General features: G+C 50.1%; 2 protein-coding genes, 1 long non-coding RNA gene and 1 other non-coding gene across 7 annotated transcripts; 2 read left to right on the forward strand and 2 right to left on the reverse strand.

Annotated features, from left to right (window-relative positions):
- Positions 1-15,640: 15,640 nt before the first annotated feature.
- On the forward strand, positions 15,641-16,804 carry TPBGL (trophoblast glycoprotein like). The gene has a single exon (XM_037521797.1). It carries the CDS (start codon positions 15,641-15,643, stop codon positions 16,802-16,804), a length of 1,164 nt encoding a protein of 387 aa, XP_037377694.1.
- A 15,693-nt stretch (positions 16,805-32,497) lies between these two features.
- On the reverse strand, positions 32,498-102,070 carry ARRB1 (arrestin beta 1). 4 transcript variants are annotated; one of them, XM_037522973.1, is made up of 16 exons: positions 101,979-102,070; positions 52,546-52,576; positions 50,815-50,875; positions 47,500-47,544; positions 46,563-46,759; positions 45,223-45,282; positions 44,353-44,420; positions 42,119-42,254; positions 41,244-41,328; positions 40,761-40,833; positions 39,751-39,888; positions 38,703-38,786; positions 37,477-37,500; positions 35,325-35,395; positions 34,493-34,547; positions 32,498-33,200 (listed from the first exon to the last, which is right to left on the reverse strand). In XM_037522973.1, exons 1-16 carry the CDS (start codon positions 101,996-101,998, stop codon positions 33,089-33,091), a joined length of 1,260 nt encoding a protein of 419 aa, XP_037378870.1. In that variant the 5' UTR covers positions 101,999-102,070; the 3' UTR covers positions 32,498-33,088. The 4 variants fall into 4 exon arrangements, with proteins under 4 accessions (XP_037378870.1, XP_037378871.1, XP_037378872.1 ...); XM_037522974.2 differs by lacking the exon at positions 101,979-102,070 and adding an exon at positions 65,659-65,852; XM_037522975.2 differs by lacking the exon at positions 101,979-102,070 and adding an exon at positions 57,840-57,909.
- On the forward strand, positions 70,940-82,347 carry LOC119255632 (uncharacterized). The gene is made up of 4 exons (XR_005127510.1): positions 70,940-71,089; positions 71,190-71,303; positions 76,789-76,875; positions 82,225-82,347. It is a non-coding gene; the product is annotated as an uncharacterized LOC119255632 (long non-coding RNA).
- Positions 102,071-134,660: 32,590 nt separating the features above from the next.
- Positions 134,661-134,762, reverse strand: LOC119256399 (U6 spliceosomal RNA). Its single transcript, XR_005127739.1, has one exon. It is a non-coding gene; the product is annotated as a U6 spliceosomal RNA (small nuclear RNA).
- Between the last annotated feature and the right edge of the window lie 7,741 nt (positions 134,763-142,503).

Genomic DNA, 142,503 nt, shown 5'->3' on the forward strand with positions numbered 1-142,503 from the left:
AGGCCTAGAGACTAACCTTTCCCTCTGGCTGCTCAATTACGTGAGTTTGGGCCCCTCCAAAGTGTCTTCTGCATCTATTTATCTGAGTTGCCAACCTCAGTGCCCTCCCCAGGATGGAGATGTGGTCTGTCCTGTCTTTTCTCCAGTCCTCCAGCCTCAGGGAAGCTCCGACTACTTCCTGATTTAGGGAATGCCAATCAGAGAGCAGAGGCAGACTCTACTTTCCAGGGGTTTCCAGGGGGACAAGACAGGAGAGAGTGGGGGCTGATTCATACATAAAGAAATCCAATTCAGCCAACTTCGACTCCTGAGGCTCCAGGACACCCATACCTCCCCACACCCCTCCCAGGGGAACAGTCACTGTTGTGGCCTCCCTAGCTTCCAGGGCCCTCTGTTCCCTCCCCTCCTCCAGCCCTCCAAACACAAGGGGGTTTCTTGGGCCCTGTGCATCCTCTACTAAGTCAACCCCCTCTCTGGCCCTCAGGTTTTCTCTCCCTCAGGAAAGCAAACCAGCCAGAAGTTCCTACAGTCCAGTGGGGATATTCTGTATCTCTCTAGTACTTTCTCAGGCCCCACCCCTTCCTTCTGCCCTCCCAGTGCCTTCCCAAATTACCAATCTGCTCCTACTCCTTCCAGGCATACCCTTTTCCTGTCAACCCCCAGACTCTGCAGGCCCATTTGGCTCCTGCAGTGGCCAAGCTGCTGCAGTAAGAGATGCAGTGGGGTGGAGTAGCAACTGCCAGTGCGGGAGGAGGGCCCAGGCCAAGGCTGAGGTCCACGCTGCTGGGCAGGGCAGGTAGCCAGCCCAAGCAGCCCAGGCCAAAGCTACCTCAGCAGCTTTGCTAACTCTAGCAAGACTTCTACGCTTGGGTGGCAGCTCCAGAGCTGAGAGGCATGGGGGAGGGGGAGGGGGGACACTTCTGAGGTCAAGACAGACTCTAGAAATCTCTTCCAGAGGAGTAGGAGGAGGCCTCAGAGTCCCAGCCCAAACCCTGGACTCAGGGATAGACACTTCTTTCACCATAGGGGAGAGGACTCAGGTCCTGGAAAGCTAGACTCCAGGGCTGAGAGGGTCCCCAGAGAACTTCTTCTGAATCGAGGAATTTCCTCACTCCCATGAGGCTGCAGAGGCCCTGCTGAGGTGCATTCTGTACCAGGAAGCCCATTCCCCTCTGCAGCAGTCCCCTCCCGGGAGAGTGGTTCATGCAGCAGTTAAGAAACAGCCATCAGAGCCTCCTCCGATGCTGAGGCCTAGACATGCAGAGAAACAAGGTCTGCCCTCAAGAAATTCACCATCTCAGGGGGGGAGGGGTGGCAGGCACAGACAAGATGCTGTGATAGGGGAGCTGTGGGACCCCCGAAACACCTAAAGCCAACAACTCCAGGCTCCGCACCCCCGGCCCTGACATGCCTCCTCAACGCCAAGCTTAAATACCCAGCTGCCCATTCACAGTCTCTGCAGCTCTAACTCATCCCAACCCAGGTCAGGTTTACCCCTTCTACACAGCCACACCTAATCTCCCCTCTCTCAGTGAAAGGTGTAATCATCTGGAAGGCCAGACACCCCAGAGGCACCCCACCCCCTCACCCCATGTCCAGTCTGCGGCCAGATCCCAAGTGACAAACCCACACCTTCCTCCCATGAGCACACACCACTCAGCCCAAGTGCTTCACCTGCACCCTCCAGCTGTCTCCTCCTTTGTCTTCGTGAACTCTGCCCCCTTCAATCGCCAGTGACAGTGATTGTGGGAAAATACAAATACAATTGTCACCCCTCTGCTTAAAGGCCTTCAGCAGCTTCTCCTGCCTTTGGGATAAAGATCAAAATCTTGAACAAGGCCCCCCAGGCCCGGCGTGGGCTGGCCCCTGTGCACCGCCATGACTGTATCTCAGCAACTCCCCTCCCCCATCTCTTGACCACTCACTTCCTACCAACCAGGCCTTGTGCCCCCACACTAGAGGCCTCTGTCCATGTTCCTAACAATGTCTCCCTGCTGGGCTCCCGGACGAGGGCTGCCCTGCTAGAGAGGAGTCGCAGCACATCTGCTCTGCACATTCACTGCCCCTCATCACCCATGGCTCACCCCTTCCCTCTGAAGGAACAGGAGTGGGACGCGGCCCACAGCTAGAAAGTAACCATATATTTGGAGTCCAAGGTCCCTGACACTCCCGGGATTGTCAGAGGCCCAGCACTGATTCCCTCCAGAACTCCCACTCCCTCCTGCTCCTTTCTTCCAGGACTGGGCTGAGGCCTGGGAGTGGAAGGTGGCAGATTTCCCTATCTGCTCAGCCCTGACCCTTCCTTGCAATGGAGCCTGAAGTGGAGGAGCAGAAATCAGAGGCCAGCTGGTGCCCTCCTCCCGGACCTGCAGCCCACGCGCTCCTGGGCTCCTGCCCCAGCCGTCCTCGCACGTCAGGCCGGGTTCTGTCTCCTCTGGGTGGTATGTTAGGACATCCCAAAACAGGAGTGCCCAGTTTTCTCTGGACTCTGGTGGCACCCAGTACTCCTGGCACTGTCAGATCACCTGTCACCCTGGGGGTTTCGCTTCCCCTGACCAGGAGCTCAGCATGCTCAGGGGCTGCATGCTTTTATCTGTGAACTCCAGTGTTTTGGTCTCTGCACCCCAAGCCTGGCTCAAGGGTCATACCAAAAGAGAGACTTAGAAAAGGTGCAGTGTGACAATCTGGGAACAGCATCATATAAATGTGTGGGTTTGTTTTCTCATCCCATAAACTGTCATTCATTTTTGTCTCCTTCATCCTGAACATTTTTGAAGATGTGGAGCTGTCAGTCTAACCAGCCTCACCTTTGATCTCTTACTTGCTATGTGACCTGGAGCAAATACTTGGCTTCTCAGGGTCCAAGTCTCTTCCCCTATAAAATGAGAACATCATCCTCATAGGGTTTTCATAATGCAGTGAGCTATTTTTTTAAAAAGATTTATTTATTTATTTATACAAGAGCTGGGGTACAGGCCAGAGGCACGGGAGGGTGAGAGAATTCATCAGAGACAGTGGGAAGACAGTGGGGAGACAGGCAGACAAACTGAAAACACTGCTGAGGGGAGCAGCGGGCGAGACAGGAGAGGTCTGCCACGCCATATGGGTTTCTCCCTGGCCGGGAATCAAACCCACGCTGTAGAGGCTGCCGACAGCTCCACAGCGCAGCGCTCAACCCGCTGTGCCACCGGGAAGGTCCTGCAATGAGCTTTCTCACGCAAAGTGTATGGCACATGTGAGCACCACATGTGCTCAGTAACCCCTTCCCTCTCCTCCACCCCAACCTTGGAGCCCTGAGAAGCATTCAGCATTTACTTCCATAAACTTGAACTGTGGTGTTCAGCTATTGATCAAGTCAATTTAGATCATTTGCAACCCCAGTCCTGCTACCTGACACAGTCAATCTCCTGCCCCCAGATTTAATAAGTATGTTTTATTTGGCTTCATCCAGGCCAGGACCTTCAGAAATACATCAAATGGCACAAGACAGGGAGGATGGAGCCCCAAGCAGGCGCTAGTCTGCCTCCAGGTTGCCATTGATCCAGGAATCAATTCTCCACCCGCTGCACGGGCAGGCAGGGATTCCCCTAGAGTGTCACCGTTTGATTCTGCCCCTCATTTTGCCATAAAAATACATTGGGAGATGTCCCAAATGCCTTTATGAAACCAAAGTTCTCAGAACCCTGACAGACCCCTGATTTACTACTCATATTGTCCCACAGGAGGACAGGAGAGAGATTAGCCTATGTTCCTTTAAATAAAGCTGTGCTAGGTCCTTGTGACCATGACATTATCTTCTTCTTCTTCTAATATATAAATCATTCTTTTTCTGCTATCTTTGCTAGTGCTGTTCAAGTTGAAGAGTTTTCAGTCTTCAGTGAAAAGTCTTAGAAACGGTCACATTAGCCAGACTCCTTGCCTGCAACCGTGGGCTGATGGCTGAAAACAGTTCAAAACACTCAATGAGAACCTCCCTCAACCACAGGAGATTCACTCTCTGAATGGATGTAGGTTTTCTCCAGGAAGGTAAATTTCCGTCTCATTCCTCTGACTCAGTATGAGCGTGGAATGGTGACATTCAAATAATTACTTGCAATATTGAGTTAAACATTCACTTGTTAAAAATATAACAACACAGTGTCTTAATAAAAGCTTAGCTGTGTATTTTAAGACCTAGAGAACATGCTTGCCAACTATGATTTTCAAAGTTTTGTAAGATCATGGAGAACACAAAAAGCTAGTACAGGAGGGAACATAATGAAATCCAGCAGGAATAATTTGTAATTAGGACCCCCCACGCAATTCTTCAGCCAAGGATAATGGTGAGCCATCTTAAAAACACAAGTGTCCCATGCTGGGCACCGATGAGGCTAATCAGACACACTCCACTGACACTTTTCACAATACTGAGGGGCCCTAATTGCTGGTGGGTGCAGACAGGCAAGTTTCTTACTGTTCCTCTTAGGAGATCGTGATGATTAAGAGCAGGGCTGGAGCCAACAGCCAGGGGCACAAACGTCTTACTCTGTGACTTTAGGCAAGTTACTTACAGATTTTGTGCCTCCGTTTCCTCATCTTTAAAGTCAGGACTGAGAATCTACCTTCAGGGTGGTGACTGAGTGGGCTGAATGAGCTGTTAGGTGAAACCTCACCCAAAGCTTGTCTCTCCTACTTTCCAGTTGCTACTGGGGTGCCCAGCGGCAGGGGTGCTCGCCATCCTGTTGCTCCTCTCCCTGCTTAGGGACACGTGACCAGCCTATGTGGAGGGGCACTGTGCGCATAGCAGCCCTCCCCAGGCCCAGTGTGCCCTCTCCCCCTCAGCGTCCCCCACCCCACTCCAGACCACAGCCTGGCCCTGGCCCAGCTGGCCTGCTGGTGATCTCCCAGCCAAGCAGGGTGGCTTGGCTCCAGCAAGCTCTCAAGGTTCTTCATTTTGTTTTCTGCTTCAGCTTAACCATCTGGGGTAGGTGGGGGTGGGGGCTGGGAGTGGCAAAAAGGGGAGAAGAAATGCACATCCCCACGCTTCTTCCTCTGCCGCCTACCCCACAACTGGGCACAGTCTGTTCTGGTCAGCTTCATCTCCAGCCCCAGGAAAGCTTCCCCCAGGTGTCCCCTGCTTCATGCCCCAAGGGATGGGACTGTCCCTCCATCCGTCCCTCTCTTTTTATGAATTTCCCTGGCTCAGCCCGTCCTACTCAGCACTTGCCAAGTGCCTGCCCCTCCTCTGGTGGGGCCCAGGGGCACCAAGATGGTGCAGGGCAGGACTCTGTCCTTCGAGCACAGGCTGCAGGGTACCCTGCCTGAGCTGGATGCTCATTCAGCCCCTTGGAAGCAATGTGATCTCGGGTCATCTACTTAACCTGAACCTCTGCTTTTTTATTTAAAAATGGGGGCCAAAGACCCGTATGTCAGGGTGACTGTTAGAATTAAATACAGCCATGTGTGTAAAGTTCCCACCTCAGCACACTGCACGCGGTGGGCGCTCAGTCAAGTCTGCCTTCCTGCTTTATCTCCACCTCTTCCTCCCTCCTTCTGCACAGCCAGCTGTCCCTTCCAGAGGAGAGGCTATGACTGGACAGGGTTGTGAAGCCCTGCCCCAGCTGGGGGATCTAAAAGCCAGGTTCAGATGGCCAATGTGCGGGTGCCAATCAGCCATGCTCTCTGCCTGCCAGGTGCTTTCTTTCTGAAGAAGACTCGGTCTTCTGACCTCCTTTTCCTCTCTCCAGGTGGCTAATTAGGGCCAATTGTGGGCTCCTTTTTAGCCTTTCCATTTCTGAACTTCCAACTGGCTTCATTTTTCCCTGCCCAGAGCAGGGACAGGGGACACACTGGTAGGGCCCCCACCACAGCCAGGCCCTGAACTAAGGAGGTTTTGGAAGCTTTTTATGCTGTGTGTGCCATGAGGACTGCTAGGGCAAAGAGTTTAGGGTTGCCCCAAGGGGAAGCTGCTTCTTGATTGCTTAGGCTACTATCCATCCATCTACCCTGAGGTTCTTGTCCTAAGTCTAGGAATGTATGGGGCAGACAATAATCAATGTTCTGGCCAGATTCTAAGATCTTCTTGCCCACCCACAGCCTTCCAGGGAGTGATGAGCTCAGAGGGCTTCCCGCGATATTAAGCCCTTACTAGGCTGGAGTGAGGCTCTCCTACCCCCATCTAAGTCTGCAAGCTTCCTCTACCATTTTGGTACAAGGGGAAGTCCCGGGACTAGAACCAGATCTACTGGGAGAAATGAGTAGAAATATCTGGGAAAAGACCAACATGAGGCTGGAAAGAAAGAGAAGATTCTGGGTAGCAGGAATCCTTCAGTTCTTGAGACCAAGACTGGTGGCAACAAGCAGTCGTCTGCATAGCATGGGCTGTCCAGGGGCTCCCTCATGAGCTGGGAGTGCCAGCACTCCAACTGTGGGAATAAGTCAGTCACGAGTCCAAGGGCCAAGGATTAGCATCCAGGGGGCTGAGACACAATGTAGGACCCAAACATCTTCAAATCACTAAGGGCTGAAATTGCAGGGAAATCAAGCTGCTCCAGCTGGGCAGAGAGAAGGCCACAGGGCTGCAGCCTGGCAGGGCTACCACTTACGAGAAAGCACAGATCAAAGGAAAGGGTAGGCAGGTCAGGTTGATGTCATGAAGGAGCTCTGAGCAGAAATAGAAAGAGAAAGACTCAGGGAACAGGAGGGCAGAAGAGTCAGGAGCCTCCTGTGAGGATGAGGATCACTGCGAAGTCAGGAAATCTGGTGGCAGCTTCTCGAGGTGAACTGAGGTGGGCTCACCAACCACCTTGAGCTCCGGAACCTGTGCTGTGGTTACCTCTGCATTCCCGGTGGGTGCCAGGGGAGTGCTGAGGCCAAGGTGTCCTCCACTCCGGCTCCAGCGGGCGGAGGCTGCCACATGTTCCCATCACGCCAGCGCCTGCTGCCTAATGGCACCTCTGCTAATGGCTTCCAGGTGTGCCCTTGGGTTCCTGGTGGGGAGAATCCTGGAGGACACAACCCCTCCTACCCAAGTCCCACCCCTCTGGTCACCTTCAGGGGCACAGCCTGGGCTGGCCGGGACAGGCCCTGGTACACTGGTGCAATCTCACTCCAGGTGGGAGGGAGGGCAGGTCAGACTGCCTCCTCTGATTGGTTGCCAAGCTTGAGACCCCTCAGCACCATCACTTCTGGCTCCTCTGTACCTTCCACACATGGGATGTAGGAGTGACGTGGAAGGGGTCTTTTGGAATAACATGGCTGGATGTCCTGCATCTCTTTGGGGAGAGGGGTTAGCTTGATGCCCCCGGGGAGACTAAGTGTGTCCGGGCCTGTGGGCCTCATGACTATGGAGCTGTTTCTTTCTGTGCATTTGATTCCTCTGCATGTCTGTCTTTGTAACTGTCTCTATTTCTGAGGCTATGTGTCCACATGTTTCTCTGTGTATTTCATAGCAAAACCTTCCTGGACTGTAACAACAACGTCCATCAGTGTTTATTGTCTCTTAAATGGAAGTCCAATATTGCCCTTCCTGCTTCACCTCCCTAAGGCCTTAAGTTTTCATTCCAGAGTTATTTCCAGCCTAAATGGGAGAAATCTGATTCGTGCTCTGCTGGGGGTGACTTAGACTCAAGAAGGCAGAAGGCTCAAGGCTGATGAACTGCAAAACAGCAGGGATGCCAGAAATTACTCCCCTGTGGTGTGGAGCAGGCCCTAAGGCTCCAGACACCTTATGGACACTGAGGTCATCTTCTGGTACCTTCCCAGTCTAGGTCGATGCTTGAGTGAGTCCGTGCTCCTATACCACAGCTTATCAGTGTTATTGTCACCATCCTCACTGTCACCCCCGTCTTCACCACCATCACTGCTACCATCAGCACCATTACCACAATCACCCCTCTACCAACATCACCACCACTACTATTACTACTGCTGCCCCATCAACACCACAGCCATAGTGACTGTCACCCATCAACAGTGTTGCTCCATTACTAACACCGCGGCCTTCTCATTACTATAGAATAGCCATTTTTCCTTCTTCTTCAGTAATAAGGGCCGCACCTTTTTATTGGTCAGGTTGCCTCCCAATGAAAAGACTATTTCCCACATCCTCTGAAACTAGTTAGATGTGACCATGTGAGTGACAGTGTTGAATGAAACTATGAGAAGTGCATGTAAGGAGAAGGGTATCCTTATGTATCCTGTCCTCCATCTGCTCCCTGCTGTGATGACTGGTGCTCCAGCAGCCATTTTACAGCACAGGAATGAGGGAAGGCAGAGTGGGAGGCTGGAAGGAGTGTGTTTCTCCTGACTAGAGAGACCATTCAGATTCTGGACTGCTACTTCTGGATTTCCCTTTATGAAACAAAGAAATGAAATTCATTTAAGAGATTGAGGGGAGCATTCTGATGCATGCAACTGGACCTAATCCTAATTAGTGTATATCATCACATATATTTTGGATGAAGTAGTTCAAGTAAATGATCTGCATGTGAAGAACTGTAGGATGTCAGATAGGATAGGATGGGGTTGGGGTGGGGGGTTGTGAGGATGAGATTAGATTCCAGGGCAAGGGAAATAGTCTTTCTAGTGCAGAAAATGGCGAGAAGGATAAAGATATTCAGCACCATGGACAGATCAAGGACCGCTAGTGAAAGGGGACTGGGCGGAAGAGCTAAGCGTTGTGGTGGAGGGTGCTTATTAAGCCCCACTCTGTGCCAGGCACTGTGCTAGGAACTAAGATAAATACCACGACAAATTTCCACCAAGGCCATATTTAGTTCTTAAGTCTTCCTAAGTGGGAAGGAAGGGATTAGGAAGCCAGCTGAGGGGTGGAACAAGAACACTGTGTGACAGAATGGACAGGATACTGAAGTATAAGGGTCCCTGTGGGCTGTGGGAGGAGGGTTGTGGGTTGGAAGAGGGAAGTGGGTCAACTAGAATATGCACTAAAGGAGAGTTAGTACTGAGTGGAAGTTAAAGAAGCGAATTTTTAGGACCCTTCTTTCTGTTCCCCAGATTCTACATCAAAGATCCCAGCATCTCATCCCAGGGAATCTATGCTGTGACTGCAGAGGTATATGCAATCTGTGACTAAGATTGTACAGTTCCAAGACTCTGAGTCAGCTTTATCTACTGCTGTGTAACAAACCACCCCCAAAACTTAGTGACTGAAAATCATGACCATTTTATTTGTTCACACTTCTGTGTGTCAACAATTTGGGCTTGGATAGCTGGGTAGTTCTGCTGGCACTTCCTGGCAGCTTAGGTTGTCTGGAAAGCCATCCCAGAGCTAGTTGGTTTAGAGGCCTTCAGCAGGGGTGGCTCATTTCTGGTCTCTTTCTCTAAGAGACTTGATTGAATTTTCCATGGAGATTTAGGGGAACAAGAAGAGGGGGACCCCCAGGCATAAGCACGTTTTAATCCTCGGCTTGTATCATATTTTCTGATGTTTTATTAGCCAAAGGAATTCATATGGCCAAACCAAAGTCAGCATGGGAGAGACAGCACAAAAGTAGTGATATAAATAGCCAGTACTCATTGGGAGCCATTAATATAGCAATCTACCCACAGGCTCTAAATGTTCCATTCACCACCAACACAAGAGTCTATTCTCTCATTCAAACATCATGGTTCTATGCATCTGGTGTTCTTAGAATTCAATGTTTTAATTCCAAGATTCTAGAAGCAGAAGGCTTGGTATAGTTGAGGACAATCATGAGGACCCAAGAGGATATTAGGAAGGCAAGGAAACTATGGTTACTCACAGATCTGAGGAAGAACCCTCTGGCCTTTCCATCCCCATTCCTCAGCCTCCGACTTCCTGCCTAGAGCAGGTCAGTGGGATGAGCACCAAGCTGGGGAACTGGACAATCTAGATTTACAGGCCCTGTTCCATTATTAATCTGGGGTGACCCCAAACAGAATCTTCAACCACCAGTGTCCTCATATAACCAAAAAAGACGTCAACCCCCATCTTCCAAATGGCACGGAATAGTGGCGAATCCAGAACTGGGCCCACCAGCTTCCATCATCTGGAGCCTGGGGCCTGGCAAAGGTGAGGAAAAGGGTATTGTTTCCACCTCCTCAAACTGCATCTACAGCCGCTGACACCTTGAGTTTTAAAGAAACCAAGATTTGTTCTGTTCTGATGCCTCATTGCAAAATAAGGGAAGAGGAAGGAGTTGGGTGGGGGGAGAGGAAAAGGGAAAGTTACAGGGGTGGAGGGAAGGGAAAAGAAGGAAGAGGGAGAGATAAAAGAGCAGGAGGAGAGAAGAGCAGGCAAGCAAAGAAAAAGAGTCCAATTCTTCTCCTTTTTCTTCCCCCACCCACTCCTGCCTGACTCAACTGAGTTGACCCTGGAATCCTGGGGCCAGACCCTAGCCTTGAGCCTCACTCTGTGCTGCTCCTTACCTTCTCCAAGAAGAGGACTGTGGAGACAGACAGAGGCTCCATGAAAGGAGACCGGGGTCAGGGCAGCAGCTGATGCCAACAGTACAGCTAGGGGCAGCAGCGACAACTCACCACCAGCTGATCCACCTTGTACCACAGTGAAGAACCCCAGAGGGGGGCTCTGCCCAGTCACAACAGCCAGTCACAACAGATCAAGACCCAAAGCCTGATGGGGGTCATTCCCCCTTTTTATAACATCAGTTGCCAATTCTAGATAGGGGCTAACAAACCTGGCCCGGGGCACCAATCAAAATCAAACACAGCGAAGGTGGTAAGGAATCAGGGGTTTTCCCCCAGTGTCCTGGAAGTCGGGGGTAGAGGGAGCGTTGGCCTGAGGGCAGAAGCACTTAATGACATTCAGAGGACTCATCCAACTCATTTATTCTAGCCTTTCCCCAGAGATCCCAGTCGCAGAGAGGAGGGTATTAAATAACGCAGAGTTATTTAAAAGCCAGTTGCTCCCCTCCATCCCTCACCCCTCCTGCCTGCCCCCCCCCCCGCCCGCCCCCAAGCAAAGCATGGCCTCTTCTGACTCAACAGAGAAAATGAATCTTGGGCCTATGGATTTTCCTGTGTCTCCGGCAGTGGGGGAGGGAGAGGGAGAAATAGGAGCAGTGAGGCCGGCAGCGGAGCTTTCCCCTCCCCGTCAGGGCAGAAGCTATGTAAGAGAGAACCTGGGGCCTCCCCCCCACCTAACGACTGAGTTTCATCTTGTCAGGCCTTCAGGCTGCTCCTCCACTTGCCTCCCGAGGAAGGAAAAGAGATGAAAGGCGGGGCACGAGGGCTGTGGGATCCCAGCCTGCCCCGGCACCAGGCCCAGGACACCAGACCTGGTCACCACCACTTTGCAGGTGACGTGGGGCCCATCTCAAGGGCACACATTGAGAAGGTGGGGCCACCGACTTGGGCAAATCACAGTATTATCTTCACCTTCCTGAGCCCCACCCCTAAGATGTCAAGGGGCACAGGACTCAAAAGCACACAGATATCATGTGGTCCACACAGCCCCTCGTTGCAGACAGGGAAACAGAGCTGGAAAGGTGGACTTCCCGAGGGCTCTGGTAACACTGAGACACCTCCCAGGACAACACGGAGCTGGGGAAAGGGTGACTGCTGGGTGGGGTTCTCACACCTCTCCAGGCACCCCATCTAGGCTCAGAGGGCAGGGTCTTCTGGGGAGAAAAGGTACCAGTGAAGGGGTCCTTCAGGCAGGATACAGTCTCTGCAAGGCTCAGAGGCTCTGCAGCCACGTGGGATAATAAAGTTAGGAATTGGGGTAAATGTGGCTGACATGGAGGTTCACTCTGCTGAGGGTTTGCTTGCTCTGAGTTCTAAAGAAACCCTGAGGGCCTGAGTTCTTTGCCCACGGGCTCCCCTGGGATCTGACCCAGTCACACTCCCCATAGAGGAAGCCTAGGATGGGGAGGGCTGCGGCAAAGGAGACGAGCAGGAAACCCGAGCTCCTGTTGGGCTCAGGTCCCAGTCAGCTGTGCAACCTTGGGGAAAGCACTTAACCTTTCTGGGCAGTTGTCTCTTGGTAGAGCTGGGGGATCCTCAGAGACTTTCAAATCTTTATTTCATTCAATAAATCTTCCCTGGTGCCTTCTCTGTGCTGAATTCTCATGTGTGTGCTGACAACACAGGAAATCAAATCAGCCTGAGCCCTAAATGTTGACAATCGGGGCTCAAGGGTGCAGTAGCCCTCTTGATAAATCAATGAAGTTCAAAGGAGAGAGAAGGAAGCCATGGAGGGGGGAATATTAAAGCTGAGCCCTAAAAGAGAGTACATTGCACTGGAGAAATTTAGTCAGAGGGAGAAAGCACCCCAGGTAGAGCAAAAAATGCAAGCAGATCCAATTGTACATACATTTATTGAACACCTGCTTTGTACAGCCCACTGACAACCCCCAGGATGAAGAGGGTTGTTCCTCCAGAGAACAGAGACCCCAAATTACAGATTTGGTTCTAGGGGAACTTGGACAGAGAAGGGGAGGACCTACACAAGAGCAGACTGGGGAGAAGGCTGGGTAGATAACTGCAAGTAGAACCGCAGTCATTTTAATATCCACTAAGAATTTGTTGTGTCTGGGGATGGAAGGTAGAACAAAGAAAAATGACATGAGAGGTAATTAGTCCCAGAAAAGAGATATGTCCAGAGTCTAGATCAAAGGGTGAAGGTGTGGCAGGATGGGTGCCAGGCCCCAGTCCCCAGGTGATATGGATTTTCTAGTTTGGAAGCACTTTCCTTTCACTGTATTACAACAGCTCCAAAAAGTCTAGGAAGAACAGGAATTCAGATGACCCCTTGCTTTCCAGTAGTATTCAGGAGAAGCTGACATCTCAGAGGTGGAAAGAGAGGTCCAAGGTGGTACCAGATTCCCGCCCCCACCCCACCGCCACCCGCATCTCCTTCTGGTCTCAGCATCCTGGGCTCAGAATGAGATTTCTCTGTGGTGCTGGACCTCTCAGACACAGTCACGACCTTGGACGAAGCCAGGGGCCAGGTTTCCAGGCAAAGCTCTGACAACCTTTGGGGCTCTGGTGCAAGTCCCTGAACTTCTGCCCTGTTCCCCCATTTATAAAACACGGGCACTGCCTTGTTCTCTAGCACTTGATGGTTCTAGGTTTCTATAGGCCTCCTTTCCCCCACCCTGAAGTGTCTAGCAGTCCCAGTCAGGGCTGCCTGATTTCCTACAGCCCTTTCCCAGAAACTAAACACCATCAGGGGCTGGAGAGGGGGCTCTGGCTTTGGCAAGTGGCCTCAGATGTAGAAGGGGCTCGAAGCAGCAGGACAGGGAAGCAGAGAACTTTCCATCCATCCATCCATCCATCCATCCATCCATCCATCCATCCATCCATCTACATTTACTGCACACTTTCTCCTGCTAGTTCCTATACCAGAGACAAAATAGTGAACGCCCAGTGCCTCCGACTGGGGGAGACATCAGAGCTGGGACTTGGAGTTGAAGGGGATCAGGGCTGGGGGCCATGTAATCACTGGGGGGCATTTTCTAAGGCTGGCCTGAGAAGCATCTGTTTTGAGTCCACATGAGAAAAGACACCATAGCCTGTTACATCCATAGACAAGGGCACGGTGGAGGGCAGGGGTAGGCTGCGTATGTTGGTCAATCTTTGGATGCATGAGTTTGCATACACAGACCTGCAAGTTTGCCCCTCTGAGAATGGATAGGAAGCTGCAAGGGCTCGGAGGCATGAATTTTCAAGTTTGCACTTATGAATGAATGAGCACACACCAGGATGCACTCAAACGTATGTGCATATATATATACACACGTACAAATGAACATGCATATAGTTGCATGAGGCACATGGGAACCTGCCTGTAGCCATGCATAAACCATGCAAGCTTTCCCACACATTTTCATGCACACAGTGGGAGCACAGTCTGGCACTCACATGCGGACACACCTAAGTCTTATATGTTAAGCTTGTCTGTACATGTACAAGCTTGTATGACCTCATATGCATAGCTACAAACATATCCAATCCCACATGTGCAAGTTACTGTTTTCATCTACTAAAATCTGGGAATGATGATGGGGATAGGAAAGAAAGAGAGAAGGGGGGGGCAGCATTACACGCCCTGGTCCTCAGTGTTGGTCCTTGCCTGAGACCCAGGCCACCGCAGGGTCTGCCTCTTCTCCTTAAGTGGTATTGATCTGTTAAATATAACCTCTGGGAAGGAATCAACCAGCAACCATGTCTAATTCCGGAGAAAGAGACTGATTCTTAGGTTGGGGGAGCCTCTATCCCAACCTGTTCTGCTGATACCAGAATGGCCTGCAGATCAAGTGTCTGTCTCTCCAGCCTGAATAATTCATGCCAAGAAGGGGAGTGCTCCCCTCTCAGGAGCCTGTCTCTTTAAATCAGGTCTGGGTCTTCCCAGTTCTGGGGGGGGAAAAGTCAGAACAAAACAAACCTGCAAACACCGGGGCCCCCACCTCAGTCTGGGCTCCCTCTGAGGCTGCCCCCCAACTCCATGCTGCAAAATATGTGCCTGTTCTTCCAAGCTCTGGAGTACCAAACCCTTCCACCCATTACCACTTACGGGGGGGTGGGGGGGGCATTCTGGAGGACAGGAGGGGCAGGTAGACGGTGCCAAGGAACCCCAGGGTCTGAGACGCACTAGAACCGTCCAGTGGGGCGCCCTGGTGCTTAGGCACAGAGGGGAACGCAAAGAGCTGAATCACTACACCCCGCGTCCCAGGGCTAGGGTTAGGAGCGCGCTTGCGGGAGGAGTCCGACCTAATGGAGGCGAGCAGATGGGGGAACTCCAGGCGGAGCAGCCAGTGAGTTGGGGGGTGCGGGGGGGGGGGGGACTGAAGGGAGGAGTCGCAGATTTCCGCGAGGATGGGATGGAATGGAGTCAAGAAAACGCTGGTCCCACAGGACCCGCAGGGGTGGTGACACCTCCAGGCCTAATTTAATAGGGTGGCAAAGGAGAGGGCCCAGGCTGGGGATTTTCCAGTCTCTCCTAGCACGGCCCTCGCCTTCATCAGAGATTAGGAAGAGGCTGGAGAAGAAGTAACTTTCTCTACCCACCCCTCAGCCCTGCCTCCGCCGTAGGGGGAGCCAGAAAGGCCTCCCCCACCTTCTCGCGCATGGTGCAGACCCACCTGCCCGCGCTCCCCGCCCGGCCCCGCCCCACACGTGCTGGAGAGGGCGGAGGAAGCCTCCGGCTTAAACGGGGGGGGGGCTGGGGGAAAGCGAGGGGGCCGCAAGTCAGCCTCGGCGAGCCAAACTTCTCCGCAGCCCGGGAGCCGGAGGAGGGAAGACAGCGCGCAGCAGCGGAGAGCCGTGATTCTCGGGAGCCTCCCACCCCGCCCCTCGGCGCGGCGGGCGCGGAGACTCCGCGGGGGGCGGGGGAGGCCGGAGGCGGGGAGGGGGGGAGGCCAACCCTGCCCGCTCGGCTCGGAGCCCGGCGCGGCCGCTGAAGTCGGAGGCCGGCGCGCCGGGCGAGGCGGGCACCGTGGGCTGGGGGCTCGGCGCCCCGCCTGACTCCGCTGGCGCGCGCCGGGCGCTGGAGGCTCTTCGCACCTCGGAGACAGCGCACGGGCCGACCGCGACTCCCGGCCGCTCCGGGTCAAGGACTCGCCGCGCCCGCGCCCCTCCGCGCCCCTCCCCGCCCCGCGGCGCTCCGAACTCACTGGCGAGCGCGGCGGCCCGGGCGCCGGATGCGGGCGCAGCTGCTATGGCCCCGCGCCTGGGACGGTCGGAGCTCCGGGGGCCGCCGCTGCTGCCGGGGCTGCTGCTCGTGGCGGCGGCGCTGAGCCGGCCCGCCGCCGCCTGCCCCTTCCAGTGCTACTGCTTCGGCAGCCCCCAGCTGCTGCTGCGCTGCGCGCCGGGCGCCGAGCTCCGGCAGCCGCCGCGGGACGTGCCGCCCGACGCGCGCAACCTCACCATCGTGGGCGCCAACCTGACGGTGCTGCGCGCGGCCGCCTTCGCCGGCGGGGACGCGGACGGGGAGGAGGCGGCCGCCCGCGTGCGCCTGCCGCTGCTGACCGCGCTGCGCCTCACGCACAACAACATCGAGGTGGTCGAGGACGGCGCCTTCGACGGGCTGCCCAGCCTGACGGCGCTGGACCTGAGCCACAACCCGCTGCGCGCCCTGGGCGGCGGCGCCTTCCGGGGGCTGCTCGCGCTGCGCTCGCTGCAGCTCACCCGCGCGCTGGCGCGGGGCGGCCCCGCACTGCTGGCCACGCTGGACGACGCGCTCGAGCGGCTGGACGAGCTGCGCTTCCTCGGCCTGGCGGACAACGCGCTGAGCCGGCTGCCGCCCGCCGCGCTGAGCCGGCCGCACCTCGAGCAGCTGGACGCGCGCCTCAACGCGCTGGCCGGCCTGAGCCCCGACGAGCTGCGCGCGCTGGAGCGCGATGGCGGCCGCCCCGCTCCGCGCCTGCTGCTGGCGGACAACCCCCTGCGCTGCGGCTGCGCCGCGCGCCCCCTGCGGGCCTGGCTGCGCAACGCCACGGAGCGCGTCCCCGACGCGCGGCTCCTGCGCTGCGCCGCCCCGCGGGCGCTCCTCGACCGGCCTTTCCTGGACGCGGACGAGGCGCCGCTGCGCTGCGACGACGGCCCCGGGCGCGGGGAGGACGTGGACCTCGCCGGCCCCGAGCTGGAAGCCTCCTACGTCTTCTTCGGGCTGGTGCTGGCGCTCATCGGCCTCATCTTCCTCATGGTGCTCTACCTGAACCGCCGCGGCATCCAGCGCTGGATGCGCAACCTGCGCGAGGCCTGCCGGGACCAGATGGAGGGCTACCACTACCGCTACGAGCAGGACGCCGACCCGCGCCGCGCCCCGGCCCCGGCCGCCCCCGCGGGCTCGCGCGCCACCTCCCCGGGCTCCGGCCTCTGAGCTGCTGCTGCTGGGGGTGGCCGGCCGCCGCTGCCAGCTGGCCTTCCTGGGGCTACCTGGCCGCCCTCCCAACCCCCCGCCTGGCCTGAAGCTGTGGGTATGGGGCACCCGCGAACTGGGGCTGTTAGACCTGCCCCTGTTTGGTTTGGATTCTGCTCCCCCTCATTCCTGGCTCCAAGCTGTACCCCCCCCCCCCCCCCCGCTCTGGGTCTGTAAGACCTGTCCCCGTCAAAGACCCAGAGACACCGCCCTCTGATTCCAGAAACCCCATGCTCCCATCCCAGGCCTGCTGCATCCCTGCTGGACCACCAAAAGCCCCTCCCCTCCCTTTCAGGACACATGGGAGACCCTGCTCTTCAACCCCAAAGCCGGAGACCGCCTTCACCACCCTGCGCTTTGAGCCCTAAACTCTTAGCCAAAACATCAGAGTCCCTCAACTCTAACCTGCACAGATCCCCGACTCCATCTTGCAGCCCACAGCTTCCTTTCTGGGCCTCAGGGGCCCTCACATCCCATTTTGGTCCCAGAGCAGAGCACCCCCACCAGAAAGTGTTTATGGACTCTGAGCCTCTTCTCTCAGCCCGGAGCTCTGAGCCCTCCCTCTCTGCAAAGAGACCCATATCCTGGGGCGCTGAGGATTGGGCACCCTCTCCCAATCGGAGGATGTTTCCTACCTCCCACCACCCAGCTCTGGCTCAGGCCTTCTCTTTCTTGGCCCAGGCTCGGGGCTTGGCTCTCTCTGTCTCTCTTATCCCAGGGACAGGCACACCCCCTTTCAGCCTTAGTGTGGAGGGTCCTTAGCCTTTCCCTCTGGCTCTGCCCTCCCGTTAGCCAGTACTTGTCCCCAGTCTCCTGCTCTCAGCTCTTCATCCCCAATGTGCGTTTCATCCTCCTGCCCAAGTCTTAGGCCCTCCTCCCCCACACACCCATGGCTTGCACTCCACACCCAGCCCTGTCACTCACTGGGTCGGCTCCAGGGAGGAGTCTATCTCTGGGGTATGCACACCCTACTTTCTTCCCAGGATGAGGGCTCCAGCCCTGCAAGACGGGTGCAGGTGCCAAGCGCCCCTCCCCACCCATATTGGATCCCCAAGGGGGAGGAGAGAGTCCTGAGGATGCAAAGTGGATGGTCTGGCTTCAGAACCGGGGTCACTGGTCCATCAGGGCCTGAGCGGGGTGGGGTTGGAGGCTCAGAGGACAGGGTGCTTCTGCCCTCAGGCTCTTGCCTACCCGTGTGACTTATCCTCTGGGGATTCCTTGCCACTGCGCCCTCACCCAACATTCCTTCTGGAAGAGGAAGGGGGTCTTGCCTCCTGTATCAGGCACGAGCCCTCCTGTTCAGGGTCAGAGCCTTGGTGCCCTGCCTTCTGCATGATCCCAAAGCACAATGGTGAGTAGGGAGGGGGCTACCTCTCCCTGACTCCCACCCCCTAGGTCAGGCAGAATGGCTGACCTGTGCTGTCTCTGCACACAGGAAGTCACCCTTCTCCAACATACTGGCTTGAAGCCTGCCTCCCACCGCCATCCAAAAATCTGGATCTCCCTCGGGCAGTTTTCTATAAAGTCTGCAATAATCAGAGATTCTGCTCTTGTAAGTGGTGCCATCTCATTCCTGCTGACCTTGGGGCATTGAAGGGGGTGGGAGGGCATTGTGGACCTTCAGTGGGCAGTGGCCATTGGTGTCTTTTGAACTATGGGACAAGAAATGGGCTCCAACAGCAAATAGCAAGATTGAGGCTAGATGCGTGGGGAGACTCCCCTGGGGACAGTAGTTCTCCAAACCAGTCTGCTTGTAAACCTCTTGGATGGAGTTATCCACAGCCGGGGTGGGATCCTCTCCTTTCTCATCACTGCATTGGATGAGGCTGTCAGGAAGGAAATCCAGCTACAGAGAATGAGAACCAGTTTATTCAGATAGATAAAATGACCCCCAGAGATGTGGAGCAAGGGGCCAGGTGAGTTCTGGGCCAGCAGGACAGTAGGAGGCTTATCTCCTCCCTTAAGAGCCCCAGGCTGGGTAATTTTGCATTCAGGTTCTCATACTCTAGAACCACATGGCAAAAGTCTAGAATTCTAGCATTTTTGAATCCTAGGGCCACATCAGTCTAGAATTTGTGCCGCCCACACACTGAAAAGCAGCTCAGAGTCAAAGTGGAGTCCTTAGAGTCCTAAACTGTCTCAACCAGGAGCACCCTCGCCCTTCTGGAGCAGCCCTTTCAGTGTAAGAAGGATCTGCTGGAGACTCCCTGTCAGTCCAGCTTTGCCCTGAGGCTAGAAACACGCTTCACTCCAAGACAGCTCTTCAGAGTTGGAGACAGGCAAGAGTTTCCTTATCATCTCCCAACAAACTCCATACCCCTTGGCCTTTCCTCATGAAAAGGGTCATTCCTCATGAAAAGGGGTTTAATTCTACAGAAGCATTGCCCTCTGTCAATGACCTTGAAAGGGTGCCAGTCATCCAGGGCAAAATAGTGATGATCTCTCTAAAGCATTCGAGAACTGTGTCCCTTGAACAGGTTACCTCCTTTGTTCCAAAGGCATGCCCCCTGGTGATACAGAGACTTCAGTAAGTCCAGGCAATTAAAGCAACTTTACTGTGGGATTATTGTCAGCAAAAATCTTCGGAGGGTTTTTTTTATGAGAGCTGATGTTAAGCTAAGCTTCAAATCAATAGTTGTCAAAATCAACTAATTGAATGCCTAATATATGCCAATTGCTATTTGACCTTAATGCACTTGCGATTCGCTTTAAATATGGTCTCTGGGATGCTATTCTCCTTGCAGCCTGTCAGTTGCCTATAACCTTAGGGGCTATCAAAAGAGTCCCAGCATCCCCAGCTTTGGGAAGTTAGAGGACAGGGAAGTAGGGGAGGGGACATTGTGGGAGTCCAGAGGAGACCTTGCCGGCAAAGGTGAGCTGCAGGGGCCCAGCTGGTCCCGCTCTGCCACCCCGCCGTCCCCGTCTCTAGACCTCTCTTGGCAGCCCTGAGACCCCTGTGAATGCTCAATCTCCCCCTTTAATTATTTGCTGCAAACGTGGCTAGAAATCTGAGGTGGACAGGAGCCCGGAGGCTTGGGAAGTGCAAGGGACAAGTGCCAGAGGGGAAAACTCCCTCCAAGAGGTCCCTTTAAAGAGCAGGAATGGTAGGGAGCAGGAGAGGGAGAGTAAGAGTGTGCAAATGTCAGAAATGTGAGAGACGAGAACCAGCCACACACTTGGAGAAACATGTCAGACTGCGCAGGGTTCTGTGGCCCCAAGAGAACTGTGAAATTTCCTCTCAAAAACAAAGGGAAGCCACGATCACCGTCTCCTTGAGAAACCTTTTACATCCTTGACCCCTCCCTCCCCATGCCCCTTGACTTCTTGGGTGGCAACTGCCAAGGACCCAACAAGAGTCCAGAGGGTGGAGCTTCAGTCTGAGCTCAGCGCTACTTGCCAGTCACTTGGTTCTTAGTCAGAAATATTGCTTGAGGCCCTACTGTGGGCTGGGGCTGGAGCTCCAGCAGAGAGCACAGCAGAGCAGCCCCCACCTTCCAGGGCAGTCTGACACGTGAGAAAAGGGGTGTGACCTTGAATGCCCCCTCCCCCAGTCCTCTCTGGCTCCAGGAGGTTTCGGTCCAGGCTGGGGCTGGACTGGTGACCTCCAGAGGCCCTGCCTGCCTTCACTGAAGTCCATCTCCATTCATTCTCTTCCCAGCAGACGCAAGGCCCTAATTTATGGGCATGGTCTTTTCCAGCCTGGGAGACGTGATGGGGCAGTTAATATTCCCGTGGTAATACGCTTGGCCACCTTCAGAGTCCCCATCCCACCCCACTCCTGCCGGTCATTCCTTCCCCACCCCCTTCTACACCAGGGCTTAGCTAGCCCCATGCAGACTACCCCAACTAACCATTGTACTGGGGCAGGAGCTCACCCAAGTCACACAGGATGTGGGGAGCAGAGAAGATCCAGGATGCTCTGGGGCCATCTCTGTCCTGCTCTGGGTCCTAATAGCTGGCAGGATTGTCCTACCACAAGACTTAGTATCTCCACCTCTGTGGCCAGGCCGGAGCCTGTGGTGCCCAGGAGATGGGAAAAAGAGCAAATGGCAAAGGGGTGGGAGAAGTCCTCAGCCTCGGATGGCAGCTCCCATCTGAAACCCCCTCTAGCCTGCAGGCAGAAACCCTGCCCGGGGATCCTTCTTGAGGGAAGGGATCTCTACTCCTTCCTGAAAGGAGAAAGGGGTTTGTTCTGCACCCCAAGCTCTGAGATCCCAGGGCTGCAATTCATTCTTCCTGCGCCTCTGATCTCCACGGAGCACCTGCTGAGATGGCTCTGCTCCTGCTCCCCTCTCAGCACGGACATCCAGAGCACAGGGGACCCCACTACAGTGACCTCCCAAACCAGGACACTCTGGAGGGTGGAAGGGGCCACTGTTAATCATTACATTGGGGCAAGAATACGGGGGACGGTACCAGGTTGGTGGGCCCCGGACTTTTGACAAGACCTAGAAGGAAGCAGGTGAAGTGCCAGACTGCTAGACAAGCTAGTCTGCCAGCGCCGAGAACTACACGCACCCCGTCCTTGACCCTGTCCTCCAGCCTTGCTAAACTACTGCTTGAGCACTGTTCTGTGGTCACGCTGAACTCCTCAGCTGCAATGACTGGTCCAGCTGTTCAGACCCCACACCTCTGCTCACACAGTTCCCTCTGCCTGGGGTGCCTGCCCAACAGGGAGGATGTCAAGGGAACTGCAGTCCCCACTGCTTTCCTGACCTCTCCTCTTCCTCCATCACTCACTGTACCCCCACCTTTGTTTCTGCTGACTGGTTACTAGCCCATTGTCCAACCAGACCAGGAGCACCCCCAGGTGAGGGCTCCAGTTTCCTGTTGGGCCCCCAGTCCTGGTGCCCTGTGATTTCGAGTATGACGAAGGGCTGGTGTCCTCCCTCTGGTGCACGTCAGAGGTCACCTCCTTCGACTCCCACATCTCCCGCTTCATTATGATAAGGTTGCTGTTCTTTTTTTTTTAATATTTATTTATTTATTTATACAAGAACCGGGGTACAGTCCAGATGTGCGGGAGGGTGAGAGGATTCACCAGAGACAGAGCGGGGAGCAGAACAGGCAGACTGACGAAATACACTGCTGAGGGGAGCAGCAGGCGCGATAGGAGAGGTCTGCTGCACCACGTGGGACCCTCCCCGGCCGGCCGGGATTGAACCGGTGCTGCAGAGGCTGCAGACAGCTTCACAGCGCTGCGCTCGACCGCCTGCGCCACCAGGGGAGGCCCTGAGGTTGCTGTTCTTTAAGATCCCCGTGCACCAGCTTCTTACCTTGTTACTATTCAATAAAGTGATTAAACAGAGAAAAACAAAGGACTTTAGAAGATGTAATCATGCAAAACGTAGTAAGTTAGCTTTAGTTTCTCCACTTTGACTGTCGTAGCTTTCTGACCCTCCATTTGGAGTACTTGTCTCATGTCCTATCTGGGTGAGGGCTACCCCGCTGGAGCTAAAAAACCACATCTGTGAGCTGGTTTGTGTCCCGGCCAGCTTTAACTTTTCTTTGTGTGCTGGCGCCATCTGCTGGTGAGGATGGGTAAGGCGCTTCTCTCATTTGGTCACAATCCTTGCAACAAGTATTTTATTAAGTGCCTGTTAATTCCCAAATACTGTGGTAGGAAGAAGCTGGGGTTATTCTAGGCGTTTTACTAATATTAACCCAGTTTTTGATTGATAAAAACTTTATGAACTAGGCAGTACAATTTAAGAAATTTAGGTATATAAAGATGAATGATTTGCTCAAGTTTATACAGCCACATAAGCAACTGATTTCAACCTAGAACTCAGAATCCATGTGATTGGACCACAAACAAATAAACAACAAGCAAAATACTTCTTATGAGGGAAATAAACAGAGCAATATGAGAACAGTGGGGGAAGGGTCCTTCGAAGGGGTCAGACAGGCTCTCTGAGAAGGCGAGTTACCCACAAGAATGGGAAAGACCCAGCTACATAAATAGCTTAGGATCGCGAGCGCAGAGGTGCTGAGACTAAATCAAACATTAAGAACTGTGGGGCCTACACCTGAGGGGAGAAATCAAATACTGTCCTGGTGGCGCAGGGGATTGAGTCAGCGCTGTGAGGCTGTCCGCGGCCTTTGTGGCTCAAGTTCGATATCCGGCCAGCCGGGAGCAACCCATATGGTGCGGCAGACCTCTCCTGTCTTGCCCGCTGCTCCCCTCAGCAGTGTGTTCCGGTACATCTGCCTGTTCTGCAGCCCTCTGTCTCTGGTGAATCTTCTCACCCCCACCCCCGCGACTCTGGCCTGTACCCCACTTTTTTTAAAGATTTATTTATGTATACAAGAACTAGGGTACAGGCCAGGGAGGGATGAGAGGATTCACCAGAGACAGAGTGGGGAGCAGAACAGGCAGACTGACTGAAATACACTGCTGAGGGGAGCAGCGGGCAAGACAGGAGAGGTCTGCTGTGCCATGTGGGTCACCTCCCTGGCTGGGGATCGAACTCCTGCTGCAGTGGCTGCGGATAGCTTCATAGTGCTGCATCTTAATCTCTTGTGCCACCAGGGAGGCCCCTGAACCCCACTTCTTAAAAAAAAAAAAGAATAGTGTAAGAAGATAAACATTAAAATTTTTTTAAAAAATCAAACATCAGATGAGAGGCCATTCTGACCACTCTGTCCCCGAACACCTTTCCAATCTGCCCTCCTTTCGCTGCCTACCTGGTACCAGCCTTAACATGTCTCAGAAGGATCTTTGTTCCAGCTCCTCCCTGGGACCCCTGCCTCCAGCCCCATCCCACCTCCTCTGGTCCATTCTCTGAAATGCAGTCAGATTAATCCTAAAAATGTATGAATCTGCTCCCTTTTGCTGCCCTACTTAAAACCAGCCCCCTTGGTTTTCTAGATTAAAAACCAAGCTCTTTGGACTCATCTGTAATATCCCTCTCCATAGCAGTGGTCTAGTCCTGCCTCCTGCCAGCTTTCTGGCTCCTGTCATCCTAACCACACCATACAGGTCCCTGAGAATCCCAGGAACCTTCACCCTGCAGTTTCCCATGTATTATGCCTTCTGCTTGGAATGTCCGAAGCTTTTCCTCTCCTGCCTCGTACTTCAAGCCTCTGTTGAAGCAATTGCTGCTCTAGGAAGCCTGTCCTCCCCCCTCCCCCGCCAGGCGCTGCGCAGTACTGTTTCATGCTCACATCAGATGAGAGATGAGATCTCATCAGATGAGAGATGATTTATGCTCACATAAATCAGTGCTGTCTCCAGTATTCTTCAATTCCAGACCTTTGTGATCATGCCTTACCCTAATAATTCATACCTTACCTAATAATTCAGATTGTCTTGAAGGAAGGGATTGTCTTCGTGTCTTCAGGGTATGGCATAAGCCTCAGCAGATGGTACATATGCAATAAATACTGTTTGCAGTTTGTGAGACTTGTTTAGCTTCCTTTTTTTAGTCAAAATGTGTGTACACATAGAGTAAAAGCTACCCTTTATGTCCCAAAGTTCTGATTTTTTGATGATCATGATATGGAGCAGCTCCTTCACCCCCCACAAACCCTTCTTGCTGACCCTTTGTAGCCAAGTGTCCCCCCAACCCCTGTCACTTCCAACTAGTGGTCTGTTTTCTGTCCCCACAGTTTTTGAGTTTTGGGTTTTTTTTTGTTTGTTTGTTTTTTTTTTTGCATTTTCCAGGATATCCTTTAAGTAGAATCATACCTTTGTCCTTTTAAGTCTGGCTTCTTTCACTTAGTATAGTGCATCTGAGATTCATCCATGTTGCAAGTATTGCTAGTTTGTTCATTTTTATTGCTGAGTCGTATTCCATTATATGGCTGTATAACGGTTTATCCATTCACTCGTTGAAGAACATTGGGTTGTTTCCAGTTTTTGACAATTATGAATACAACCAATATTAATGTTCACATACAGGTTTTCATGGGATTGTAATTTTTCATTCCTTTTGGTAGTCAAAATGCTAAATCTTATAATAAGTGGGTTTAACTTTTGTAAGAAAACTATTAAGCTGTTCTCCAGAGTTTCTGTACCATTTTACATTCCCACCAATAGCATATGAGTGTTCTAGCTCCTCCACATCCTCATCAGCACTATTTACTGAAGAGACAACTGGACTGCCTTGTGCCTTTGTGGAATCAATTAACAGTGTGTGTGCAGGTCTGCGTTCCTGATTCTGTTTTATCAATGTGGATGTCTAGTCTCTCACCACTACCTACCTGTCTTTGTGACTGTAGCTTTATAGTAAGTCTCAAGATCAAGTAGTGGATCTTTGTTCTTCTTTTAAAAATGGGTTGGCTATATCTAGTTCCTTCCCTTTTCTCCATGAATTTTAGAATCAGCTTGTCTAGGTCTACAAAAAGTGCTGCAGAGATTTTGATTTGGATTGCATGTCACCTGTCTTATATTTGGAGAGAATCAACACATTAACAATATTAAATCTTCCCATTCATGAACATAGTGCACCTCTCATTTATTTAGGTCTTCTTTAATTTTTTTCATCAGAATTTTTTCTCATGGGAAAATAGTCTTTCATCATTAAGTGTGATGTAGCTGTAGGGTTTTTGTAGATGCCCTCTTCAGATTAAGGAAATTTTCTGAGGGTTTTTTTTTTTTTTCTCATTATGAATGGATGTTGGACTTTGCCAAATGACTTTTCTACATCTATTAAAATAATTTAGCTGCACCCCATACATTTAGTTATTTGTGTTTTCATTTAATTCAGGGTATTTTCCTTTTGAACCATTTAGATATGTGCTGCTCAATTTCCAACATCTAAATCATCTTAGATTGGCAATGTTGAATGAATTTACACTTGAGAGTTGGTCCCGTCTTTCTGGCTCTTTGTATGTTGAGTGATTTTAGATTGTTTCCTGGACATTGTGAATATTACATTGTATAGACATTACACAATGTCCTGGTAAAATTCTCTACGGAACAATTTTGTTGTTGTTATTCCAAGAGACAATCAACCAATTTTAGGGCAGTCTCGCCTTCTGGAGGTGGGGGTAGGTCTCATCTCAACACAAAGTCACAAAAGAGAAAACAGAGGGAAATTCATCCCCTGCAGATGACTTCAGTTTTTTCCTCCCCTGCACCATCTGCCTGCTTGTATTTAATTTTCAGCATCATTAGCTAGTTGTGTTTTGTATTTTTTTCCCCAGATTTTTATGTAATCAGTAGGAGAGATAAGCTGTAGTGGGCTTACTCTGTCTGGGGCAGTATTTGAAACTCCTAACCAGTTTATTTGGATTTCCTGGAGTTTTAAAAAGCTCAGAAAAATGGAGTCTGAAAGCACCATGAAGTCACTGACAGCAGGGGGACAGCTCACAGCCAAGAGGCAACAACTAGCCCCTCTCCCATGTTTAGCATCTTGTTTAGATGTCAGGGTACTCCTTCCAAACTGTGGGATCCATGCCAGTATGATTATTTCTATGTTTTGGATGAAAAGACTAAAGAAGAGCCAGTGATTTGCCTATTTGGTTTCAGATCTAACCCCTCACCTTCTGCTCTGTATTTCAGGTCACTGACCACTGCAAACTGCATTTCCCAAGATTCCTCAAAAATTTGCTTTTAATCAGCTCCTGCCAATAGGAGGCACTGGCCTGAGATGGTGGGGTCAGAGAGAGGAGTATTTCTCCCACTTTTTTTGGGCAGCATCCCCAACACCTGTGTTTCTCCTAGGTTCTGGATTCTTCAGATGCCTTCTCCCTCGATGTCCCTGTAGGCTTGTCTGGTTCCTCAGTCTAGTATCACACCCCCCTGCCTTCCCACCCTAGGAGTGCTGGTGCTCTCCTTTTGAACCTCATCACTGGATAGCTTATCTGGACTGGGGTAGAGCCATTCCACATGGGAGGGGAGTTGAACAAGAGCTCAATGAAGACTCCAAATCCAACTGTCAGTGTCTCCTCCCACTTCCCTTCTCTGGCTGGGTCCACAGGAGCAAACACATCACTTTCTGTCAACAGAAGTGACCCGAGTTGCATGTTATTTTATAGAAATATAAAAAATGTTTTTCATATACAATCAGTTTTCTAGGAAAGTCATCTTACATTGGCGGGCATCTTCCTTTTGTGTTAATACAGAACATGGTCTATTAACTTTGCATCTTCCCACCCTACGCATGTGTTTTGTTGGAACAGGTAGTGGGAAGTCCGGGATAACTGAATAACTGCTGAAGACTCAGCAGAGCGGGCAATAAGAACTGAAGAAGGGCCAGGGCTGGGGCTGGGCAGGACTCCAGCTGACATGGTCGGTGGTGCCAGAGATGGAAGGGTTGGCCTCACTCAGGAGCAACCTGGGGGTCATCAGATGTTTTGGCAACTTCCCCAAGGCCCTAGGCTGGTAAGCAGCAGAGAAGGAAGGAGAAAGTTCTTGCCAGTTTCCTTGGGAGGGACACATACAAGGAAAGAAATCATCTGGCTCAGACAAGGCCTCATCCTCCAGTCCAGGGCCACTGAGGACAGCTTTTCCTGTTCTCTGCTCTGCCATGAACTTGTGACACAGAAATAAAAGCACAGTCAGCACCTGTGACCAAAGACCTTTATTGGTCTTTTTATTTATGGTTCTTTTTTTCATTTGTCCTGTTAGAGTTGAATAAACTGCAATAACTTATCTGACATAATAAGGAATGCCACAGGAACAACAAAGAAACCTGGTAGGTGACCCAGGAATGAGGGTGTCACAAAGTAACCACTTAACAGAAGGGCCACAGACCTGGAGACCTGTCCCAGCCACCTGCAGCTCCCAACCCCAGGGTGCACCCAAGGCTACATGCCGGGCTGAGCACTGCTCAGTAGGAAGACGCAGCATGCGGTGAGGGGCCCCAGGAGCACGAAGGCTCCCTCACACCTGTTCCCCCAGGGCTCTGCTGACCTGCAGTGGCTGCAGCCCGACCCATGAGGCCCCTCCCTCTCCTTTACACCTCTGTAAGTAACCCCTGTGAGCTGCATAACCCCTGCAAGGTGGCACAGCCCGGCACTTGCCTCATCAGACACTTAGGGAGAGTGATGTCAGTGGGCACACTCGACTGGACGTACAATACCAGTTGGCACTTTCTCCCATGCCACATGGCATGCTGTGCCCTGAGCCTCACATGGTGATCTAGAATGCCCTGATGGTTTGGGGGAGGGAGGGTGCTAGGCAGGGTTCTGTGCCAAGGGCTGGCCCAGGTCTCTCCAAAGGGCCTACCCCTCAGTCAGCCCTGGCGAGGAGCCCCGGCAGAGGGCCAGGTTGGCAGGAAGAGAATTCAGGGAACTGCGGTGGGGGACCACCCTTTCTCTTCAGGCACCCACCTGCTGCCCACATCCTGGGTTGTCTGCAACGTGGGAGTAGAATCCTATCAGAATTGCTGGAGCCACTTGCTGCCTAGAAGGTCTCTGGAGGGGATTGGATTTTAGCCATAAAGTCCTCCTCCTCATGTCTTTCATGGAATCTGGACTTGCATGCGTCTGGCTGTACAGACGTAAGGAGGAAGCTCATCACGTTCTCCTCCCATCCCATCGCTCCCGCTGTCATCCCATGGGCCTGGGCAGGGAAGTGGGGTGTCACGCTGAAGTGCATGTAAGTCCTGAGTGGGGCTGGGCCTCCTTGCACCACATCCCCCCACGCTGCATGGACACTCAGGCCCACGTCCTCGCTAAGCACCAGGCTCCTGCCCAAGTCAAACCCAGGCCACAGTTTCAGGGTGGGTGGGCTACAAAACCATCAAGTGTGTGTGTGTGTGTATGTGTGTGTGTGTGTGTTTAAGCAAGTGCTTGGGCCTGGGTCTCTGACCCAAGTTCCAATACAAAGATACTTTGTATTGCAATGCTGGAGCCATTCCAACATGAAAAGCAAGATTAGAACCTGTGCTTGCTGGTCTAAGATCAAACCTCAGGATAGTGGTTTGAAGACGTTATTCTTCAAGAGAAAGTTTGGAGGTGAAGCCCCGAGAGTTGAGACAGATAAAAGCAGAGTTGTTCTGGTGGAAGTGGGAACAGGGGCAAGGCTGGAGACCTAGCCTTTGCCTCCGGCCCCCTTCTTCCCACCTCAACGGCCCCTGACAAAGCTCTGTGGAACCCCTGGGTTTCCACAGGACCTGGTTTGAAAACTGTTTTAGCGTGTCTACTGATCTTGGGTCCTGGGGACCTGTGCTTTGACTTCCCTTTCGGGGTGAAGAGTTGGGAGAGTGTGATGGGGGGAGGATGCTCCCCCTTCAATTGGCCTCTCTTTGAAGCCACTGTGAAGCCACTGTGCAGTGATCATGCAGAGAAGGGCAGAGGTGGGGCGCCTGCCCCACAGGTGGGCCATTTCAGTCCTGGAGTGAGGGCAAAAGTTATGGAGGCCCAATGCAGGCTTATGCATAGGGGGCAGGAAGGTGGCGTTTGGTTTGGTCCTTGTTGATTTTAAAAAGAAAAACATCAGAACAGCTATAGGTCTATGTCCATGAAACCCTATAAAAGTTCAAGAAGAGAGGGGCCTAATGCCTTCCTCTGGGATGGGTGGAGAATGTCCAGTCTCCAGTTGCTGGCAGGACAGAAGCTGCCTGTGTGGATTGCTGAAGCCATTGGGGGACGGGCCAGCCCAATTCCACTCCTAGGGTAAGAGGGCAAAGAGTTCCTGCTTGGATCCCTTGTAAATGGTACCAGGAGGTGCTGGCAACAGCTTTTTCTCCTAGAGGGGCCCTTACCCTCTGAAGGGAAGGGGCAGGCAATTGCTACACAGCCTCACCTTCAGGCTCTCTGATGTAGTAGTGGTGGCTTCAGACCCCCTGGTCTGAGGACTCTCCCTAACCTGGAATCAGAGCTAAAGCTGCTTGGCCTCTGTGGGGTCTGAGAGATGGGAGCTGTGGGGACCAGCCCGAGGAGGGTCCAGAATGCCACCTCCACCATCAGTGACATGTCCTGTTCCCTCTGTCCTGCTCGCTGGAACACTAGCCCTGAGCTTTCCTGAAGAATGTCTGCATTTCCCTCTCAGCCAAGTTGCCAAAGCCTAATTGGGTGCATCTCATTCTGAGGCGACTGAGGAGGCACAAGACCTTGAGACCAGTGGAAGGAGGGCTGAGCTCCAGCAAACATCCTGTGTGACCTCGGGCCGCTTCCCTGCACTCACAGGGCCACAGAGACTCAGCTCTGTCCCCACTTTCATGCTACCTGGGCCTCAGGGCCTCACGGCAGGGGGGGAAGGGGTGACTGCTCCACTGAGAGAAACCAAGCTCAGAGGTTGAGTGACTTGCTCAAGGGGAGCTGTCGGCTGCTTGGGGACAGCCAGCTGCTTCTCACTGCGCCAGGTTGGAATCAGCTTGTCAGCAGCTCCCTCAGCTGGCCCAACACGCCTGCCTGGGATTGAGGTTAAAGCGGCCAGTGAATTCGAGCCGAGCCCAGGCCTGATCTTCATGAGAACTCTTCTCACTGGGGCTAGAGTGCTGAGGGAGTTTAGATGGCCCTCTGCCTGGCAGATTTTATCTCTGTTCTTCCTTCCCACCTAGACTGCTATCTGTATGGCAGATAGCCACATGGCCCACTGGAAAGTCCCAGGGTGAAGCTGCGTGGTCAGCACATGCCCCCAGCATGTGCGGAGTCAATACTGTGGGCTGGGGCCTGGGACCTAATGGGGCTCCCCCATGCCCAGATTCATTCCAAGTCTCACCTGACTCCAGACTCCAGAAAGAGGGGCGCTCTGCATGTTTGGGTGGAACGGGGTCTGGAGCCAACCAGAGCTTGGAAAGATGGTCAGGTCTTCCTCTCAGGAAGAGCCTCAGGAAACACTTGGGTCCGAGAGGCCCACTGTGCTGCAGCCATGCTGTGCGGGAGGCACCCAGTCCATCCTGGCAAGGGGGTCGAGATTCCAGCCTCTGTGCCACTCACCACACTGCGTTCTAATGTGGGCTGGATCCACCCAGACGGGGGCGCTGTTCTAATTCACATCAAGGCACTATATGGAGGAGCAGCAGCCAGGGAGCCCTGAAAGCTCGGCCCCACTCTACTCCCCCTGAAACTTTCTCATGGCCACCAACTTCCTGAGACAGGGCCTGGGAAGGACCATCTCTGTGTCTCCAGTGCTTGGCACACAGCAGAGAAGTTGCCAGCTAAGGATGGTCAAATCAAATTCGACTGAACTTGACCACTGCCCTTCTGCAGTCCTGTGTCCAAACTGTAAAAGGCCAGGTGGGACTATGAAGCTTCCTGCAGATGAGGGAATTCCAGTTCCACACTGGGATAAACCCAAAAGGGTGAGTGGAGGAAGCTCAGGAAACCGGCCTGACATCTTCAGTGTGCATGGGTTAGGGATGAGGGAAGAGGTTTGTAGGTGGGATAATCACCCCAATTCCTAAAAGGTCTTGTACAAGCCCCCAAGTTTCAAGAGAAAGACTCCAGAGAGCACATGCTTGCCATGCATTGTTCCAGCACCTCGTCAACTCTGCAGCTGCCCAGAGGCTTGGCTGGATGCCTGGGATACCCGCAGCAAAGACCCCAGGACTGGCCAGGAGAGTGTGGGTGCCCTGAGCTGACCTTGGGTAGTGGTGCTAGGGTGGGTCTTCATGAACTTCAGAAGGGAAAGAGTGGCGTGCAGTACCTCTAGGCACATGAACCCAGTAATTCACCATGGAAATGGCAGCACAGTCTACCCCAGGAGGAGCAAGACTGGAATAACTTGTATAATAAAGTTTTGTTACCTACCTTTGCAGGCAAGTATAGGGCAGAGATACAGGGGTGAAGGAATTGGGGAGTGGTTTCCCTGCCCTGATAATCAGTTTATTTGCTTGGGTATAAAGTAAACCTCAGGAGATCTGCCTCTACAGAGGCTGTGAAATACCACAGGCTCTGGCACAGCCCGCCCTCCCCACCCAAGTCAGCAAATCCAAGCTCTGTCTTTCTGAAATACTCAGACGCTAGGGTTGAGCAGTTCATGCTTGTCATGGCCACAGCTGGACATATCAGGTAGCCCCCCCAGGGTCCCAAGACAGATGCTCCCCAGGCCTGGGTGGGTGAACTAGGAGCACTCCAAGACTCTGCCACCTGTGATGTCCAGCGAATCCTCTCTGGAGGCAAACAGATCAAAGACAGTGTCTTTGGCTTGACCCACTAGACCAGAAGCTGGGAGGGTGTTTTGTGATCATCTGGCCAAGCCCTTTGGCTTTCCAAGTGAATAACTGAGGCCCAGAGAGAGAAGGGAAGTTGCCCAAGGTCACACAGTGAATCAGCATCAACACTTTGTGTCTCATCTGCCAGTCCTGCTGCCCTGGAAACACCCCAAGTCCCAATGACATCAACAGCAGCCAATGGGTACTGGGTACCCATGATACTGGGAACTACTGCAGGTCATCAACTCCCCCTGAAAATATAGGGTTTCCTTGCTACCCAGCAGCCCCTTCCTGTTTAGGTGAGGACATCTTGATGGACTCTGTCTCCTGGCAAGGTCCCCCTTTGTGGGTTCGGTGGCTTTGGTGCTCTCTCTCTGCCTGTAGGGCCAGCCCAACCAAACCCTGGTGCTCATTCACTCCCGGGCTTGATGCTCCCTCCCTTTCTTCTCTCCATTTTTACAGATAGGACACAACACATGAGATGCCGGGAAGCTAGGATGTTACCGCCTGAGGATACGGAAATAGACATGAGCTAATTCACACCCCGCTTGCCTTAGACTGGAAACTACTGTAAAAAAGTCAGTCCAGTTGCTTTTCCCCACTGCTGAGGCCTATGAACCTTCACCAACATCACTATCAGACACAGAGAGTATGGGGCAGGGATGGGAGTAGCAGGGGAGAGGTGTTTGGTGGGTCCAAACTGCAAAAAGCTAGACCCTATCCAGTTCTGCCCCTCCCGGCCAGAAGGGGGCGCCTTTCAACATGGTCCTCTTTTAGCTGCCAGCACCGTCAACCCCCAAGGAATGTGCACATCTTCTCAAGCGTCTGGATACTTCCTTCCCATCTATCCAAGCCCTCATGCCCCATCCTCCCCTTTCTGCTGCCCATCCCTATTCAAATTCCAAGGCCAGAACTGAGGTGGCCTTTCTGGGGGTCAGCATGAGAAGGGGGGGTGGGACAGAGCGGTGACTGCAGTGAGAGGGGTGAAGGCAGTAGGGGTGGCCCTGTTGGCATGGTGATGTGGGGGCCAACCCTGAGGCCAGAGGTTCACCACCAGGACCTGGAAGACCGCTAGGGCACCCTGGTAGAAACTGGAAGAACAAAGGGGAGGGGGAACCAGAATAGGAAGAAGACGAGAAAGTATCCTAGTGCGTGAGAGTGGACCTGCAGCTGCCCGGAGGAGGGCCGGCCCAGTCTATCTGTCGTTGAGGTGCGGAGAGCAAGTGCCATCCTCCTCCTCCTCTTTGTCATCCTTCATGCCTTTCAGTCTCTGGCGGGCAAAGTCCTCAAACACAATGTCGTCATCACTGGTGGGAGAGACAAGGAAAACGGGTGTGTTTGCAGAGCAGGAGGAGCAGACTTCCTCAGGGATCAGCCGGCCAGTCCCAGGTGGGATTCAGAGGCTGGCTTCTGGACCCCAACCAGATGTGAAAATTCCAGAGGGGGCGTGCGCTTGACTTGCATGCCTAAGGGCTGGGCCCAGTTCTTGAAGAACAGAGGGGGCACAGGAAATGGAGGGAGCAGGGCAGTGGCTCTGGGGTTGGGCTGGAGTGAGAGGAAGAGCTTATTCTCGCTGTGAGAGGTCAGCCACCAGCAGATTCGCAGCACATTCTAAATCCCTCCAAGAAATGCACATGGGTCCACAGGAGACAAGCCCACCCAACCACAGAACTGCCCTCAGGAAGCTTCTGCACGGCAAGGAGTGGGCCTGGCTTCCTGAAGAGAAAAGCTCTAAGGCCCTTTATCTCTTTGTTCAGGGAAGTGTGAGTGAGCATTCTCCCCTGAGGGAGCTTGCATAGGAGGAGTTGGGGTGGGGGGGTGAGAGACAAGGGAAGGGGCAACAGGGAGGGAGACAGGACAGGGTGGGTGGGGGTGTGGGGGCCTGAGTGAGGTTTCAGGACAGAGGACTGCCATCCAAGAACAGAGTGCCCTGCTACCATAAAACGTGTCCACTTAGGCCCACCTAACTCCCCTACCCCACAGAATTCAGCCAGCCCATATAGGGTTTCCTCCTGGGGGCACTTGAGACCTCAGTTCCAGAGATCTCCTGAGGGCACAAGGGAAGGCTGGGTTTGGAACTGGAGGGAGAAAGCTGCTTGGCCCTGGAAGTGATTCCTGATGCGGGCCCAGATCTTCCCACTCTGGCCGCTGTCCCATGACAGATGGCCTTTGACCGCAGGGAAATCCACATGGGTCTGCAGGAGTCAAAAGCAACAAGATCCCCAGAACCTTCCCCACCCCACAGCCCGATTCCACTGGTTGGGCGTGGGCAGGGCAGGCAAGCCCCAGCCCAGGGCCACAGAACCAGCCCTGTAAGAGCCGAGCAGGCGCTGTGGATGGACGAACAGACTGACGGACGTGCAAGGACGAGGGAGGAAGACAGACCCCACCAAGGCAGGAGGAAGAGGAACAGGCACGGAGGGTCCTTCAAGTCACATGCAGGCAAGCGGGTTGCTGAAGAGGTGAGCAGAGGCGGCTCTCAGCAGACCGGGTTAGACCGGCTGCTCCTCAGGGGTTACCTATATGCAAATGACACCATTGCCCCCCAACCTTCCCCCACCCCCCAACACCAGACGTCTGCAGGCAGGGTTTGGCTTACTTTGTGTCAAGTTCTATGAGATTGGTATCTACTGGAGTCTCGTTGTTCTCTGGAACTAAACACAAGGTGAGCAGAGGCCCACGGGTTAGTGAGTGGGCACAGGTCCCCATTGGGGGCAACTGAGCAAAAACAGAGAGGACAAAGGAAGGGCGCAGGAGGGGGCTCCTGTCTTAGAAATACTCCAAATTGTCTTAAAGGCAGGGAGAAGGGTCCAGGGAGGTCCTGGGTGGCCAGGCTGCCCCAGGTGAACAGAAAAGCCTCCAGGCCCTGCTTCTTCAAGCACGTCTCTGACATGACTGAAAAGAGCATGCACTACTCGCGCTAACTCAGGAAAGCAGCGTCACGTCTTCACAGGCCTGCGCTTGGGGCATGTTTTACAATGAATGGTGTTTCAGTCTAACTGTGGGAACATCTGTCTTTCTTGGCGGTACATATTATAATATTGTCTCCTTTGACCAAAACAGTCTTAGACTTCATGAAAAATCACCACGGTGGCATCATGTGGAAAAATAATGAGGACATTGTGTCCAGGACCCACCGTATCCATGCACCCCCTTCCCATGCAAGACAAAGGGCCAGGGGTCTCCCTCCACTCCCAGACTCCCCCCTTCCTCTGTGGAGCACAGTAGCAGACCTGTCTCTCCGGGGAATCAGAGGTAAACAGGAGTGTGAGCCTCACAGATGACCCCGAGGAGTTGGGGTGGGGGGTGACCATGCACTGAAGACTAACCTAGAGGGAGGTGGGGTGACGAGGAAACATGGCACTTGACGGAAAAGGAGGTCAGCTATTCGGAAACAGCCCCACCCCTAGTGACCCACAGGTTCTGCTCACCTTCTCGATGTGGGGGTTCCTCTTTGGGCTTGGGGTGCATTAGGGTGAACGGCAGTTCCACAGCCACATCGCTGAAACAGAGACCCAGACCAGATGAGCCTCAAGCCCAAACTCAGGCTGTGAGGCCCAAGGGTATGGGGCTGAGGCCCAGGGTTTTGTGGTCAGAGGAGGTAGCTCTGGGCAGCGCGGGAAGTCTGGCCTTGTCCCCAGTTCCCTCTGAGCTTTGTCTCTCTAGCAGTGGCGTAGGAGGCCTCTTCTCCAGACTCCAAAAAGAAAGGGAAACCCCCGCTTTCCCAAAAAAGATCTCTGGACCCCAATGAGCTGGGAGGAGTGGGGAGGATGGCCCAGGGCAGTGCACACCTGGGGCACAGTGGCTCCTTAGCACGTCCAGCTTCCGAGCTGAAACCCCGCCCCACCACAACACATCTTTACTCCACCCCATCTCCCCCTCTCTCTCCCTCTCTGGGCAGTGCCTGTGAACGTGCTTGGGTACCCCTAACCCCACCACCCAAACAACGACCCGAGGACACCACATCCCCAAGTTCAAGTGGGATGAGACGCAGGCTGTCTCTAGTGTGCGTAAAACCTTGAATCTAGGCAGGGACAGAGGGTGGGAGTGGTGGGGAGTGGTGTGAGATCCGGAGCGGTGCCACCAGGCAGTCCTCTGACTGGGCCTCTCTCCCCTGGTCACTGACCAACGGGGTAAGAGTAGACACTTGCGTGGTACTGACTCTATGCCAAGGACTATCTTAGAGAAATTCATGTAATCTCCACAACAGCCCCATTATTATACCCAATGACCAGACTGGGAAACTGAGGCATGAGGAGAAAAAGGATCTTACCCAGAGCCACACAGCTATTAATGGGACCCTAAAATCCCAATGGGACAGACCAAGGATTCTGACTCCACCATCACACCCTTAACCACTGTGTGATCACACTCAGAACTGAGCTCTGCTCTCCACCCCACAAAGGAGCCTGTTCCTCGCAGCTTGGGGTAGTGTCACCCTAGGAGCCAGCTGTGAGCACCTCCAGACACAGGCTCATTTCACCAGCCCTGCTGCCAGCCCCAGTGGGACGAACGACTGGGCAGGGGCACAGGCTGCAACTAGGTCTGTTCCAGCGCCTCCTCCCGCCCACAACTCCTTGGCAGGCACCCTACAGCTCCCAATCTCACTGAGCTCATCTGGAAAATGGGGACATCAGCGCCTGCCTCCGCATCCAGGAGATGATGTAGGTAAAAGCTTTGGTGTCACTGTGAAGCCTACATCTGCCAGAATCATCACTTCCCCTTGGTAGGAACAGGGTGGCTTCATAAGGCTGTTGAAACTATTTGGCTATTTTTTTCTTTTTCTTCCAAAGGGCATTGCTTTTCCATGTTCCCTTGGTAGTGCGAGCTGTCAGAATGGAAGTCGGTAGAAGACTGAGCTTGCCAAGCTTCAGTAAAGCTACACAGGATGTGAAGAGGCCCGAACGTTCTCCCAGGCCACACCCATCAAGGGCGGGGGCCATCTGAGTCTTCTCCGGAAAACACTCTGTATAAGTTTGGGCTCAGCACATTTTTACTGAATTATATTGAAATGAAGTGAACTGGATGAATGTCGCCTCTCCCAATGGACTACAAATTTTTGAGATGACCCATCTTGTGGCAGGAGGTGGCAGGGGCACAGGTTACGCTCTGGGGCATGTGCAACTTTGAAATATACATGAATCCAATTTGGCTACAAGGGAACTTGTCTACACAAGTGGGCCTCATAGAAACAAGTGGACCTCTTAGCAACACTCAGCCAGCGGTTATTTCTCATTAGTGTAGAAGTTTGAAAGCCACACAGCCTGCATTTCTCCAAAACCTTTCTGTAATTCAGACAGATTGGGGGCTGTTCTCCAGATCAATGAAGCTGGCTTTGCTGTCTGCCAAGGCCCTGGTTCTTGGGTGGGATGGAAGAGTAGGGTAAAAGAGAAACTGCATCTGTCTAGTGCTTCTGAGAAAGTTCTAGTCCCAGCATATGCCTGAACCCAGGGATCAAAAACAACCACTAAGATTCCTTCCAACCCAGTGCCCTGTGGTTCCAGTTGATCAGACTAATGGTCTGTGGGCCCTCCAGGAAGGTGGATGGATCAAGAAGACTGGGGGTGGGGGAGGGCACTTTACCTGGATGCAAGATCTCCCAGCAGGCTGGGTGGGTCAGAGGAGGCGGGAGGGTGGTCAGGAGAGAGTTCAGAGAGGAAGAAAAAGAAAGCATGTTCATTCACCACCTCTGCTGTACGTTGCGGGTAGAGAAGTCCCATGGAACATTCTCCCACCCACCCACTCACGGATACATAGAGCATTGGCCATGGCAGGGGAGAGACTGAGAGCCAGGCCCAGCTCAGCCAACACTGCAGGACGCCTCCCTGAGTCCAAGACTCTCTTCTGTAAAAGAGACATAAAAACCAGGCCCTGTGCTGCTGGCCCCAGGAGGGGGGACATAGGGTGGCAGAAGCTGGCACTTTGGGCTCCACTGAGGATCCGTCAAGGAGGGGCCTTGTCAAGGAAGACGACAGGGGCTGCAAGGGTCTCAGGACATAGGATTTGGGACTCCGAGGTGTCCTGTGATGTGTGGTGAGAATTACACTTGCCAACTGCACAGAGTTACTGTGCTAGTAAAGGACTCTCAGTGTCTAATGCTTTTCAATTTTTCATAGAGATGATGTATGAATTTGGGGGGAAAAAACGCCTCTGCCAAATTAGAAATCCTGCTTCTAGCTTTATAACCAGAGCCTCTGCCAGTCCATGCTCCGGGGCAAGAATATCTCAGGTCCGCTGCCAGGACCCCAGCACCCAGCCCATGCCCTGGAGAAGGGAGGAGCCCAGGAAGTGTCTGGGGTGCTTTTCCTCCTGCTGTGGCATGGGGGCCTCACTCCAGCTCTGGGATTCTGAGCTCCTTTAGCCATTTCCCCAGATCAGCCTGAGCATGGGCAGTGGGGGGTTAAGGGGGGGTGGCGGGGTTGAGAGGGGGGTGGCGGGGTTGAGGGGTGTAGAGGGTGCTGGGCCCAGGATGCGGTGAGGGGCATGCCCCTCTAGAGGCCCCAAGCAGAGCCTCATCACCCGGTGTGCCCAGATAGGGGCTAGGGAAGAGGAGGAGGAGGAAGTAAGGGGAGGAGAAAAAGATGAGGGGCCAGGGGAGGGGCTGGGGCCTCTGGAGTAGATGAGGGGAAGGGGATGGGGCAGAGGAGCTGGAGGGAGGAAGACAAGGAACAGGATGTCTTCAGGCCCTGTTCACCCGCGTGGCAGCTCCAAGAGGTTCCACAACCAGACAGAAGGGGCCTGGCCGTGGGGCCTCTCCACCCTGCACTCGCCCCTCACTCAGGGCTCTGGGACGGGGCTGGAGCACTCACCCGCCCCGAGACACCACCAGCTTCACTTTCACTTTGTAGGAAACAATGATGCCCAGGATCTCTCGGTTGGCGCCTTCCCTCAGCCTGCAAGGTGACATGGAGAAGAGGTTCATGGGGGCCCGCTGGATGCATGAGCCTCTTTGGACCCCACCACCACCCCACCCCCCCTACCCCGGCCAAACAGAGTCCCAGGAGTGAGAAGGGAGGGACCTCAGAGGCCTGGCCTCAGTGTCTGGCTGGGGGGTCAGCCTTTCCTCTCTGGCCTGGGTCCCGTGGACGGGGCAGGCTCTTCCTACTCTGCTTCTCCAGAGTTTAGAGGACGGGGAGGGAAGGGGTAGCAGGGAAGACACCTGGAGGAGGGGGTGCCTTCAAGTAGGTCTGGAGACAGGTAGGGTCCTAGCCAGGGTGAAGGAAAGGCCAAGCATTCAGAGGCAGGTGGGAAGCACACACGGAGGTGGTAAGACCACTTCGGCTGAGCATGGGGCCTATGGGGGAGTGGTAGCAGGGGTCCTGCAGAGGCAGCCAAAGCCCCCAAGACCTCAGCAGGGCAGGCAAGATGAGCTCCCCACACCCCCAGGTCTCTGCTACAGCAAAGTGGCCTGGGCAAGAGAGATCATTTAGCACTGGGATCCCTGCCTTTGATGGGTATCCCCACATCTGGTCTGTTTCTCTCCAGGCCCCTCCTGATCCATCTTTCCCTGCTAGGACCCTTCCAGGAACCACTATCTTAAAGGACGCACCCCATCTGACAAGATACTAGTTCTAAAGCTGCTACCTCTTGCAGGAAGCCTCTCTAGGTTGCCTCCCCTAAAGAAGCCAGCACAGCCCAGCACTAAGTAAGTTGAGGGGTTCATCTTACTCTCTGGGTCACCCTTGGTTAGGAGAAACTATAGGGGAACAACTTCCCCAGCACTTTAAATTCCTGAGGATAATGCTTCGGGCCACCCAAGCCTTGAGCTAGTGCTGGTGGGACTGAGTCAGGTGTGGACACACTGGGGGCAGGGCGAACATCCTTGAAAGACTGGGACTAGGGCAGGCGGGGCCTCACAGGGTGCTGGAGGCCAGGTTGGTGTCTTCATGCTTGAGCTTCCCATCCAGGGCAAGGCCCCGCTTCTCTCGGTTGTTGGCCAGGAAGGGGGTGAGCGTGTAGACTTTGCAGAAGGTCGAGCTGGGAGCCACTGTGTCGCTGGAAAGAAGGGAGGCAGATGTGGAGATGCCCACGCCCCGCCCCCAGAAGCATCTCCACACACACAGAGGCCCTGGAGCGGGGCCTGCTCCTACCCCATGGAAAGGCGCTGTGAGGCAGGCCCAGCTCTGGCAGGGACACTGCCACCACCCAAGAGGCCCAACCATGCCCCACGCAAACAGTGACTTGGGGGCGAGCCAACAGCCTCCTGCTTGGCAAGTAGCTGTCATCTGCACAGTATTAAGTCACTACTACTTGGCCCTGTGCTCTGACTGGTCGGAGAACATGGACTTTTTTTTCTAACATTATATTATGAAACGTTTTTAAAAGCACAGCAAGGCTGAAAGAACTGTGCTGTGAACACACCCACACACTCCCCAGCTAGGCCCTATAGTGAGAACTGTTCTGGCCTTATCTCCTGTGTGTCCTTGGTATGTGGGCTGCTTGCCTCTCTGCCCTCCATTTTTGCCCAGTGAGCTGGGTCATTCCTTTATTAAACAGGGAAGCTGTGTGCCTACTGCCTCGCCTTTTATGCCGTGGCCGTCAGGAAGCTCAGAGGAAAGTCTCTCCCTTCAGTCTGGATCCCTTGTGCAGTGCAAAGAGGACCCCAGTTTCCTTAATTCACTAGCTCTGTTTCATTATTCTAGCCTTCGAGGGTCTTTCTCTTGACTGGAACATGCATTTTCTTGTAGCTAAATCAAGTGAATGGTCTCTAAAAGGCAGTTTGGATCATCTACTCTGAGTGGTGAGGAGTTGAGGCCCAGCCCTCTGCCTGGTGGCAAAGAGCCATTTTGGGGCCTGGAACTGGACCCAGGCTTCTCTTTCTCCCCAGCCAATCCCACATGCCCAAGACCGGGCTTGTGCTCACTTACTCTGCCTCTTCCATGGCCACGGGGCACTTGTACTGGGCCGTGTTGAAAAGGCAGATGTCTGCATACTGGCGCACTGGGGAAGAAGAGGGAACCGAGGTGGTGTGAGGCAGGGGTTGAGCAGCCCAGGGCAACAGCCAGAGTCCACTGGGGCTTTTGCAGGAAACTGCCCCCATCCAGCAGCCGGAGGGCAGCCCAGACACACCCATCCCCTGCCAGAAGCAAAAAGCCTTCCCCTCAAGGACAGCTTTGCCCAGAAACCAGGGACTCTGAGAGAAGAGGTGGCTTAAACTCTGAACTCATTACCTGGCCAACAAGCAGCCCATGTCACCAGCCTCAAAAGCCCTAGCCTTTGGCTTAGCAGGCCCTGTGCTTCCCTGCGGGCCGGGGGTATTTACAAGGCTAGAAACAAGGGAGAACTTTCAACCGCCCCAACCCTCGGGAGGCCTTCCTCCAGCCTGCCCCGTCCAGCCCGCTGCCCGGTACCCGAAATCTTGATCTTCTTCACTGTCTTGTTGGTGTTATTGGTGACGTGGACGTTGACACTGATGGGCTCTCCGTGGTAATAGATCTGGATAGGGGTTTGGATAGGGGGATACCAAAGCTCTTTAAGGGAGAGGAGTCATCCCACACACCTCTCCTGGGGCTCCCCTCCACCTTGGCTTTCCTGACACTGGCCCCAAGTTCATTAGCTGCTTCCCACTGAGCTGCAGGCATGAGGCTTGTTAGTGCAGTTCCTTTGAGGAACCTTGAAAGATCATTGAATTAACCGATACTCCTGGGGTCCAGTCCCGGCTGGGTCACCAGAAGTAATACCAGTAACAACGATGGTGAGGAGAACAGCGTGACCTTGCCACTTGCCTAAACCTGCTCCCCTCACTGCACAGTGGAGGGATTGGAGCAGGCCATGTGTCCAGTCCCTTGAGATCCTGCAATTTTAGACATGGAGGGTCTAGAAGAGGCAGGGGCAGGGAGGGACGGGCTGGCCCACTCAGTCTTCACTGGAAGGCCCCAACTTGAATCTTGACCCAAGCACTTGCCTTCAGCTGCCCCACAAGAGGGTGAGGGGGCAGCCCATCAGAAGGGCAGCTGGCAGTGTGGGAAGAGGGTCAGGACCCAGGACCCTTGGAGAGGGTATACGGACCTCTGAGCTCAGCCACATCATTCGGCCTCAGGTCCCCCAATGTCATTCCTTTAGGTCCCAAGAGGCTTCCCCAGCTCTTCCTCAGCTTTCCTAAACCCTGTAGTCTTAGAGACAAAAGCTCCTACCCAAGGAGTCCTGGCGGCCATGAGAGGGCTGGGGTTGGGGGTCTCTACTCTGCTAGACCACCTCCCAGCCCTGCCCAGTCTGAGCCTCCTACCTCCTTATCCAGAGAAGCCTCTAGATGCAAGGGTTTGTCCGACATGAGGAACTGCCTGGTGGTCTCGGCCGTGGGCTGGGGGCCAGGCCTCTCTGGGGCATACTGAACCTTCCGGATGACCAGGCGCACGGAATTCCTAATGGAGATGGGCAGAGTGATGATGACCAGGTTACCTGCCTCCATCCCATTTCCTTGCAATCCTTATATCCTCCTTCTGCTCAAGAGACGCCATGGCTCCCCGGGGCCTTAGAATCTAATCCAAACTCTGGAGGTCGGCACCACCTGGCACCCCTCTATCCTCTCCTGTTCTGTCCCCAGTCTTCCCAACTTCTTCACTGTCACTCCTGGTGATCTAAATAGTCCTATCTCTGGGCTTCCCCGGCACTGGCATCCTGCCTCTCCAGAACACCTTTTTCTGGCTTCTGCCATCAGCTATTTCCTTCTTCAAGACCCAGCCAAATACCTGTTCTTCCTAGGCCAGCCCACTCTGATCTTCTCCTGGTCTGAGCACCTCAATATTGGAGGCCAAATCCCCCTGTGGCAGCCCAGTGGGGTGTATGCCAGTACCCAGAGTGATAACAAAGGAATTGTTTTCACTGCCTGCAGCCCTATGTCACTATCAGTGTAAGGACAGAGAAGTTTGTCTAAATTGTGCACAGCTAATTCTCAGCACCTGGGCCTGCCCTATAGTCTCAGTGCCCGCCCTATAGTAAGTGCTTGTTAAATGTCTATTAAATAAAAATATGCGGAGGGGACAGGGGCCCCATGAAGAAGTGGGGGCTCAGGAAGGAGACAGGTTCAGTGATGGGTGTGGATTCAGTGGCAGTGGCGGCGGGCCAGGGGGAAGCAGGCCAGGGGAAGGGTTTAAGGGTCAGTGAGAAAGCACAGGCCCTGCTGAGCTGGGGATCGAGGCAGGTGCCAGGGGCTCAGGGAGGAAACCAGGGCACAGCATCAGTGAGGACATGGGCGCTCAGCAAGGCGTTCTCCGTGGCAAACTAGCCACGCCAGCATCCTCATTTCCCAAGAAGCTGCCTCCATTCCCTGGAACTGGATGGCAGGATTAAAATCCTAGCTCTCCTCTTATTTTTTGACCTTGAGTACATCAGCCTCCATGCCTCAGTCTTCTCATCTGCAGGGGGACCATGGCAGGACATGCCTCTGGGGGTTGCTACAAGAATTCAACTGGTTCATACATGACCATAACTTTGAGCAATGCCTGGCACCTAAAAGTCCTTGCTAAATAACAGTCGCTATGTAATTATTAGTAGCGACTATGGTGTAGACGTAAATATTCCCTCAGTGATGGTGAGAGGGTGGTGGCGGCCAATGTCACTTCTTGCTAGCTCTGGTCAGGTTCCCTCTCACAGTCCACAACACTCTCTCTCTCCTCTGATGCCAGATCTTAAGAAGAGAAGGTGGACAGAGAAGCAAGGGAGGAGGGTCACATCTCCCCACACCAGATGCCCAAACTGGAGATGGAGCGGCCCCCAATCTGCAATACAGCCTGCAGCCACCAGGTGGCAACTCAACCTACTCCCTAAAAGGCTGCAGTGCCAGCCAGGCTCCCGTAAGCACCTTGACTTAGGAGAGGGGGTGTAACAGCATAGGAGGTTGAGGCCAGGCAGTAACTGACTCCAGGAGGGACAGATATTAGAATGGAGTTGGGCAGCTCATCCCAGCAGCCAGGACCAGCTGTTTCTAACTGCCAGCCCAGCACTGTGCCTCTCCAGAACTCTTGCTCTCCTGAGACAGGGCTGACCTCTACATGCACACCCCCCTGGGTTCACCTTCTCCACTGATGTTCCTTGCTTAGAAGCCTCCATTGACAACCTACCCCTGCCACCTCCTACTGAGGGTCTCCCAATACAACTGAAATACAGGGGTCGCGGCTGACTAGGGAATGTCTTGCTCATTGTTTAAAGCAATCTTTACCCTAAAACAAAATAAAAAGATGTGGTCTGGAGGAGACAAGACCAGCGGCAGAGAGAGTGAGTGGAAGTGAGTACAGTGGTGACAGGAAAAAATGCTGAGACCCGAGCCAGAGCAATTGAGCCACCTCCCCCAGGAAGTCCTCCATGACCTCTCAGTCATGGCTGGAATATGTGACTGTTCCTATCCTCACAAGCACACTTCCAGGAATTGTTACTTATCTTTTTCTGTACTCAGCCTGTCCTGTCTCCCTCCCTCTGCCAGTGGCAGACAGTCACACCCTGCCGGAAGCTACACCCTCTCACCGTTTGTGGATCTTCTCCTCCAGGTTTTCCGCGCAGAAGGCTTTGACTTCATAGTCCACACCACAGGCCTGTGGAAAGGGCTCACTGACCACGAGGCCTTGGAGAGGGCAGAGTCCCAAGAGCATGGCGAGCCCACCCTCCCATTTTATAAAAACACCGGGTGGGTCAGTGGGCCCCCACAGCCTCTACTGTTCCATCTGACTGTGGAGCCCACGCTCAGTCCCAGAGCTGCGCTGTCCCCCTCTTTGTGGCTACCGCTCTCCGGTTGCCTCCCCATCAACTTTCTGATCAGCTGCTTCCCAGCTGCCTGAAAAAGACTTCCCAGATTACACTCATGGTGCTCTACTCTCCAGGTACCACCTCGCCTGGTATTTTCATCAAGACAGCTGCCCAGAAATGCAGCAGGTACCTCAGCAGCACCTTGTGTGCAGACACTGTCCTGGGTGTGCTGCTTCTGTGCCTCACGCCATCCCCTCACCCGCATGGGAAGGCACAGCCTGGCTGCTCTATTGCCCAGACAAGACAATGGGCTCAGAGTCCCGGGGCCCAGGACACTACTGGTGTCACATCTCTCCAAGCCTCAGTACCCTCCTGTAAATGGTGATGACTGCACCTTTAAAAAGAGATTGTGAGGCGAGTGGTAGTCCTGTTGTAGCCAACACTGAGGCCAGGAGTGATTCGGAAGAGCCTCTGGCATGTCACTGAATCAGCCATCCACCACCCTGCCTGCTTAACTAAGGTGGGATTATTCTGGTCCAGGCATGAAGAAGCTTCAACAGGGAAGGTTCTAGCACCTCCCAGAGAAAAAATCATGGACAGGGGACACAAGCGTCCCAGACCCAGAGAGAGGCTCCCTTTGAGGTGACCCACCTTCCCTGTGTCTTCAGGTCCTGGCTGCAACGTCACAGAGCATGGGAGGTTCAGAGGGATCTGGTAAGGGGACAGACAGAATGAGCCCCCTGTCGCATTCACTACCAGCCTCCCCAAGTCCCTCACCCATGCCACCCACACACATCCATCAGACCAGGGGCCCCCAAGGACCGACCATATCTCTTCCATCAGACTAGGGGCTCCAGAGGACAGACCGCGTCTCCCCCACAGACCATGCCAAGCCATGTCCCAGGCGGAGTCAGAGGCCCCTCCAGTCAAGTTGATTGAAGTGTTTTTCTGTATCTGCTGGGTTTAGCCCAGCCCCATGCTCACAAAACAGTTGATAAAGGTCTTTCCATGAAGCCTACTCTGGTAGGCACGCTAATGGCCCCCCAAAATGTCTATGCCCTAACTCCCCAAGCCTGCAACTATGTTACCTATGTGGCTAAGGGGATTTTACAGGTGTGACTAAGTCAAGGATCTCGAGATGGGGTCCTTATCCAGGTGGGGATGACATGGTCCCCAGGGTCCTTAACAGTGGTCCCCCAACAGGGTCCAACAGTGGCGGAAGAACCAGGGACAGAGTGATGGATAGAACACTGGCCCTGATGGTTTGGAAGATGGGGTGTGTGGCCCACCGTCAAGGAAGAGAGGGGCGTGGCCCACAGTCAAGAATGGGAGTGTCTCCAGAAGCTGGTAAAGGCAAGGAAACAGATTCTGTCCTCAAGTGTGGGGCAGGCACACAGGGCTGCCCAGACCTTGGTTTTAGTCTGCTAAAAACCATTTTTGACTTCTGAGCCCCAGAACTGTAATACGTGTGTGTTGTGTAGTCTGTATGTTTCATTGCCACCAGGTTTGGGGTGGTTTGTTAAGCAGCAGCAGGAAACTAACACATCTACAATAGAGAGGATGACTCGCAGACTCTCACAGAAAACGAAGGAGAGGATTTCCCTGAATCACAGACTCAGAGTCCGAGAAGCAGGACGTCTTAAAATCCAGAATCTTGGATCACAGGATGAGAAGATGGCAGAGCAGGGAAACCACTCCTTGCCATCCCTTGTTTGCAAGCTGGGCCGAAGCCTGGCAAGTGGACAGCCGGTCTGAGGGAAGAGACGGGCTGACAGCCACCAGACGGAGCCCAGAGGTCACGAGTGACCCCCTGGCAGTGACCAGAGAAGAGACACTTACCAGGCAGTGTAAGTGACCGTGTCCCGGGCCCCAGCGTACACTGGGAAACTAGGTGCCAAGTGGCTGCCCCAGCTGCCCCCAAGTGCCTGCCCCGAGGGCCTCCCAGAGGTGGTGTTTCTGGAATGGGGTCCCAGGGGCTGGCAGTCCCTGACCTCAAAGGTGAAAGGATAGGCGTGCTCGCCCAGCTTCTTGATGAGGCGCTCCTGCAGCCGTGTCAGAGGCTTCTTGTCCTCGGGGGCTGGCGGGAAGGACTGCACGTTGGCCACAAACAGGTCCTTGCGAAAGGTCAGGCCCAGGACATCCAGGTCCTCTCGGCCATAGCGGAAAGCGCAGGTCAGTGTCACATAGACTGTGGGAACAGGGGGCACTTAGGAGGGGTGTGGGGGGTAGCATGCAAGCCCCCCAGAGTGCCAGCTGTAGCTCTGAGATTGACGTGACGGGAGGCCCCAGATCTGCCCTAAGCTCCCCTGGGGAAGGCTGTGCAGCCCTTGAGGTGTTGAAGGGCCGCCATAGCTGGGCCTCTGGCAGGAGGTGGATGCTGACTGCTGGGTCTGTCTGTCCTCCCCTCTGTGTAGAGGGGCGCACGAGATGGCCTGATAGGGCTAGGGGGCCTTGCCGGGTGGGCCTGGGGAGGAGTCAAAGCAGGAAGAGAGAACAAAGCGGGAAGAAGCACTGGATGGTATCCAGAAGGCCTGGGGTCTCGTCCCAGCCCAACCCCTACCTTCTGTCTTCCCACTGACCTTAGACAATCCCTGCACCTTGCCAGGAATCAGTTTCCTCTTCTACAAAGTGAGACCCTAACTCCTACCCTGTTCTCATCTCCAGCCTTGCAATGCCATGATATATTGCTGGGAAAGTGCTTGGGGCATTGAAAAGGTTCCCCCAAAGTGGACACTGGCAGGGCTGGCCCAGCCAGAGATCACTGGAGATCTGATGTTCATTGGAGCTGTCGAGAGAAGAACCGGCCGGGCTGGGCAGGGAGAGGCAGTAAGAATAGCTGATGTCAAGTCAGGGAGGCCCAGGGCTGAAGTCTGAAGTTGGTGGAGGAAGGGAAGGCCTTGGACAGGCAGGGGGTGGGCAAAGCCTCACCTCTCCTCTCCTTGAGATACTCAGGATCCACCAGGACCACACCATCTGCAGGAAGGACAGAGAGTGAGCAGACCTCCCAACGTGACCTCCCAAACACCGGCCAAACCCAAACCTCCATGGAAGAAATGGGGAGGCCAGCTCCTGGGGGACAGCCCCACCCACCTCCCAGCTTCCTCTCCACTCTATCCTCCACCTGTCTCACAGAACCAGCTGGTGACTTGTGCAGGTCACTTAACTTGTCTGTTTCTTCATCTGTTAGTAATAACAATAGTCTGAGTTCAAAACTTCTACTATCAGGTTTATTTTAGAGTGTAGAAGTTTTGAATTGTAGAAATGCCATATGGTACATCTTCCAAATACTCTGCCACACTCTCTGCAGGATCTGAGGCAGCACCCCACGATCAAAAGCATTAATACCTCCATAGGGAAACGCGAATATTCTCACCTAGACACTAAGGCAAAAGCAGATTCCTATCAGTTCAACTTGTGCCACTGAACAAATTTTGCATCTAACTATTGAATAATTTTAGGCTTTCAGGCCCGGGGTGTGCAGATCAGGGTGGTGATCCCGCAGTGCCCATCTCACAGGGCTCCTGTGAGGACAAAGTAAGTGTAAAATACATGAGAAGTGCGATGCAGCGTTGGCTCGGGCGCCGCCATGTCCCTCAGCCTGGCCTTGGGAGTGTAGAGTCCTGCTGGACACACGTCCTCCGCCCAGAACCCGGGAAGCCAGAAACACTGGCTCAGGGGTCGCTGCCTTGCCTGACGCCCTGGGCCAGCGCTGGGAAACTCTACCAGCCACACCTGCTGAACCTCCCCCTCACTCATTTTCTCTCTCTCTCAGGCCATATTTCTCAGAGGGCTCCCAGTCCTGCCCCAGAGTCGGGCAGGTGCAAGGGACACTGTCATAGCACAGTCTGCCCCGCATCTTCACTCCACCTACTGCAGGTATTTCCTGTGGGCCTGGGCAGGGGCTCAGTGAGAATCAGTGAAGAGATTCCCCAACCAGGGGTGCCAAGGAAGTGTGGTCAGGGGAGGCTAGAGCCAGGTCTTAAAGAGCAAGAAGGGTCATCAACTCATGAGAAAAGGGAGAAGCATCCTAAATGGGGCAGAGGAAGGAGGGCCAGGCCTGACCTGAAACGTCCTGCAAGTCAGGGGCTTGGGCTGGCCATTGCGTTTGAAGGGGAACCATGGGGGTTACATAAGCATCAGGAAGACATAGAGCCATGTGGTGATGAGAGTATTTCTTACTGTGAGTCATTTGATGAACTCTAGACAACACTCCAGAACTCTCTGGGATCCCCAGAGACCAGTACAAGGTCTAGTGGGAAGTAGATGCTCCCATTTTCAAAGTAGGAGTGTGTGTGTGTGTGTGTGTGTGTGTGTGTGTGTGTGTAGCTGGTTTTCTCCTAGCCACAGTGCACAGGAGAACACCAGGATGCTTACTCCCTGGTTCCAAGGGCCAGTTCAGGAAGGAAATGCAAATGGCAGAAGGGGACATTGAGCTTCAAGGACACCAAACTGTCCCCAGACCCTGGCAGGGAAGAAAAGTAAGGTCACCCTGCTCTGGGCCCACAAGGTAAGACCCTGGAGTGGGCAGGACTCTGCTCACAAAGGACATCCCAGGTCTCCTGACCAATGCAAGAAGGTCTCCCTCCCTGCCAGCTGAAACCTGCTGCTGTGCTCTCTCTACGCCCGCCTGCACCTGTGCCTGCGCTCTGGAACCACAGGTCCCTCCCGTCCTCCTGGCCCCAGGACACCCCCCACTATGAGTGGGATGACAGAGGTCATTCTCTGTGATTTTTTCCCAAGCAACACACCCCAATTTCTTCACCTGCAGTTTTCAGTGCCATCTTCCCAACCTCACTTCTTTTAGATCATGTGCCTTTTAAGAAAACTTTACCTCTCTAAGGTCTCACTGTCCCCATATATAACATAGGGGTCATTTTGGGCCTCCCGCCCTCAAACAGTTATAGCAAGAGGCAATGAGGTGGGGGCCCCTCTAACAAGAGCTATACTTCTTAGGGGTATAACCGGGGTAATTGTGCCTCCCCTACATTTGGCAACGTAGAAGTCATTTTTGATTGACACTGAAGGACAAGACTTCTCAGGATGTCCAGAACAGGTCTTCCCAAGACGTGTCTCTTTGGCATGTGCATTATCTCAAACCGAGGTCAACTCAGGCCTTACAGGCTCACAAGGGAACTTTTACCACTCTCTTAACTACCTAGAAGAATGAACATTGGAGTACTAGGCAGTGGAGAAACTTATCTACATGTCAGGGCAAACATGTACTACAGAGCATCTGGTCTCCATCCTATGAGTCTCCCTCCCTTCATCATGTGAGCCCCCTCCTCTCACCATGAAACCCCAGGCCCCTATCCTCAGCTCAGCATACACCCTCAGTTTGCTCCGTTGGCTTTAGAATCCACATCCATTAGACTTTCCATACAAATGTACTCAAATTTTATTTTTCTCCTAGTAATCTATCTGATATTAATATGATCAACCAGCTTGAGAAGAATCCAGAGGAGTAGGAGAAAGTTTCCCCTGTGCCCCTATATCATACTGAGATGGGGTACTCCTGGTGTCAAATGGGTAGAGGCCAGGGATGCTGCTAACTCTCCTACGACATCCAGGATAGTCCCCACCAGTGAAGCATTAGCCAATTCAAAATGTCAAGAGTGCTGATGCTGAGAAACCCAGAACTAGAAAGAATAAGACCTTGGGAGGTGCCTTCAGCCACATCCCAGTCTCTGGCAAGACTCTCACGTCAGCAAAGACAGCCTCCATTTCACAGGCCTTACGTTTTTCCTTCCATCTCTCACCCTCTCTGCCCTCAGGAGGCAGCAGAGCAAAGGTTCTATGGTGCCAAACTGCCTAGGTTTGAATCTGGGCTCCTTGATCTACTTGCTCTGTGACCTGGAGCAAGTCACTTAACCTCTCTGTGCACCTTGTTCTCGTATGTAAAGCAGGGATAGTAACACAGTAGCTACCCCTGGTGTCTGGTGCATCATAAGCCTTATAAGTGGTGGCTGCTGTCACCATCATCCTCATCCTCCTTATTATCATCTCTCAGGACACCTTAGCTCTTCTCACCTCAATACTTCCATCATTTCCTCTCAGCTGGACAGAAAAGCAGTAACTGCTCCATAAAGGTTTGCTGACTAAAGTAGGAAGCCACTTCTACCCCATTCTTCACACCCGGCCTCTGGGCCCCGGGGCTAATCCTGGGTGGCTTCCACACACTGTTCTCTAGAAGAGACCTGCTGGCTCTGCCTTCCCCTTCTTCCTGTCTGGCTTCCAGGGACTCACCCACAGGGTCCACGAGGTCGATGTGATCCACAAAGTCCCTCTTTCCCAGGTAGACGGTGAGCTGGGGAGGAGAGGCACAGGGGGTGTTAGCAGCTATGGACCTGGAGGCTCAGAAGCTGCAGGTTCATGCCCTGGAGAAAACCCTGGAGATGCCCCTGAAACTCCTAGATCCACATCCCACCCTCATGGAGATCCTAACCAGAGCTGAACCCAAGCCCCAGCCCAGATACAAAGAATAACAAACCTGTGCTCAACCCAAACCCCGATGAAGTTGTTACTGTTCCCGTTTTACAGATGAGGACACTGAGGCTGGAAAGGTCTTCATGCACAGCAGCAAAGAAGTCTCTGCTGAGCAGGAGTGCTGGGCCTGCCTCTGTCTGCAGGAGGGCACTGAGCACTGGGCAATATGCTCTCATTATTCCCCCACCCCCAGGTAGCATGGCAGGAATCCACTCAGGTGAGGACTCCAGAGCTGGAATTCACAAGGAAGTCAACATTCAGGGAAGAACCCCCAAGCCAGAGTGCAAAGTGTCATCCTGCTCCTCCACAATCCCTAAATCTGGATGCATCTCCCTCCATCGTAGCTCTCAATCTCCCCCTCCCCCCACCATCCCCACAGCCACTCTTGCCTGGACTGCATACCGGCCCCTCCGTGGTATGTGCCTTGGCCTCACACACTCCACTGTTGTGCCCTCCACAGCCAGGCTGGTAGTCTTAAAATGCAAACCATGCTGTTCTGGTCTGAAAACCCTTTAATGGCTCCTCAGTGCCCAGAGGTTATATGACAAGTGGGTACCATTCCAAATGCCAACTCTGATCGATTGGTAGGAGCTGCATGGGCCCCAAGTTGAGAGGCTGTCTAAGATGGATCCTGGCTCAGCAGGAAAAGGTAAAGGGCAATTGGTGATGACCACTGTGAACACGGGAGGGAGACACAGGGGCACCTGGGGTGCTATCTGCCAGCCCAGGCCAGGAGTCTCAAGGACTCAGCCCTGCAACCACCCCGTCCTCTCCCCCTGCCTCCCTCTTGGCGGATGCAACTGCTGTGGTCCACACGCTACACCCACACCTAGAATGCCCCGGCCATCCTGCCTTACCCAGAATGTGTCCCTCACTAGGGGAAGCCAGCGCTGACTGCCCGGGCTGGGTTCCACAGCCCTTGGGCATCCCCTTATCTCACACTTGCCACTTTCTGTTGAAAAGGTTCATTTCCGAGTCTGGCTGAGTAGCACAGGCTGTGCCTTATCAATCTCAGTACACCCCGCGCCAACCCCCTCCCTTCTCCCCAACATGGAATGATGTCAGTAGCGTCTACTGGCTGCAATGAGAGGAAGGCAGGATGGAGCCGGAGGCCTGTGAAAACAAGAGAGCAGGACGGGCACTGGGAGCTGCCCTGGATAACGGGTGACAACTGGATTCAGCTGAGACTCTGGGGGAGTCCCCTGAGACCCTTGGCACTTATTCTAATTACTGCATCCACACTGAAGTAGCCTTCTGATGGCTGAGGCTCCCCATACCAGAGCAGGGGGCTCCTAAAGTCCAGGGGAGTTGTACCCACCCCCAGGTGGAAAGTTTGGTAGGTAGGTCCACCCGCTGTGCTCCAGGATGCCTGTGGATAGCACTGTCTCCCCTCGGGTGCAGCGGGGCTTGCCTGCTCTGTAGAGATGCCCAAGAGAGAACAATAAGAGTTTGGGGTGAGGAAGGAATGGGGAGGGGCTGTCACAGACTCACCTTTCCATTCGGGCTCGCCTTCTTGAACACCCTGTGGAAAGGAGAGGATGGTCAGGGTTAGCATATCCAGACAAGGGGCCCGGGTGGCACCACCCAACAGTTGAGGGCTGGGACAGTGCTTGGCACAATGACAGCTCACCATCGCCGCCACTATCCCCACCCCCCCATGTCTCCCGGGCTCCAGCAATGGCCCCCTCAGCCTGTCAACACACAGCAGGCTGGTGTCTTTCATGAGGCGAGGCTGCGCCAAGACCACCCAGCCCAGGCCGAGGAAGAGCCTAGTCTCGGGGGGCCTGCCCTGTCCTCCGACACCCAAGGTTCCTGCCTCAGGACCCTTGTTCTAGCAGGCCCTCCCTGGGCTGCTCTCCCCTGACAGCACCCCATCCTCTGTGCCCACTTGTACCCCCAATCCTTCTCGCTCCCCTTTGCCTTTGCCTCCACACTCCCCACTTCCTCACCTACTGCGTATCTGATTTGCTGATTACATTTACGCCTGTCTGCTCTGCTAACCTGCCACAAGAGCAGATGTCTGTCTCTCTCATCCACTGATGTAGCCCAAGCACCCAGAAGGGCACCCAGTAGGTGTTTAATAAACCCGTGTTAATACACGGCAGGTAACGAGCACACATACATGTTAACTGCATGGGTGAAGGAATGAATCAGCGGAGGAATCAAGTGAGGAAAGGAGGCCGGGAAGAGGGGGGACGTGCATGCAACGGAGCCAGCAGAGGCGTAGTCCGCAGCTCCCAAAATGCTCACTCGGCCTTCCCAGCCCATCGCACCTTCCAGCAGCTCCCCCTGCCCTGTGCCTCCAGCTGAGCTTGGGGTCTGAGCCCCCTCCATCAGCTCTCCGCCACCCTCTAGCCCCAGGACTACAGAGTGATGCTGGGAGAGAAAAAAGTGGAGTTAGAGACAGAGACCCAGAGATGAGAGATGGTGTAGGAAGAGGGAGGGAGAGGAGGAGGGCCCTGCAAGTGTGAAAAGATGGAATGAGAGCTGCAGAGACAGAGGGAAAAACGACAAAGAGGGAGAGACAGCAGAAAAAAAGAGGGAGAGGGGCGACACAGAGCCACACAGCAGTCCGGTGCACCACAGCCCGTGTCCTCCCCCAGAGCAGCAGGCCCAGCAGGCAGTCAGCACAAGGTGGGGTGGGACCCACAGTGTTACAGGGAAGGGGTGGAGTGCTGGCTCTGTGCTGCCTCCATAGCCCCTGCCCTGCCCCCCCTATTTTTGGAGCCCAAGGGACCACTGATGTGTCTGAGCTTTCCTTGCAATGGAGGGCCTGGCACATCCCTCCCCCACCTCCCCTAGGAGTTCTGGGCCTTTCTGTTCCTCATAAATATTTATCAGTGTTTGGAGTGTGAAGATGTCACAGCTGACTAGGGTGTAATAATCGCTAAAGTTAAAAAAAATACAGATCACATGGTTTGAACCAGCAGCAACCAAGTTGGGGCCAGACCTGCAGAGACCAGAGAAGTGGTCCAGGCCACAGGGACCCCAGATGCTTCCAAAAGCCTCAGTCCACCCCTCGGGAAAAGATCTGAGGGAGAGGAGAGACGGAAAAGACCTGAGACCCCAAGTAAGTCAGGCAAAGCCATTCGGTGATCCCTGAGAGGGACAAGGGATACCCTGGCCCCAGGAGCGGGGCTGGGGACTAGGCTGCAAGGAGTGATTGGAAAAGGGAGGGGGAAGGAAGAAGTATCCGTTGAGTGCTTAATTATTATTTCTTCTAGCAGCAGAGTGAAATGGGTATTATAACCCCATTTTATAGATAATGAACTTGAAGTTCAGAGAGGTGTAGCAATTTGCCTAGGAATACTCAGCAATCCAGAGTCTAAGTCAGGATTTAAATCTAATTCTCTTGCCTCCAGAGGCCGGTACTTTATATCCACCCCTGCTGCTCTCCTAAAGCAGGTGTTTTTTTAAATCAACATCAGGTCAATAGAAAAGAGGGAAAATGAGCACAGGGGAGGGAAGGGGAAGAAATAAAGGGTGAGGAAGGGACGAGGTGAGGGTGACAAGGGACAGGAAGCTCAGGCAGCAGTGGGGAATGTCCTGTAAAGAATTTAATCAGCCAGGGGCCGCCTCCTTCAGGAAGCCAGGTCACTGAGGCTTCCTCACACAGCAGCAGCAGCAGCAGCAACCCTTGTCCCAAGAGCATGAAGGGCCCTCCTCCTGTCTCTAATTTTCCCAGAACCCTGCTGGGCCTTTAACAATCCCATTTCAGAGATGAGGAAATTGAGGCTCCGAGAGGCGAGCCATGGCTCCCTGTCCCCAGATCTCACATCCTTTCCACTCAGTCACACAGCCAAGGTCTCCTTGGCTTCCTGACCCCGACTCTGTCAGCAGGGCCCTTGTCTGGGGGCTTCCAGTTTACCAGGATTCCCACAAGTGCAGCACCACACAGATGGCTTCCACCTGTACACTTTGAAAAGCAAACAAACACATAAGCCAAACTTCCAGGCTGTGGGATGACTGAGTATGGTTCACCCCGTGTCCCATCTATGCCCACAAGCCTGATCCTCAGAACTGAAGGTGGGTCCCTTAAGAGAAATGCCTGCAGTGTTCTAGCTGATCTAAGCTCAAAAGAGACAAGGGACAGAAACCCACCAAGGATAACCCAATAAAAGGAGGAGGGGTATGATAAGGAGGCAGAAATCTCACGGGAAGGATGCGCAGGCAGGACGCACGGGGGCTGGAGGCAGGAACAGGGAAGCCATCAGACTCTCAGGCCGTTGCGCTCTCTCTCCACCTCTCCCTCTGGGGCTGCATGTTCTCCTGACTGTATTTCTCTCTGTGCGGCTGCTCCATTGTCTGTGTGGACCGACTCTCTGCTTACTCAGGGCTATTCTGCTCCTCCATCATTTTGGCTGGCATGTGGCTCGCACTCCAACCCTGCTTCTGCTCTGCCTCTAGCTAAGCTTCCAACTGTTTATTAGCTGAATGGCCCAATTGTCAAAGTCCCAGGAGAAAAATGTGATTGGTCAGCTTTGGTCAGGTGCCCCATGCCCGAGCCAATCAACTATGCCTAGTGTGTGTCATGTGACCCAGGAGACATGGGCAGAAGAGGGACTACAGAGCAGATTTTCAAACCAGGGGTCACCATTATCAACCCATACTGAAATCAACTTAAAGACTTGCCCCCAGCATGTTGTTTTGTAAACAGAATAGAAAATCTAAGGCGAAGATCCAGATGGCAGGGGTATAGTAGGTATCACTATATTTACCAATATTCCAAACCCTTCGAAGGCTAGCCATAGGCTGAATCAAATTTCTACAGTCCTATGAAGTTAGGCATGCTCCATGTGGTTTGTTCTGGCTAATGAATTAAAAGAAGTGTCACATGTCACTTCTAGGTAGAAGCATTTAGGGGCTGATGTGTGATTTTCCCCATGCTCTTTGTTAATTATCTATGGTGCCTGTAACAAATGACCATAAACTCAATAGCTTCAAGCAACATAAGCTTATTATCATACAGTTCTATACTTCAGAGGCCTGACATGGACCGCACTGGGTTAAAATCAAGCTATTGGCAGGGTTGCATTCCTTTCTGGGGGCTCTCAGCGTGAATGTTTCCTTGCTCTTTCCAGTTTCTAGAGACCACTCACACCCCCTGTCTCATGGCCTCTTTCTCCTGCTCAAGGCGGAAACATCAGTTCGAGTTCTTACCATAGTGCATCACTCCGACCTCCTCTCCTTTTAAAGACCTCCTCCACTTTTAAACACCTAGATGAGTATATCTGGCTCCCTATTTCAGGGTCAACTGATTAGCAACCTTAATTCCATCCTTAACTGTGAATCCCTTTGTTGTGTGATATAACATAGTCAAAGGATTCCATAATTACGAGGAAGACATCTTTGGGGAATGATTCTTTTGTCTACCACTCCCTCTGCCATTGACATCAGCAACAATCTAGATAAGAAAGCCTCCAGTGACCTAAATCCCCTGGCTCCCCTGATACCCAATACATGGGAAAATGAGAAAGAAATCTCTTGCTCCACTAACTTGGGATTTTACTATAGTGCATCAGCTTCTCTTGACTGATAGAAAAATTATTATTCAGTGAGACTTTTGTTTCTGTTTAACTGAGTTACAAAGAAATGAATTTTACCTGCAATTAAAAAAATTTTTTAAATTCACTCAGGCCTTAAAGCCTGAACATGTCCTAACAGTATCTGATTCCATTCCATCACGAAGTGCTGCCAGGTGAGCAGACGGTCAGCTCTCCACTAGCCAGGATGCTGGCTTCCCATTGCGCCCCATTCCCTGCCTGCAGCTTGGGGCACCTGTTGATGAACTTTGACATTAATATTCTGCTGCTCTTCTATGAGCCACCAGTCCTCCCCATATCTAGTTATCCCTGCAGGGAGAGGCCTGCATCATGAATTCCTTTCATGATCTATTATCCAATAACCAAGAGTTTATAATTCTGTGGGGTACAATCAAACAATTCAAACCATCGACTATTATATAGCATTAAATGATACTTGCATCTTTCAGAACACAGGGAAATGCCTATGATGGAATATTAAGAAGAATAAATCAGGAATAAAAACAGTTGGCACGAGTTCAACTTTATATTCAATACATACCAAAAGAAAGAATGAGAAGACTTAAATGTTAAAATGCTTCTCAAGTTGATCTATAGGCTCAATGCAAAATCCTATAAAAATTCTGATGGCTTTTTGGCAGAAATTTGTGCGCTAAATCTAAAATCCATAATCAGGAAATGCAAGGGACCTGAACTAGTCAAAATAATCTTGAAAAAAAATAAGAGAACAAAGCTGCAGGACTCACACCTCCCTAATTCAAAACTTACTACAAAGCTGTGGCAAACAAGATTGTGTGATACAAGCACAAAGATGGACAGATAAGTCAATGGAACAGAACTGAGGGTCCAGAAAAACAAAAAGCATATATTTATGGTCAAATGATTTTTTTTTTTAAAGATTTATTTATTTGTTTTATACAAGCACTGGGTACAGTCAGAAGTGCGGGGGGCGAGAGAATTCACCAGAGCCAGAGTGGGGAGCAGAACAGGCAGAGTGATGAAATACACTGCTGAGGGGAGCAGCGGGCGGCAGGAGAGGTCTGCACGCCATGTGGGACCCTCGCCCGCGGCCGGGGATCGAACCGGTGCTGCAGAGGCTGCGGGCAGCTTCACAGCCCGGCGCTCAGCCGCTGAGCCACCAGGGGAGGCCCGGTCAAATGATTTTTGACAAGGAAACCAAGACAAGTCAATAGGGGAAAACAGTCTTTTCAGCAAACAATGCTAGGACAGCCAGATACTTACATGCAAATGAATGATGGTAGATTTCCCAACCTCACATCATACCTGAGCTGAAAACAGATGTTCACATGAAAACGTGTACATAAATGTTCACCAGGAGCATTACCCATGATAATAATAAAGGTTAAAAAAAAAACAATCAGGGCCTCCCTGGTGGCACAAGGGGTTAGGCACAACACTGTGAAGCTATCTGCAGCCTCTGCAGCACAAGTTCGATTCCTGGCCAGCCAGGGAGTTACTCACATGGCGCAGCAGACCTCTCCTGTCTCGCTGACTACTCCCCTCAGCAGCGTATTTCAGTCAGTCTGCTTGTTCTGCTCCCACTCTGTCTCTGGTGAATCCTCTCACACTCCTCACCTCTGGCCTGTACCCCAGTTCTTGTATGCACAAGTAAGTAAAAGTTTAAAAAAAACCCCAAATGTCTACCAACTGATGAGTATATTTTTTAAAATGTGATATAGACATACAATGGAATGTTATTCAGTCATAAAAAGAGTGAAGTGTTGGTTCATGCTACAACATGGATGAACCTTGAAAATATTATTAAGAGAAAGAAATCAGACACAATGGACCATAGAATGTTTGATTCCATGTATCCGACATGTCCAGAATAGACAAATCCATGGAGGTAGACAGTAGATTAGTGGCTGCCGGGAGCTGGTAGGAGGGGAGAGAGAAGTAATTGCTAACGGATAGGAAGTACAATTGGGGTGATGAAAACGTTCTAGAATTACATCATGAGGATGGTTATACAATCTTGCGAATATACTAACAGCCACTGAATTTTACACTTAAACTGTGAATATCATGGTACATAAATTATATATCAACTTAAAAAAACTGGAAACAACAAATAAAAATGAATGAAAGAACAGGAAATGTGTCAACACATCAGCAGGGTTGAAGGAAATTCCCTCCACCCACCCACTCACTTCTTTCTCTTTTTTCCCTCCATATTGCACAATACGCATAAATTACTTTGTAGAGATGCCAGGGCTTCCCTAACAAGATACATCTCAAGTCTTGGTGAAAGGAGAGTCTGGAAAAATTTTTAAGTGAAATAGACAAATATGGATCCTATGACTCCAAATCCTTTGATGTTAGTCTTTGATTGTATTATTTTACAAACCAGAGTCTAGATCTCTGGGATTCCTCAGGCCCCTCCCACCTCACCCTCAGGCCTGCTATGTCAGTCATTAGAACTGCTGTGCTGTCTTCTGCTCAGCTACTTCCTCCTCTAGGGAGCCTTCCCTGACTGGCCCCAGGTCTGGGTTAGATGCCATCGCTCACACTCAGTGTGTCCCAAGTCACAGTAGTTTCCACAATGTAATGGTCTGTTTACTCGCCTTCTGCTTCACTTACTTAACTCAAATGAAAGTACAGATCTTATTTGTGTTATTGACACTGGATTCATGGGGCATCGCAAGGTGCCTGGGACACAGTACAGGCCCAATAAATAAATATAGGTTAGATGTTGTTGAGTGGCTGCCCTAAGAAAGAATTTGTCGAGAGGAGGATGGATCAAGTTTGAAAAGATGAAAGTGATGAGCCTTTTCCTTGGGCGAGTGGACTCAAGGGATTTTCCATCTGTGCTTCTCTTTGGCCATCAGGATTAATGGGCACTAGCCTTAGAAAAGTGCTTCACAGGGGCAGGGCCCTAGTCACCATCAGGCTAAGCCAGGAACACAATTGATACACCCAAAACAGCCTGGACTCAGCTTTGAACCAATGGTTCTCCCATTTATCATTCACCGATACAGTAAACACTCACACAGCCCTTACAATACCAGGCTCTGTGGGCACTGAGTTTAGCAAACAATTCATGATACCTGCTGACATAAGACCCTGGTGCAGCCAAGTCAGAGAAATTGCAAAAGAACGTTGGCTCTCCCTATGAGCCAGGTGCTGTGCTAAGTAAGCACTCACACGTATTAAGATATTTTATTATTCCACCTAAATAGCCCAGTTTCTCAGAGGAGAAATCTGAGAATAAGAGACCCGAAATAACTTGCCCAAAGTCACGAAGCCTGTATCAGAAGTCGAATGAATGAGCCGGGGGCAACACCATGAATGGGCCACCTAAAAGAAGCCATTTAGACAAACACGTGTGCTCAACAGCAGAAAATTCATCTGGAGAGACATGAACGTGGATTCGCTGCCAGTGAACTGAGGGAGTGCTGGAAACAATCCACTCCTTTGTGAGCATTGGAAAATGCATGTTAGAGAAAAATGCTGTGAATCCAGTGTGTGTGGGAAGATGTTCTGATGTTACTCAATCTCAGTCAACATCAGAAAACACATCCAGGATAGAAACAGGCACCAGTTACTGTTGAAAGTGTATCATAGATATTAACTCACTGTTCCCCAAACAACATGCGTCCCCGTCTCACAGATAAGGAAACTGAGGCACAAAGTCTAAGTAATTTGCCCAAGATGACACAGCTAGTAAGGATAGGCTAGATATTAGAGCCCAAGCAGTCTGGCTGCAGAGATGACACTTCTAACCACCCATAACATTACCGTATAGGTTATTTGGCTCTAACTGAGCCATGAGGAAAGACTTTAAGAGAGGAGCTAGCCATGAAGAAAGGGGTCTTGAAAAGCACATGGAGGCAGAGGTGTGGAGAGCAACTGAATTCACTGGCAGAGGCGTGGAGGGCAACTGAATTCACTGGGTGCTGGGGAGATGGTAAGCAGCCTGGGGTGGCTGAAATGTGTCCCACAGGCCTGGCAGGAGCACCAGGAAGAAGGATGGACCACAGATGGGTCCACTCACTCCACAGGCAGTCATGGAGCAACCGGTGCACTGGGCCCTGGGCTAGGTGTGGAAGGTCTCGGACGCCAGGCCAAGGGATTCAGACTATACCCAGAGGCGATGGGGGGGCCATGGGCATGTGGGGGAGGGACTTGTATATGGAATACAGAGATGTCCCTAACCCCCTAGCTTTCCCACACCCCTTCCCCTGAGAGCAGCCCTGGTTCCGCTGGGAAGGGTGGGGACTACACAAGGGGGCATTTACTCTCAGGTGCAGCGCCCTACATTCTGACCCACTTTCCTGGGTGTGAGAACAGACATCAGGGAGCAGGGAGGCGTGAGGAGCAGGTGGCTGTGGCAGCAAAGAGGTTTCTAGGGCCCTTATCACACTCTCCCTGGTAGCAGAGTTATTTGTGTACAGGCTTGTCTGCTCTGCCAGAATGGAATAGCCTCCCTGTGTCCTAACTTTGCCTGCCTGTTTATCTACCATTAGTGCACCTGCTTCTCAGAACTGCCCAGGATGGGGGTGGAAGGGCAGGCAAACAGGAAATATCTCCCCCACTTCACAGATTTAGGGAGCCTGGGGGATTACAGTGGAGCCTGCTTCATTTCCCAGATGGAGAAATCAAAGCCCAAGGGAGGAAGTCTTACGAGGGCAGGAAACTCAGGCGCAGAAACTCACTGGTGTGCCAGAGTCACAGACGGCAGGAGAGCCTCAGGCTTCCAGTGCTTCTGTAGCCCCACCCTATCCCAGAAGCCCACAAGGTTCCCATGGGCCTCCACATGGCTCCCTGCCACAATGCTCAATGCCACTTCATCCAAGAAGCCTTCCCTGATTGTTTCAGCCTAGCTGGCAGGCCTAAGGGGTGAGAAGTAGTGGGTAGAGTGTCTGGTGAAGTCAAACTCCAGGGTTCTGGACATCCCACAGGCTTCTAGGCAGACAAAGCCCTCCAGGCTCCTGCCCACATGTGTATGTTCACTTTTCTGGTCATGATCCAAATTTGTGAAGAGGAGGAGGCGGTGCAGAGAGGAAGAAGGGGAGCTACCAGGCAGCCACGGGCAGAGAGAAGAGTTTCTTAAAGGGGCATGGCTCATTTCCTGGTAACCCAGGAAACCGGAGATCTCAAAGTCATAGGTTAATAAAAATTTCACCAAGCGGCCTGGCAGCTGGATCCCAAGCTGCCCACAGACCGCACCTGAATGCTCTCCAGTCTTCTCGAGGGTGGAGCAGAAAGAAGGGAAGGCCACTGGCAGAGGAAACAGATGAAGTGGGCGCTGGACCCTGACAGAGACTGACCTTGGTCACGCTGAGTTCCCTCTGTGGCATGCTCCCCCTTGTCTGGAAAACGGGGGCGTAAGTACCCCATAGGTTGAAGGGATAGATAAAGACTTGGTATCTACCAGGGAGATGATAAAAGTATATCATTGATGTACTTTGATAATCACTGTTATCATCACCCTCCTGGCCAAGGCTGCCTTCACCCCCTCCAGCGCCGAGGGAAGAATTCTTGCCCAAATGTTCCAAATGTGAGATGAGAGGGCCTAGGCCTGGGGGGAGATCATTACACTACTCTTGATGGAAAGAGAGAAGTTCTTTTGGGCCTCCCCGGTGGCGCAGCAGTTGAGCGCTGGGTTGCGAAACTGCCCGCGGCCTCTGCGGCGCCAGTTCGATCCCCAGCTGCTCCCCGGCCACCAGAGGAGGGTCCCACATGGCGCGCAGACCTCTCCTGCCGCCCGCTGCTCCCCTCAGCAGTGTACTTCAGTCCTTCTGCCTGCTCTGCTCCCCGCTCTGGCTCTGGTGAATTCTCTCACCCTCCCGCGCTTCTGACTGTACCCAGTGCATGTACAAACAAAACAAACAAACAAACAAACAAACAAATAAAACATGCCTCTATAAAAAAAAAAAAAGGAAAAAAAAAAGAGAGAGAAGTTCTTTTAGTTGTCTGACTACCTCTCTGTCTAGGATGGAGAACAAGTTTAAGATGTTCTCTTCCAGGCCTCCCTGGTGTCGCAGCGGGTTGAGTGCCGCACTGTGAAGCTGTCCACAGCCTCTGCAGTGCTGGTTCGATTCTCGGCCACCCATGGAGCAACCCACATGGCACGGCAGACCTCTCCTGTCTCACCCACTGCTCCCTTCAGCAGTGTGCTTTGGTCCTTACCTGTTCTGCTCCCTGCTCTGTCTCTTGTGAACTCTCTCACTCTCCCGCAGCTCTGGCCTGTACCCCAGTGCTTGTATAAATAAATAAATCTTAAAAAAAAAAAAAGATGTTCTCTTCCCAGTTTAGACCCTCACGATCCAGCAGTCTCCAGAATGTAACCTGCTATCCCTCTTTCTGCACTAGCCTTTCTGTCAGTTCTCCCAACTGCAACTCTTCCCACCCTTCCTAAAGTCACCTCATCCCAGAAGCCTTCCCTGACTGCGTCAGCTTAAAGGGCCTTGCCTGCCTTCTCATCTCCCTGGAGTTTTGCTGGCTCCTCCCTCCTTCCCCCTTTTCTTTCTTCATCTTTCCTACATCTCTCCTTTCTTTCCTTCCTCTTAGTTTCCCAGGCTCCAGACCTGGCACCGTTCTTACCTCCTGGAGACACAGGCCCCTGTGCCCTGTCCTCAGACACCCACACTCTGGAGCAGGGAGACAGGTGCTCCTGGATGAGGAGCTCAGCCCGGCTTCAGACACACAGCAGTGCCACTCACATCAGCCTCTCCCCTCCCTCTCCTTCCTCCTGTGCCCCATCCTCGCCCTCCCCCCGCCCCCCTCCACAAGGCCTGCATCTCCATTCTGCAGCACAGGTGGAAGTGGAAACTCCACCAAGCTCCGGAGAGCAGCGCCTGTGTCTTCCTTTGGTTATTCATTCTCCCTGACACAGAGTTGGTTTTGAACAAATATTTTGAATGAATGAATCAATGAATTAATGAGCCAAACCCAGAGCACAAAACCGGGGAAATACAGAAGGTGAGAGTAGCGGGGAAGCAGAGGCCAGCAGGGTGGGACTGGGCAGCGAGGGCCCTGGTGGGAGGCCTGGCCTGCCCAGGACACGACACCCAGCACCCCTGATTCTCCCTGCACGGAGATTTTATTTTAGGTCTTATTTATTTATTTAGTCAATTTGAACATAGAAACTTTTAGTGATAAGTTATGTTAAAATGAGACAGGAATTCAGAAGCAATACATTTTTTCCCATCTCATATTTCATTAAGACGTCAGAATAGGTAAGTGTGGAAAGACACCCCTGACATGTCTACCTGTCAGGAGGCCTCTCAGGGGCTAAAGACCCTCTGTGGTCAGGGGCTCCACGTGGACTGAAAGTTCTGATTATGGTGGCAGCTTGTTCCTAAGAATTTTGGGGAGAAAACTTCATGCCATATATTTCACCAGCTATGGTGCCCAGGACTTGCTAGAGTTGGCTCATGGAGAGTCACAGAAGCCTGTGTTTTAAGGGATTGTGTGAGTTAGTTGTAAACCCAGCCATTGCCTGTGGCTCTCCGCTGGGGGTGAATCTGCCCCCTGGGGACATTTGGCAAAGTCTGCAGACATTTGGGGTGTCCAAACTTGGGGGAGGGGTGCTATGAGGTGCAGCAGTGGAGGCCAGGGTGGCTGTTGCACTTTGCACATGTCAGCCCCTCCCGGAGGCTTCAAAGACACTCCAGACAAAAATGCTACTCATGATGTATGAGAAATCCTGATCAACATTACAAGTAAATCAATTATATTAAAACAAAGGGAATACATCCTCAAGATGTATCCCCCCCTGATTATTTTACTAGATTTTACCATGATGCCCTTGAAGTTATTTATGTCTGCTAGGTCCTCCTCCTGGGCATCTCTTCCCTGCCCCACACTGAAACAGGTCAGCCATGTGCAATCCACGGTGGAAACATTTACACTACAGAAATTGGCAAAGACTACAACCCCCACCCAGCCCCTTTTGTCGCTGGAGGACCAGTTTTGACTCGTGCACCATTGGGTGTAACCCTACCTAGGGTGTAACCCTAGGTAGAGAGGGGAAATTCACAAGCTTGGTGGGTGTCTGTAAGTTTCCAGCCCAGGCAGACAGCTCAGCACCAGCCTGCCTAAGCCAGTGGAACATCGATCTGAACATGGCCACAGGCACAAACTCTACACACTTCATACACTCACACATTACAAACACCACAACACGATATGCATGTGCACAAATACATACACCCAAACATACCCACATTCCGTACACCATATATACTATAAACCCTACACACACTTGCCACACACACACACACCATCTTTCAAAGCTCATATCGCATGTACGCCACACACCTACTTTTACACTTTACACACCACATATACTAAGAACACCTACCTACTTGCATGTATCACCCCTACACATGTTCGCATACAACCCACACACATGCACCATACACACACCACACAAATACACACCTACTCCCACAGAAGCCCTGTAGCCAGCAGTGGACTCACTTAAACAATGAGATCAATAAAAGAAAGCCGGTCTGACCTGTCACATATTTTGATGCCTAAGGACCATTCCCTTGTTCCCTCCTCATCCTCTGCACACCCCCACATCCAGCCTCCTAGGGTAAAGGTCTCCACACACTCCCTGGGGCACCAAACCCAGGGACTCCCTCCAGGACCCAGGCCTCTTGGCCAGGTGGTCCCCCACCCCCGCCCCTGCTCTGTGCCAGCTCTCTGCAGCTCCAGGGCTGAGCCCGCCTGGCTGTGTCCTCCAACGCTGGGCCTCCACTCTTTCCCAGAGCTCCAGGCAAGCTGTTCCCTGGGCAACTCCACCCACCCGACCACTTTCGCTGTCCCCACATGCTGGAAGTCCATACCTCCTCTCTGACCCACACCCACCGGCCTTGGGACATCTCTACTCTATGTCCCCTCCCTCCTCAGACAAGTCCCAAACTGACTTCCTGTCTGCCTACACCTGCTCCTGGCCTGCACTTTCTGCCCCTGTCCACTCCACAGAGTAGGTGCCCAGTGCACATCTCAAGGACACAGGAAGAATGATGGGAAGCCTATAAAGAAAGGAAAAAAAAAAACTTCCTTCTGAAGCAATAGGAAGTCTTACCCCATCTTACAGATGAGAGCCCCAAGTCTTGGCGAAGTTAAGGGGCCATCCCTGGTGCAGTAGCTGAAGTTGGGGACTGCGTGGGGTGGAGGGAAGCCGTAGAAGACCCAGAGCTGGGGCTGCAGGCAGCAGCTGCCAGCCCAGGGCAGACCCTGCAGCCCCGGGCTCTCCCCAGCCCCAAGTGAGGGGGCTAGTTACAAAGAAAAGGAAAAGGCGTTCCTGATACGTGTCCTGTTTCCTCTCCTCCTCTGGGCTTCTCGGGCCTCAGAGGGCGGATGTCTCTGGGCTGGCAGCACTCGGCCTGTGCACAGACAGGCAGATGGTTAGGTTTCCCCAGGGCCCTTTCCAGCCAGCAGTTGGGCCTTCAAGGAGACAGGGAATCCCTGGAGTGAACCCTCCAGTTTCCTTCTCAGCCTGGGGGAGCCTCCGTCCTTTATCCACAGTAGATACTTGTCACTGCCAGCCACCTCTTGTGCATCAGTCTCCCCTAAAGATACCTCCACTGGGAAGCTCACCCTTACTTCTGTGGGGTAAGACCCTTCTTCCCTTTCTCCTGGCACCACAGCAGCCAAGCCTATTACTTTGCCCACAGATAATTATTGCACAGCTATTATCTATGGACTGGGCTCCCCAAGAATCAGGTGGCTGGCAGGAGCCAGGGAGGAGGGGGGCAAAGACAGAGGCCAGCAAATGGGGCTGTTTTATTTTTTTTAAAGAATTATTCCTTTATTGTAAGATTTTTTATTTTATTTATTTTTGCATCGAAGAATTGGGGTGCAGGCCAGAGGTGCGAGGGGATGAGAGGATTTGCCAGGGGCAGAGTGGGGAGCAGAACAGGCAGATCCACTGAAACACACTGCTGAGGAGAGCAGCAGGTGAGACAGGAGAGGTCTACACTGTGCCTTGCAGCCACATCAAACTCAGGCCCCAGTGGTGATTGCTTGATAGCGCTGAGACTTAACCCCTACGCCACCAGGGAGGCCCCAAATGGGGCTTCTTGAGGGAAAGGACCAGATGGGCCTCCCCATGAGTGTGGCAGCCTTCTTGAGGGCGGGGCAGGTCTCCTCTACCACATAAGGATGTCCCCGAACTATATGGCCATGGTTCCCCCATCAGATAGGAGGCCCTGAGGGACAAATATTTTGCCTCCTTCCTCAGACAAAGAGCTGCCAGAGGACAAGAGGCCTCCATACACCCTTAGGGGCACCTCTTCCATTATATAGGGATTCCCAGGGAACAGAAGCTGCCGTCCCCCCATGAGGTGGTATAGGGCCTCGCTCCTAAAAGCCAGAGTCAGCCTCCTCCATCAGGCTAGGAGCTCCCAGAGGGCATATTCCCCCTTTGCTGGCCCCACAGCAGTTCCCAGAACTCAGTCTAGCTCAGTCTAGACACAGAGAAGTGCTTCCCTCAGGGGCAGAACGAGGGGAGTGTTGCCCACATCCTCCCTTGCATAGGGTCCCATGCCAATGTCCTACTCATGCCCTCAGCTGAACTGAGGCTGCCTTGCCTTGCTTAAGACACCATGTGTCTGGATAGGGCCAGTGGCTCTCTGTCTGGCCATGAACATGACCTTTTGGAGAGATGGTGAGGGAACCAGGTTTCTCTTACCTGATAAGCAGATACCTGGGCAAAGGCATGCACCCAGCTGGGGCCTGGGTGTGACCAGATGTATAGGCTGGATGGTTTCTGCTCCTGGCTCTGTCATAACTGAGCAGAATTCTCCCTACGGCCACTAACAGCTCCCATTTTCCAACTCTGTCAGCACCCACTCCTGGCTTAAGAGGCAGGAGGTGTCAGGAATAAGGGATGGCAGGGCCCTTCCCCAGCCCACCTTGAAGGCATTGCATGCCTCCCCGGGTGCCATCCCTGAGTCTGGTCCAAGTTGCCTCCATAATCGCCTTCCCTACATGGGCCAGCTCCAGGGAGCTGCTATTAGTTAGCATCGATCCGCAAAGTGCCTTGCCGACACTTTTTATGAGCTCAGCCTCACCAGGGGCCTCTGGGGCTGGGAGCAAGAAGTGGAAAGCGAAGCGGGAGCCCAGGGCACTGGGCAGAGTAGGGAATATTGAGCTCTAAGACCAAGGCCCAAACAAGCCCAGGGGTACTACTTAGCAAACGTGAGCCCAGGGAGCTCACTGAACAGCAACCTGGCTGGATTTGGTGGTAACTTAATACAGGTGTATTCGCTAATTAAGAAAGAATAATAATTATTATTCTGATGACTGATGTTTATGAGTGTGTAGGCTAATTCAGACACTAAAGAGTATACTAACCTACTTAACACTCACAAGAACCCTATAAAGCAGATACTCTATTATCCTACTCTACATATAAGGAAACTTAGACACAGAGAGGTAAAATAACTTGCCCAAAGTCACAGAGCAGAAGATAAGATAAGTAAGCAGCTCAAACCATCTGCTTAATAAATCAAGAAGAAAAATGTAATCACAATGCTTCTGGTTCTCACAAGAATTAGGTACTTTTGGAAAATACAAGTTATCCCAAGTGTATGCCACATCAAATACATTCACCATTGGCCATAGAGGGCATAGTTTGGGGTATGAGGTTTTCCAAAAGAGTGATGTTACAAATGTAAAATGTGCTTGTCAGTCATCTCCAAGTCGTAGATTTCCTTCTTTTGAAATTTTAATAGAACTTTATTAAAATTTAAGGGAAAAAAACAAGATAACAATTACTTTGAGACTTACCATTTATTTATCTGTCAGGTGGCAGGTACTCTACATATTTATCATGTTTAATCTTGAAGGCAACTCAAGGAAAATAAGGCATTATTCTCTCAAGGGGGCTTCCTTGCCATCTCGACTGAGGGTGCCCTATCTCCTTGATGGGCATGATCCCTGGGAGCCCTCAGGATGGGAGCTGACTGGCAGGGCCAGGCTGGAAAAAGAAGGGGCATCATAAAGCAGCTAGGGTTCGGGGCTAGGCAGGTCTGCGGCTGCATCCGCCTGAGCTCTGGCTGTCTAGAGTGTTAAATGAAGCCCTGGCACATAATTGGAGCTCTGCAAGTGGTGGAAATGCTAACCACCAACTCCACCACAACAAAGACTCGCTGGGTGGCCTTGGGCAGGTCCCTGTCCATCTTGGCTTCAGCTAGCTCATTGGCTCTCAGTGAGAGTCACGTTACCTCACAGGGGCCTGGGAAGCTGAGAGGAGATAATGGGTATGAGGAGTTCTGGGGAGGCTAGAGTGCTGGGCAGAGACAAGGGCCTGTTATTAGGACAAGACTGAATTATCGAGCATTTTTAAGAAATGCATTTCCATTACTTCCAAGAACACTGCAGATGAGGTGGGCACGGCCAAGACCAGTCAAAACCAGTTGAGCCTGGTGAGGCTGTGAGCAGGGAGGGTCACCCAGGGTTTCTCTCCCTAAACCACACCACGGATTTGGTAATGAACAGCCCCCACAGCTACCCAGGACCCTCCACCTACTGCTCACATTGGTTCCCTTCCTTTGTCCCAGGGTGTCCGTGAGAAGCTGCCCAGGGGGAACAGTGTCACCAACCTGACTGTGACAACAAAACCAGCTCCACCTGCCCCAACCCAGATGCTCAGGCCACATTCCCTCCAAGCCCAGGGAGAGTCAAGTTGATGGACACGGGACAGAGCAAGGGGGTCGTGGGGCCCTGGCCTTAGAGGCTCTCACCTCACCTGGATGGCGATACTGGACCACCTACCTCCAGAGTCCTGAGGGGAAGGAACCAGCTAATGTCTGCATATGCCTGGCACTTGGTCTGAGTTTAACACATAGTAGGATGAGCACACAGGGGGCGCCAGAAGGGCTATGGTGAACAAGGCTATTGAGGCCCTGTCTTTGAGGCTGGGGTGTATGTGGACATAATTACATGCAGGAGGTGGAAGAACCTTTGATCAGCAAGCACCCTGGCTCCCAATGCTGATTTGGCACTCTCCGTGTATCTAGTGGGCCCTAGGAACCGGGCATGGGCCTCCAAGACACCTGCAGTATGGTGGGTGAACTTACAGAAGAGGCTCCCTAAGGCCCGGACAGCCTCTCCTGCTGTTCCCCTCCCCGGGTTCAGGCTCTTCCTATCAGGAAACCTCACACCCAACACAGGCCCCTCCATGTCCTGTTGGTCATCAGGAGGCCCTGGGCATTCACGGCACAGAAAGTGAAGGACCCCTGTACCTGAGTAAGGTACAAGGAACAAGGAAACCCTGCTTTTGGCCTGGTCTCCTATGAAGCTGATCAGTCATGGCAGCCTGTTCAATTCTACAGGCTGGAGGGCCATGTGGGAACCTTGCCCAGGCCAGACGCCAGGAGATCCACTCCCCCAATGCATCCACCATGCTTGCTTAGTCCTTCCACCACAACAGAGGCCCTGTGATGAAAACAAGTTCCACCTAGGGAGGGGGACCAAGGGAGAGAGGGGGAGAGATGCTCAAATCAACACCTACAGGGAGATTATAAAGAGGGAAGGTCACAAAAACTCTGGGGAAGGAGGGAGCTGGTTCCATCCAGGATAGATGGGGACTGCTGAGGAAGTCACAGAGGGTAATAACAGCTGAGCTGGGACTTGAAGGGCGATTAAGAGTTTGCCAGGTTATTACATGTGCAAGAGAGAACATTAAAGCGACGTGCATATGCATGCAATTATAGCTTTAAAATGCAGAGTGTACATTTCAAAATCACTATTTGGCTCTCTCAGACCCCACAATGGTGTTATTACCTGACTGCCCCCCACACACACACACACACACACACACACACACACACACACATACCCTGCAGGTAAGAAAAGAGAGGTGTGATAAGGTAGACGATGATTCCAAGGACAAATAGTGACTGGTTTCTGGGCAGGAGGAAGGTGCGGGGTGGACACTGGCTCAGACAGGCCTCTTCTCATGAAGAAGGGGAGGGTGCTTCCATCAGGCAGCCCCCCTCACTACGGGCACTGCTGGTCAGTGACACTGTCCTGCTATCCCCAACATACATTCTCCGCCCTCTGCGGAGAGCCCTCCAAGTGACGGTGGCCGGCAGAGGGACAAAGCAATGTGGCCCAGGCCTGGCCTAGAAGGCTGACCATCCTCTAAGGCCCAGTGTGAGCTCCCGCCCCTCCCTCCTGCTCATCCTGAGCGCTGATAACCTCGACCTCTCCCACTGTAAATCTCCTCTCTTGTCCTTTCTCTTCTCTTACTGAAGCTGCCGCCAGCCTCTCCCTCTCCTTCCTCCACCCCTCACCTCCCAGGGGAGCAGTGAGCTCAGCCTTTCCCATCAGCATCCCTGGGAATGATGGGAAATGCACGCAGCCAGGAACTGAAAGGGGCCTGCCCCAGCCAGGGGAGCTGGAGGGGCTCCTCGGAGAGCCGCTTGGTGTCCTGGGGGCAGAGCTCCATCCTGCTGCTCCCTAGGAATCCCAGGCTGGCTCCCTCCGCACCACACACTCTAAATAAGGTGGGAGTTCACTATGGAGCTGGGTGGTGCCTCGTTTATGGATAGGAGACAGGCCCAGAGAGAGGAGGGTGAAAAGTGACTCCTGACTGCCATGTTGCAGGCGCTGTTCCAGCCTTTCACATTCCCCGTTGCATATCATCCTCCAGCCTGCGAGGTGTGTGAGGTGGACTGAGTACCAGCTCCCCAAGATTCCTGTGTCCTATTCCCCAAAACTGTGAGTATGTCACCTGGTAAAATTGACTTGGCAGATGTGATTTAGTTCAGGGTCTGGAGATGGGGCGAGCACTCTGCATTGTCTGGGTGGGCCCAGCCTAATTGCAGGGTCCTCACCAAAGGGAAACAAAGGTCAGAGAAAGCAAAAGGAAAATGGCCAAAACAGAGCACTGAGAGGGACTGGAAGATGTTGTTCTGCCGGCTTTAAGGACGGTGGGCTTTAAGAAGAAAGGCAGGCGGTTTCTAGAAGCTAGAAAAGACAAAAGAATGATTCTCCCCTAGAACCTCTGGAGGAACACAGCCCTGATCAGCCACTCTAGAACTTCTGGCCTCCAGAACTGTAAGAGAGGAAATTTGTGTTGTTTAGGGACACTGAACATATGGCAGTTTGTTACAGGACCATGGAGTAGGTATTCACCCGTTTTGCAGAGAGGAAACTGAGGCTCACTGATGTAACATGATTTACTCAGGTGCCGCACACTTCTCTCCACATCACGCTAGCTTACAGCGCATCTCCCTGGGCTCTTAATACCTCCTGGGCCTCTCCCGGGAGTGCTTCAAGGCCCAGGAGTAGTCTGAGGAGGAAGCCGGGTACCTGCCACGACAAGACAGGGATGGGAGCTGGGGACGGTAGAGCTCTGCCTGCCAGGGATTGTGTTATGGCTGGGCCCTCTGGAGTCAGGGGCTGGGTTCTGCCCTGCCCCAGGCCATGCAGCAAGGAGGTATGTCACACAGAGGAAGGGCCCTAGAGCAGCTGGGCTCAGTGGGTGGGGTATTTACAGGATTAATTACGATTAGATGAAAACCCCCCATAAGCTCTCCTTAATCCTAATAATATCCCTGGAAGCCTCCTTATCCTTTTCCTGCATTACTAGTGAGGAAATGAGTCCTTGCAGTTAGCGACTGGACCAAGTTCTCATGGCTGGTGAGAAGTGCAAACTGGGTGTCCAAAATGATGGATACAATGAAAAGCAACACACACCAAGCTGACGGCTGTAAATGTTGTGGCCTGACACTGTCATTGCCATAAGCACTTTCTCAGTCATTCTAGACACAAACCTGGTCAAGTCCTTCCACTGCCTAATTCACCCTCCCCAGGACCCTTTGCAATGTGGCTCCCTGAGAGTACCCCCTCCTCTCCTGCTCCCTCCCCCCACCATACCCTCTAGTCCAGCTGACCTTGGTCATTTCCCTGCAGCCGTCAACTCTTTCCTACTTTGGAATCTCCCACAGGCCCAGCCCTACCAGCCCTGGGCCACCCTTGCTCACAGTAGGGAAAGCACATGTACTGGCTGCTTCTGCTTCTCCCTATGGAGAAGGGAGGGGGAATATGGTCCAGGGGTAGACCTGGATGGTGGGGGGCCTGGGAGGTTAGAGCTGAGAAGCCCAGTCTACAGCAGCCTGGATGTGGGTCAGGACGGGTGGCATCGTTCCCTAGGAGACAGGCCCTCCTGGAAATGCAGCCCACAGGACGCTGGAGCTGAGGGGGTCCCACCTGTAGGCATGTGCACTGGGGTACACATGGGGTGATGACACTGGGATCCAGAGAAAGGCAGGACTTGTCCCAGGCCCCTCAGTTGGGGGTAGTGGTTAAGGTTTTGGAATCTGGCACCCGCTAGCTGGGTGACCTCGGGCAAGGGGCCAATCACTCTGATCCTCACCTCATAAATGGGAATCATAACAGTGCATTTTTTGATGAATGCATGGGAAGCACCTGGTGCCGATAAGCCTGCCTAAACGGACGCCTCCCTCACCGCTGAGAGAGCTAGGCCTCAACTCAGGACACAGGGGAGGGGAGGTGATACCATCTCCCTCTGGTATCAGCAGTGGGTTTACTTTAGCCCCCAGGCTGGACCCTGCCCACAGCCACTGCTCCCTGGCCCCCAAAGCTGACTAGTCCTAATTACAGCTGGTCGCTTCCAGGAAAGGGATTATCAGGCTCATTCTCCTCACTGTTAAAGAAAGGACTGCCCCAAGGGAACATGTCTGGCTAGAGAGGTTCTTGACCCAAAATTGGGCTCCACACTGCTGGTGGATGCAGGGATGGGCGATGGAGCACTTCTAGAGGTGGTGCTGCTAGGGCCGCCCTGCAATCATCTCACTAAAGCCCAGAGGGGATCTCAGGCCCATTTTGCTGAAGAAGGAGCCCTGGTTTCCCAGGGAAATATCTTGCCTGTGATTCCCACTGGCAAAGTCACATTCCCACACTGGGGAGTGCTGCTGTAAAGCACAGGGGTGTAGAGCCTTTGAAGGGAACGACCCCAGACAGACAATGAGGCCCTGAGGCAGCCTCCTAGGGCCACCGCCCTCTGGGTGCTCAGGTTCCCCCAGCCTCCCACAGAGATTTGTTATGAATAACCGAAAATCTCACCGGAAACACTCTACCTGGATGCATCCTCTCCGTCCCCCATCTCTGCCCCCGCAGCCTTCACATTCACTTGTCTGATTTTGCTCATCAAGCACTTCCTCAGAAAGCCTCCGGTGACCCCTGCCTAGATCAGATCCCCCCATTAAATGCTCTCAGAGAACCTCTCATGGTGTGCATCTCTTGCTGGCTCTCCCTGCTCCAGACCATAAGCCCCATTAAGCCAAGGATGGTGTCTGCTGCCATGGTTTTCCCAGAGGTGCGCCTGGAGCTGGCACACGCCTCAGGAAGCCACTCTGTACTAGGCGGGCCTGGCCCCTGCTAACCGCTAAACCCAGGCGATTACCCTAGGAGAATGATGGCCCCCAGGTACAGATGAGGACAGGAGTGGGTGGGCCTTCCCCAGGACACCACCAACCGGTACACAGCTAGGGTTAGAATCAGCCCCATGATTCAGGCCCAGGGCAAAATGAAAATGTGGAGCCCCTTGTTCAGATTTCTAGACGAGACAGAAAAGCATTAAATCCATCACGAAGTCCTTCTGAGCTCAGGCCCTGCGTGACTGTCCCAGTCTCCTGCCCTTGAGGCTGCCCTCCCCAGCCCCTGTGCTCTAACTCCAGGACCTGTGAGGCTCCCTTCTCACTGAGATACTCTTAGGTGCTGGTCCCCCAAGCAGTGGTTCTCACACTTGAGCAGAGATCAGAATCACCTGGGAGGCTTGTGAAAGCCCAGCTGGCTGAGCTCCTCCACATGCCCCTCCACCCAGCTCCCACTGAGCAGATGGGAGGAAGGCCTGAGAATCTGCATTTCTAGCAGTGCATTTCCAAAGTGCTCATGCCATGGCCCCCAAGACACTGAGGTCTGCTGCCCTAAGAAATGCATTAAACAAGGGGATTCTGAATTTAGGGCATTGTGGGCAGAGAGGGCCTGTCCTAACAGTTGGCTTTCAGGGCTAAGGCTGTCCAGCATCCCTCAAATCATATTCAGGCCTCAGTCCCTGTTAAGAAGAAGAGGAATATTGGAGAGGAAGTGGGGAAAGAGGATAAAGGAAAACTTTACACAAGGTACCTTGCTTAATCTGTGTAATAGCCTTGAGAAGTAGATGGTCTTTCCTAATTACAGAGGAACTGCAGCACAAAGTCAGTAATGCACCCAGGGTCACAGCCAGGAAACTGTGGAGACCAGAATTGAACCTGGTTCCAGGTTGCCACAAAAGCTGCCTCAACCATAGCTAGGCCTGGCAAGCTCTAATGCCATGACCTGCTCCCCCCAGGCAGCAGTCTTGGGACAGCTTCATGCAGCCCCTGATCCTGTCAAGCTCCAGGGCCCTCCCCCTACATGCCTGCCTGGCCACCAGATCTGCAGCACAAAGAACAGGGACCCTGCTGAGGGGGCTAATTGCTGACATCACTCCAGCAGGCCAGGGTGCCCACTCCTAGACAGGAGGTTCCACCCACATCCATCACACACCATCTGTTTGCATCCGGGTCTGCACAGGCTGTTCCTTCTGTCTGGAATGCCCTTCCCACTCTGACTACCTGTCCAACACTAACCTACACTTCAAAACTCCAAGTCAGCTTCCTCTGGGAAGTGGTCCCTCAGCACCTCGTCCATCATCGCCCCTTCATCAAGCCACTCTCTGCTTCCCGGGCACCTCCTCCACCATCCATTCTACCAGTCTTTATTGGGTGCTGAGGGTCTAAGGCCCAGACTGAGCTCCGTCAGACCAGGGGCTGCTTTACCTCTGAACTTCTGCAGGAAGGGAAGACACCAAGGGGGCTGATGGGACCTCAGTTTGGGATTTGAAAAGGCAGGGAGGGTGGGGAGAAAGAAGTAGAGCAAATTTTACATTCCAGGCCATTGCCAAGTGGAGGGGAGCAGCTCCCTAGTGCCCCCACGCCTGGAGTAAAGATTCTTGACAAAGCAGCACAAAACTCCCACCCAATGACACAAGGCGTGTGCTGTGCCTCTGTGCCAAGGGGCAATGCTGGCTGTGGGCTCCCCAGGAAACCGAGGCCCAGAGCGAAAAAGGATGAGTCCACATTCCTGCCCAGAGCTGGAGCAGCCAGGGAGCAAGCTGACAGCCTGTCTCCAGGAGAAGCGGGGGTTTAAATGGTGGAGGAAGGGGGAGGCAGCGGGCAGGCAGCACGCCCCGCCTTGAAGGACATGTCCTGCGGACCCCTCCTCGGGGTGAGGCATTACCCCCAGGGCACACTCTGGAAGCCACAGCCCACAGCAGCCCCAGGAGAGGTGGATGGCTGCGGCTGGCCTGCGAGGAGGGAGCGGCTGGAGGGGAGCCAGGCTAGCAGAGGAAACATCTTGAGAGGCGAGCAGGAGGAAGGGAGGAGGGATGAGAAAGGAGGAAAGAGCCAGACACGCAAACACCTCCTCCTCCTCTTTCCAACCAAAACAGAATCCCCAGCAGACGGAGACCTGTGAGGAAGGAGACGAGGAAAGAGTCTAGGGCCTCAGAGGAGCGGGTGGCTGGGAGGGTGCCTGGGGTGGGAACTTCTGGAAGCTTCAGGGGTGAGAGTCCTGCCAGGGTAGGGGGTGGGGGACAGCCATCATCAGGGCTGCCCAGCTCTGTGCCCTCAGAGGCAAGGCTCAAGGCAGAAGGGGATGTGGGCTCCTTGAAGACCCACTCGGGTGCCAATTGTCCTCAGAGCCCCCAGGCCCAAGTGCTGAGGAGTTAGCACAAACTCAAAAACTACTGTGAAGCAAAAGTGATCTGATGGGGGAAGTTCAGGCCTAGCCTGTATAAATCTACAGTCTGGTGGGAACCCCAAGAATTCAAACAAGAGAGTGCAGGCACAGAGGTGGCTTTGGGCTCCCAAAGACAACCAGGGACTGGCACAAACTCCCAGCCAGTCAACAAAGTCTAATGGAAGCTTTTCCTCTGGTAGCGCTTGGTGCTGGGACAGGGAGACAGCGGCAGCTATGGGACTAAGGAGGGCAGGTGCATCGTATTTAAGCCCCAGCCCCACTAGACACACACACACACACAAACACAAATGCACGCACGCACGCGCACACACCCACGTCAATGGGAGATTAGGGACTTCTAGGGACTTGGGTTCTGGTCTTGGTCCTTGGACTTAAACAAAATCTTCAACTCTTCCAGGTCTCTCCATTCTAGCCCCTGGACAATAGGGGCTCTCCTGTCCCCTACCTCCCCAGGGAGACATGAGGTGAATGGGCCTCCGAGTAGGTAAGAACTGAAGCCCATGACTTCTGCATGTGGGAGAGAAGCCTGCCATTGCGGCTGCCCCCCTTCCCCCAGCCAGCATGCTTTTCCACCTACAGGCCACCCTTAAGCAGTGCCCACCCCCCCGCCCCCCGGGGGGAGAGTGGTGTCTGGAGACAAAGACTATGGCAGGAAGAAGAGGCAGCCAGGCCTGGCACCCAAGGGGAAGAGAGGCCCCACAACAAATTTACTTCCTGAATTTAGGGGTCTTTTTTCCCTTCACTTTTTTATCATAGAGAGCGGTCTGCCCCGGTAGAAACCTCCCCTCAGTGAAGGACATCAGTCGAGGCACTGCCCTCCCTCAGTCTCTATCTCAACCCATCGGGTTGTTCTGAGGATTGAGTGAGTGCAGTGCTTGGCACTAGTAATACTTATCGGCTCTTATTATTAATAATAATATTTGACAACTACTCACTGAGTGCATACCGTGTGTCAGGTGCAGCAGGCTGCCAGAGACACACAATAATAGGGCCGATTCATACAATGGACCCTGTCTACACGGTGTTTCCGTTCGAACCGCACACCTCCAAGGAGTGTCATGGCACAGGCCACAATGCCAAGGGCACCCTCTGCAAGTGTACAACATGACAGCCCTGCAAGGCAGGCAGCAAAAAACCAAATAAACAGTGTAGGGATGGACGCTGAGAGCCTTCAGGTGTAGTGCTCCAAGGGCACAGGAAGTCAAGCAGGCTCCCCAAGAAGTGCTATCTGCACAGGAAGCAGAAGATGGAACCAACTCTGAAAGGGATAAGGGGTGAATGCGATAGTGCATTGAGGCAAAACAAAACAAGACTTGGGGGTGAGAAGGCTCTCCAGGAAGGAGCTAGACTCACCGAAGGAAGCCTTGGTCAGGAGTTATCGTGACAAGATCAAGGGGTTTCAGCAGGAAACAGACACCATGGAGCTATACTCATACACTCACTCTGGTCTGGGGTGGAGAATGAAAGGGTAGAGGTGCTAGAGGGGTTGCAGGGGGACCCGCTGGGGGTTGGCACAATAACTTGGCTGCTCTGGGTTCACATGCAGGTCAGGACTGCAGGTCACAGCAGCAACTGCCTCGTGGGCTGTTGTGAGGATAAAGCAAGCAGCCTTCTGTACGTAGAAAACCTAGAGCAGCACCTGGCCCGAGGGGAGTGCTGTGTACTTAGCTGATATGATTCATCCAGGTGAGAAACGAAGGGAGAGAGAGAAAGTGAGAGGGGGTGGTGAGATTCCAGGGATAATATCAACAGGTCCTGTGCCAAACACCCAGGCACTCCAGCCCCTGTGCCAGCTGCAACCACATGAGAACCCTCAGCCAGAGCTGCCCAGCAGAGCTCTGCCCACATTCTCCACCCACAGACACTGGGCGGGAAGAAGATGAATGTTGTTTTGAGCTAAGTCATTGGGTGACGGGTTATGTAGCAAAATATAAATGGAACAACTCATACTGAGAGTTGCTGGAGGGAGCCTCCTCTTCCCCAGGCAAGCAGCTGCTCCTTAGGGACCAGAAGGGACAGCAGGTGTCCAGGAGGTGCATGGAAGGTGTGCAGGTGGGGAGGGAACCAGACTGGGACTGTTGTGACTTCCAGGATTCTGCCCTCAGGAAGTGATCAGATAGCCTCAAAGCTAAATCATTTCAGTATTATTTACAGTAGCAAAAACTGGAAATAATGTAACCGCCAAATAAGGGGATGATTCAATAAGCCATGGGGCGTTGGCATGATGAACTCTCAGGTATTACCTATTACCAATAGGTCACGAGGCTGAGTTCATGGCTTGGGAACACCAAAAGGGGAAAAAGCAGTGCTCCAAACAACACATGCAGTTTCAACACAGTTGTGTTTGAATACACAAGCACATACACACACATGTACACATACTTAGCAAGGATGGCAAACACCAAAAAACTTAAATGTTGCAAGTGATGAGAAGATGCTTGCTAGCTTATCCTTGTCCAAGCAAGACATTTTTGGTTTATTAAAAAATAATTATTGAAAGATAAATGTTAGTTCTTGGTTCCCTCAAAACTTCGGTCAGACACAGCAGCAGAATGACAGCCCAGTGAGGGTGAGGACTCTGGCCTGCTTTGTCCTGGCTGGTGCCCAGCACTGGCACAGAGGGAGGTGGGCACACAGCAGGCACTTGGTGGGCATTTGTGGAAGGAGCGAAAGAATGAATGGTCCCTTTGTGTCCTTCTGTGTCCCTCAACAGTGACCAGGTCTGACCCCACTTTAGGTCCTCAGGAATCAGCACAGGGCCTGGCAATGAGCAAAGCCTTTGGACAAATGCGCACTGAAGCAATGACTATTCTACCAAAGCGATCACCGGGATGACAGCGTGCTGAGTGTGTGTGTGCGTGTGTGTGTGGTCTGTGTCTAGAAGTAAATAAGTCAGGGTTTTAAGAACCCAGATTTCTGGCTGGCCAGATTCTAGCTCTATCTTTCTCTCCCCCTCTTGCCTTCCTGGGTCAGCTGTGATTTTTGCCCATTTGGTCCCTCCTTTCACTAGTGGGAAGGACTTTTGGAAAGCCTGCCTCAAGCTGCTTAAGACACAGATTTGTTTTTAAAAGAAGAGCGAGAGCAAGCTTCTTCCTGGAATAACTTTTCTGACTCCCCCTGTGGGGAGGGGAGAGTGAGTGCAATAGGGATTGGGGGGGGGGGCAACAGCTGTGACAAGCATCTGGGAGGAAAGCCAGCAGGTGGAGAGGAGGGAACTGAGCTCTGGATGGGAGGAGGGAGCCAGGCAGTTGGGGGGGGGGGCGCACAAGGGGAGAGGGCAGTATTAGGAGGGAGGGGCTCCAAGTGAGGAGTGAGCAGGAGTGCAAATGACCAGGTACTCTGTGTGTGTGTGTCAGTGTGGTGGTTGTTTGGCTGCCACATGGGGGTGGGGTATATGACCATGCTGGAATGATGAGCTGAGAATGGCAGTGGGGGAGGTGCCAGCAGGGAGGGGTTGGCAGAGCAAGAATCCAGTTGTTTGAGTCCAGGAGAGCTGTGGGGAGACACTGAGCCTGAGGCCCGCTGGAGGGGTGGGGGGGCCGCCAGGAGCTGGCTATGCTCAAAGGCAAGCAGAAGCCCAGACTCCCAAGGCTTCTGTTTGGGAGGGGAATGCTCCCGTCTCCACCCCCACACCAAGTCTGGCTGCCCAGAATGACAGTCCAAAAGATTATGCAACTTTTACAAATTAATTTTCAATAGACGTGACACCCCAGGCTCATCCCAGACACAGGCCAGCGAACTACGTGGTTTAGAATTTCCGGAGGTCAGAAATGCCGTGAAGAACCCCAGAGCTCAGCCAGCCCAACCTCTCCCATGAAGGGGAGGAAAACTAAGGTCCAGGGACTGCTAAGGTCCCTGCAAGCCCAAGGCTCAGTCCCCAAGCCCAAAGCCTTTTCAAAAGTCACAAAGGAGGCCTGTGGGGCCCAGGAGAGACTATGCTGCTCAGGCAGCTCTGGAGGAGCAGGAAGTGATGAACGATTTTCATTAACAGCTGAAGCTGCAAGCACAGCATGGGGAGGAGGGTGCTGCGGGCTGACTCCTATACCAGAACAGCGGGCCCTGTGTCATGCTCCCAGCTGTGTCCCCAGAAAGCAGCCCAGGGCCTCACTCAGCAGGGGTGCTCAGTAATGAACAAATAAATAAAAATGTGAGTGAGTGATAACATCAGTGGCTAACACCCATGCAGGACCTGCTTTGTGCCAAGCACTAATCTAAGCACTTCACAAATATTAACTCATATGATACTCATGAAAACATGTTTTATAATAAAAGATTTAGATTCCCACAATAAAAACTTAATTACTCCCATTTTTATAGATGGGGAAATTGAAATCAAGAAGGGTTAAATAACCTGCCCAAGACTGCACAGCTCTGAACCCCCGCAGCCTTGTTCTAGAGCAGACAGTCCTCACCACTGAACCACACTGCCTCCCACTGGACATGCTGACCCTGTCACCACCTCTTACCCCCACAGCCCTTTCTCGAGCCTCACCCAACACCCAAGTGTCATCTCCAGGATCCTTCCCTAATAGACACTGACTTTTTAAATTAGCAATTAAAATGCTAATGCACTGAGATGAAATTTACATCACATAAAATCACCATTTTAAAGTGAATGATGGGCATTTAGTACACTCACAGTGTTATACAAAACCACTACCACCATCTATTTCCAAAACATTCCTGTCACTCCATGGTAAAATCCCTCATCCATAAGTTTCTTATGGAATCCATAGTTTCCTTCCCCCTGTCCCTGACATCTGCCAATGTCACAGACTGGACTTTTCATATAAATCATTCCACTTCATGGAATCATACAATATGCCATCCTTGTGACTTGCTTCTTTCAGTTAGCACAATGTTTTCGAGGTTCATCCATGTTGAAGTTGTACTTCATTCTTTTTTATGAATAATATCATGTAATAGGTATACCACAATTTGTTTATCCATTCATCCTTTCAGTTACTGGGCCATTTGATCCCACTTTTGGGGCCACCAGCCAATTCACACTCATACCTTTAACCCTGTGAGGACCACTGTTCTGTCTCTTCCCAGAACATGACACTGAATTCATTTGTAATAGAGATGGTGACTTGAACTGGGAGGACTCTGCCTCCCAGACAAGTGCCCCTCCCAACATCTTCACGCCCAATCAGCCTCACCCTGAGAGCCACGCGTTCCCTGGGTTGCACATACCAGGCTCTGGGCTGGGTGCTGGAGACATGGAGTCAATGGCTCAGCCTGAGCTCCAGTCTCCATCCACTAGGGCTTGAAGCACAAGCATGGGCTCTGCCTGGCCCAGGGATTCTCTAGGATTCAGGGGTATGCCACAGCCAAACTGGGTACAGAGGAAGAAGCAACCAGCTCCTTTTCCTCCCTGGGTCTCCATTTTCCTTCATGCAAAGAGGGAGGATGGTCATCGGCAGAAGTTTCCATAGATCTACACGATAGGGCTACTGAGTGGAGCAGAAATGCTGGGTTGGAAGGGCCTTCAGAAAACAAGGCCCTCAGCCTGGTCTGAGGGGGAGAGGTATGGGACCAGGACAGCAAGTAAGGTTCTTTCTCTTTACCCTGCCAATCACTTATTTCACCTTTCAGACATAAATGCACAAAACACTGTTCCAGGAGCCCCCACTGGGCTTCCCTGCTGTGTAACCTTGAGTCAAACCTTCTCTGATCCGTCTCTGTCCAAAAGCAACAACCCAAGGGTCTAGAATTCTAGATTCTCGGAAGAGGTGGCTGACTCAGGGGCCCTTCATGTTTGAAGACTACAGTTGGCTCTTGAACAGTATGCGTTTGACCTGCACAAGTCTAATTTTCTTGGGTTTTTTAGGATTTTGTATTCATGGAACCATCCACAGATACCACTTGGGGAATCCTTGGATTTAGAACCTTCAGTGACAGAGGAGTGACTGTAAGAGACTTGTTCATCCTTTGCGTTTTGGTATTTTCCGGGGTTTCTGAAACCAATTCCCCCAGAGATATCAAGGGGCAACTGCTGATAAGTTCTGGGGGGGGTCAAAAGTTGTATGTAGGTCTTCTATAGTGGTGATGGGAACCCCCCCCCCGACATGAAAGGGGAGGAACATAGACTGGGCACCATTTTCCCCATCTGCACTTACATGCATCTGATGGAGGATAAGAATAGAAAAACTGGAAAGGAGATACAAGGTCAAGAACCTAACTCACACAAGGAGGTGGGGGTAGAAGGGATTAGTGTAATCCACTAACTCAGTTATAGAAACCAAGACCCTTAGGCATCAACGCCCAGATTAGGAGGCGCAACACCCAGAAACTATCACTGCTTCAGGGAGTGTCAGGGGCACAAACGATCCACCCACAAAGATGAGCCCCTCCCTGATGATGATAAACCTAACACTGCCCCCACTACAGGGCAGCACTTTGTCTGTCCACCTGTGACTATGCAGGTGCTTCTTGTCATCAACTCTTTCTCCCTCTGCAGGGCAGCAGCCTTCCTGCCTGCAGGTGACCTGTACCACGACGGGACTTCTCCTCACTGACCTCCCTCAGCAGAGGCAGCTCTCCTCAAGGCCGCCCGCCTGCAACCATGCAGGCCTCTCTTAGCAAACCTGTCCCTTTCGGGGCAGCTCTTTCTGCCCGCTTGTGTCTATGCAAGTGTCTTTTACTGTTCTATCCCTTTTCTAATAAACCTGCTCTTTAAATATAACTACCCTCTCTGTCTAGCGGAGAAACTCGCCACGTGCTGCCAAAACAGGAGCTCTGGTGAAACCTCTCCCAGAGTGAGCCCAGGGACCCAGCACTCCAAAATCTCAACACATCCACCTTGGAATCAAGTCCAGTGTTTCATGGACTGGACTTCCTGAATGAGGGGCAGCTGGGAAGGAACAAATGGATGTATAAACAGCAAGGGGACACATGTGAAGGGGCTGGGAGGACACATGCGGAGCAGAAACATGTAGAGACACTTGAAGAGACATGTGGTTGTCTCTTGTGGAGGTGGCTCTTGGTCCTAGGTAAAGACAATAGCAGCCTCTACCTTGCTGCGGTATATTTTGAATTTGGAGTCTCTCCTGTCCTAACTTCCCAGGACTAGCCTAACCCCTTTCTTGTGATTCTTTGCCAGAAGGTACCTTAGATTTGTGGCAAACTTCCAGGCCACAGCAGCCCCCTTTTGGGCCAACCATGTTGGGCTGGGCATTTGCCCATGAGAGGATGGGTAATTTGGGGGATTTTTATTGGGAAACTATTATTTGAAATCCTTTCTTTTCTCTTTACACACTAATTGTATTTAAAAATCTTTCATCTGCTTCCTTTGTTTTTGCAGATGGCAAATTCCCTTTCAAATCAGGCACTCTTTAACAGTTTGGGATCCCCAGTACCCCTCAATCATGCCCTAACACTTCCGGGCCCTCCAGGAAACCGCTGATGGGTCTACCCTGAGAAAGCTTCCGGCACTCACTGTGGGGGCAAACAGTCTCAGCCCAGTACTGTCACCACTGGCTCCTCGGGCCTCCCGCACACATGACAGAGGCTTACACATATGTGGTAAAGGGATGAACAAACCCTCAGTGATTTCCCAGCTTCTAACTTCTCTGTTGTACTCTTTTTTATCTACACAGCTGCCAAGAGAACTTTAAATCCTGCTGCCCCTGAAAACTGTGTGGCCTTGGGCAAACTGCCTGATTTAGCTGAGCCTCAATTTCCTCATCTGCAAACCAGGACTTGACTTTTGGGTTAATTAGGAACATTAAAAGAGAAGCATATGCCCCGTGCCTCCTAAGGAGGAGCCTAGGAGAAACTGTTGAAGGAAAGCTGTTTCTGCCGGGCACGCTAACCCATCCTACCCCTCCCAGCCCTCATCTTCTAATCCCTGTCAGTTCCAAAGGCCTCAGGAAAGAGCCTAACCCCTGGGCCAGCCCCTGGCTGGATGTAAATGTTTATGCCAAGCCCAGCCTCCCAGGGACAAGTTATTTGCTTTGCTTGTAATTAATTGCAGAAGGCCCCGGCTGGGTAATAAACTCTGCAGGGAAACATAAACAGTTTGCACAGAGCTCCAAATCCATTGTGAGGCCAGTAGAGAGGGTCTATGAGGAATGGAACTTTCTCCCCAGCCTCCTCCCAACCAAAGGCAGAGAGGTCACTGAAGGTCTGAACTAGAAGGATCTTTGGAGATCATTTGGAAAAAATAGCAGCTGAAATTATTGGATGCTTAGCTTGTTCCAGGCTGAGCACTGGATTATTCTGGATCAACAATTTCCCCCATTTTAAAGATGAGGAAACTGAACCTAAAAGAGGCAGGGTGACTTGCCCCAACTATAAAGTGGCTGGGCTGGGAGGCGCACCAGACCTGACTTCAGAGAAGGGAAAGAAAAAGACAGCCATTCATTGAACAAAAATGCACGCATGCCCCTGTGCCAGGCGCTGTCGTCTGGGGACACGGCTCCTGTGGCCCTGGCATTCCAGTGGGGAGAGGCTGGTCTTAACCACAGACCAAGTAACAATTTGATTACAGGGGTGCTAAGTGCTTGGAAGAAAAGAAAACAAAATCACTGGTGCAGAGGCTCACAGCAAGTCAGTTACAAGTGACCATTTGAGCTCTATAGGGCAGAGACCACACAGTGGGCCTCTGGTGAGAGGTGTAGGCTTCCAGTGAGTTTCCTGCTCAAATTTAGGACACTTTTCTTTGGGCCAGTGCAGCTTCCCACCAACCAGTTCAAGGAACTGCACCAGGCTGAGGCTGCAAGGACATACAAAAAGCCCCTACCCCCAGAGAGCCCACAGCCCACCTGGAGGCACAGACACGTGGGTGAAAGGGTTGAGAGCAACACAGGTCCACGAGGGTCATAGGGTAGGAGAGAGGGGCAACCAGCATTTCTTGAGCACTACAGTGTGCCAGGCACTGTACTAAGGCCTGTATGATCTCATTTAAGCCTTAGCACAACAGGGGAGGATATTTCTATTCCCATTTTAAAGAGGAGAAAACTGAGGTTCAGTAAGAGTATGTAATTATCTCAAGGCCACAGATGTAACATACAATCTGGGTGGAATTTGACAACAAAACCCATGGGCTTTTCTCATAGCTCCCACCCCAGTCTCCAACTCCCTCCCCTCAATGTAGGGGCCCTAAAGTTAGGGAAGGACAGGAGGTAACCCCCACTAGGCTTTCCTCCCCCACTCTGCAGGAGGAAGCAGCACACCTTGCTGGCCTGGTTTCCTTTCTGAGCAGGAAAGGTCAGATCAGTTGGCTATGGCAGCTTTTCTCAGGCTCAAAATCAACACCAGGCAAGCTCCTGTCCCCTCCAGGAGCAGGGACGGTCGCCCTGCCCCTCCCCCAGAGGGCCCATTCCATTTACAACAGCCCCTTCCCAGGTTGCTGTGCCCGCACAGTTTACAAGCATTGTCACTCTCTTAGGTCATCTGACTGCCCCAGTAGCCTGCACTCTCAGTACCCAGCCCCAGGTACAGTCCCGCACAGATGAACTTGACAGCAGAACTGGCCCCATCCCAAGGGAAGGGATGAGTTCCCCTTGGTCATCTCCATCCAGCTTCCACCAACATTTACTGAGCTCCCACAAGCCTGGGCTGCATTAGACAATTCCACCTTGTACATTAGTTAAACCTTTCCCCAGTCTTTCCAGGTAGCTGTTATGTCCATTTTGCAGATGAGTAAGATTAAGGGCAGAGATGCCTTTCCCATCCCTTATATAGCAGGTAGAGCTGTGAGCTTGGCCTGACCCAGAACTGGCTGCCCCAGATGCATTTCAGGTCCCATTTCAGCAGGGAGAGTTCTAGCTGATGGCCAGGTCCACACTGTGGGCTGATACCTCCCTGGGGACCGGCAGCTGCTATGGCACCAACATCCCAGCAGAGGACCAACCATCCAGCGCAGCAGGAGATCCAGGCTTGTGGGGCTGAAGCTTATGCAGTTGGGAAGTCCTCTTTTCAAATAATCATAGTAAAAGAACCCAAAAACATCTTTTTCCACATTTCGCAAACCCCTGAGCACACCGATGCGTCACAGGGCCTGAAGCGGAGCTGTAGCAGCCTTGTGGTGAGTCCGCCTCTGGACTGGAGGAAGGGCCCAGAGGCGATCTGAGCACCACCCGCCTGCACAAAGGCCCTGCCTCCGGCCCAGCAGACAGAAGAGGCTCCAGAGGACTTTCCTTCTTCTTGTCACTCGTCCTGCCGCTACTAAAGCTCTCCTGCAGTCGGTCCAAGTCTGTTTCTCTCTCTCTTGCTTTGGTTGCAGAAGATGCAGAGCTCATCTGAGTGCAGGACCTGCCCATGGGGTATGCACGCTTGCACCTGCAGCAGGTTGGATTTCTTTTTTGATCTTGGTGCATATTTCTGGGAAGTCATAAGGGTCAGCCCCACCAGCACCTGGAACCCTGACTGCCAAGTGCAGTCCGTCCCACATATTTGTGCAAAGAATTCCATCCCCAAATATTTGTAGAGCTTGACACAGTTTACTAGGGGCTCCCATATCCCACATACCATTTGGTCCACACCACAGCCCTGGGAGCAAGTTTCATCAATGTGCACCTACTATGTCCTAGACATGCAGAGTGGCTCTCCACAGATGACAGTCACAGACACTCTGGGAGGAAGGGCTGTGTCCCTATGGAACAGGTGGGGCAACTAAGCCTCAGCCTCTGGGCCTGGATCTGAGAATCCAGTATCATCTCAGTCTGGAGTGGACAGCACACAAGACAGTGGGCAGGCACATCGGACACAGGTGAAGGGACGTGAAGCCTCCAACTTCCAAGGTGGAGAAGAAGCCAGAGGTGGCAGCATTCCAGGCCTCATCGGAGAAAGTGGAAGTCAAGAATTGCCTTCCCTCTGGATGTGTGGATCTTGGAAGCTTAAAACCTGCTTGAAAGCAACAGCCTTAGAGTCTCAGGTCCCTGTTTCTTCCCAGACCCTACCAAGCAGTGATGGCTCCCTTGCACAGCTCTTACTCTCTGCCTGCAGGGCCTACCAGTCCCTTCACGAGACCACCTCATCAGCTGCCCAGAGCTTGCCCATGCTTGCCCGAGTCCTTCCCTTGTGATTCATCCATTATGAAGCAAAGGAGATGCCACAAACCCTTATGGAGAATGTAGCACAGGACAGTCCCCACTCATCCAGGACTGAGGGGTTTCCCAAGATGTGGACTAAGGTGGCCCTAGGGGCACCAGGCAGGTAGATCACCTGAACATGCCCGGCTGTGGCCTGAGCATGGAGGACACGTGGGTGAACCAACATGGCCACCCGTTTCCAGTCTGAGGGTGGCCCCCACTCAATGAGGAACCACTGTCAAGGCACCTGCTCAGCCCTCACATGCATCAGTAACTAAAACTCCATGAGGAGGGTATTATCACACCCATGGCATACACAAGAAAACCAAGGCTCAGAAAGGTGACATGGGCCTGCCCAGAGACAGAGTTGTAAGTGACATGCTAAGACCTGAACTCTGAATGAGACAGAGAAAAGAAAGGGCAGTTTCTAGCATGAACAATAAGAAGGTAGAACGATATTAAGACATGTTTTTAATCAATTTTTATAGCCGGTGTTTGGCATGGTCAGAAAATGTATGCAGAGAGAGAGGCGGGAGAGAGGGAGAAATGTACATGCCTTATTTAATCATCTTCACGATGGACAGCCCAACACCCATTCAAAATGGATATCTCTGGGCCTCCGTGGTGGTGCAAGGGGTTACGTCTCAGCACTATGAAGCTACCCACAGCCACTGAAGCACGAGTTCAATTCCCAGCCAGAAAGCTACCCACATGGTGCAGCAGATCTTGCCTGTCTCGCCCGCTGCTCCCCTCAGCAGTGTATATCATCAGTCTGCCTGTTCTGCTCCCCACTCTGTCTCTGGTGAATCTTCTCCCTCCAGGCACCTCTGGCCTACACCCCAGCTCTTGTATGCATAAATAGGTAAATCTTTAAAAAAAAAAATAGACATTTCCATTTTCAGAAGCAATTTCAACTGTTTTCTTTCACACCAGGGTCAGGAAGGAAGTGAGAAGGAAAGTGTACTTCTCCTTTGGGTTAGCATCAGCTCAGGGCTCACTCCCTCCAGGGAATCTTCCCTGACTTCTGCCCAGACCCAATTCTGGTCCCTACATGTTTGAGTACAACCACGGGGTGGAGAGAGTGGGGGGCGGGGTGCTTACACTCCTGCTTCATGCACTTCTGCACACCTAGGTGCCTCTTCTCAAGTGCTGGGGCTTCAAGAAGCACCAGACACACATCTGCTCTCTAGCACGGGAAACTGACATAGTGACCACAAGCTGCCTGGGCACCCCGAAGCCTGCGAGGTACCGAGAGGAGCACCAAGCACCTGGCCAGGCAACAGGGGTCAAGGGACATCTTCCTGCCAAAGCACAGAGCAGGCCCCCCAAGGAAATGTGTTCAAATGAACTGCGCTGAGCTTAGGCTCAACCTTAAACTCTAAGGGCGATTTCACCTGTCAGAGGAGAAATGCATTCCAGACAAAAGAGATTGGCTTAAACAAAAAGGCACAGAGGTGTGAAAATATACAAAAAAGCCAGTGTGGCCAGAGTGTTGGCTGTGTGGTGAGTGGGGAAAGGAGCGTGGGAAGAAGCATGGGGCGGACCAGAGGGCCTTGAGTGCCAAGGGAAGAATGTGTCCTGTGCTATAGAAATAGGGAGCAACTGATGGGCTTTTAAGCTGGGGCAGAACAGAGAGGCAGGCTTGGGGGACCTCCACTGAGCAAAGGTTCAGCCTGAAGACTACTGCAACAGTTCAGGCCAGAGCTGGACTTGAACTAAACTTGGTGGCAGTGGGATGGGGAGCAGAAAAGCATGTCTCCGTCACCATCAGGTTGGGGGCCCCGAGAGTTAGAGTTAGGGTTTGTTCTCCATTTAACTCCGGGCCACCTTCCATCCCCCACCCCAGCTCTACCTTCAGTGAAGCTGAGGTTAGTGGGAGCCAGGTCAGTTTATGGCGGGGGGGTCAGCGTTGTTTGTTTGAAAGTTCTTCCTACTAAAAAATCTTTACTTTTTTTTTTTTTTTTTTGGTCTTTTTCTTTTTGCAAACTTCACGGCAAGATGGTGAAGATCAGAGGCGCACACCGCTCGCTGCTGCTGAGGAGTCAGCACTCTAAATAATCTGACAAATGAATATGTGCATATTAACCACTCGATTATGCCGTGTGATCATCTGTGTCATTTTTAGGATATTAAAAAAAAATCTGTTTTTTTAAAAAAAGTTCTTTTTTAAGTTTAGAAATGCTTCAGGTTTCTTCCACTGCCCTGGGGCCACACAGACCCACAGGGAAATCAAGCATCCCCGGAGCCCTGTTAATGTGCCCAGCATTTTCATCAGCACAGACACAACAGAGAAGGGAGGGAACTATTCCCCGAGGCTACCTATAGGTGGGGAGTGAGAACCCTAGTTCTTTCCCTCTCGCCGCCATGGGCCACATGCCTAGATGCCCCAGGGACAGCCTCAGAGCTGTAGAAACAGCCAACATCCCCTCTTCCCTGCTACCCCACCCCAGAGCGCGCAATCACACAACCCCAAAGTCGAGAGCTGTTTCTCAGAAGACATGGTCTCCAAACTATGCCCTGCCTGCTGCTCAGCGCGGCACAGTCATCAGACCTGTGCTGGGTCCCCTCAGCAGGAGAGAAATCTTCGCTCCCCTTGCCTCCACCAGAGGAAGGGCAGACAGACCTGGTTTCCATTTCCTCTGTCCAGGTCCAAACACTCGCTGTGATGCTGAGTGCAGGACGTTCAGTTGGCACCCTAGAGTCTGCCGCCTCAAGCAGTCTCAGTTTCGGGATACCCCTTGCTGACAGCCAGGACCAACTCTGCCTGGCATGGTGGATTCTCAAGCAGCTCATGATGGAAGTCTGTCCTAGCTGAAAGCATCCATCATAGACATCGCCAAGATAAGCACCCCCTCTGACTGATCTCAAACCCACCTGCTGAAGCCTGGGCCAGCGCGCCCCTTCTGAAGAGCCATCCTTAACCACCACGCTGCTCTGGCTCCAGCATAAACAAATCCCCAGCAACCCCTTGCCCTAGCACGTTGTGATCTACTGTTTCTCCCCCCAAAAGTCTAAGCAATATGCAGGCCTGTCTGTTTCCTCTTCTTACCGCAAGCACCCAGCACAGGACCTGCATGGCAGTTAGTCACAAAGTACTTGTTCACAGGAACTGCTTCAAGAGGGTAGGGGAGGCTGAACTGAAGTATAAACCAGCTCTGAAAAGGCCTGGTGCAGAGGCCTCAGGGTGGTATTCTTAATCATTATGGTCCCTGCCACCCCAGGGCCCAGCCTATAAGAAAGGGCATCATCTCAGGTGGGAGACAGGAGCAGAGCCACAGCTTTGGCTGGCCTCTGACTCCCCTTTAGGAGAGATGTGCCCACCAAGCTTCAGATTGCTCCTTGTTCCTCAAGGAGAGGTCTGGGTCTGGCCCCCAGCAAGTGCTTGAGAAATGTTTGTGGAATTGAATGGAACACACTGGAAAATATTGGTTATTTGTTCCTCTGGCTGCAGAGAGACCAACTCCCCTCTGAGGGCACTTTGCAGGCAAATTATCTCAGGACATGGCCTGTTTCCTCTAATGAGCCTTCTCCCCTTTACAGCTCTGCTCCCAGAAGCAGCAGGGAGGGGGGCAGTGCGCAGTGCGCAGAGCTAGTCCCAGTGGTCTGCACTCAGCCAGTACACACAGCTCCTCTCCCGAAATGGGGTGGGCAGCCGGACCAGCACCCAGGCAAGGGCATGGCACAGTGACCTCTCCAGCCCAGGAATCCTGAGCAGAGCAGGCCTCCTCCTCCCAGCCCCTCTGGGAAGGGATGGAAGAAGGAAGCAGGGAGTCATGCGAGTTATGTAACCAGCTTCCTTGGAGTCAGAGGCCCTGGCGTGTCACAGCCCAGCACTGCTGGGAGGAGCTGGGGGAGGGGAGGCAGAGAGAGCTGCCTCCTTTGCTGCCTCTGCTCTAGACCTCCAGACCTCTGCAGCAGGCAGGCAGGCAGGCACAGCTTTCCAAGGCCCCAGCTCCAGACAGGCACCTCCTGCAGGGACTGGGAACCAGGAAGAGCTGTTGTTTTCTCAGTGTGTGAAACAGTGGCCTGCTGACTTCCCTGGCAGAAAAAACAGGCTCTGGGCTCCACATGGGCAACTGGGGGCTGGGGCTAAAGAAGGGAGGCCCCCTGGGTCCCCTGGCTTCCTGTCCCCCAAGTTCACTTTACTTCCTCCCCAAGAATGGCCATGGGTGAGGGGTCAAAAGGGAGGGGGCCCATGCTGCCCCAGCACAACACTGGACACTGCTCAACCCTCCGTGGCCCTGGGAAATCTCACTTCCCTTTCGGGCCATCCTCTGAGCTTCTCTGGCCCAACAAAGTCCCTCACCCCACACACAGTCCTGGGCAGGTCAGAAGAAGAAGGAGATGCAGGTGAAAGGGGGCAGAGATAGAAAAACTGAGATCCATTCCTGGGCTGAATAACTGATTGTTTTTAGCAAGTCCTGACCCTCTCTGCCCTCAGCAACCGCACACAATCGGTGATATTACTACACCTGTTTCATAAGTGAGAAAATGGGCATCAGTCCAGCGAGTTGAAGGTCTTCACCCTGGGTCATGGAGTCAGTGAGCAGTATTGCTGGACGGCAAAGCCGAGTCTGCAGGACTCTGTAATCCATACTAAGTACCAATCCCAGTGTCTTTACCTTTGAAGAGCCCCAGCTCCACTCCCACTGGGGGTGCCACTTGGGAAATTCCTTGCTGATGGCAAAGACAGGGCTCAGCGCAAGGGACTATGGGGATGGTTCACTTGTGATGTGGTGGTGGGAGATTTATCAGGATAGCACATGAGAGGAGAAATCAAATATTATACAAAAATAAACAACAATGTATGAAAATTTAAGTTAAATAAAAAAGGGGGGCTCAAGCTTAAAGAGTTCTCGCTGAGGACCCCAGTTTGGGAGCCACAGGACAGTGGTGTCCTATCCACAGGACAGGATAGGGATAGGGCATGACAGACACTGGTTCCCCTACAACTCAACCTCAGGCTGAATCCGGCTGGCACAAGCGAGGTCTGCCACCTCCCGAAGGCAGGACTGCCAGAGCCAAGCGATGAGGCACAGAACACAGCCTGCTGTTTAGACCCTCTGCCCTTCCTGCTTGGAGAAGCTGAGGCCCAAGGAAAAAAAAAACAACTTGCCCATAGTATCACAGGGACAGTGAACAAGTGGAGTCCCTGCCCCCAGGCTAGAGCCTCTGCCCTTGACCCATGTCCTTGGATATAGACCCTGCGATCACCCTCTTTCATGTCTCTCTGTCTCTCTCCCTGCCCTCTTCCTCCCCCCTCACCCCCACTTTCTGCTTCCCTCCAACCAGCTCTGACTGCAGGCCCAAGGTCTGAAGCCTCCCTGCAAAACTTCCCTCTCCTCACTTCTCCTCTGCGCCTCACCGCCCCCACCCCTTCCCTCCACTGTCTGGGCCATGAAGCAATTCTTGGGTGGTTTAATTAGCTGATTATGACCGCAGCCTGCTGGGTCCAGTGCCCAGAACTCTGTCCCCAGTAATTAGGTGGGTTCTGAGTATTTGCCCAGTAGGAAGCCAACGGGGAGTTCTGTGCTCTGCAGGCCAAGGAACTGCATAAAGAGCTCGTTGATCACTAGTTGGTCATCACAAGCCATGATCCCATGCTCACCAGGTCAAACCACTCTGGATATGCTTAGCCAGATCCTAAAGGGTCTCACTGCTGACCTGCCATAGCCCAAACCCAGAAAGGGCTCGGTAAGCATCGAAGATGGGGTTGATGAATGGAGTCCACCCCCTGCAGGCCAGGTAGGGATGGCTCTATAGTGGGGCACTTAGGAAGTAGGGTTTGGACAAGTCAAGAGACAAGACAGGAGAATGGCATGCTGGATGGGGAGCAGAGAAGTAAAGGCACGGAGGCTGGAATGAGCCACTGATCCCCTTGTCAGGTACAGCTGGTTGTCGGAAGACAAGATTGATCTCCTAGCAAGGCAAAGCCGGTCACCCATGACCTTTACCCTTTGGGTCACAAGGAATAATTTCTCTCTCTCTTTTTTTTAAAGATTTATTTATTTATACAAGAACCGGGGTACCAGGCTAGATGCACAGGAGGGTGAGAGGATTCACCAGAGACAGAGTGGGGAGCAGAACAGGCAGACTGGCGAAATACACTGCTGAGGGGAGCAGAAAGCGAGACAGGAGAGGTCTGCCACACCATGTGGGTATCTCTGCGGCCAGCGGGGATCGAACTGGCACTACAGAGGCTCCAGACAGCTTCATGGCGCTGCACTCAACCGACTGCACCACCAGGGAGGCCCCACAAGGAATAATTTAATGCCTGTGGCTCTGGACCACTGTTAGGTATTTTAGGTATTTCAGAAGCAGCAATGATATCCCATTGTTCTCACCAACCACACTCTCCACCCCCTAAGTATATCTTTTCCCAATGAAACACCTACATTCAGTCTCCTTCTCTGAACAAATATTTATGCAGCTCAGTGCCATGCCAGGGCTGCACAGGTGCTCAGGACAACAGGCCCAGGCCAGGTGCCCTTGGTCTCACACAGAACATCTCAAGTGTGCAAACAGCCAGGATCCAAGCAGAGAGGGAAGGATGAGTGGAGAAAAAAGGGGAGAGAAAGAATATGGAAAAACAAAAAGGCCACAGGCAGTACTTGGAGGTCACTGAAGGCTTCTTAGAGGAGGAGGCTAACAATGAAACAGGCTGTTGGGGCCGCAAGAGTGAACCACACAGAGGAGTTCAGAGTGAGGGATGCAGATGCAACCAGAAATCATCTAAGAGCTAACTTCACATTACACTGCCCTTGTCTCGGGGACTCATTTCTGAACTTCACCAATCACCTACTTCCAAAAAATAACTCATTTAGGCCTAGTGACAACCCAGGGTGCAGGACACTACTACCACCCCATTTTACAGATGAGACAGCTGCAGTAGAGAAAGGGTTAAACTACTGGGCCATCATCCAACTGGTAAGTGGCAGAGCTGGCATTTGAAACCAGGAAATCTGGTTCCTCCTAGAGCCTAACCACTATGCTAATCAGTCTCTAATCTATGCTAATCAGATCACTCTGGGGACTCTGGGCACCCAGAGGAGAATGTCTATGAGGAGCAACGGCCTAGGCAGAGTTGGGTGAAACCTTCAAGCACCTGCCTTCTTACAGGTACTTTGGGAGTGCAAGGCTGCTAAGGCCAGGATGGGATCATACGGAACAGAAGTCCGCCCAGCTCCTCAGCAGTCCCAATCCTGTGGTCAGTAGCAAAGGCCTAAGTTGCTCAACCCTCCACTTCTGGCCCCCAGATGAGAGGTGCACTCCTAAACCTGCTAGCAGAAAACAGGAAAGGGCCTCCCACTTGCTGACTGATATGACTTCCATTTGATCTCTCTGGAGACGAAGTTCCAGAGAGGATGAATGCCATGTTCAAGGTCACACAGCAATGAGTAAGCTGAGAGCATACCTCTGGGACCTTCCTGTGTTGGTGCAGCCTAGTAGTCCACTTGCTACCCCCTCCCCTGACTCTTTGCCAAAATGCATCCATGTGCATTAATTGCACAGGCTGGGGTAAGGGGGAGAGATGCAAAAAGACCAGTTATGAAGCCAATATGGAAGACAGCTTTTGCCTCATCTAGGCCCATACCCATTCCACAGCTGCAACTCGAGGTGCACCCTGGAGAGATAGGCAGTACCCTGCACAGCTGCCGAGTGGCTCTGACCTTGAGTGAGAAGCCTTGCCTCCTGCCTGACATTGACCATGGCATCCCACCTTGCTCCATGCTCTTTTTTTTTTTTTAAAGATTTATTTTTATTTATGCATACAAGAGCTGGGGTGCAGGCCAGAGATGCGGGAGGTGAGAGGACTCACCAGACACAGAGTGGGAGCAGAACAGGCAGATGTACTGAAATACACTGCTGAGGGGAGCAGCAACTGCTGAGAGGAGCAGCAGGTCAGACAAGAGAGGTCTCCTGTGCCATGTGGGTCACCTCCAAGGCCGGGGATCAAACTCCCCGCTGCAGTGCTGCAGTGGCTGCGGATAGCTTCGTAGTATGGTGTGTTAACCCCTTGCGCCACCAGGGAGGCCCGGCTCCATGCTCTTTAGACCAACACACAAATCTCTCTCTGGTACTGAGGCCCCCTGTGGTCTCAGGCAGAAGCAGCCAGTCCTAGGCAGAGGGAAAGCTGCTCAGTTGCCATAGTGACTTCAGTCACACAGAACTCCAGGGACCTCTCTGGTAGGGTCCCTGGGGCCTGGCCTCCTAGGGGCCTCGTCTGGCATCTGGTCTCCTGGGAAGGAACAAGCAGTTCCTCTGAAGTGGGACTAAAGATGGGGCCAGACCCAGGAAGGAGGAGGCTGTCTCCAGAGAGACGACCCTGCTGGGGGCCTCTCAGGGAGGGAAGAAGGGGCTAGACAACAGAGTCCTTTGTTCCTCTCTCAAAAGCAGCTACCCTGTCCTGCCCCACCCCTTGTCCTACACCCCCCTCCACCCCAGTAGAATTCTAGCCACCCCTGGGACAGGACGCATTCTACTCATAGGATGGAGGGAGGGTGCCAGGATCCATCAGGGATAATATCTGTCCTAGTTCCAGGCTTCCAGGGTTTAAACTGAAGACATGCCCCACTCACGGGTGTCTGATGGGGGAGACATCCTTCCCTCAGAAGCCTCCAAGCTGGTGTAGGAAGCTGCCTCAGAAGTCTGTCTGACTAGGCAGAAACAGGCCTCATTTGCAAGGACACCATTCTGGTTGGGATTGTATGTCCCCCTCCCTCAGGACTTCCCAGTCTGATGGAGGAGCCCCCCACAGTCTTATGTAGGAAACATGGTTTCCATCCTTCACATTCCCTAATGGGAACGACCTAATTTCAGCACTAAAGGGGCCCCTGGGCTGATAGCAGACGCAGAAGGGAGGAAACTCAGCCCATTCAACAAACCTCAGTCAGGCATCCTCTATGAAGCAGACTGAGGTGGATAATGGACCAGCACACAGGAAACAGAAATAGCCCCAAACCACAAGGAGCTCACCAAGTAGGGTGCAAAGACACCTTAGGTATGAATAAATGAATGAGAAAGTGCCCTGAAACTGACCAACCCCAGCACCCAAGGCCTGCTCACCAGGATGCCACCTCCCTCGACAGCCTCACCCCTCACACTCCCATACCTGCACCCCCTGTCTGCACTTTCACATCGGTTTTTCATTCTGTCTTGAACACCTAAGCCAGCCTCAGGCTTTAGGACCCAACTCAGGGCACCTCCTCTAGGAAGCCTTTTCTGCTGATGGCTCTTTTCAGGAACCAATACAGACACACCTTCCTGTGATCAACTTACCCTCCCAAAATGTCCCTCCTACCTCTCAGCTGAACCTGCCCCCCAGGTCCTCACACCACAGCTCCACTGTCCCCAGCCCAGGGCCTCACACCCTCTTCCTAGAGGGTCGTCTAGCTCCAAGGAAAGCATGGTCCTTCCCCTCTCCACTCTGCCATCTATAGCCTGGCTTTTTTTTTTTTAAGATATATTTATTTATGCATACAAGAACCGGGGTACAGGCCAGAGGTGTGGGGGGGTGAGAGGATTCACCAGAGAAAGAGTGGGGAGCAGAACAGGCAGATTGACCAAAGTACACTGCTGAGGGGAGCAGTGGGCGAGTCAGGAGAGGTCTGCTGCGCCATGTGGGTAGCTCCCTGACCGGGGATCGAACTCGTGCTGCAGCTGCTGTGGATAGCTTCATAGGTTATGTCTTAACCCCTTGTGCCACCAGGGAGGCCCTATAGCCTGGCTTTGACCTCACCATCCCCAGGTCCTGCACCACATCACCAGCCATTGCTTTCTGGCTAAATCCCAGGGTTCTCTGTTGGCTCTCCCTGTTTCTTGGCCTCCTAGAACCCAGCTCCCCCTCAGAGTCCTACCTCATCTCTCTGCCCTCAGGTGTCAGAGCTCTGGCCGCAGAGGCTGCTAACCATCCTCTCTTCATACTGCCGACCTTCTTTCTGTGCCATCCCCACTCCCCACATCAGCCACCATCTCTAAATCTAAGATTTTTGAATCCTGCCTCCCACCTCCATCCCCACCCTGAGATCTTGAGCCACCTCTATGGAAGCCTCCCCACCACTTCCTCAACTTGCAGTCTAAGTCTGACTGCGCCAGCCCCCTGCCAAGCTGCTCCTGCTACAGGTCTCCATGGCATAGGAAACCTGTCACTTTGACCTTGGAGGATGGCCTGGCTGAGACCAGGGGGCCACTCGAGGGTGCTGACACTCTTCCATTGCTACAGGTCCAAGGCATGGCAAGCCCACAACCCAGGACCCCTGAGCCCATGCCGAGGGGAAGCTCCAGCCCCTGGCAAGAAGGCCCAAGCGTGGAAGAAAGAGAACCGCTGAGGAGTCTGAAGCCCAGAGTCTGACCTAGAATCAGAGATCAAAGCAGTGGAACAGGCTGCACCCTTCTGCGCTCAGCAGCCCACAAGGGGTCCTGGCCAGAGCCACAGGACTTCCCAGTGTTCCAGCCAAGATGGGTCACACAGAGATTAACCACCCACAGAGACAACGAGGAGCTGGCCTTAGGTGTCCCTGTCACACCCGCCTGCCTGCCCTGCCAAAAAAGGAAGCGTTCAAAACATCTGTAGGAAAGGAAATTCCAGTCCATTCATTTCCTTTTAGAAAGTCCCTCCTGTCGTCTAGTTCTGGACCTTCATGTTGCCCACTGAGTTAGAGGGAACAGCCAGAGCAAGAGGATGCACAACTTGAGGGTGGCGCCACCAGGGGGGTGGGGACACAAGCCTGTCCCTGCTGTACACCTTCTTTTTTAAAAAAAAAAGATTTAGTTATTTATTCACACAAGAACTGGGGTATGGGCCAGAGGTGCGAGAATTCACCAGAGACAGAGCGGGGAGCAGAACAGGCAGACGGAGAGAAGACACTGCGGAGGGGAGCAGCGGGCGAGACAGGAGAGGTCTGCCGCGCCATGTGGGTTTCTCCCTGGCCGGCTGCAGAGACTGTGGACAGCTTCACAGAGCTGCGCTCAACTGCCTGCACCACTGGGGAGGCCCCTTGCTGTACACTTTCACCCAGAGGGAGGGGCTGTGTGTGCAGGCAGGCCCGCGGGTGGAATGGCAGTGGACAAATCACTTAATCACTCCTAGTCTGCTTCCTCATCTGTAAAATGGGAAAGACAATCCCTATACAAATAGGATCGCTGGGAGAAGCAAATGAGATCACGTATGAAAATCTCCTGACACAAAGCAGACATGTGACCCGTAAGCTAATGGACACCGCCGCCCTGTGCATAGTCCTCATCCTGTCCTCACCAGAACCTTATTTCAGCTCTGCCCCTGCCTCCTCACAGGTCTCTCTGCTTCTAGGCCTGCTCTTCCCTACCAAAGGCCTCTCTTTAAAATGAAAATTGCTCCCCCGCGGCCCTCCTCTCACTCTTCTCTGAATCGCCAGCGACTTTGACTTCAGGAGAAAATCCTCTCTCCCCTGCTTGACATTCCAGGCTCTGGCTGTCTGGCCCATGTTTATCCCTTCAGGCTCACCCATCATTCTCAGCCCAACTGGCAGGTGGCACGTGTTGCTTCATGCCTCCCAGCCTCTGCACGCTCTGCACCCTCGGCCAGGAATGACGTCCCCACCCCACCCCCTTGGCCTCCTTGGCCTTCCAGATGAAGCTGAGTAGCTCCAAGGCCACCTTCTTCCCAGGAAGGCTGCTCTTACTGTGCCCCCCCCAATCCTGGCCCCGGGCTGGGGCTGGGCTGCAGCTTCCTCCTCAGCCGTCCCCCAGCATATGTCAACCTGCATCGCAATCACCTGCTCTGCTCTAAATCCCCTGGGGGTAGACTGGAGCCATTTCTCTCTGAACCCCTAGCCCTGGCACTCAGTCTACATCTTGGAACAGAGATGACATTGCTCCCAGAGCACCTTGCAGGAGCAATCCTCGCACTCCGGGCCCGGCGATGAGTCCTATACAGGTATTTGTCTCATCCCTTTTTCCCCCTTGGCCCTGAGAGTCCCCATAGGGCAGTGACAGTTTCTGATTAATTCTCATCGTCACTTTCATGTGGGGGGTGCAAATCCAGGCAGTGGGACGGATGTGATGACTCCTGATCCTTAGAGTATCGGACATTTGCAGTTTCCTCTTACAAGTCAGAGATAAAGTAGAATCCCACGGCTTACAGAACAAGACAGGGTACAACTCGTTATTGATTTTGCCCTTCTCTTCTACATTACTCAGGCAACCCTGTCTGGAAGGGAGAGGGAAACCGCCTGGGGTGACAGGGAGAAAGAGCGAGCAGGCTACAATTGGGGGAGTTTAGTCAGGTCTGGGCTCTGGGTTTTAGGGATCACTTCATCCCCTGTCCAGCGAATTCAGTAAACATAGGAGAGCCCTGAAAAATGCAAGTATTGAGAGCTCCAATTTATAGAAGGGAAAACTAAAGTCCAGAAAGGCCCACCATCCCTCAGTGACTTAGAGATAGAGCGGGGGCGTCAGGGCAAAGACCCCGACCCGACAGTGCCTGGCTGCTTATGGTGTCCCCATCCTGCTAAGCACCCATGTTAGAGGGCAACAGTGACACTTCTCCCCAAGCGACAGAGAAGCAAACCAAGGTCTAAGAGGGGCTGAGTCACCCTGATAGTGAAGCAGCACAGGAGGAAGGAACAAAGCAATGGCTCCTGCCTCCCTGTAGGGAGAAAAGTCTGACCTCAGTGGTCAGGAGGGTCTTGGATTTGAGGGACATGGACGTGGTGGAGGAGGGCACCACACATCCTCCTGCTGAGGACAGAGACTTGGGTCACAGTGCTGGTCAGCCGCATGCAGTGAGGACTGGCCATCAAGGTGAATGCAGATGCCTCATGATCTTCTGCAGCCTGCCCCTCAAATCTTGGCTTCCACACACAAAGCAGGGCACCCCACCCAGAGCTCAGATCCAGAGCCCATCAGGGGCTGGGCAGTCTACAAGGGCAAGCACAGGGAAACCGACCAAGTGGACTCCAGCCTCTGCCCTGTCTCTGCCTTAACCAAGTCAGGTAACCTCCTCGCTCTCTGGCTCCTCTTCCAGAAAACAGGAAGAGGAAAATGAACCTTCTTGAAGAGCTGTCAGGAGGATGGCTGGGAAGAAGCCTTAAGGGCACAAATTATCTGTGAGCCTCAATTTCTTCTTCTGGAAAATGAATCTAATCTCTGGAGGACCCTTCCCGTGCTGTGTGTCAGATGGCTGTGGGTGCGAAATTGCTTTGTCAGTGGCCCCAAAACATGATCACCGCTGGGGCCCTTTCTCCCTAGTCTCTTAGCTCCTTCAGGGAAGGAGCATGTCTTGTACGTCTTTGATCTCCGCACTCCGCCTAGTACACAGCAGGCACTCAACAAACAAATCTAGGAGGCAAGGGCAGAGAGAGGGAGGAGAGAGAGGGCAGAGAGGAGGGAGAAGAGGGACATAAGGATAGGAGCAAGTAGAGAAAACATGGAAAGGGGTTTGTAGAAGAGGCAGGAGGAGAGAAGGGAGAAGCTTGTATCAGAACTTAAAGGAAGGGAGGGAGAAGGAGCTGGAAGTAGGGGCTGAAACTGAGCGCCTAGCCTAGCCATGGCTTATCTTGAGCCCCAGCCCTCTCCTCCTTTGGGTTGGGTTTCCCATTTCAGAGGCACCATCTCCCCTTTTCTCAGGCAGGCAGGCAGGATCCTAAGAAGAGGATCCTCCAGCCCCAGCTCAAAACAGACCCCAGCCAGTCACTGTAGGCCTTAGGGGGTCAGAGGGACAGAAGCGAGGGAATGTCCTGTGTTTTTCCCAGGCACCAGGGAAGCCCTCCCACTGTGTGTGTGTGTGTGTGTGTGTGTGTGTGTGGTGTTTCAACTTCTTGCCTTGTGAAGACTGGAGTGAGTTTGTCAGTGGTCCCAGGCCTCTCAGCTTGTGACCATGGGACGCCCGTCTACATGGGCATTGTCCGCTGTGTGGTGTGGTCTGGCCAGTACTGAGTTGCTGAGATGTGTGCCAGGACTCACGTCAGTCAGGATGACATGTGTGCCAGGGAGTGTTTGCTCCCGTGAGTGCCTGTGACAGTGCATGTGTTTATCAATGTAGGCCAGCATGTTTGTGAGCATCAGAGTGTGTTAGTGCTGATGTGTGTGTGCGTGTGTCAACACAACCACCAACAATGTGCTGACGAGCATACAGCAGTGAGTGTGTGAAAGTGTGTCACTGGCAGTGACGAGTGGATGGCAGGGAATGTCAGCCTGTGTGCCAGCACCAGCGTGCCCACGGATGAGTGTTCCCTGTGTGTCCACATGAGCGTATGTGTCAACCTGCCCCCGGGCTCGTCTGCGTCTGCTGGCCAGCCCCGGGTGCCAGGGGCGCGGGCGCGCGTGTGTGTCTGGCTGGCAGGGCCGCGAGCCAGGTGGGGCGCCCAGGTCCTCGCCTCTGGGTACCCCAGCCCGCAGCCCCTGCCAGCGACCACAGACCGCGCGCAGAGGCGAGCGCAGCGCCCCGCGCCAGCGGCCGCGGCGCTGGGCTGGCCGCAAACGCAGAGCCCGGACTGGGGCCGGCACCCCCGCCGCGCAATCCCCCGAAGCGCCCCCACGCGCGCCGGGCCCGGCCGCCGCCCGCACTCACCGCGTCCCTTTGTCGCCCATGGTCCGCGGCGGCCGCAGGGAGACCCGCGGCGTCAGCGCCCAGGCTGGAAAATCCCCGGCCGGCAGGAGGAGCGCGGGCCGGCCGGCTCCCGGCTCCCTGCTCCGCCTCCTCCGCTCTCCGGGCCGCCGCCCCCGCCCGGGTCCCCGCCCGCCGCCCCCCGCCGCGCCGCGCCGCGCCGCACAGCGCCCGGGCCGCGGCCAGGGGCGTGGAGCCGCGCGGGGAGTGTGCGCGCGTGTGCGTGTGCGCGCCTGTGCGCGTGTCTGCGAGTGCGCGCGCCGCCCAGCGACCCATGAGGGCAGGGCGGCAGGACACGGCAGGGCCCCAGGTTGGCACTGAGGGGTCCACGGGGTGTGTGACCAGGTGTGCGCGCGCGCGCGTGGGGGGCTGTACGTGAGAGGGCACGATGGGGCGGATCATCGTGCGCGAGTGCGCGCCAGTGAGTGTGCCGATGCGGGTGCCTGCTCCAGACTGTGGGCTCCCACCGATTTGGGTGTGTATGTGCCTGTGCGTCGTTGTGCAGTTGTGCATACGCCCGGCGGCGGCGCACGGCCCCGGCAGCCTTGGTGTGAGAGGGAGAGTGGAAGGTGAAGGTCTGCCCACCCCGGGGCCCAGCTCCTGGGCACCCCTGAGGGATTGGCGGCAGGCGTGAGTGGACCCTCTAGGTGCCTTGCACCGTCTTCTGCCCTATGTTCTGCCCTCCCCCCACCCCAACTCTTAGCCCCTGTGGAGAGACAACACCCAACAACGCAACAGGCACAGGAAGGACAGAGGGTGCCAGAGAAGTCAGTGCTGGGGAACTGATGGGGCGGAGGCCACCAGAGGTTAGCATGGGTGTGGCACCGGGGTGGCTGGGAAGAGGAAGCAGTGAGAAGCGGTGATAAGGAAGGAGACATAGCAGAGCTGACATGCTACAGTCACGGATTCTGGCCTGGCCAGATAGCATGATGGAAAGCATCCTGTCCAGCACCACAGTCTGCTGTGGATGACCCTGGACACTTGCCGGCTCGGAACCAATTTCCAAGCATGTAAAGTAGGATACTAATACCACCTGCAGAATTGTTTGCTGGTCACCTCTCAGTGTCTGACACACAGACACTCCAGGCTTCTTGGTGTCCCGTGAAATCCTGACTAGGACACTGCCTTGTTTGAAGTTCAAATCTGCTTTGACCTCTTGACCCTGCTTTGCCGGCAGTGGGAGAGTGAGAGGTCTTTCCCATCCACTCTCCTTTGGGATTTGGCTAATTGGCCTTAATAGGACCCTAATATTGGCATATTTATGGGAGGAACTGAAGCTATCATTTACTCTGATGCAATTGTGGGTCTGTAAACATGTCCTGTAATTATGCTCAGAAGCAGTTACCTATGCTGGTTATATAACGTTGGGTAACAATACCCCTGTATAATTACTGTAATTATTTCCGGGGGGGGGGGGGTTAGTTGAGGGTGGGTTGCTGATGGGCAGGGAGGGTGGTCCAGGGTCTGAGTACTCATCTTAGGAGTGAAGAGAGTGCCTAGAACCCTTCTCCTGACATTGACCTCTGGGCTTCACTCTCATTCCTACAGGACAAGGAGAGGAAACCACTAGCTATGTGTAGGGTAAGGTAAAAGTATCAGGCTTTTCTGCCCTCCTGTCATTAGGATAGATGAGGGAACCCTGTGGTCCTGAATGCATGCCTGATGGTAGGCCCCTGACATGGGTATACCTGGGCTGAGAGACTGAGTTTATAAGGGTGGCGTTACGGGGACTCCAGAAGAGGCCAAGAACGAAAGGAAGCAGGAGAGCAGAGAAGCAGAGAGAACGTGAGAGAAGGCCGGAGAGCCCAGACAGAGTGAAGCCACTTGCTGGGGGCTGGGAGGCCTGCCAGCCTCCCGGCCCCCCAGCACCCCTCCTGCCATATGCCTGGTAAATCTAAATAAAAAACCTGCAAAAGCCACTAAGGACCCTGACTCCTCCTTTACCTGGTCTGCTGGATCAGAAAACCTGCCCTGTGGTCTTCCTGCCCCTATACTACACTTCCTGCCCCTGAGGTCAGAGACCTGGAGAAGAGCACGTTAGAGTCCTGCATAATGACAGAAGGCTCCAGTATGAGCCAGAGAGGACACTAGCCAGGATAGAGAAGCTGGTCCTGCCATTCTCAGCATCAGTTTCCTCACATAGAAAACACAGGTTCCACGAAACAAAATGCTGTTTCTCCAGTGGTTCTCTCTATGATGATGTCTAGAGCACCTGGATTGAAAAATCCAGGCAATGGTGGCGCAGCGGTTGAGTGCTGGGCTGCGAAGCTACCTGCAGCCTCTGCAGCACTGGTTCAAACCCCGGTAACCAGCAGGGGTCCCACATGGCGCGCAGACCTCTCCTGCCGCCCGCTGCTCCCCTCAGCAGTGTATTTTGTCTGTCTGCCTGTTCTGTTCCCTGGCCTGGCTCTGGTGAATCCTCTCACCCTCCCGCGCTTCTGACTGTACCCAGTGCTTGTATAAATAAATAAATAAATCTTGAAAAAAAAAAAAAAAAAAAAGAAAGAAAAATCCAGGCAAATTCTTCATTCTACTCAATAAATATCTGTGTTTAATTTACTATAAAACATGTAAAGTACTTTCAAGTAAAACAGTTGGGGAAGATGCATCAGATGGTTTCAGGTAACCCCTGCCCCCACGTAGCTCTTCCCAGGCAGCAAACATTCTAGGTTTGCTGAACAGATTGGTAGACTGTGGAGTCAACATGCAGGATTTCAAAGACATCCCCACTAGCCTGTAAACTTCATGAGGGGGTGTGTGGTGTGCCTGGTACTACTTGATGCTCACAATACTATGAGATATATACTCATTTCCCTTTTCTTATAAATGAGCAAACTGATACTCCAAGAAGTTAAGTAGTTTGCCCAAATTTACAGCCTCCTCTGCACCTTGACCTCTGAACTCTCTTCCTCCAGGCCTCTCCAAAAGGGAAATTCCTCTGTAGTAGAGCCAGAATTTGACTCTTGATTCACTTTCCATTCAATAACAGTTGAATGCGCCATGAATAACTCTAAGGACTTAACAAATCAGAGATCAATAGGAAAAATGGAGCTGTCATTCCAGTAAGGGATTGTGGGTAGGGGAAGAGGAGTTAGGAGCACTTTTTTTTTTTTTTTAAGGTCACATTTTTATTTAAAAATCAAAATAAATATATACAAACATAACAGAACATACTATTTTAAAATGACTTCCAAGAAATAGCAGACATTTACATTTTTTTTTAAATAATAAATTTTATTTTTTTATTCCCCCATACAATTGCAAATGCCCCATTCTGACCCCAATCCTTCCCCTCCCGCCCCCCACCCCACAAAAAGTGTCTCTGGTTCATAGTTTTTTGTTGATTTTGATTTTCACTTTCTTATATTCATTTTCCTGGTCCCTTATTTAAGTTTTCTAGATTCCTGCTATGAGTGAGACCATCCGGTATTTTTCTTTTTCTTTTTGGCTTATTTCGCTGAGCATGATCCCTTCCAGCGCCATCCATGTTGCTGCAAATTGCATGTGTTTATCTTTCTTGAATGCTGAGTAATATTCCATGGTATATATGTACCACATCTTCTTGATCCAGTCATCTATTTTTGGGCATTTGGGTTGTTTCCAAAGCTTAGCTATTGTAAATAGTGCTGCTATAAACATAGGGGTGCAGGTGCTCTTTGGAATTGATGTTTCTGTGTCCTTTGGGTAAATACCTAGGAGTGGAATTGCTGGATCATATGGAAGCTCTATGTTTAGTAGGTCCAGAAATCTCCACACAGCTCTCCATAGTGGTTGGACCAGTTTGCACTCCCACCAACAGTGCAGAAGAGTTCCTTTTTCTCCACACCCTCGCCAACATTTGTTGTTGCTAGTTTTTTTAATATGTGCCATTCTCACTGGTGTGAGATGGTATCTCATGGTAGTTTTGATTTGCATTTCCCTGATTACAAGTGATGTTGAACATTTTTTCATATGCCTGTTGGCCATTTGCATTTCCTCTTCAGAGAAGTTTCTTTTTAGCTCTTCTGCCCATTTTTTGACTGGATTATTTTCTTTGTTGTTGCTGAGTCTCATCAGCTCTTTGCAGATTTTTGTGATCAGTCCTTTATCATTAGTGTTGGGTGCAAAAATGTTCTCCCAGTTGGTGGGGTTTCTCTTTGTTTTTGTTATTGTCTCTTTTGCTGTGCAGAAGCTCTTTAATTTGATGTAGTCCCAGCTGTTTATCTTTGCCTTCACTATCACTGCTTTGGGTGATGTGTCTGTAAAGATGTCTTTGATGTGCAAATCCCGTAGTGTTTCGCCTGTATTTCCTTCTATGTATTTTATGGTTTCAGGTCTTATGTCTAGTTCTTTAATCCATTTTGAGTTGATTTTTGTGTATGGTGTGAGGTAGTGGTCAAGCTTCATTCTTTTGCATGTAGCGACCCAGTTTTCCCAGCACCATTTATTGAACAAACTTTCTTTGCTCCAATGCATAGTCTTTGCTCCTTTGTCAAAGATTAGTTGACCATAAATCTGTGGGTTTATTTCTGGATTTTCTATTTGATTCCATTGGTCTGTATGTCCGTTCTTGTGCCAATACCATGCAGTTTTGATGATTATGGCTTTGTAGTATAGTTTGAAGTCTGGGAGTGTGATGCCTCCATTTCCTTCTTTTTTTTTCAGTAGAGCTTTGGCTATTCGGGGTTTTTGGTGATTCCATATGAATTTCATCAATAATTGTTCTATTTCTTTGAAGAATGCCATTGAGATTTTGATTGGAATAGCATTGAATCTGTATATTGCTTTTGGTAGGATGGCCATTTTAATAATGTTTATTCTTCCAATCCATGAGCAGGGGATGTCTTTCCATTTCTTTGTGTCTTCTTCTATTTCTTTTAACAGTGTTTTATAGTTTTCTTTGTATAGGTCCTTTACCTCTTTTGTTAGATTTATTCCCAAATATTTGATTTTTTTTGTTTCAATAATAAAAGGGATGGTTTTTTTGATTTCTTCTTCTTCAGATTTATTGTTTGTGTATAGGAAGGCTACCGACTTTTGCGTGTTGATTTTGTATCCTGCCACTTTACTGAATTGATTGATGAGTTGAATTAGTTTTTCTGTGGAGATTTTGGGGTTCTCTATGTATATTATCATATCATCTGCAAATAGTGATAGTTTGACTTCTTCTTTTCCTATTTGGATTCCTTGGATGTCTTTCTCTTGTCTTATTGCTCTGGCTAGGACTTCCAGTATTATATTGAAAAGCAGTGGTGAGAGTGGACATCCTTGTCTTGTTCCAGATCTTAATGGAATTGCTTTCAGCTTTTCACCATTGAGAATGATACTGGCTGTTGGCTTGTCATAGATGGCCTTTATGATGTTGAGGTATGTTCCTTGTATCCCAAGAATTTCAAGGGCTTTTATCATGAATGGGTGTTGCACTTTGTCGAAAGCTTTCTCAGCATCTATTGATATTATCATATGGTTTTTATATTTCTTTTTGTTGATGTGTTGGATAACGTTGATTGATTTTCGGATGTTAAACCATCCTTGTGCCCCTGGAATGAATCCAACTTGGTTGTGGTGAATTATCTTATGGATACATTGTTGGATTCTGATAGCTAAAATTTTATTGAGGATTTTTGCATCAGTGTTCATTAGGGAGATTGGCCTATAGTTTTCCTTTTTTGTGTTGTCCTTATTCGGTTTTGGTATTAGTATAATATTGGCTTCATAGAACATGTTTGGTATTGTCCCTTCCTTCTCAATTTTTTGGAAGAGTTTGTGAAGGATAGGCAATAATTCGTCTCTGAATGTTTGGTAGAATTCATTTGTAAATCCATCAGGTCCTGGGCTTTTGTTTTTGGGGAGGTTTTTGATTACCATTTCAATTTCGCTGCTTGTAATTGGTCTGTTTAGGTGTTCTATTTCTTCTTTATCTAGCTTTGGGTGATTGTAGAGTTATAGGAATTAGTCCATCTCCTCTAGATTGTTGAACTTGTTTCCATATAACTGTTCATAGTAGTTACTGATTATTCTTTTGATTTCTGCTGTGTCCGTTGTGATTTCTCCTCTTTCATTTATGATCCTGTGTATTTGTGCTTTCTCCCTTTTTTCCTTTGTGAGCCTGGCTAGGGGTTTGTCTATTTTATTTATTTTTTCAAAGAACCAGCTCTTGGTTTCATTGATCTTTTGGATTGTTTTTTTAGTTTCAATTTCATTTATTTCTGCTTTGGTTTTTATTATTTCTTTTCTTCTACTGGTTTTGGGGTTTTTTTGTTGTTCTTTTTCTAGATCTTTGAGCTTCGAGATTAGGTTGTTTCTTTGAGTTCTTTCTTGTTTTTTGATGTGAGCTTCTATTGCTATATATTTTCCTCTTATTACTGCTTTTGCTGCATCCCATACATTTAGGATATTGGTGTCCTCCTTGTCATTCAATTCAAAGAATTTTTTAATTTCTTCTTTGATCTCCTCGTTAGTCCAGTGGTCTTCCAGTAGTGTGGTTTTTAATCTCCATGAGGTAGGATAGTTCCTTGCCTTCTTTTTATGATTTATTTCTAGTTTGATGCCTTCGTGGTCAGAAAAGATGGTTGGTATGATTTCAATCTTGGTGTATCTGTTGATGTTTGTCTTGTGCCCCAGTATGTGATCAATCCTGGAGAATGATCCGTGTGCGCTTGAGAAAAATGTGTACTCCGTTTTTTTTTGGGTTTAGTGTTCTATATATGTCTGTTAAGCCCAAATGCTCTAGGTCCTTATTTAGAGCTTTAGTTTCTTTACTTATTTTTTGTCTTGTTGATCTATCCATTGTTGATAGTGGTGTGTTGAAGTCTCCCATGATGTATGTGTTTTCTCTGATGTCTGTTTTCAGAGAGGACAACAGTTGTCTGATATATTTTGGTGCTCTTTCGTTTGGTGAGTATATGTTAATGAGTGTTATTTCTTCTTGAAGTATTGTCCCCTTAATCATAATGTAGTGACCATTGGGGTCTCTTTTTATTTTTTTGAGTTTGAAGTCTGTTTTATCTGATATAAGTATAGCTGTTCCTGCTTTCTTTTTTGGCCCATTTGCTTGTAGGATTGTTTTCCATCCTTTGACTTTGAGCCTATTTTTATCTTTTGTAGCTAAATGTGTTTCCTGGAGACAGCAAAAGGTTGGGTTTTGTTTCTTAATCCAGGCTGCAACTCTGTGTCTTTTTATTGAAGAGTTTAGTCCATTTACATTTAGAGTTAATATTGATATGTTAGCATCTGTATTTGCCATTATGTTTGTCTTTCCTTTGATTTTATTTATTTATTCTTTTAATAACTTTTTTTTTTTGTCTGGTCTTCTTTCGTTGTTATTCGTCCCTCTGAGGTTCTGGCTTTAGGATTTCTTGTAGTATTTTTTGGAGTGGGGGTTTAGTCGTGATGAAATTCCGGAGTTTCTCTTTGTCTGGGAAGGTCCATATTCTTTCTTCATGGAGGAAAGAGAGCTTTGCGGGATAGAGTATTCTTGGTTGGCATCTGTTTTCTTGAAGTCTGTTGACTATGTCCCTCCACTCTCTCCTTGCCCGTAGTGTTTCTTCAGAGAAGTCTGATGTCAGCCTGATTGGTTTTCCTTTGAATGTTATCTGTGTCTTCCCTCTTGTCAGCTTCATTATTTTTTCCTTGTCCTGGATTCTTGGGAGCTTTACTATTATGTGTCTTGCTGTGTTTTTCCTTTCGTCGTGGAAGTTTGGTGTTCTTCTTGCTTCTTGTATATCAATTTTCAGCTCCTTCTTCGCATTTGGGAAGTTCTCTTCAATTATCTCCTGGAATATTTTCTCTGTTCCTACATCTCTCTCCTCTCCTTCTGGAATTCCTATAACTCTTATATTTCCTTTCCTCATGGAGTCAGATAGTTCCCGAAGTCTTTCTTCATTCTTTTCCTTCGTACTTCTCTTTCCTTTTCTGTTTTGGTTCTTTTTATTTCTGTGTCTTCAAGAGTACTTATTCGTTCTTCCATTTCATCTATTCTGCTTTCATTGCTTTTCCCAGAGTTCTTTAGTTCCTCCATTAATTCTTTGATCTCCTGCATTTCTTTTATTTCCCTCTTTAGGGACTCTATTTCCTTCTTCTGATCTATCACTTTTTTAATCATGGCAATTTTAAATTCTCTTTCTGGAAGGCTCAGAAGTTCTTCCAAGTTGCTGTCGTTGCAATCTGGGGAGTGGTTTTCTTTTTGTGGTGTGCTTCTTTCCTGAGGAGTTGTTAGGTTGCGTGTGGTTCTTCTACTCCCTACTGTCTGTTTTCTAATTTGTCATATGCGTTGGGACACTGTGTTGCTCGGACTGACTGGCATCTTGGGTGAACTTCTCCGCTCCCCTCTGGCTCTTCCAGGAGCCATCTCTGTCTTCTGGGGGAGCTTTCTGCTGGTTTTAGGCAGTTTTTACTGAAGAAATGTCCCTGTTCTAAAATGGCGAAGTGGGATGCAGTCCCTGCGCCTCCGGTTTCAGGCACACTCTTCTGTGCCCCCGATCTGCCCCGGACGTGGGTGCCTGCTCCCTCTGTGGGCTCAGACTGCTGGTCGGAAGGGGCCTGGCGTGGGGTGGGCTAACTTCCCGGCTGGCCACTGGGAGGAGCACTTTTGATTTACCTATCAGGGTCTATGAAGAATGCACTTATATATTCTTGTGTAATTAAAATTAATGAAATATGAAAGTAATATTAAGGAGGGCTCTAGGTAATTTCACCATAAGTTATTTACAAGCATTTTCACCTCATAACTACTTGGCCATAAGGCAATTTTGTCATAAAAGATAAAATAATAGTTTGACAGTTTGGGGCCTCCCTGGTGGCACAGCGGGTTAAGCACAGCACTGTGAAGCTGTCCGCAGCTTCTGCAACGCAGGTTCAATTCCTGGCCAGCCAGGGAGATTCCCACATGGCATGGCAGATCTCTCCTGTCGCGCCTGCTGCTCCCCTCAGCAGTGTATTTCGGTCAGTCTGCCTGTTCTGCTCCCCACTCTGTCTCTGGTGAATCCTCTCACCCTCCGGCGCCTCTGGCCTATACCCCAGCTCTTATATAAAAATAAATAAATCTTAAAAAAAAAAAAAGTTTGACAGTTTGGTTGCAAGATTTTTCTAGTCTGCAATGTTATTCATGCCTTGATCGAGCTGACAGATGACAATGATTTGCTCCAAGTTGGTTTCTTATTTTGAAACACACTGCATTGGAGGAAAAAGTAGCCAAGGGCTTTGAAGACACAGAGTGGAACTCCATAAAATTTTGGAACACCTATCAACTGACATACCAAGAATAAAAAACGGTACAGAACGCTTTTGAAACACAATTCAAATCTCAGTTACAAATACACACTTGGAAAGTATATACTCATCATGAATCTTTTACACATTTCTTTTGGGGATGTATAGGAGAAGCTTGATTCTTCTTCTGCCTCCAACTTCTAATATTGTGTGATAAATTTGGTAAAGATGGCATAAGAGGACAAGTTGTTTTAACTAAATTAGCTAAAGAATTGAAAATTAATCCAAGCATTATTAAAATTTATAAGGAACTACAAAAGACCCCCGAATAGCCAAAGATAACTTGATTAAAAAAAGAAGAAGAGGAATGGAGGACTCATGCCCCCAGACTTCAAATAATACTACAAGGCTATTGTGATCAAAACAGTATGGTATTGGCATAAAAATAGACACTCAGACCAATGGAATAGAATTGAGATCCTGGAAATAAACCCACATTCATATGGGCAATTAATTTACAACAAAAGAGCCACGAGTATACAATGGAGAAAGGAGTCTATTCAACAAATAGTATTGGAAAAACTATAGCCACATGCAGAAAAGTGAAAGTAGACCACTCTCCTATACCACACACAAAAATTAACTCAAAATGGATTAAAGACTTGGATGTAAGACCAGAAACATGAAATACATTGACACTAATTTAGGCAAAACACTATGACATTGGCCTGAGAAATGCCTTTGAGGACTCCACTCCAATGGCAAGGAAAACAAAAGCAAAATTAAACAAATGGGACTCTAGCAAGGTTAAAAGCTTGGTGTACAGGGCCTCCCCAGTGGCGCAGCAGTTGAGCACTGGGTTGTGAAGCTGCCCTCAGCCTCTGCAGCGCAGGTTCGATCCCCGGCCCACCGGGTGAGTTTCCCACATGGTGCAACAGACCTCTCCTGCCGCACCCGCTGCTCCCCTCAGCAGTGTACTTTGTCAGTCTGCCTGTTCTGTTCCCCGCTCTGGCTCTGGTGAATCCTCTCACCCTCCAGTGCTTCTGACTATACCCAGTGCTTGTATATATAAATAAATAGATCTTTTTAAAATATATAAATAAATAAATAAAAATAAAAGCTTGATGTACAGTGAAAGAAACTATGAAGACAAAATACCCCCTACTGAATGGGAGAAAATATTTGTACATCTGTAAGGGGCTAATATCAAGATCTACAAAGAACTCACACAGCTCAACAAAAAGAAAACAAAGCAAAGGAGTCCTGGTACATTGTTGGTAGGACTGTAAGCTGTTCCAGTTCCTGTGATAAACAGGATGGTAGTTCCTCAAAATATTAAAAATAGATCTACCATATGATCTAGCAATTCCTAGGCATCCATCTAAAGAATACAAAGTCGGGCCTCCCCGGTGGCACAGTGGTTGAGTGCTGGGCTGCGAAGCTGCCTGCAGCCTCTGCAGCGCCGGTTCAATCCCCGGCCACCAGGTGAGGGTCCCACATGGCGCACAGACCTCTCCTGCTGCCCGCTGCTCCCCTCAGCAGTGTATTTCATCAGTCTGCCTGTTCTGCTCCCTGCTCTGGCTCTGGTGAATTCTCTCACCCTCCCGCGCTTCTGACTGCACCCAGTGCTTGTACAAATAAATAAATAAATCTTAAAAAAAAAAAAAAGAATACAAAGTCACTAATTTGAAGGAATATATGTACTCCTATGTTAGTACTATTTACAATAGACAAGTTATTTCTTTCTGAACTTAATGCCCAGCAACAGAGCAGTGGATTAAGATGTGTATATACACATGAAGAAATAGTACTCAGTGATTTAAAAAAAAAAAAAGATGAACTCTTGCCATTCACGACAACATGGATGGAACTGGAGGGGATTATGCTAAGTGAAACAAGTCAGAAAGGAAAAGACAAATATAGCCTGGTTTCACTCATGTGGAATACAGAGAAACAAAACAAAGGAACTGACAAAACTAAACAAAACAAACCCTGGAAATATGACTGCCAAACTGAGTCTACAAGAGAGGGGTGAAGGGGAGGGTAGGAGCAGTTCTAGGGTACAGGACTGAGGGTGCTTTGATGGTGGGGCTGGTGTGGTAGGATACATCTGAGGAGGTGTGGACCTATTCCCCTAAATCATTGTAAAGCGGTGATAGCTCAATAAAGTAAAAAAAGAAAAGAAAATTTATGCACGCAAAGACTGTTGTGAATTACCAGCGGCCTCTTTTATTTTTGCTATTGCTGGTTTTGCTGGGTGGGAGGGATGACTTTACTCACCCGAGGCCTAAATGTACATCAGTTGAAACCAAACTTCAAGCCAAACTGCCAACCAGTTATTTTATCTTTTCCAGCAAAATTGCCTTAGTACCAATCAGTTACTCAACAAAAATGTTTGCAGCAAAGATCTTATGTTGAAACTATGGGGCACGGTTGAGAAAACCTCTATAAATATAAACAATCTAATTTTAGACTGTAATAAGTGTTATGAAGAAAATAAAATACTGATGAAACAAAGAGCGATGGGGGTGAAGAAACTTAGAAAAAGGCTCTTGAAAACGACCTCTGGGTGGAGACCTGCACATCAGAAGCCAGCAGTGGCCCAGGGGCCAGGAGAGCTGAGTCAGCGCTGCCCAGCTGGAGCAAGCAGCAAACACAGAAACTTCCTGAAGTGCAGGAGCCAGTCCAGGGCGCCAGGGAAGCTCTGGTGTAATGAGGCAGGTGGGCCGGATCACACAGGGCTGTGGTTGGGATTGAGAAGTTGGGGTCCAGTGGAGGAACTAGGAGATGAGGAACTGCACCTGCTATATTTTCAAGGTCTGGCCTTTGGAGGGTGCAAAGAGAGCAGAGGCAGGGCATTCGATTCTCACAGTAGCCAAGAGAGCGCCAGGGGTTGTTGGCTCCAGGGTGGCAGTGGAAGAAATGAAAAGAAGGGGTCCAGCTATATTTGGTGCTCACAGTGCCTGCTGTGGGACCAGCTGTGGGCAGTGGAGGAGCACGGAGGACGCTGAGGTTAGGAGTCTCATTGTTCCACCCTCATGCCAGCGACCTGCCCACAGATTTGTCCAAGGGCAGTGTGAGTAGGAGGACTGGGGGTTCCTTCTTCTTGTCTTAAGCCATTGTTTTACCTTCATTGTTTTACCTAAAAACCTGAGGGATCTTTTTCAAAAGGCAAAGAAATTCTACTAGTGAGGCTCACCAGATGGCCATGTCTACGTTCCAATATGAGCCACACACCTGAAATGTATCACTCACAATAACAATTCTGAGGGAAAGGATTATTTCTGCTTTATTGATGAAACACAAATGCTCTGAGGAGTGTGCTCAAGCCAAGGACATGGAAAATAGGAGGAAGCTGCAGCTCAGTCCTAAAGCCTCTGCTTAGCTGTATTAAATGTCAGCCTGAAGTGTGAGCGAGTGGGCGGGTGGATGAATTTTCACTCATTGTTTGACAGAGGACTTGAGGCTGCCTGCCGCACTTCTCTGAGGCGTGAAAGGTAATAGACTAAGGAACTACCTCTGCACCAACCAGAGCTCTCAGGGTCATCCTTGACTCCTCCTTTGTTCCCCTCCATCCGTATCAAGCCTGTCCCAGGCTTGTACTGTCTCCTGATAAAGCTAGAGAGGTAGGCAGAGGCCTGGATGGTGATGTAAAGGAATTTGATCTTTATCCAAAGATCAATGAAGTTTTGAAAGATTTTATGAGAAACAGTGACATGCTCGGACATGTGTCTTGAGAAAATGGTTCTGCCTGTGGTATGAGGAACAATTAGGACATGGGCCAGCAGGGACACAGAGGGGAAGGCCGGCTAGGAGGTGGTGCTGGCAGTTTAGAGGAGGAGCGTGACCGCATTCCAGGGACCAGATATTCAACAGCTGCAAAGCTGGGGGTGTGGAGAAAGAGAACACACTGTGGAAGGCTTCGCATGGATCTGTGGCCAGAGCACAGAGAGGCGAGGGGCGGGCTGGAAAGGCAGACGAGGTCCATGCACTGAGGAAGCAGCTCACAGAAAAATGCAGGGGCTGTTTGAGGTTCATCTAATAAGATCTCCAGTTCGTCTAACAAGATTTCTTTCTGATAGGATTACTGGAATTGAACTACCACGACATGGACAACTCAGGTTCTCATTTGAAATCAACAAATCTGATTCAGGAAGATTTAAACGTACAAAAACCTTATTGGTAGGATATTCAGGTAGCTGCTACTGCTGGACAATGGACACTATAGCTCAAGACCTCTTGCCGCCAGCAGGATCCAGAGACGCACCATGGTCACGGCCCTCTCTGTCACACAATGAGTTCTCTGCTGGCCCTACATCTTTGAGGTAAAGCCCCTGCATCTGAGCAGCTCGGCCTCGTCTGTGCCTTTGCCCTGAATCACGTGATCCTGCCATTGGTGCAAGGACATTGAGAACCTGTGTTGTTGGCTTTTGTGATTTCCTACTGGGAAACAGGCTTTAACTTGTCCAAGATTCATGGGGTGGAGGACACCCCAATCATTAGGGAGTTCAGAGGCTGAGTAGTCTGAAAATCTAATTAGCCACTTTCCTGTGAAATACAGTCGAGGGAGTTACAATAACAGCTGAGAGCCAGGAGATGTCAGGAAGGGACATACACCTGTGCTACAGAGCGGTCTGTGCCAGATTGCCTTAACATGGTTAGCTGTCTGGGGAAGAAAAAATGACAGTTGTTCTGATTCCAGTAATGGAGTATCTTGTTTCAGACTGACCCTCTGGCAGCTAGCAATATAAACTTTGCACAAAATATAAATACAAGGATTTGAAGGCATTGAAGAGCAAATGAAAACAGTCCCAAAACGGAGAATATTGAAAGGCGGGAACTGCACCGGTAAAATCTGCTTTTACTTGCTTTTCCCCTGAGGGTTCTCAACAGTCTGGGCAGCACAGGGGAGCTAGAACTCAAGCAGAAACCATGGGCAGCAGACAGCTGTTTGAGGTGTTAGTGGGAAGAATGTGGAACTGTAGGATGGCTAGAAACTGTAAGGGAGATTGTGCAAAGGAGGGAGCATGGCGACCCTCTGGGGCCCCTCCATATCAGCATATAGTCTTCAGCTGACCCTTTACTGGACATGCACAGGGGGGACTGGCCCACCCAGGGGGAAGCAGTAGCTAGAAAAATTGAAAGAAGGGAATGGAGATTTTTGGCCTTTCTTTCCTACCGCTGGGAAGATAAGTTTGAGACTCTCCAAATTCTTTCTGCTGAAACCAAAGCACCATGCCTTTATCATAAAGGCTGTGTCCCAGGATAAAGGATTCAGGCCCAAGATTAAAGGCAAAATAAAATAGATCCAATAGCCATCTAAATGTCTACCAATATGAATGGGTAAATGGATAGAATAAATGCTGTATGCATACAAAGGAATGCTATTCAACAATTGAAAGAAATAAAGTACTGATACATGCTATGACATAGATGATATTCAAAAATATTAAACTATGTGGAAAAAAGCCAGGCACAAAAGACCATATGTTGCATGATCCTATTTATACGAAATGTCCAGAAAAAGGCAAATATATAGAAACTAGAGACTAGCCGCCCGGTGCAGGAGTGAGAAGGGAGGAATGGAAGTTAACAGTAAATAGTCATAAGGACTTTTATTGGTGTGCAGGAAATGTTCTAAAACCTGGTAAACTTACTTAAAAATGATTTCATTATACACTTGAAACTATGGATTATGTGACACCTCATATGTAAAAAATGTCTTAAGTTATATTTTTTAAAACTAACCCTAAAACCAATAGAAGCTATTTAGATATGAAGCAGTGAATTTCAAATCATTCCAAAAAAGATAGTTAATTTAGAGAAAGAAATTTCAAACAGAAGTGATAAATGAGCTCTTAGAATACTTGACAGTTACCAAATAGAAGTTATTTGATTCCTACTAATGAATAAGGGAAATTCAATTAATGAACAGTTTGAATAATCAAATTAACACTTTGAACAATTTTTTTGAATGCTTTCCTGATTGACATAAAATATTGACATTGATTATAAGTGACAAACTAAAGACTGAAAGAGTATTTGAGATTAGTAGTTTAGTCACCATTACAAGAAACAGTGAAAGACCTGAAATCTCATATATGAAAGAAACTTATGAAATTTTTGTATTAAATGCGACTGTAAAACAGATGGAATTCAAGAAAACAAATAGAAAAATGATAGACTTAACTCTTACCATATTAAGAAATCACACTAAATATAAATGAAATAAACTTTCCAATCAAAAGAATAAAAAAGTAAGACACAACCATATGCTACCTTCAAGAGATGTACTTTAAATATGAAGACAGGGCCTCCCCGGTGGCGCAGTGGTTGAGCTCTGGACTGAGACGCTGCCCGCAGCCTCTGCAGCGTCGGTTCATCCCCGGCCAGTTCGATCCCCTGCCGCCTCGATCCTGGGCCACCTCGATCCCCGGCTGCCGGCGAGGGTCCCACATGGCACGCAAACCTCTCCTGCCATGCCCGCTGCTCCCCTCATCAGTGTGTTTCGTCAGTCTACCTGTTCTGCTCCCAGCTCTGGCTCTGGTGAATTCTCTCACCCTCCCGTGCTTCTGACTGTACCCAGTGCTTGTATAAATAAATAAATAAAATCTTTTAAATAAATAAATAAATAAATATGAAGACACAGTGATGTGACCCTGTACCTCTGATATTCATATACAATATTGGAAACTATAACCTCAAAAAATGCAATAAAAATACATGCATGCATATAAAGGCACAGATGGACAGATAATAAAGACAGGAAAAGCTACATCATGAAAATCATGAGCATGAGAAAGCTACTTTAGTTATTTTAATGTCAGAGAACTTAAGCTTCAAGATGAGACTATTATCTGAGATACAGAAGATAATGATAAATGGATCAATACATCAGAAAGACATATCAAGGATAACTTGGGTATGCACTTAATAAAAAAGATTTAAAATACATGAGGGGAAACTGACAGAACTAACTGACAGAACTAAAAAGAAAAATTGACAAGCCCACAACTGCACTGGAAATGTTAACATCCCTCTCTCAGTTAAGAACGTCTCGATAAGCATAAATAAAATTTGAAAAGATTTGAACAATACTGTTAACCTTCACCTAAATAACACTTGTATAATCATACAACCAACAATTGCAGAATACACATTCTTTACAAGTGCACAAAGAATATTCACTAAGCTAAACTGTATGCTGGGCCACTAAAAAAAAAAAAACAAAACAACAAAAAAACACTAAATAAATTTCAAAAGGTTGAAATCTTACCAAACATATTTTCCAAATACCACAGAATTAAATTAGACATAATAAAGAGATTTAGGACTTTCCATATCTAGCAATTAAATAGCAGATTTCAAAATAGCCCATTGTTCAGAGAAGAAATCACAAAGAAAATCAAAAATCATCTTAAACTGAATAGTGAAGAAAATGCAGTATATAAACATCGTAGGATTCAGTTAAAGCAGTGCTGGTGGGAAATTGATAGTTCAATATGCTTACAGTAGAAAGGAAGAAAGGTAGAAAGGTTTAAAATCAATTATCTAAATTTCTATTTTAATCAATAAAACAAAGAGAGATTAAACCCTGAGTAAATGGAAGAATGGAAGAAAGGAAAATAAACATGAGACTATAAATCAATAAAATGTTTTAAAATAGAGAAAATCAACAAAGCCGAAAGTTTAGTGCTGTAAAAAACAAACTAATAAGATTTGTAAATCTCTGGTAACATTGACTTTAAAGAAAAAAAGAATACACAAATAAAACTAAAAATGAGAGTATCACGCAGACCCACTATCAAATGAATAAGAAAGGAAACTACGAACAACTATATGCCAATAAATTAACCAACTTAGATGAAATGGGCAAATTGTTTGAAAGCCACAAATTACCAAAACTGATACAAAAAAAATCTAAATTCATAATCAAATTCGAGCTCATTACCAAAAACCTTGTCACAAAGAAATCCCAAATCTAGAAGATCTCATTGGTGAATTACAAACAGCATTTAAGGAAGAAGTAATACTAATGTTATGTAAACTTTTTCAGAAAACAAAGGAAGGAACACTTCCTAATTTATTTTATATGGTCAGAATAATCCTGATACCAAAACCTAAAAAAACATTACAAGGAAACAAAAACTGCAAATACTCCACATGAACCCGGATGGAAAAAATCCTAAACAAAGTATTAGCAAATTGAATCCAGCCAGAGATGTAAAAGATAATACATCCTGACCAAGTGGGATTTTTTTCTCAGGCTATAAGTTTGTCTTAACATTTCAACATCAATGTAATTTATTGCATGTATAGATTAAAGGAGAAAAACCAAGACAATCTTAATAGACGCAGAAAAAAAAACATTTGGCAAAATTCATGATAAAAACTCACTCAATAAATAAGCAATCGAAGAGAACTTCTTCAACTTAACAAGGGAAACCATGAAAAGTATACAGCTTAAATCATATTTTCACTTAAAACTGAAATACTGAGCGCTTTCCCTGTAAGATCAGGAATAAGTCAAGGATCTCTGTTCGTGCCATTTCTATTTAATGTGATACTAGAGCTACTGCAGTAAGAAATGTAAAAAGTCACAAAGATTGGGGGAAATGAAATAGTCAGCTGTCATTATTAGCAGGTGACATGATTGTTAACATAGAAAATACTCAGGAATATACAAATGACTACCGGAATTAATAAGGGAAGTCAATATGTGAAAAATGAACTGTGGTACAATATATTAGCAGGGAAGAACCGAAAATGGAATTTAAAATTCTATTTACAAGGGTATCAAAACCTGCAAGGAAATTAATTTGACAAAAGATATGTAAAACCTTACTGAAAATTACTGAGCATTTTGAGAGAGATCAAAGGAGATTTGCATCAATAAGAAATAAACCCAGTTCATGGTTTGGAAGACTCAATAACAGACTTGATTATTCCCAAAGTCGACCTACAAATTCAGTGCACACAAAATCAAAATCCCAATACACCTATATTTCTGCAGATATTTATATGGAAAAATTTGTATAGAAATAGCCAAATCAATCTTGAGAAAAAGAAAGAAAAGGACAAAGTTGGAGGGCCCATACTACCTGATTTCAAAACTTAATGTCCAGGTACCACTGTAAAGGCAGAACAGTTCTGGTATAAAGATAGACAAATAGATTGACAGAAGGGGAATAAACCCACAGATCAAATAACATCTCCTTCTGGATGGTAAGCTCTATATTTGTATCCGAGTCTAATTCCTTGCTGCATCCCCAGAGTCTAAAATGGGACTGAATTTGTGAATCAATATAATGTAACTTAATGATCAGAGCATCATACCTAGTAGGCACTCAATAAATATTTATTAAATAATTGCATTTTGAGGAATGGAGTGAGCATAACAATCTGATCTCCACCCACAGTCAAACTGTGCACTTACCCAGACATGCAATTTCTGGAAGCAGAAAAACCACTCTACCTTAATTTACCCCACCCCAGTCTGCTTTCTTTGAGTCCTCCCTTCTCTTCACCTTCCTTAGCCACTCAGAAAGCAGAATCAACAGCTCTCCAATGTGTTATCTTCCTCACCCTATCACTGCAGACCCTCCAAAATTCAGAATACAGATCATGCCAGTTGCTCTACAGGTGAGTCCTCAAAAGCCATGGGCTCCTTGGTCTCCTCCAGCAGAACAAAAACCAAGGAGGAGAGAGAGGCTGTGCTAAAATTGTCCCTTTGGGAAGGATGAGCAAGTGCCCAGGTTTGCCCAGGACAGAGGAATTTCCTGAGACACAGAACTTTCCATTTTATAATCAAGACAGTGGTGGGCAAGCCTGGATGGTTGGTCACTGGTTGCTTGTAATTCCTCCTCCAATCTCCTTCACCCTGCAAAGGAAAACCATATAGACCATACCATCCCCCTGGGGGGCGGGGAGTGCTGGCTCTGGGGTGAGCAGTCTTGTAAGAACTGGTTTTAGTGTCAAGAGCAAAGATACTTAAAGGTCTGAGGCTTGGTAAGTGCCAGGTTAGTTGCTGGATGAATGAACAGGCTGAGGGAGCAGAGGGAAGGGGCCCTGTCTCTTAGGGACACCGCTATCAAAGTGGTCTGTTGGGGCAGCAACCACCCCAACACACTGCTCCTCATGCAGCCCTGCCAGATGCACATGCCGGCAAGCACCTGCTTGTTCCTGCCTTCAACATCTGTGTGCATACCTATAGATGATTTTTGCAAAATACTCTTTTTATAAAGCTAACACCTGTGTTATTTTTAAATGCTCCAATACAGAACGCTACTAAGGACACACTCAGTGTTACTCCACCCTATCTCACTCTGCCCTACGCCCCATCTCTGAAGGAAACCAGTAATCATTCCTGCTTTCAGATGAGGTGACTTTAACCACAAACGTGATTCGTATACATACACCTCCATTTCTTGATTTAGCAACTGAATTAATATGTATTGGCTCCCCTCGTGAGAAAATGAAGACGTCTGCTCACTTATACCCCTGTGCATCTTCCCAGCCCTTCTATACTGTGTTGATGGCAGGTTAGTTTATTCTTCTGTTGATTATTTCTTCAAGCTCCATAGTTGTTTTGAGCCCCTATTTTGGATCCTTGTATTTTAACTACATCATGTGATTTCTACTATGTAAAGAGGAGAAATTACAAACCTGGCTCCATTTCACTCACCTCTCCTCCACCCCAACCTTCTGAGTCTGGCAGTTCTATTATAACGTTTTCATTGCCAAAAATTATAATTTTTACATATATTATTAAACCATAATGAAGTCTCTCATGCTTTATCTTGAGAGTGATCATTTAAATCCAATAAACAGCATTACAACATTGTGATTAAAAATAAATTTTGAGATTTTATCAGAACCGTAAAAGAGTGGGTTAGTAGCAAAAAGAATCAATCAGAAAACATGAGTCCTGAGGAAGGAAAAATATGATTGCCAAATAAAAAATAGAATTAAAAGTCTAGAAGCTAGTGCCGGAAAATAAGGTGTTTAAATATGTCAGGACAGTGCATAGGAGCCCACCTGAAAAAAGCTTGGACAATTTAAGCCACAATATAAATAGTGTAGAATTAGACTATGGGGCCTCCCCGGTGGCGCAGCGTTTGAGTGCTGGGCTGCGAACCTGCTCACAGCCTCTACAGCCCCGGTTCGATCCCCAGCCGCCGGCAAGAGTCCCACATGGCACGCAGACCTCTCCTGCCGCGCCCGCTGCTCCCCTCAGCTGTGCACTTCGTCAGTCTGCCTGTTCTGTTCCCGGCTCTGACTCTGGTTAATTCTCTCACCCTCCTGCGCTTCTGACTTTACCCAGTGCTTTTATAAATAGATAGATAGATAGATAGATAGATAGATAGATAGATAGATAGATAGATAGATAGATAGATAGATAGATAAATCTTTAAAATAAAAAAAGAATTAGACTATGAACCAAAGTATAAAATAAATACTCATGAGCCCAAATTGATCTAAATAAATAAATACATGGGGGAGAAGGGGTAAGTTTCCCTTACAGAAGAATTCCAAATAGCACATGCAACTCCTCTCCCCTCCAGATGGAGCTGAAGTGGCTCTCTCCCCTTGAACGTGTGCTGGACTTAGTGACTCACTTCCAAAGAATAGAATATGGAAAGGAAAAAAATAGTAACTTTACAGCAAAGAAATCTGACAGCACTGCTTCATCAAGTGATCAAGGTTGCCATCACCTAACCTTTGTGGTCTTCTCCCCCCAAGCCTCGCCCATTTCCTCCTCCTAAGAAGAAATCCAAATTGAGGAATGCTCTACAAAATCCCTGACACAGGCTCTTCAAAACCTCCAGTAATTAAAACACGAAGGCAGTAAAAAGCCAAGACTGAGAAACCATCACAGAGGACACTGAGGAGACGTGATGACTAATTGCTATTCTGGACGGAATTCTGGAGCAGAAGGGTATTCTCAGAAAACTGTGGAAATTTGAATAAAATCTGGAGTTCAGGCACTGGCAAAGTGTGAACGTAAAGTTGTTAGTTTTGATGTACTACGGTAAGATGTAACGTTAGAGAAAACTGGATAAATGGGGTATGCAAATGCTCTGTTTTATCTTTGCAGCTTCTGTATACATCTAAAATTATTCCAGAATTTTAAAACATACTTAAATTTTTTTCTAGAGGATTTTGTTTATTTTCCTACATCGTTGTTAGAAAAATAGTTGAAAATGTTTAGAAGTAAAAGAGAAATATTTGATCTTAACATTTCAGATATTCTGGGTTTCGGCCTTATTTTATTTTATTTTTATTATGGAAAATTCAAACACACGCAGAGGTAGGAAGAACAGCTAAATGAACCCAAGTACCGATCACTCAACTTCCACAGATATTAAAATCTGCTCAATCTCAAATATCTAGTCAGTTTTCAAATTTTCTTAAATATTTACTGTTCTTTCCTTCTCCCCCATGTATTTAATTATTCTTTTTTACAGTTGTTTGGTTTGAATCAGGCTCCAAATATTCAAACAGATGTATACATTGTCTTGGTTGCTATGGTGCCAGCTTCCTATATCTCTCCCAGGCCACAGAGGCTTCCCTTTGGACAGCACCAGTTTAGGGACTTCTTATGACATTTCCTTCTCCATGGCCCCCATAGTCACCATCTAAAATCTGCAGGGATTGTTTTGTTCCTGCTTAAAAACTAGACCCTTGTCGGGCCTCCCCTGGTAGCACAGCGGTTGAGCGCTGGGCTGAGAAGCTGCCTGCCGCCTCTGCAGTGCCAGTTCGGTCCCCGGCCACAGGCTAGTGTCCCACATGGCGCGCAGACCTCTCCTGCCGCCCACTGCTCCCCTCAGCAGTGTATTTCGTCAGTCTGCCTGTTCTGTTCCCCGCTCTGGCTCTGGTGAATTCTCTCACCCTCCCGCGCTTCTGACTGTACCCAGTGCTCGTATAAATAAATAAATAAATCTTTAAAAAAAAAAACAAAAAAACTAGACCCTGTCTAATCACTATCGTCTTCTGAAATACCCACAGGGTAGTCTTCAAGTTCAGGCTGCTTAAACCTCTCCCAAATTTTTGGTTTCTCTAGACCCAAAAGAATCTCTGGTTTCTTTCTACTTTGAAGGACATTGGTGGTCCAGTCCATATAGAAATGCGATAACTCCTACCCCACTCCAGCATAAACCCACAGGCGGGTGTTCAGGACTTTTCTATTTACTGAGTTTAGTAAGAGCTCCCTGGTTACACAAGTTGTGGGTACTTGAGTGTCAGATGGAATTAAAGATATCCAAAACAATGCTCTAATTTATACCTGGATTTCTCAGAAAATCCAGGAAGATCAAAGTAAGGAGCCAAAGGGTGCTGGGAGCTGCAGCCACAAAAGTCCCTCAAGAATAACCTGCAGCCAAAACCTCAGGTTTTGTGATAAATAGCACGGGGTCCATGTGCACTTGACCATGAAGAGGAAGGAGGTGACCTGACCTCAGACACAGCTCTCGGAATCTTGTTCCTCCAGGCCAGCCCTGAGTCATAGGCTCTGGACTTTCCCCTCTACTCCTCTTTTGCAGGCTGGTTGGTTATAGATGGTTCAGAAAGGACAGGCCGGGCTGAACACAAGGTGGAGGGAGCTTTGACCTTAGCTGCCCAAGACCTCCCAGCTACTTAGTTGTCACGGTTTGAACGCAGATCAGTCTAGTTCCCTATTTTACTCCTTCTCCTTCCACCCACACACTTGGGAACTGAGAGTCAGTGGGAGAAGTCCCCAGGCAAGCTGGGTGCTCCCCAAAACACCAGGAATCAGAATACCCAAGATGCCTGGAGTTAAAAAAAACAGTTGACTCAGACAAATAGCAACAGACACACCCAGAAACATAAAACCGAGAGTCAACCAACTAAATAATGACAACAAAAAAATACGTTCCTTTTGACATTTGAGGGAAAATCAGAGAATTTTTCAAGTCAACCTCTTGTCTGTTGCTCTAGACACTTGGGGACTCAAACAGTAACCAGTGAATTTTAGTGTCTGTGAGTGTGTGTGTGTGTGTGTGTGTGTGTGTCTGTATGTGTTGAATATGCCAGACCCTGAGTCCCTGCCCTCAGGGAAACTTCCTGGGTATTCTCTCCTTGTGAATGGGGAACCCCTGATGTGGGAAGATTGTCATCTTGTTGTCACCCAGTTTCACTGCTAGCACAGACTCAGGCACAAAGTAAACACTCTGTGAATGTATTTCATTGTTTGAAAATTAGTCCACTCTCTCTGCTTCCTGAAAAATCTGCAAACATTTACTGATTTTCAGTGGAATACTACTCAGCGATCAAAAAGATAAACTCATGCCATTTGTGGCAACACGCATGGGGATGGAAGGGATTATGTTCAGTGAAGTAAGTCAGAAGGAAAAAGAAGAATTTCAGATAGTTTACTCCTGTGTGGAATATAGAGAAACTGAAGAAGAGGTTAAAAAAAAAAAACCAAAAACTTACAAGCTGACCATATATCCGAGGCTCGCAGCAGGAGTGGGAGAGGGAGAAGGTTCAAAACAGGGGAGAGAAGAGCACAAGGGACTGTGGTGATAGATCAGGGGTGCCATGGTGGTAGGAGAACTACAGGGACTACACCTGAGGGGCGAAATCAAATACTGTGCAAAAATGAACAATGATCTAAGAAAATAAATTAATTAAAGAAAAACAAATATTGAGTGATTTTATATATTATTAGAAAAAAGGAAGGGGTGGTCAGGGTAAAGAATTTAGAGGTGGAATGATACCTACTGCTTAGTAAAGATACTTTGTAAATCCCTTTCTGGGTAGAATGAGGGAAGCAGAGGCCAACCAGCCTTAGGGGCGCATCCCTATACCTGCTAAGGAAAAAGGCTTTTGATTTCTGGAGGGGGTAGGCCAGCTGGGAAGATGCGCTATGTTCAAGGATCTGTAAGGATCCATTGTCCTGAGGTTGGCAAGAATCTCTGGAATGGATGTCAGGACTGTATCTTCAAACTTCCGGGAATGGGTTTGTTCATTCATTAACCTGTATTTATTGAGATCCCACCATGTGCCAAACTTTGTCTGAAGCACTGTGGATACTGCAATGAATAGGTTTAGAAATTCCTGTCCTTCCATGGAGCTTTCAGTCTAGTCTGGAGACCAGGAAGAAAGTTAATAAGTAAGACAAAATTATAAATGCAATGATCCCTTGACTCAGCAATGCCACTTCTCCAACTTTAACCTAGAACTGCATCTGCACAGTAAAAATGCTGTACCCAGGGTTATTCACTGCTGAACACTTACAAGAGCAAAAAACTGGGCACAGTTCTGAACCTTGAACCAAGTGACCATATTAGCCATTCAAAGCAAAACAAAAAAAATAAAGAAATTTAAGAAAAATTTTATCAGATGGTGATAAACATGTTTTGGAGAAAAACAAAGTACAGAAAGGAACTAGGTAATGTTGGAATGAGTGTTGGTATTATCTTTATTTATTTATATTGAAGTTACATTGGTTTCTAATAACTAAAGCAAACTTACGTGGTTCAGTTGTTATATATACAACCTTACAAGTCAACAGCTGTATATGCTGCATGTATCACTACCAGAATTCTACTCCATTCACCACTATCCCTTTTCCCTGACTTACCCCCTCCCAGTCCGGTAACTGCTATTTTGCTTGCTCTTATAGTCTAAAAGTTTGTTTTTTCTGTCATTTGTTTTGTTTCTTTTTCTACCACAAAATAAGTGAAATCACAAGGTGTTTCTTTCCCTGTCTAACCTATCCTCTCATTCCATTTATAGTGTTGCAAATGGCAGGATTTCAGCTTTTTTTTTTTTAAATAATTACATAGTAGTCCATTGGGTATATAGACCACATCTTTATCCATTTATCTGTCCATGGATACCAAGTTTCTTTATAACTCTTGGCTATTGTGAGTAATGCTGGGATGATCATGGTGGTGCATAGCTCTTTGAATTAGTGTTTTCATATCCTTTGGATAAATACCCAAAAGTGGGACAAGTGGATCATAACAGAATTTATACTTTTATGTTTTGTGTGGAGTCTCCGCACTGTTTTCCATAATGTCTGCACTGATATAAATTTCCACCAACAGTGTGTGAGGGTTCCCATCCATGAACATGGGAAATTTTTCCATCACTTTATGTCTTGTTCTATACTTCTTAACAGTGTCTTATAGTTTGCATTGTATGGAAACCTTCACCTGCTGTTAAATTTATTCCTAGGTATTTATTTTATTTTGATGCCATTTAAAATGGAATTGTTTCCCTGATTGCTTTTTCTCCTTGCATCCCTGCCTTGTTCCTGACCTTAAAGGAAAAGCTTTCAGTTTTGGTTTTTTTTGCCATCGAGTATATTTTTTGTGGGTTTGTAATAATTTGTCTTTATTATGTTATGGTATGTTCCCTCCATCCCCATTTTGTTAAGAGTTTTTACCATAAATGGTTGCTGCAGCATGTCAAATGCTTTCTCTGCAGCTGTTAATATGAGCATATGGTTTTTGTCCTTCCTTTTGTTGATATAGAGTATTACATTAATTGATTTGCATATGTTAAACCATTCTTGCTTCCCTGGAATAAATCCCACTTGGTCATGGTATATGATCCTTTTAATGCATAGTTGAATTCAGTTCGTTAGTATTTTGTTGAGAATTTCACATCAGTGTTCATCAGAGATATTGGTCTGTAATTTTTGGTGCGCGATGTGCTTATCTGGTTTTGGTATTAGGGTTATGTTGGTCTCATGGAAAGACATAGTCCCTCTTCTTCAATTTTTTGGAAGATTTTAAGTATGTAGATGTGATTTCTTCTTTAAAGACTTAGTAGAATTCATCCATAAAATCATCTGGAGTCAAAGTCTCAGTGTTATCATCTGAGTTCGATCCCCCCCAGGGAGCTACCCACATGTCACAGCAGACCTCTCCTGTCTCACCTGCTGCTCCCCTAAGCAGTGTATTTCAGTCAATTTGCCTGTCCTGTTCCCCACTCTGTCTCTGGTGAATCCTCTCATTCCCTGCACCTCTGGCCAATACCTCAGTTCCTATATACATAAAGAAATTTTAAAAAAAGGTTTTAAAAACAAAACAAAACAAAAATCATCTGGTCCTGGACTTTTGTTTTTTGGGAGACTTTTTATTACTGTTCCAATTTCTGTAATTGTGATCAGTCTGTTCAAATTTCCTATTTCTTCCTGTTTCAATCTTAGTAAACTGTATTGTTCTAAAAATTCATCCATTTCTGGGCCTCCCTGGTGGCGCAAGGGGTTAAGCACCGCACTATGAAGCAATTCGCAGCCTCTGCAGCATGAGTTCAATCCCAGCCCGGCCAGGGAGCAACCCACATGGCACAGCAGACATCTCCTGACTCGCCCGCTGCTCCCCTCAGCAGTGTATTTCAGTCAATCTGCCTGTTTTGTTCCCCATTCTGTCTCTGGTGAATCCTCTCACCCCCTGCATCTCTGGCCTGTACCCCAGCTCTTGTATGCATAAATTTTATGCATACAAGAACTGGGGTACAGGGGCCTCCTCTGGTGGCGCAGAGGTTGAGCGCTGGGCTGCGAAGCTTCCCACAGCCTCTACAGTGCCAGTTCTATCCCCGGCCACCAGGTGAGGGTCCCACATGGCGCGCAGACCTCTCCTGCCGCCTGCTGCTCCCCTCAGCAGTGTACTTCAGTCCTTCTGCCTGTTCTGCTCCCCACTCTGGCTCTGGTGAATTCTCTCACCCTCCTGAGTTTCTGACTGTACCCAGTACTTGTATAAATAAATAAATAAATCTTTAAAAAAAAAAGAACTGGGGTACAGGCCAGAGGTATGGAGGGTAAGAGGATTCACCAGAAACAGAGTGGGGAGCAGAACAGGAGGAATGACTGAAATACACTGCTGAGGGGAACAGCAGGCAAGACAGGAGAGGTCTGCTGCACCATGTGGGTAACTCCCTGGCTAGGGATCAAACTTGTGCTGCAGTGGCTGCGGGTAGCTTCATAGGTTGCCTCCTAACCCCTTGCACCACCAGGGGGGCACTTAGGACACTTTGTATTTAAATAGTATCAGTTGTAATTTCTTCTTTCATTTCTAATTCTTTTTTTTAAAGATATATTTATGTATGCATACAAGAACTGGGGTATACAGGCCTGAGGTGTGAGGGGTGAGAGGATTCACCAGAGACAGAGTGGGGAGCAGAACAGGCAGACTAACTGAAATACACTGCTGAGGGGAGCAGTGGGCGAGTCAGGAGAGGTCTGCTGAGCCATGTGGGTAGCTCCCTGACTGGGGATTGAATTTGTGCTGCAGTGGCTAAGATAGCTTCATAGGTTGCATCTTAACCCCTTGCACCACCAGGGAGGCCCTCATTTCTAATTCTATTTATTAAAGTTTTCTCTCTTCTTTGTGAACCTAGCCAAAAATTTATAATTTTATTTATCTTCTCAAATGACCAACTCTTGGTTTCATTTTTCTGGTCTTTTTGATAATAGCCATTCTAACAGGTATTAAGTATGTCTCATTATTATTTTGATTTGCACTTCCCTGGTCATAAGTGATGACAGCACAGCTTTTCATGTGCCTGTTGGCCATCTGTATATCTTCTTGGGAGAAGTGTCTGTTTGGATCCTCTGCCTTTTTTCCAATCAGGCTATTTTAAATTGATTAGCAGGACAAGCCTAGTGGAGACAATAAAATTTAGTCAAGCCCCAAAGGAAATGAGAATATACTAGAGAAATGTTCTGGGCAGGGGGAACAGCAGGCCAAAGACCCTGAGGTGGGAGCTCATCTGCCAGGTCCAAGGAATAGGAAGGAGCCCAGCTGGAGGTGGCAGGATATGCTGTGGGAGAGGGCAGACCAGTACTGCCGAGCCAGGCCCTGCGCGCGAGAGACTGAAGCTGTAAGAGGTTCATGGCCGTGGGACAGTCCCTTCTGCTGGCACCCCCAGTTCATTCATACGTCTCCCTGAATGACACTGGCCTTCCCTGGATCTGTACCACTGTCAGTGCTCCTCCTAAAGTGGGTTCCCAGAACTGTGTTCCCCAGTGTCCTCAGTGCCTGTGTCATCCTCCACTCCTCTGTGTCTCAGCAGAGCTGCTTCCTGCCGCTGCTCCTCCTGGTTATCAGTGCTCTCTTCTCCCCTGGCCTGCGGGACATCAACCCCGGCCAGCTTGCTGACCATTTCTTCTAAACCCCCTCATGGTTCCTAAACACTGGGACCCTCAGGCGCTCTCTTCCCCCACTTCTCTCTCTTACCAGCTCTGACATCCCATCCTTCTCCCAGACCTGCAGGCTCTCTGCCACCTGGACATCTGCCCATATGTCTCGGCACCTTGGACTCCACATATGTCCAGAGCTGTGCTGCTGATCACCCTTCTCCCCCGCAGACTAGACAGGACAGTCCTCTGGACACCCTCTCCCAGATGGCGCTGACCAAAGGCCCTGCCGGCACCACTGAACCTGCCCACCTGAGTTTGGGACCATCTGGGACATCCCCGCACCTAGCACAGTGCTCAGCACACTCAAGCACTCAATAAACAAATGATAAAACCACTGGACAGCTCACCCACCACCTCCAGCTTCTACCCCTCCTCCAGTGATCCTGCCAGGCTCCCGAGGCTCACCACTGAGGGACTCCCACCTCCCCATACCCTGAGTGAAGAAGGCCCAGGAGACTCAGACCAGGAAGACACGGGCCCTCACACCTGCCGGCTGGAGACTGTGTTGGTCTTTGGGTCTGTGAGAGACAGAGTGTGAATTGGTCATGAGTAGGTCTCCCTTGGGGAGAGCTGGTGCGAGGGAGAAGTGGAGGAGGGAGAAGCAGAACTAGCAGTTAAAGGCCCAGCCCAACCAGGCACTTGAGGAAACTTCTGGGCCTCTCAGCACAGCATCCTGTTGTTTGTTCAAGCCCCAGGGAGCAAGAACCTCCTCTGTCTTCTCCTTTCTGTCTGGTGCCTTAGGGCAGAGCCTCTCCCCTCAGGATTATCCCTCCACCTCCACCTCTGGGTTGATAGATAAAACCAGAATCTTCAGCTAAATTAGAGTTTCAGGTAAACAAGAAATTTCTCAGTGTAAGTACATCTCCTACCCAAAATGTCCTTTGGGATACACTTATACTTAAAAATTATTTTTGCTTATTGGACATTGAATGTCCAGTTAAATTTGAAATTTAGCCAGGCATATCTTTTTATTAGCTGAATCTGGCAACCTTACCTCCAGGTGACACTTGGCAGTGTCTGGAGACATTGCAGATTGTCACCATCGTGGCAGGAGGGCCAAGTGGGCACTCAGTGGGCAGAGACTAGGGATTGTCTTTGGGCACAGGACAGCCCCCTCATAGCCAAGCATTACTCAGACCCAAAGGTAAGTAATGACAAGGTGAAGAAATTCTCCCTGAGCACACAGTACTCCCCACCCCACCCCCACCTCCACCTCTTACACAGGCATTCTCTTACCTGTACTTTCTGAGGTCAGTAATGTATGCAGAGACTCAGGGACCAGTCACAGATGTTACCCAATGTCAGGTTGTGAAGTTAACATGGAAAAAAAACAATATCAAATTATGTGTGTCATCAAGCATTGCACAGGAGCAAACCATGCATAAAAAATGCATGGGAGGGCCTCCCTGGTGGCGCAGGAGTTAAAGTCTCAACGATATGAAGGTATAGCCAGCCACTGCAACATGAGTTTGATCCCTGGCCAGGGAGCTACCCACATGGTGCAGCAGACCTCTCCTGCCTCGCCCCCTGCTCCCCTCAGCAGTGTATTTCAGCAGAACTGCCTGTTCTGCTCCCCACTCTCTGTGGTGAATCCTCTCAACCCCCACCTCTGGCCTTCACTCCAGTTCTTGTACGCATAAATAAATAAAAATAAGTCTTTAAAAAAATACATGGGAAGAAAGTGAGTAAAATATTACCCTAGGCCATAGAATTGTCTTTTCCTCTATCATTTTCTTTTTTCTTTTCCCAAGAACCATGTTTGTAAAACAGAATTATAAATGAAAGCAGAAACCATTGTTAATTTTAAATTTTTTTAATGTTTAATTATACAAGCAACACATCAGTACATGCTTCTTATATTAAGAAAATAAATGGAGGGTCCTCCCAGGTGGCACAGGGGTTAAAGTCTCAATGTTATCAAGCTACTGCTAGCCACTGTGGCACTGTTTGATTCCAGGCCAGGGCACTAACCCACATATAGTGCAGCAGACCTCTCCTGTCTCACCCGCTGCTCCCCTCAGCAGTGTATTTCAGTAGATCCACCTGTTATGCTCCCCACTCTGTCTCTAGTGAATCCTCTCACCCCCACCCCCAAACCTCTGGCCTACACTCCAGTTCTTGTATGCATAAATAAATAAAAATAAGTCTTTAAAAAAAAAAAAGGAAAGAAAGAAATGGAAATGTTAGGGGAAAAAGGATGTCCCAAAGCAAATTCCATATAGGCTTTGTGGACTCCACCCCCACCCCAGGCCAAAGCCAAAGACACTGGGAACTCCAAATCCCATCACCACCCAAGGGAAGGTGGCTGGGACCTGAGGGTGGGGTTAAGCAGCCAGGTGGATACAAAAGGCAGACACGTGGGCTTTGGGGCTCTCTCCATTTTTGGGCTCTCAGCCAGCTCGGAGCGTCCGGTCAGCTCTGAGAGTGACTTTGGGTTTCCAGGTCGTCGGATCGGGTAGGACGCATTAAAGACTTTATTTCCCTATTTTCTCCCTGAGTTGTACATTTTCCTTATTTCTTTTTCTCTTGTAAATAAACCTTTTATTAACCCTTTTGCGTGTGTCTGTAGTAGAGTATTCATAAGTCCCTTTAAAGCGCGCGGGTGAGGACCCACAGCCAGGAACCCGTTTAATATCGGGGTTGCTCTATAACAGAAACAGTAGAACAAGGCCAGTGTCCTTTGACCAGCGCCCCCAATCTGGGCCCAGCCCCCTCAGGACTGCTGCTTCAGGTCTGATGTTGAACTAGGGTGGGGACACAGCTCTACATTTGGCTTTGAATTCACACTGCAAATGGGATCTCATGGTCTTAGGGTCCTGTAAAGTACTCGACTAGATACTTACAAGTGTTTTACAAGTTGTTAACCTGCCACCAACCAGGTATGACAGACAGCGTGAGCCAACACTCAACACCAGACTTGAAAGCCCACAGATCCGATGGTAAAAAGTATAATCTATTGTTTTAATTTGCATTTCCTTTATTACGACTGGCACAGATTTTTTTCTCTCAGCTTTATTGAGATATGATTGCAGTTCTGTAGATTTAAGGCATTCGCTATAATGATTTGGTATATGTATATACCGCAAAGTATTTACAATAATAAGGTAAGTTAACAAATCATCACCTCCCACTAACATTTGTGGGTGTGTATTTTGAGAACTTTCAAGTATAGATAACAGCATTGTTAACTACTGTCACCATGCCGGACAGGAGATCCCCAGCACTTATTCATTTTATAACTGAAAGTTTACTCTTTGACCACCTGCACTCATTTCCCCTCCCTTCAGCTTCTGGCAATCACCAATCTACTCTCTGTTTCTGCAAGTTTGGGAATTTTCTTAAAAAGATTTCACACCCAAGTAAGATCATACAATTTTGGTCTTTCTCTGTCTGAATTATTTAACTTATCATACAGCCCTCAAGGTCCATCCATGTTGTCACAAATGACAGCCTTTCCTTTTTCACCACTGAATAATGTTCCATTGTGTGTATATATACACCATGTTTTCTTTATCCAGTCATCCATTGATGGACGCTTAGGTTGCTTCTGGGTCTTGACTATTATAAGTAATGCTACAATGAATATGGGGGTGCAGATAGCTCAAGGTAGTATTTTCATTTCTTTCAGATAAACACCCAGAAGTGGGATTGCTAAATACATTTTTTAATTTTTGAACATCCTCCATACTGTTTTCCATAGTGGCTGTCCCAATTTACATTCCCAGCACCAGAGCACAGAGTTTCCTTTCCTGCACATCTTCACTATTGTTATCTTTTATCTTTTTGAGAATAGTCATTCTGACAAGTGCGAGCTGATGGCTTGTGGGTTTCATCTGCATTTCTATGGTAATTAGTAATGTTGAGTATCTTTTCATGAACCTATTGGCCATTTGTGCTCATCTCTGGAAAAAGGTTCCAGCTGAAGCAGAGTGTCTTCAGGTGTTCATTTTTATTTTTAAATTAATTTCAAATATAATCAATACACATGCATCATATAACATTCGAAAAGGGTTGTTAAGGAAAAGTCAGCCTCTATCCCATGTCTGATGCCCAGTTCTGCAGCTGCCTACCCAGAGGCCGTGTCTGGAAGCAGTTTTGGGCCTTTTCTTCTAAGGTACTCAATGCATGTGAAACCATTTATGATATATAGATTTTTGTTTTAGTTTTGACGTGAACTGTAACATTTTCCACTCTATTCTGAACCTTGCTCTTTTTTGAAATCTTGGAACTGGTTTGTCTCACTCTACATGAGCCAGCTCATTCTTGTTCATGATTTCTTTTTTTTAAATATGGAATGCTTCATGAATTTGCATGTCATCTTTGTGCAGAGACCATGTTAATCTCTGTATTGTTCCAACTTTAGTATATGTGCTATCGAAGCAAACATTGTTCATGATTTCACAGTATCCCATCTGATGGATATATTAAATGGTTTTCTAGTGTGGGATATTTTGGCAACTTCCAATCTTTTGTTACAATGAATATCTTATGCATATATAATTTTTAGCCTGTGAAAATATAATTGTAGGTAATTCCCTAGAAATAGAATTGCTGAGTCAAAAAGCAAGTGTATTTAAAGTTTTAGGTTGTGAGCCTCCCTGGTGGCTCAAGGGGTTAAGTACAGGACTGTGAAGCTATCCACAGCCTCTGCAGCACAAGTTTCAATTCCCGGCCAGGGAGCTACTCACAAGGCACAGCAGACCTCTCCTGTCTTGCCCGCTACTCCCCTCAGCAGTGTATTTCAGTAGATCTGCCTGTTCTGCTCCCCCTCTCTCTGGTGAATCCTCTCACCACCACCCCCTCTCCACACATCTGGCCTACACCCCAGTTCTTGTATGCATAAACAAATAAATCTCTTTTTTAAATTTAAAAAAATAAAATTTTAGGTTGTGACTGAATTGCCTTCATATCAATATGCAGATCATGTCATTTCATCATTATAAAGAAACTATCTTTTTTTTTTTTAAAGATTTATTTATTTATTATTTATACAAGCACTGGGTACAGTCAGAAGCGCGGGAGGGTGAGAGAATTCACCAGAGCCAGAGCGGGGAACAGAACAGGCAGAAGGGCCAAAGAACACTGCTGAGGGGAGCAGCGGGCGGCAGGAGAGAGCTGCTCACCATGTGGGACCCTCCTCCGGTGGCTGGGGAGCAGCTGGGGATTGAACCGGTGCTGCAGAGGCTGCAGGCAGCTTCGCAACCCAGCGCTCAACCGCTGCGCCACCAGGGAGGCCCAAACTATCTTATTTTTTAATTCAGAGAAAAACAAAGAACAGTCATTGACTTTGAAGACAGGACAGCTGCTTTATAAAACATCAACTAAACTTGTCCATTTGCCAAAGCACTCATGTGAGGCACACAATTTAAGCCTTTTGTTTAATGCACCCAGAGGGGCAGTGGCAGAACCAGAAACCAAGGCTTGGCCTGTCGGCTCCCAATGCTGGGCCTGGGCCTTGTCACCACTCAGAGGTTGACACCCTGGTATGAGGAACTCAAATCTAGCATAACTCAGTGATGTCACGTGATAGGTCTGCCAGAGGCCTGAACCAGGCGCCCCTGGACACAGGCCACACCACAGCTTGGGGAGGGCAGGAACTGGAGTGGCTGAAGGTCCTTTGCAAGAGAGAGTTTTAAAGGTCAGGCCTAAGGGTTGAAGGAACAGATTTTGCTGGTGTAAAGTAGAAAAGGGTGGCCCAGGATCAGACTCTGGAGCCAGACTGTCTGCATTTGAATCTTCTCCACTTCCTGACTGGATGACCTGTTAGGTACAATATAAAATCTAATTCATTGCACTGTTGTGGAAAGTCAGTGTGTTAAAGCACATTAAAAGAAAATCATCTGACATTTCGCAAGCGTTTTGTAAGCACAAGCAATTTAATAGCTAATAACTAGATTTTTTACAAGGTGTTTCAATTGGCTTTTTCTGTATGTTTAAAACTTTTCGTGGTGAGACTGGCAATGATGGGGTCCATTTGGCTAAAAGCAGCAGAAGGTGAGGTCCAAACAGCCAATCCAGGAACCACAGACAGGACTTGGATCAGACTGATGCCAGGACCCCTGGCAGTGTAGCATTTGAGATGGTTCTCAGCGGTTCATGTATTTTGCCAAATAACTGAACACCTCAAAATGCAGTTATGCAAATGTAGATATTTAAGAGTTACCATTTATTTAGCTCTCACTATGTGCCATGTGCTTTTTTTTTTAAAGATTTATTTATTTATGTATACAAGAGCGGGGGTACAGGCCAGAGATGCCGGGGGTGAGAGGATTCACCAGAGACAGAGTGGGGAGAAGAACAGGCAAATAGACCAGAGTACACTGCTGAGGGGAGCAGTGGGCGAGTCAGAAGTGGTCTGCTGCGCCATGTGGGTTTCTCCCTGCAGCTGGGAATCGAACTCATGCTGCAGAGGATGCGGCTTGCTTCATAGGTTGCATCTTAACCCCTTGTGCCACCAGAGAGACCCCATGTGCTTTTATAAGTATCTCATTCAATACTCACAACAAGCTTATTGGATAAGTACTATTATTAATCCACATTTTACAGAGAAGGAAACTGAGACACGTAGAGCTCTTCAAGACATTTGTCCAAGGCCCCCAGAGCGTGATGGGCACCAGGCTTGGTGGGTTCCTGAGCCTGTTCTCACCTCTCTAAGATCTGCTTCTCTCAGTGGAACCGGTCTAGAATCTGGGTGCTGTTGTCTTCCAAACCAATCTTTTAAGGGGAATCTATTTAAACTCTAGAACCTTCTCACACCTGCAAAGCTCTGGTTTCAGATCAGAGGGGGCTTAAGAGACATGAGGATCCTGGGGAAGTTTCCTAACTGGGGTCTCACACCCTGCTGTGCTATATAGAAAACAGCTCTGGTGGAGCAAGGAGGGGCTTGGGAGTGAGGACAGAGATCGCAACTCCTGGTAAAGTATCTGCAGGAGTCATGGGCTGGGGCACATGTAGGGAGGCTGGGAGAGGTCCATGGCCTGACCTCCTCCTGGGGAAGTTACTGGAACCCTTGGGGCCTTCTTACGGGCCCTGTCCTGTAGGAGGTTTTTACTGATGGAAATTATATGTCTACAGTCACAAGCCCTTGAACTGTGACTAACCCAAACTGTGACGTGCTATAGATAGAAGTGCATCAAATTTCAAAAGAGCTCATAATAATTTTATGTTAGTTATTTATTTATTAATTAATAAACATGTTTAAATGACAACATTTTGAATATGTGAAGGTAAATACTATTTTTAGTGGCTATTAGAAACTGTACGTGGTTCACATTCTAATTCTATTGGAAATAAGTGTCCCATAACCTTGCTGCAGGCACCTGCTTCCTTTCCTCTTGATGAGAAGCTGTGGGTTCGGCGGTGAGGTCAGATGCACTCTCTGCACAGCTTTTTCTGTGGGGTTCACTGGACAAAACAAGCCTGGTTTCAAGTGCTCCCTAACTGGTCTAGGTCCGCTGTGCTCTGCCGCCCTCTAGCGGTAACTTCCAAGCGGCGCGGCTCTTCAAAGACACCCATTGGGGTCTGCTTTGAACTGCGTATCCTGAAGCTTTATGTGGGTCCAAGTCAATTATTCCACTCACTTACTGTGTGGAGTTTAGTTAATTGAAAATCGCTCTACAGAAAGAAATTAAAATATTTCTTGGTGGCTAGCTCCTCAACAGGTCTCAATACACTGTCTCAGGTGCCTGGCGTTGGTGGGAAATTATCACAATATTGCCTAAACTTTTAAATTCCTGGCTGTTAAATTCCTGTAATTCCTGGGCGGCACGATTTTTAGAACTCTTAGAAGGCAGTTCCTTTGGTTAATAAAATGGATTCATAGTATGAAAAATAGTTTTGAGTTGCTTGGTGAAGATTATGAGTTAATAATGTACATGTATATAAAGCTCTTAGCACAGTGCCTGGTACTTTATAAGTTCCCAGTAAATGTACCTATTCGTATATGAGATTACTTGTTTAAGTGAGCAGTGATCTTAAGAGTGTTAAAACTAGAAGGACTTGTGTCTCGGAACACCGGACCTTGGGTCAGACCTTTCTCGATGCACAAACAAGGGGTTGTGGAATTTTTCAACAATTCGCTGAGCTGGGAATACACCCAACTGGTTCAGGATCTTCCTGGGAAGTGACCCAGTCAGAGTGAGGTAGCTCAGTCAAAGGGACACGAGGGTGTACAGGAAAGAGGTCATGGGTCCTTCCTGCAGGAAACCCTGGGTTTTCCAGGATGCATGAAGACATTCCTAGGGTTGTACGCAATGGAAATAAAAGCTCCAGGAGAAAATGAAACATAAAATGTGCAACTGTTACGAGAAAATTGTTTGTCTATTTTGAAAGTGGATGACTGTGTATATCCAGTTACTGTGACATTATCTTCTCTGGATACACAGAAAAGAGTGACTAAGTGCTTTAGTTTAAAGTATTGACATTATGATAATGCTGGAAATTATAGTCTTTGCAGGCTTCTTGAACCTTACAGTGAAAAGTGCTGCTGATATTAAAGTTCTACGTAACTTAGAATGTACATGGAGCCAGAACTCCCGGCCTTAGGAGCCTGGTGGAATCAGGTTCTGTGGATGGTTCTAATGGCTTTTCTCTACAAAAGCCCCAGGCATTCATCTTTAAGAAAGAGCCTTCTCGGCTTCCTCGGCAACACTGGCTGCAAGCCAGTCCTGGGCTCATGCCCTCCCTTTTTGCCTCCAGGCCATCCAGCCGCCTGTTCAAACAGCAGGCTGTGCTCTGGGCAGGAAGCTGGGCGGCTGGAGCACTGGCTTTTTACCATCTTGCTCCTATCCTCTGGCTCCCTCAGTGGAGTCCCAGTAAACCCCCTCATGTGTGAGTTGCATCGCACAAGTCCCGAGAAGTCGGCCTCCTGCGTCTTGTTTCCGCTGCATATTCTCAGCCTCCCAGCTCCACACTGTCCCACAGTCGCAGTCCCTTGATTGGAATCACCGAAGATGCACTCGGCTAGCCAGCCGGTTGAGGGGTAAGGTGCACTGGCTGGCAAGAGCAGCAGCCCCACTTCTTCCGAGCAAGGAGGTGACCAGATCACTGTCGTTGCCGGTTATGGCCGCCAGAGGGCGGTGTGTGCAGGGGTTTGGCCGACTCAGTTTGGAAAGGTGAAATACCTGCCTTCGAAAATCAGACTACAGACTGGCTGTCTGGGTACTCCAGCTGTGTTGCCGCCCTCCCCCTGTTCTGGGCAACACTCCCTGAGTCAGAGTTGGGCTGGACTTTCTTACCTGCCTGCCCCTGCTCTCCCCACCCCCAGCCCTCTCTGACCCTGACCTAGGGTCCTACCTCTCCAGACCAGAAGCTGATCCTGCTCCCCTCCCCTGGAGAAAGCCTAATGGGTCTGGGACCTCCTTGGTGTTTTTATTTCTCTCCCTTGGCCCACTTTTTTCTGCTTCAGCAGTCTGACCTCTGGCCTAGTTATTCCCACATTTTTTCCTTTAAGGGAACTTTCTCTGCCCTATACCTATAGCAATACTGTCCGTTTGCCTGCAGTCAAACAGGCCCCAGCACGTGCGAGAATGAAAGGCATTGTGTCTCCTGGCCTTCTGCAGCAAGCAGAGCTGTGAGCCCATGAGTTAGCATTGGACTTACTTGTCAAGGTGACTCTCCCTCACCCAAGCATTGAAGATTAGCACAAACCTAAAGGCCAAGTTCTTTGTGCTAAAAGCAAAGATCATCTGTCTCATTAATGAATACCTCACTGTGCTGAGGGCTTTAAAGGTGCCATTTAATTCACTCATAGAAGTCCTGTGTGGTTAATGATCATGTCTGCAATTTCCAGACGAAGAACTTGAGGTTCAGAAGCGTGAAGTGACTTGCCTGAGCTCATAGTTTGTGAATGGCAGCGCTGGAGCAGACAGAGCCAACTTCATCATTTCCCTATGCCCTGCCTCTGAGCAAAGTGGTAGCTCTTCCGGGGCTCACCTTTTCTCACTCACAGGACCACGTGGGCCTCTGTTTTCAGCCAGAAAGGGCAAGCGAGCATGTAGAGGAAGGGGCTCTGGTGATCTCACTTTCCTGGCTGCAAGGCTCCAGGATCAATCTTGAATTCCCCCACGGCCTCCTTCACCCCTGCAGTTGATCTGGAACAGGGTGAGGTCCCAGGAACTCAACTAAGCAGGAAACTTAGCTCTGAGTTTCCTAGGACCCCAGGCAGACAGAGAACAAGATTGGTATGTAACCACCATATGAGCGAGTCCTCTCATTAAGACTGGGAATGTTTACTAATTGCCCACTCTCTGCCAACCACGGTGCCCAAGCTCACGGAAACAAAGTGAAGTGAGACACCATTGATCTCTGTGGTCGACAAGCTCATAGCAACACAGTCCAATAGAAATATGTGAGCCGCAGATGCAAGCCACATATGTAATTCTCAATTTTCTAGTAACCACATGGAAAAAAGCAAAAGAAACAGGTGAACTTAATTGCATATTTTATTAAATTCAATACATCAAAATGTTATTATTTCAACATATAATTGATATAAAATTAAGAATGAAATAGTTTTTATCTTTTAAACTTCAGCTTCTGTGCATTTTGCACTTTTCACTCAGAAACAACCATATTCTAAGTGTCCCCAAAGTCCCTCCACCTAGGCCACCATGATTGATATTCTGCTTAACTAAATAACCTTTTCTGGGCCTCTGTGATGGCTCAAGGGGTTAAGATGCAACCTATGAAGCTAGCCGCAGCCACTGCAGCAAGAGTTTGATCCCCAGCCAGGGAGCTACCCACATGGCACAGCAGACCTCTCCTGCCTCACCCGCTGCTCCCCTCAGCAGTGTAGTTCAGTCAGTCTGCCTGTTCTGTTCCCCACTCTGCCTCTGGTGAATCCTCTCACCACCCTCCCAACACCTCTGGCCTGTACCCTAGCTCTTGTATGCATAAACAGATAAAGTTTTTTTTTAAAAAAAGAGAAAAGAAAAAATACTAAATAAACTTTTCCTTATCTTGAACTTTCAGAAGAAAGGATTATAGGACTTGCTGTTGGAGCCTGGAACAGTCATGTGCTTTCAAAAGTGGTCAAGTGATCAAGATCCATAAATGCATGTAGTCCTTGCAATTTTTCTTTTTTGTTTATTTTAATTTCATGATATGTGAATATATTTTTAATATAAGAAAACCAAGCAATAAAGTAAATTGCCCCTTAACCTCCCCCAATACTACTCCATTCCCAGAAGTGAACTTAGTTGTCAAGTAGTTGGCTATAGATCCTTCTACGCATTTGTAGGCATACATTTTATTTTATCGCCCATAAGTACTACAGAGTATATAATGTTCCACAACTTGGATTTCTGTAATAATTATATTTTTTGGATGTTCTTTTCATGTATGTATATGGATTCACTTCATTCTTTGTAATTATGGCATAATATTCCATAACTGTATCTCTACTGGAGGGCTTTTTAGTTGTTTTTAGTTTAATTTTTTAATGTTACTAATTGTGCTATAATAAGCATTCTTGTACCCACCTATGGGTGCATTTGTGAAAAACTTTTCTGGAGCAGATGAAAAGGAGTGTATCTTGTGGCCCAAAGGGAATCTACATCTTCAGTGACAGTGGGTGCTGTCAAGCTGTCCTCCAAAAAGAAACCTGATTTATGCCCCACCCCACGCACAGCGTGAGGATCCCCACTTTCCCACACTCTTGTGTACGCTCGAGCTATGCCTATTGTAAGCAGGGGAATTGTTAGGGGGAAAGGATGTCCTGAGCTAATCCCATACAGGCATTGTGGACCCCACCCCCACTCCAGACTAAAGCCATCAAGACCTTGGGAAAGACAAATCCCATCATCACCAAAGGGAAGGTGGCTGGGACCTGAGGGTGGAGTTGGGCAGCCAGGTTGGGTATAAAAAACAAACACGTGGGCCTTGGGGGGCTCGCGGTCGCTCGCCTCCTGGCTTCACGGCTCCTGGCTGGCGGCCAGCTCTCAGAGCGCCATTTTGGGATTCCTGATCGGCGGATCGGGTAGGACTCATTTAAAACTTTGTCTCCCACTTTTCTCCCTGAGCTGTACATTTCCTCATTTCCCCTTCCCTTGTAAATAAAGCTTTTATTAACCTTTCGCGTGTGCCTGCAGTAGAGCATTGATAAGTCCTTTTAAGCGCGCGGGTGAG

Source organism: Talpa occidentalis, unplaced genomic scaffold, assembly GCF_014898055.3.
Source record: "Talpa occidentalis isolate TD23 unplaced genomic scaffold, MPIMG_talOcc4v2.1 talOcc4.3, whole genome shotgun sequence".
In the NCBI taxonomy this organism is placed as follows: Eukaryota; Metazoa; Chordata; class Mammalia; order Eulipotyphla; family Talpidae; genus Talpa; species Talpa occidentalis.

What these genes read in the sequence shown, in the direction of transcription:
- ARRB1 (XM_037522973.1), bottom strand. Translation starts at nt 101,998, where the DNA reads ATGGGCGACAAAGGGACGCG. An exon ending in GTATCTCAAGGAGAGGAGAG is followed by an intron (nt 46,760 to 47,499) that starts GTGAGGCTTTGC and finishes CTGTTCCCACAG; the next exon opens with TCTATGTGACACTGACCTGC. An exon ending in AACCTGGCCTCCAGCACCCT is followed by an intron (nt 38,787 to 39,750) that starts GTGAGGCCCCGC and finishes GTCACCTTGCAG; the next exon opens with GCTGAGGGAAGGCGCCAACC.
- TPBGL (XM_037521797.1), top strand. Translation starts at nt 15,641, where the DNA reads ATGGCCCCGCGCCTGGGACGGTCGGAGCTCCGGGGGCCGCCGCTGCTG.